At 36.1% G+C, this 126590-nt stretch overlaps 2 protein-coding genes and 1 pseudogene across 4 annotated transcripts; 1 reads left to right on the top strand and 2 right to left on the bottom strand.

Moving 5' to 3' along the window:
* Positions 1-16065: 16065 nt before the first annotated feature.
* Positions 16066-22621, bottom strand: Gcg (glucagon). The gene is made up of 5 exons (XM_048344280.1): positions 22519-22621; positions 20109-20270; positions 18369-18506; positions 16768-16911; positions 16066-16107 (listed from the first exon to the last, which is right to left on the bottom strand). The coding sequence occupies exons 1-5, from the start codon at positions 22608-22610 to the stop codon at positions 16101-16103; spliced, it is 543 nt and encodes a 180-aa protein (XP_048200237.1). The 5' UTR covers positions 22611-22621; the 3' UTR covers positions 16066-16100.
* Positions 22622-41159: 18538 nt separating this feature from the next.
* On the top strand, positions 41160-42484 carry LOC125350616 (annotated as a pseudogene).
* A 2148-nt stretch (positions 42485-44632) lies between these two features.
* On the bottom strand, positions 44633-117179 carry LOC125350615 (fibroblast activation protein alpha). Of its 3 annotated transcripts, XM_048345325.1 has the most exons (27): positions 117108-117179; positions 115653-115830; positions 115230-115314; positions 103524-103622; positions 102057-102151; positions 101007-101081; positions 99355-99407; positions 96077-96149; positions 95280-95400; positions 93429-93583; positions 90738-90841; positions 89905-90040; positions 86930-86974; positions 79723-79827; positions 79554-79624; positions 77287-77340; positions 75565-75689; positions 71550-71597; positions 66392-66490; positions 65860-65929; positions 64921-65115; positions 59203-59257; positions 48474-48573; positions 47350-47414; positions 46772-46844; positions 46409-46482; positions 44633-45026 (listed from the first exon to the last, which is right to left on the bottom strand). In XM_048345325.1, exons 2-27 carry the CDS (start codon positions 115656-115658, stop codon positions 44925-44927), a joined length of 2283 nt encoding a protein of 760 aa, XP_048201282.1. In that variant the 5' UTR covers positions 115659-115830; positions 117108-117179; the 3' UTR covers positions 44633-44924. The 3 variants fall into 3 exon arrangements, with proteins under 3 accessions (XP_048201282.1, XP_048201281.1, XP_048201283.1); XM_048345324.1 differs by lacking the exon at positions 117108-117179 and having other exon boundaries at positions 115653-115881; XM_048345326.1 differs by lacking the exons at positions 46409-46482; positions 117108-117179 and having other exon boundaries at positions 115653-115887.
* Positions 117180-126590: the final 9411 nt, after the last annotated feature.

Raw genomic sequence — 126590 nt, 5'->3', positions numbered from 1 at the left:
TCCACAGAACCCTCTTTTGTGCAGTTGAAATTCTCAGAAATGGTAATTCTCAGGAATGATAACCACATAAGGATAAATGATTAGTTTTTATTTGAAAATATCTTGTTTCATTAAACTCTAATGTTTAATAACTTATTTAAATAGATTGTTTTATTTAATTACGAGTATTAGGTGGGGGGGGGGGGCGGCAGTGTGCCAGACATGGGGCTTGGACTCAGGTCCTGGGCAACATCCCTGAGCTTTTGTGGTCAAGGTTGGCATTCTACCAACTGAGCCACAGCTCCTCTTCCAGCTTTTTTTGGTAGTTAGTTGAAGATAGCAGTTTCATGCACTTTCTTGCCCTGACTGGCTTTGAACCACAAAACTCAGCTTTCAGCCTCCTGCATAGCTAGGATTATAAACTAAGATTACCAGCACATGGAAATTATTAGGTTTTTTTTAAGCCAAATGGCTTATCAACACATAAATCAAAGTAGGTGACTCCATGTCTAGGGCAATTGTAGGCTCACTAAATATATCATAAGGATTTCAGTGGATTGACCAAGTCCTAGAGGCTTCCTTGCCATTGTTGGACCTTCTCGAGACAATGGGAAGGAGTCTGTCCTAACAGACCTGACACACTCTTGTGTCTCCAGGAATAAGCAAGAGAGGGAGGCCAGGAAACTGCTTTTCCGACATGCATGGAGATGATTGCATTACATTCTGAATCCTGGTGTAATGAATTGCATCTATCTGTAGAATTTAAAGGAAAAAGAAACATTTTCTGTCAGCAAGGTATATGTGGTACTTGGTGAATGACTCATTATGAGTTTATCATGAGTTTGTTTAACAAGGCCCCAGAAAAGCTAAAGGATAAGAGTCCAGAAATTAAAGTTGTTAGAAGGCAATTAGAGATATTGAAGGACCACAGGTAACGACTGACTTGGGGCTGTCTGGTTTGTAAGAAACAGAAATTTTCCAGGCTGTGGGTGTTGCACTGCTAAAATGGGGATTTACCTAGATAAAGTGGGATGGTCAGTCCCATCACTTTGATTATCCTTAATAGGATGCATTCGCCTGTGTCCAGAGGACAGAAGAGCAGGCCCAGCAGGGATGCTACATGATAGCTATGAAACATAGGCTCATTTGTAATCATTTGCTGTTCCAGAAAGTCCAAAGCCAGTTTAAGATGGGTGTTTTCTTTCCCCTTGCCCTTTGTTCCTTCTAGCTCATGCTCCAACCTGGAGACTCATCAGCAAAGACGGTTCCAGCAGAGAAGAAAATACAGGGTGCATAAATTGGAAGTTCACCATCCACAGTGAAGCAGTCCTTCACAGGGCAGAAGAGTTGGTACTGACTCAATTCCATGTTCTAATTGTGTAAGGTTTGTAGCTTATTTTCATATACTAAAGGAACTTTAGAATGTCCTTGTACAAACCTAGATACCTCCTTGACAAGAACATTCCTGGGACATCCTGGTCAAGGGAATGCTAACCCTGCTGACTGCGCATGAAAGGGTAGGGCTCCTAGAAATAGAGATATTATTTCATTACCCATCATTCTTGTTCAACACCTGCCATATTTGAAATGTAATGCATTCTGCTCCACCAGGAAGTGACAGTGACAAATGAGCAAGATAATAGTGGCTTATGTCTATCATCCTAGCTACTCACAAGGATAAGATCTGAGGACTGCGGTTTGAAGTCAGACAAGGCAGGAAGGTGTGTGAAACTCTTATTTCCATCTAACCACCCCAAAACCCAAAGTGGAGCTATAGCTCAAGTGGTAGAGCATGAGACTTAAACAACAACAACAACAACAACAGCAACAACAACAAAAACTAGTGGGTAAGCTCCAATATTGGCACACATGCACAAAAAGAGTCACTATCGGCATACCAACATTTGTCTGTATTTTTAACAAATTATACACTTTCCACAAACTATATAAAAATCTTTTAGATGATGTTTTGTGTAAAGAAAGGACAGGATTCTATTCTTACCATCCTTCACTCAGTCCTGAATAGACAAGGCATTGGATGTCCAATACATTTCTTTTTTCAAGGCTGGAATAAAAGGACTAATTAGGTAAACATAATATCATCCACAGAGAACTGTGGCTTCACTTAGTTCTGAGATGGTTGTCAGAAATTACCCAGCTCTCTCTGCTGCCATTCCAGTCAGGAGACCCAGCTGCTCCTACTACTTACACTCGGCTTGGCTCATGTGATTGCTTCCATTGAATGCTCCTTCGTTGGACAGCGGCTTGTCAGGATTGTCACTTATTCCCAATTAGCCTCCTCCCGACCCGTGACTCCAACCTGGTCTTGAGGTCTGATGTAAATTCCTTGGTCTTTCTGAGCCATGCTATCTGATACATTTTGCTCAAGGGCTGTGACTAAGGGCTCTGATGGTCACTGTCTTGCTAAGCACTGCTTCTTATTTTTCTTGGGTCTAGATTCTAATCTCAACTCTCAGCATTCTATGTTATCTAGGCAATTTTCTTATCTCTGAGCACTTCAGTTTCTTCATGCATATAAACAGCTATTTTTTCTAGAGATCCAGTGAGGAAATTAATAGATTGGAAAGTGTTTCATGAAAGTTAGGGAGTGGGCTGGGAATATGGCCTAGTGGTAAAGTGCTCACCTCATATACATGAGGCCCTGGGTTCAATTCCTCAGCACCAAATGTATAGAAAAGGCCAGAAGTGGTGCTGTGGCTCAAGTGGTAGAGTGCTGGCCTTGAGCAAAAAGAAGCCAGGGACAGGTTCAAGCTCCAAGACTGGCAAAAAACAAAACTAAACGAAAGTTAGGGAGCAAATATATGTGTCATATTAGTATAATCTAATAGTCAAACTAAAGTTGAGATTTCCAATTTTATTTCATCTATGTTTATACCTCCTAGCATTTCTAAATTCCTTGGCTTTTTTCTGGGATCCTCGCAACTTGATGTGAAAAATTCTTCTACCTCCTATACCATCTTTCAGGAACAGTGTCTTCTTGCTACACCTTGCAAAGGTCAGTGAGTCATTGTCTTTCAGTCTCACGTGAGTCTTGTGAGCCTTGTCTGTTTGGCTGTGCTTCTCTCTGACCTAATTTCAAAGTGAGCACAGAGACCTGTAAAATTCCAGTCCAGGCAGCAGTCTTCTCCTTTCTTTCTTTCCTCAGAGCTGTCATTCAAAGGAAAAGTAGTCAGCAGAGTGTCAGAAAGTCAGGTGAAGAACATTTGAAGGCAGGAGAGAACAATTCCGTCAGATGCTGCCAGTAGCTCAAGGAAGACACCTGATAATTACCCACTGGGTTTAGCAATGTGGAAAGTATTGGTGAGCCAGGGAAGCACAAATTTGAGAAACCCAAAGTACAATTCGAGTCCAATAGAGAGGAGAAGGAACTGAAATAGAGGCTCAGGAACATGCAGATAATTTATTCAGGGAGTTTTAGTTGTGTCTTTTTTTTTTCCATTTGTTCTTCAGGGAAAGAAAAGAATGGGTAATCACTGGAGAGAAATCAAACCAAAAGAATTTGTTTAATAAGATACAAAGAAATAAGGAGAAAAATTATTTCAACAGTTATTAGATGGAAGAATTCTTGGAGCTATGACTGTATAGTTCTGAGCAGATGGGCTGTGGCAAGCCTTTGGTTGGCTTTTAGAAACAGGAGGAGCTCCAGCATAGTGAGTGAAGGGAAGAAAAGTGCCTGGGCCCAAAAACACTTCGGTAAATGAGTAGATATGGGAGATCTCTTCTGATTGCTTCAGCCTTTAATTCTATAGGAGGCAAAATTATTAGTGAAGAGTGAGGTGTTTGAATCTGGGAGGGAGAAGGTAAACATTAAGCACACCAGAGAGTGAAACAGTACACAACATGGGGAAATACAGTGGGATGGCTGATTGCTGCCAATCATCCTCAGGAAGGACAAAATCATGCATCTAAGTGATATCAGTGGATGTTGCTTACACAGTCTGAATTTAACCTGTTGCCTGTTTGGAAGACAGTTCAATGAAATGAGGGCCAGGCAAAGAAGTTGTGAATAAATTTACACTGGATAAAAGGTACAAGCGAACAAGTTTATAGGGAGAACTGAGGGAATTTTTCAAGCTCAACAAATTCAAGGTATTTGTGGGGAAGTTAATATTGGAAACGAGGGTATAGGAGCTGATCTGAAGGAAATTATAGTTATTTATCAGAAGTGTAAATTGTTTGAAATCGAGATCAACAAGGATTTCTAGTTATAGTCAAAGTTGAAATATATATTCATGGAAAGGAGTGGCCAAAGAGTATATATGAGGAGGAAGATAGGATCATTGGAGAAAGTCCTCCTCCAAGACCTTGAGAAAGTATCCTGAAAGATAGCAAGGAGTTACAATTTGCAATGCTGACAGTGGTAGGGTGGGAGTCCAAATGTCTTCAACAAACCCTTCCCCCTCCACATAATATTACAATCTCTCTTAACATGCTCACTTAGTTACTTAATGCTGTCCAGTGGTCTATAAGGAACCATGGTTTTATTCTAGTTTTCTGGTACTCACTGTTATTATTTTAATTTAATGTTAGAGAAGAGAAAAAGGAAGAAATTTTAGTAATGATAATTCAGGTAGAGAAACCCAATGAAATAGTTAATCTCAGTGATTGATCTGGGCACTCTGAGCTTCTTTCTTCATGGCTTCTTTCTGGTTCTCAAGGTTTTCATTACACTGCTAAGATCTCATTTGCCATTTTCCCCTCCTTTCATCTTGTGAGGGTATCATGGATTTTTCCAGAAAGCTGCCAATAGCAAAAAAAATAGGCATGGGAATCTCACTGTTTTCTAGTAAGAAAGAAATCAGCGATTTGAAAATATCTAAAACAATTTTATTTTTTTGTTGTAATTTTCTGTTTTGAGAAGGATAGTCCTCTAAATAAAATTTATTTATGCTATCTTGTAGTGTACATTTTTAACTTAAACTGAAGATCTTGTACATGTTAAATATTCACAGATACTACCTATATAATCAAAATATCAGATTTTGACACCAGAAATTTGAAGAACTTCTGAATCCTGTCACTTACTGGAAGGGAAGGGTTTTTTCACAGGGAAAAGCTGAGTCTTTGGTCATATGAAAGGAAATGTAAGTGTAGGTCCTCTACGAGTAGTCTTAACAATGATGACCACAATGTAAGTCACATGGCCTTTTAGACCTAACTGCAGACAAGGTATGTACAGAACTATCTGGAAGGTCTTCTGCCCTGTGAAAGCTTTCCTTCTTTTGAATATAGTAAGAGTTACTTAATAAGTAATTGTTCTGCAAAAACCCAAGCAGCAAATTAATCTATAAAAATGTAAACCTGTACTATCATAAAAGATTCTGAATATTAATAAATAAAAGATGAATCACACAATAGTGCTTCCTAGAGTGAATGAGTTAGTGTAATTATCTATTGCTTCTGTTTCTATTTTTTATTTCATGTTATGTATTTATGTAGCCAAGCATGGAACCTGTAATCCTTAGGTCTCAATCTCCCTAGGTTAGGATTACAGGTATGACCTACTATGCCAAATCTGTCTATTTCTTTAAACAAAGTTGTTTAACTTTAGTTCTTCTGTACATATGTAATCTCTTGTCATGAGGATTTCTCTCATTTGATAGTCATTAAAAATCATATTTGAATAGTGAAATATTTTTAGATTATAGAAGTACATTTAGAAAATATGCGATAGTTATACATGAAGAACATCTACCCATTTTCCAATTCTATAATGAATGCTTCATATAGACCCTTCTTATATATTTATTGTATACACACACACACACACACACACACACACACACACACATACACTGTAAATGCACCTGGTTCAAAATGATTAATCCTACAAACGTCTATTATAAAGATACAACCTCCTCCAAAATTGATTTAAACATTTGTTATTATGATTGTCAAGTATATTGATTGTTCCTTACAAGTATTGATGTGTGTTTTCTTTCTTTTTGACAGGTAACTAAAAGAGCTTGAATTTTGTTTGAAAAAAATTGATGGGCAAAGAAGACTTTGAAAAATGAAGACATTATTGAGGAGGAATAGCAGTGACAGTAAGTTAAAATGTATTGTAAAACAAGAAAAATTAAAGTATTGTGATTTTGTAATAAAGACTGACAGATAAAGAAATACATTTCCAGGGAAATATAGTCTAGCATCTATAAAGTTTTAGTATATGATTAAAAATAGTTATCACAAGCAAATAGTGACATTTAATGAATATTCAATAAATGGTGCAAAAAATAGCATGAATTCTTTGAAAAACAACAAATGAAAACAAATTCTTTTTCTAAAAAGCTAGTTCATCTAGGTAAATTGGGAGAAAAGATATATGGTGCCATCTAGTGGTCAAATAGATAACTGTACCCATTCAATGTTCTTTCCATTGGCAGAAATTAAAACCCCTTGAAGAATTCCAGGGAGGGAAATTATCCACTAATAAAATTAGCTCAACACTGATTTAATGAAAGATCCATCAACCCATGTAATATGAATTTTCCTTTTACAGAGATTAAAGGTGGCCTCGGTGGTGATCCAAAGTTAACATACATGATCTTACAATTCCAGACATTCACATAAACAAGCATTCCAACCTGTCATACTTTTTTTTTAGTAACACAATGAAACAAAAGAACAATTTGAATAAATGCATGCTGATTGAAAATTCATATATAAGAGTAGAACCTGCCAGCAGTTATAGTTTTGAATAAAGAACACAGTTGGAGAAACCTGTTCTCTGGATTTTGGAGCCTGATGGAGGCATAGAACTTTTCTTAGGTTGTGGTTAGTGCGGTTTCATGACTCCCTGGCTTGGTTCAGAGGACAGCTCTTCTCATTGACCGCTAAGGACAAGCTTTACAGATGCAGCTCACTTCCTCCAGCCTTCTCACAAAGCAAAAGAAGCATTGCCACAAAGACATAGGCGGATCTGCAGACCACCCCTTCTTCTCCAGCCACATGACTGTAGCAGCAGCAACAGGAGGAGGAGCAGCAGCAGCAGCAGCAGTAGTAAAGCACCTTGGCTCCCTAGCCAGGGCTCCTTCATCTAGACATGAGTTCCTAGGCTAAGGTTGTTCTTACTATGTCTTTTCATTGAAGCATTTGGACTTGAAAGCAAGAGAATTAGGCCAACCTATTTCTGGAGCATTTGGGTCTTCATTAGTGTAAATTGGAGGATAAAAAGATCAAGTGGGAGGAGGAGCTCAAAAGAGCAGCCACGGGAGCAAAATAAAGCCTCCCAGAACTCTCCCTTACTGGGCCTGTTGCTTCCTCTGCTGGACTTTTCAGCTGCTTGTCCAGCTCCCAGTATCCATTTCATAAGCTTTCCTGTCTCTGAAGCTCATACCGTTTTTTCCCCTAGCATTTAAATTCACAAGTATTTTGAAGTGTTTATAACTCTTTGAAAGGGCAAACCTGGGCTGGGCCTGATTGCCTATGCCTGTCATCTTAGCTACACAGAGATATATAGATAGGAAAATTGGGATCTGAGGCCAGCAGTGGTACCAAGAATGAAACCCTGTCTAAAAATACACTAAAGTAAGCCAGGTGCCATGTCTGTAATCCTAACTACTCAGGAAGCTGATAGATGAGGATCATGGCTTGAAACCAACATGGGCAAAAAATAATCAACAAGAATAGTGAAAGTGAAGATGTGGGTCAAATATAGGGTCAGCCAACAAAGCTAGGGGAGAGCACCCATCTTGAGGCCAGTGAAAGCTAAGGGAGAGAACCCATTTTGAGGCCAGCAGCATGCACGCCCCGCCCCCCCCCCCCCAATAAACAGAGTAGAAATGAGCCAGCAGGTGGCCACAGAACTCTTTCTGGGTTCAAACTTCCATATTGAGGGAAACAAAAAGAAATGAAGAAAACCTGCTCTCTATCGCTGCTTATTACTTTCACATCAAGGCTACATACTTTGGCACAACCCAGGAACATTCTATGAAGCAGCATCACTGCTTCTGCTTGCTGTCTCCTTCCTCCCTGTGTGTACTTGGCTCTCATCTCCCTTCTTCCTACACTGTTGTTTCCCAGGAGTCTATTTGCCATGCCTTCACTTTTACCAGCCACTCAGCCAGGCCTTTCTTTTTCCATGAGATTCATTTCTACCATTCTTCCTCTCCCAGAAGTTTATTTTCATCCTTCATATATCATTAGGCATTACTTTCTTCCCAATCTCCTTCAGATTCTATTTCTAAAATGGGATCGATTGTTCCTCCTCTATTACCCTGTAACATCCCATCCCTATGCCACCACACCCTTGAGCGTACATGGGAATGACCTGGCTGTTTGTAATCTCTTTTAGGGAAAGACAGTGTCTGCCTCACTGTGGAAACCCGGGGGCTTTTGTACTGAACTTAGAATCCAGTCAACATTGACTGAGCTGCTCAATGAGCTAATGAATGGACATAGAATCGTGTCTGTTATCTAAGGGAGAAAGGCTAAGTGATTTGTCATAAACCATGTTGTGTCCAATCAGCCTCCTTCCTGCTTAGCCTTTGCTTTGTAAATCTTCAGTAACATTTTCAAGAGCTGCTGTCTAGGGCTTCAAAAATCAGACAAATACTTTGCCATGAATGTGTGCGACTCGCACTTTTGCAAAGTCAGAGCTAAATGCACATGAATCAATGTAGAGATTATCTATATTTTGTGGACATGGGTGGTCCAGACACCCATGAGGAGATAAATAAATGTTTGAGGTGAGTCTTTCAATGAGTTTTACAATGGATGCCAATTTGGCAAGCTTGACTGGACCCTACCAGTGTGAGGAACCATGATTTTGGTATGATGTTGGGGAATTTGTGGCTTCCATCTGCTGGTTATCTCACAGAATGTAGAGCTGAGAAAAATCACATACTGATTAAATCATAGAATCCCACACTTGGAAGGGACTTCATGAGATGATCGGGCCCGCCTCCTGAAGGTCAATGCATAAATCATCGTGTGCAGATGGCTGTTTATACTATTTTTAAAGCTCTTTAAGGATGGAGATTACACAGCTTCCATTGGTAGTCTGATCTTCATGGTCAAGAACTTCCCTTTTTTAAAAGCTCAGCTTCTCACTGCAATTTGGCTCATTTCTCTCCCTTTTTTTTTCCCAGCTCTCAGTAAATGTGGAGAGTACATGATCAACCTTCCCTGCTAATTATCCCTGGCCCACACCTCACATGCTTGTGACTAATTATTAAGATCTATGCTATTTTCCCCTTCATTTTCAATGCACTTGAAATGTCCATATTTTTTCAGGAGACTTATTCCCCTTTCTAATATTTTCATAATTTAAACACTTTACCCTTCAAATCTATGCTATAGCTTCAAATCTGTCTGATAATAGCATCCAGCTACAAGTAAACAAGTCTTGCTGCTTATCTTATTCCAGTATCAAATTTTCTATATGAATCACAGCATTTATTTTTTGGTTGTTGTTGTTTCTTGTGTAGATGACATTCAATAATAAATCTCTAGCCTTTTATGGTCAGAGTACTTTCTACATGTTGAATCCATATAGTCTTCATCGGGTATTTTTTTCAGTGCATTGCTTTACACCATTCCCAGAGATGCCCATGTTCTGATCTCCAGAGTTGGGAATAGATTACCTTACCTGGCAAAAGAGACTTTGAAAATATGATAAAGCATCATGATGATACAGGTGAGCCCAAAATGAATGCAACTTTCTTTATAAAAGGTATTAGAAGCAGAGAGATGAGATGGAAGCTGATATTGGGATAAGGCTTTGAGGAGTGAGAAAGCTATCCCAGGCCATGGATACAGCCTGTGGAATGTTGAAAGAAAGCACTATCCTTTCCATACCTTGATTTTAGCCCAATGAAGCCCAAATTGGGCTGGGACTGTTGCTTAGAGGTAGAGTGCTTGCCTAGCATGCATGAAACCCTGGGTTCAATTCCTCAGTACCACATAAGCAGTAAAAGCCAGAAGTGGTACTGTGCCTTAAGTGGTAGAGTGATAGCTTTGAGTGAAGGAAGCACAGAGACAGTGCCCAGGACCTGAGTTCAAGCCTAAGGACTGGCAAAAAAAAAAAAAAAATAGAAACCTGAATTGGGCTTCTGATCTAAAGAAATGTTGAGCTAAAAAGTCTGTATGATTTTAAGCAACTGTGTTTGTCTAAATTTGTTACAGCTTTGATAAGAAACAGGTACCATTTGCTAATGAAAATATTTGTGCTTGTCTGCAACTTTCCAGTCTTATTGAGCAGACTGCTGTTGGATTCATGAGGACTTCTCAGAATATTTTTCCAACATTCAAAGCCGAAATAGGGGCTGAGGATATGGCCTAGTGGCAAGAGTGCCTGCCTCATATACATGAGGCCCTGGGTTCGATTCTCCAGCACCACATATACAGACAATGGCCGGAAGTGGCGCTGTGGCTCAAGTGGCAGAATGCCAGCCTTGAGCAAAAAGAAGCCAGGGACAGTGCTCAGGCCCAGAATCCAAGCCCCAGGACTGGCCAAAAAAAAAAAAAAGCCGAAATAGAACTCCTGGGGAGTTAAGGTTGATAGCTTTGTATGTTCTTAACAACTGTTTTTAAAATAGTGTATGTAATAGAGTGTTTGAATTATGGACGGGGTCTTATGTGATAGGATTTGTACTCTGAGTTTGAAATATACTCTTACTAAGTGCCCCCAACAAATCTAGAGGCTAAGGATTAGGATATCCCGGTTTGATCCAATCAAGCAGCACAACTAATCCTGAGAAAGCGAATGCTCCAGCCCTGTCCGTCTGATTTTAAAGCTCATTCCTGCACAATACCACATTGATCTGCCCTGGTACCCTGTCTATTTTTTCTACATAGAGCAGAAAATTCTGAGGGATCTAAAAAGCATGTACTTTCAAGGAGGATGTGTTACTATAAATGTATCTTTCTTGGGGTGGGGGGTGGGGGAGCTGGTTTCCTAGAAATGTCATGTATTTGTTCCAGATGTCAGATGAAAATGATTTCAAACATCAAAAACAAAATTATAATTGTTGGAAAAGTGAGAGAGATCACTCAAAAAACATCATGGGAGCAGGGTGAGTATAGGCTCTTCCTGTCTTGGCAGAAGTCTATAATTTCCCTGGGGAAAATCTTTTCTATAGACAAAACTTCTAAATTAGTTTTCAGCAAAGTATATAGTTTGAACTTTCCTTCTGCCCTTTGAAAGTGTCTGGCATTGCTTTGTTCTTAAATAGAATTGTGTTACCTGCAAACTGTGACAGGTGGCGTTAGGAAGGGGTGCTATTCCTCTCCTGTATCTCTTCTCTCTCACAATGATCTCTGTTTGGGAAAGAGGAAAGTGGATTTTTTTGTTTAACACACATCTTGTTTCCAAGCACAATGTTTTGCATGTGGTCTGCTAAGGTGAAAAGGACATATATAGATTCTCTTCATCTCATTTTAAATGAATCAACAAATATTCAATCAATAACAAATAACGAGCCCTTGCTTTGTGCTTATGGGTTTTTTCCCATTTCTTTGATGTGAACAATTAGTTAAGTTTGATTTTTCCATTTCACATGACAACATAGGCAAATGTAGCTTCAAGATGCACCCCAAACTCTAATCTGACTATCACTCCTGTGACACTCAACTGTTTTCATCTGGCAAATCCTGAAAGGCCGTCACCATACTACTGTTGCCACTAACCCTTGTTTCCTGGTCTCTTTATAGCCTCCTACAATTCAGCCTGCTCCATTCTTTCCTACAACAAACTTCTCTGCCCACCCCCTTTTATACACACACACACACACACACACACACACACACACACACACACACTAATTTGGGTAAAAATAAGTAACAACTAATCATCTGCATTTTTGAATGTCTCAAACTAAATCTATGCTTTTGCCTCCAGCCTGTGAACACCTGTAACTTACAAACTATTCCCTAATCACTGCAGGACATCATTACTGCTAAGCCACATACTACAGCTATAACTGGCTGCTTCCACCTGCAGCCTCTTCTTAATATTCCTCTCTCCCCTTCCTTCCTGATCATTCTTGTTCTCCTAATTCAAGTTTTTATTGTCTCTCAACATTATTACCTAAATACTCCCAAGATTGCTACTTCCTTTTAATCTATAGATCATTTATTCCAGCTCACAGATGAAAGAAGAAAAGAGAGGAGATTGCTCAGGGGGGAAGATAAAGATAATTTGTTTCTAAAGCAGAAGATATCTAGGGAATTAACTTTTTAAAAAGTTATAGGAATTGTTGGAGTATTATGGTTCATTCCTGCAGTTCAAGCAATTTGGGAGACAGGTCAAAGATGAGGAGGATTGTGGTTCAAGGACACCTAGTGTAAAAGTCAGTGTGATTCTACCTCAATTAAAGCAAGATGGATATGGTGGTTCATGCTTGTAATACAGCACCGTGAGGGGCATAAGTAAAGGTGCCTTTTGTAGTGAAGTATTGGGGGTAACAGTATTTACTAAGCTGTGGATTCTGTGTTAAGGGCTTCACATACATTTGCAGAGCAGATGTGTCTACCTAGAAAGCTTAAAGCCCTGAGTTCAAACTACAGTACCATCCAAGGAGAAAGAAAAAAAAAAGATGAGAATGGTGAGAAAGAGTGAAATGAGATTGAAGACGCAGGTAAATGGAAGTGGTGGTGCTCTTAAACACTGATGTTTAGTGCTTTCTTGTTTTGTCTGCTCTGTCCAGTTTCAAACTGTGATGCTCAGACTTCAGCCTCTGAAGAGCAAGGATTACAAGTTAAGAGTGTTTAAAGTTTAGATTACTGATGTTTCAAACCTGCTTGTTTCCTAGTGATACCTGAAATCTGAGCATCCTCCTTAAATACTGAACCTGCTCATATTTATTGCACCTTTTGTTATCATAGGATTGAAAGTATTTTCTTCAGTATTCTACCGTGACTCATGGGTTCTGTAGAAGTGATTTAGTGATACTGATTTCAAACGTTTTTCAATTTATGATACCTTTTTTGTGGTGCTAAGATTTGAACTCATGGCTTTATGCTTGCCAGGCCAGCACTTTATCCTTGGGTCATGGTGCCCAGGCGTTTTTGCTTTTTTCACAAAGGGTCTTGTACTGTTTTCCTTGACTGGCCTCAGACTGAAGTTCTCTTACCAAGTATTTTAGATTACAGTAGGTACCACAACATTCACCTTGTGTATTAAAATGTGGATCTTCTTAATCTGGTTTCATTAATCACTGCTTCCTCATTTGCATATTTGCCTACTCATTAAAATTAATCTGTAGCCTCCATACCAATACCCACAGCACATTCATAATTATTCAGGGGAGACAAGCCAAAGTAATGAAAATCTGAGTCACCCAATGTATACATTCCTACTTATAAGAAAAAAGGTAATATTCTACTTCCCTGTTTCAGCTGCCATCTGTAAATAAATGACTTTCATGGTTTTTATTGATTTCTTGTTTTGTAATGGCCCACGTGTAGTGCTGAAATGTCATCTAGTTTTGCCAGTGAAGCAGTGGATGAATTTGCAATCTATGAGATCATTATTAGTTTAAAAAATATTTAGGAGGGCTGGGGATATAGCCTAGTGGCAAGAGTGCCTGCCTCGGATACACGAGGCCCTAGGTTCGATTCCCCAGCACCACATATGCAAAAAACGGCCAGAAGCGGCGCTGTGGCTCAAGTGGCAGAGTGCTAGCCTTGAGCGGGAAGAAGCCAGGGACAGTGCTCAGGCCCTGAGTCCAAGGCCCAGGACTGGCCAAAAAAATATATATATATATTTAGGAAAACAATGCTGTGAGACTGAGCTAAAGAAGAGGACCAGGTTACTTGGGTCAATAAAACGACCAACTCTTCTCAACCAGTTCAGCTGGTTTGCATATTTCAAAAAGTAATGCAACATAGCCAGGCACTGGGAGCTCACATTTGTAATCCTTGCTACTCAGGAGGCAGAGATCTGAGGATCACTGTTTGAAACAAACATGGATAGAAATGTTGGTAAGATTCTTATCGTCAATTAACCAGCAAAAAGCCAGAAGTGGAACATGGCTCAAGTGGTAGAATGCCAGTCTTGAGTAGAAAACCTGACAGAAAACAAACAGATCTTGAGTTCAAGCCCCAGTATTGAAACCAAGAAGGAAAAGAAAGAGAAAAAGAAAAAGAACTTAATGTGACATGAGCAGTATTAAATTTGCAGGTAAAGATGTGAGCTCCTGCTGATAAAGAAACTGCAGAAAAAAAATTGAAATGCCAAGAGTTATTCAGAAAATGGGTGATATGAAAGAAATGAAGTTCAATGGCTGGAAACTGGCTCATTTCTCAAGGAAATTGGCAAATAAGCATATATAATGCAAGTGATACTGTGGCTGACAAAAAGTTGCTAGAAGACTGCAGAAAATGGAATCTTAATCCTTTGTAGGAATAAGGGATGTTATAAAACAGAACTACCAGAAGTAAGGATAATTAACTGTATTTTTGTTTCATCCATTTCTTTTTTCTTAAGGCTACTGATGTTGTATTTACTTATGTATCTGCTAATACAGACACTTATGTATCTGCTAATATAAAAATTATTTTATAATATGCAGTACTTTCCTACCAGAAATACACTTTACTAAACTGTTTCTGATTATGCACTTTCTCACGTTTAACTTCATTTCTTAATACTTCTGCAACAATGTTAACAAGTAGTCACAATAACAAATAGGTTTCTTTTGACTATTCCAAATTCCTCCAACATTTCTCACTAAGTGAACTGCAAACTTTTAAATTTAAGCATAAGTTTTTATCATATTTAAAGTATTTTAAGTCCCTATTTAATCATGTATAATAATTTAATATTGCCTATTGTCTTTTGGTATAATTATGGTAACATTATGTTGATCATGCTTTTCCCTCATGGCTGTTAATATGAAGAATTATATTAAAGGATTTTCTGCTATTAAACTACTTTTTGTCTATAACATAATTCTCTGCTCATTGCGTATTATTTTTAACACAGTTGGATTCTCAGGATCTGAAGATATTTGTGTCAACGTTTGTGAGCGACATTGTTCTGTAAATTTAGTACAGTTTATTTGCATTTTTGTTCTCAACATTATAGTCATCCATTTCAGAAAAATAATTTACAAGGGGTTATTTTTACTGTATTGGGGAGGTATTACAGGAGTTCTGCAGAAGTGTGCTACAGAGGTAGAGAGGAGTAGCAGTTCTGTGTCCAGAAGAGCATATCAGTGGGCATGATATCCAGCATCAAGAGGTTGAACCATAGTATGCTGGCCTTGGCAAAACCTGGATACAGGAGCATAAGGCATATTGGAGGAATTTAAATGTTTGCTCCAAGTTGGTGAGGTATATAAAGTGGGCCAGAGATAAGTGCCCAAGTACACAACCCTTTTGTGAGCATGTGATCACTAGCCACTGTGTGGGCATGTGGGTACACAGGGGGCAGAGTGAGGAACTATGAAGCATTGACCCTTTAGAAAGTAGCAGTTGTGACTTAGTTTTAGGAAAGATTTGCCTCTTGGGTCTAATATTGAAGGATGACCCATTTTTTCCAAAATAAGATGTAAGTGAATACTTTTATTGGGAGTAGCCTGAGTTTTCAGTGTTGACTCAAAGTATCAAAACACTATGCACTGAAAGCACAGAGCCATAATTTGCATTTGTGGGTGGTTAACTTAGGAAAAGGGGGGGGGGACTGGAAAGAGGGCACATAGAGAAAAAAAGAACAGAGAACATTAAAGAAGCTTGAAACTTTTATTTAAACCCGTCTTTGTTACATTGAAAGATGAACATTTGTTTGGTAAAAGTAACAGGAATGTCTTCATTTCTTCCATTCCAATGTAGACCTGTGGTGATGATAATAACTTATACTTATGAATTATATCATAGAAAAATAAAGTCATTGATACATGTAAATAGCTTGGCAAATGGCTAAGAAGATAATAGAAGACAGCATTTTTATATTTTAAGATTAAAATTGTAGCAATATTCTGACAATAGTTTACTTCATTTACAATCTTTGGCTACACAATGCTAAAAATAATTACATATTGGCATGCAAAACCATGTGTTTTAAAACACATCTCAATTTATAGAACTTGAAATTTCAACTTCTCAAGTTGCTTGCAGGTAATGTTGTGAAGATGGTCTTGTTATTAGTGATGCATTTATTTCCTAGACATATAAAGAAAATAGTGATTTAGCATAATCATAACTAGGTGATATATTGTTAACTTATCCAGAAAACATGTCAATGATTTTTAATGAAAGTTGTTTATCAGTCCCTTTATCTGTGAAAACTCAATCTTTTGGATTAATCACACACACACATATAAATTTGGAGATGATATAATGTGCCCATCAAAAATAAATATCAATGAATAAAATAATATGTGGCATTTTGTGTTCAATTTTTATCACTATGCATATAATTTATATCAACATGCACAAATTATACACTAATACCACATATACAGGTATTTTTGTGTTCAAATTTTGGCATAGAGAGCAGTATGACATTATTATGTGAACAAATTGACATGTTTTATTCTTTTCTCTATTACTAGGTTTTTATCTCACGGACTCCCAGTAAGTGATTTTGGAATTAAATGAGTCAATGGAAAAAACTATAATGATTATATATGTATATATAATTATATCTATGTCTATTTTAAATATTTAAATATGTATTAGATATTTATAATATGTTTACTTTTCTATTTCATAAAATGAGAGTGAAGACTCTTCCCTTCATGGGGAAGAGCTTGTAGCAGGATGACAAATGGTGCTTAGGGAGGTTTCACTGGTTTTAAGAACTGACTAAAAGGCGCTCACCGGGCAGTGATTTTGGTTTGAATCAGCCAGTTGATGAAGTCCCTGGTGGCCAGGCTGTCCAGAACGGTGCTCATCTCATCGGAGAAAGAGCCATCCGCGTGTCTGCGGCGGAGTTCTTCAACGATGGTGACGTCTTCTGGGAAACTGAGAAATGAGGGTTGAAGTTTGCATTTGGTTAGGGATTTTAAACAGTTGCCTGTAGATTGTGACTGCTGGTAGCATGTACAAGAGTTGTGGAGAACAGGACAGAAGTCTAAGTGCACAACGCCTAAGATGAAACCGCATGTCTGTTTGCTGAGATGAGAGGTGAAAGGAAGCCTCTGTAATTTCATGCCTCTCCATACTTCAGATCGCTTCAAAGATTGTAGCATCTGGGCAGCATGTAACCTCATATTGAGACTATTAATTTGTCTATAATTCAGAAAAATACCCCACACCCTGGAAAACATAGTGAAACCAGTCTTGCCAATTGTGGCATTAAGGATTGCAAACTTGAGTCTATATTTTCCTCCTTCTTTAATTTTCCATAGTATACTTATTGGTTATCCTTCAAAACACTATACAATATCCAGGTGTGGGGCTCAAGTGGTAGATCCAGCCCTGAGCAGAAACACTAAAATATCCTTTTTTAAAGTCCAAAAACAATTTTACCATTGATTTTATACATTTGATAATGTTTTAAATTCATTCACAATAGTATAGAACCTTGTCGCCTTGAGACCTCTTTGTGTCTCTGTAAGCCCATTTTACATCTGATTTCAAAATCAGAATCCAGCATACATCTTCTGCCTCTTCTATTTCAAATGCAAATCAAAATGGTCTCAAGAAACTGAGAGAGCTCAGAGGTGTTTTATTTGTGTTAAAAGACAAACATAAAACTAAACATCTGAGTCTCATTTTAATTTTGATTATGTAATGGTTATTTTCTTTTTTCTTTTGCCAGTCTTCAGGCTTGAACTCCAGGCCTGACCACTGTCCTTGGCTTCTTTTTGCTCAAGGCTAACCTTCTACCACTCGAGCCAGAGCGCCACTTGTAATGGCATATAAGGCAGCACCATGAAAGTGAATAAATATGTGGTTAAATGAAGGGGTGTTCCCATATATTCATACTTTGAGTACATCTCATTACTATCTTATGTGTGGTCATTTCCAGTATTCATTATACATATATCTACATATTTGACATCACATGACTATAATCACGTATGTAACTATTTCAAGTCAAACTTTAAATACTGAAAATTTTAGTAAAATACTTAAAGTTTTCTGCACTATTCCTCTTTTATCTTTAGCTTCTCTAGGACCATTCTAGTAGAGATCTGTTGTTCCATTGTATTTATCCAAAGTGAATTATTCATTCTCAAATGTGTCTTCATCAGGACATGTTAATCCTTAGTTATAACAGAATTATGATAAGGAATACAAGTGCTACCTGTTGCATTCTAGCATTATTACCTGCTACCAAAATGTGTATATTACTTTCAATCAATAAGCATTAGTTCCTTAGTTCAGTCTATACTAACTCAGCTCTTCATATAGATAATTATAGTTTTAAATTTTGGCATCAAGGAAAATTGTCGGGTAAGAATGTATAGACTTACTCTCGCCTCCCCCGGCCTTTCACCAGCCAAGCAATGAACTCCTTGGCAGCCTGGCCTTCCAAATAGGAGCTTACATCACTGGTGAAGGTCCCTTCAGCATGCCTCTCAAATTCATCATGACGTTTAGCAATGTTATTCCTGAAGGAAAGGTGAAAGTTAGGCTGAAGCTCTTGTTTGCAGTATGGTTCTTACTTATAAGCAGATCTAATGGAGAAAGAGCTTGGAAGGCTGGATTGGCAAGGGAATTGTGCGGCTACATGAATGGATCTGGATTGAGGGCAGATGGGAGAGCTAATAATCACCATGAAAGGTCAAAGGTGTGCCTTCCCTTCCCAGTGTACCAATTTCACCTCCCCTGTTTACCTGGGCACTTTGCTGCTAAGGTTGTATTTTTACTTCTTTATTCTCTAGAGATGGTGGGTGTCTGTTTATCCACTGTGATGCAACAACCACAAGCAAGATAGGTGCAGTTATTAGTAAGTATGGGACCAGAGCAGGTTACATGAATTAACAGGAAAGCAAAGAAATATCTGAAAATGTCATCCAAAGAACCAAATGATAATGGATGAAAGGAAATGTGTTATTTGCTTGGAGAAAAGCAGAGAAGATGATTCCATATCCTCTGTAAGCCTCTGTGAGGAGCACTACCAGTGATCCCTCTCCAACATCTATGACTACAGAAGAGTTCATCTTAACACATGCAGTAGATACTGGAGAGGGAGCATTTCATTAGTTTATTTGCACACTTGATACATCCCCATTCTTGAAAATGGGACAGTTGTTTTGTGTAGATTTGCGATTTTTCACATTTCTCTGATGCCAACCTGTAGTCCTAAGTAGGGATGTATCCACTCTGACCATGGTGGCCATCTTTTGTGTACTTGGATTCTGTACTTTAAAGTTCACTTTGGACAGCTATGCTTTTTCTGCCATTACTCACACTTTCTTGTGCTCTCTCCCCAATGCTCACTCTCTCTTTCTCCCTTCTCCTTTCATCCAGATACACCCGTGTCCTTTCCTCTGATTTTTAGATTCCTTCACCTACTTTGTATGCATAACCCCCTCCCTTATGGGCCATTCTCCAAAGAAATTGTGAAATTCCACCATCTATGTGAAACCCTGGTGGATAATTTTCTCAAGTAGCCTAGAGGCAGCACCCCCTTTCCCCCCACTCCGCCGAACAGTTGTCAAAGAAAATCTAACATTAAAATGTATGCCTTCTGATAGGTTTGTGCTCTTATTTGCCGCCTTCTCTATGCTGTGCAACTAGCTAGGCTCTAATTTAAATGCATATTGGATTTTATTTTGCAAGAGAAGGAATGCATCTGTTTCCATTCCTTATCATGATGAACTTGAATAAAGGATAATTGTAATGTGAACAGTCATGGGTTTGAAACCCACAAGGGAATGTCTTAATTTTCTCTATTTTTTAGAAGTTAACTTTCTGATCTTGCCAGTCCAGAAAAATCAGTTTTAAACTTAAAGGTAAAATGGATGGGAGAAACTACCACAGAGCCAATTGGGAAAATAATTTAAAGTCTGTGCCACAGTGTAATATGGTAAGCATTTGGGGAGGTGAATGGAAAGACATGTAGAGGCATAAGATAAAGGATAGCTTCTCCAATCTTGAAAATCATCACAACATGGTTTGGCAGGTGTGAACTTCAAAATGTCAGGAGAAATTTTAAGGTGTATTTAGTACAGTTGTTTACAAACTGGGGAGTAGATTTAGATTTTTACCTGTTCCTCTTGGTATTCATCAACCACTGCACAAAATCTTGAGCACGCCTGGAGTCCAGATACTTGCTGTAGTCACTGGTGAATGTGCCTTGTGAATGACGCTTGTCTTCATTCATCTCATTGGGATCATCGAGTGGGGCTGTCTGGGAAGCTGAGAATGGTCTGTGAATAAGAGCCATTACTGCAACATAAATCTCTCCAAGAAGCTCCTTCACCACAAAGTACAGGTCCACATTCAGTATTAAGGCAAATGTTTCAGTAAGTACTTTAGTGAGACCTTAGCTTCTCATGGGAAATTCAGATATAGTACAATTGAATATGCTTTATCTTTTAATATGAAATCTAGTAGCAGGTTGTTTTTTTTTTAAAACTAACTTCATTTTCTTTCTGGAATATGATTAAGGAAATCCTGTTCAGCCAATTAATCTACTCATGATTATGCTAATAATGACAGAAGAGAGTAGTGACTTGAATATTTTAAAAGAGTAAAGAACCCCAAATAATTCGTGTGGGCAGCAAATTTGTTCCCATTTTTTAATTTTGCATATATTCATGTGAAAGCATAGCTCAATTACCTAGTTTTATGATATCTAATAGCTGAAGTAATACAGAGAGAGAGAGAGAGAGAGGGAGAGGGAAAGGGAGAAAGAGAGAGGGGGAGAGGGGAAGGGAGAGGGAGAGGGAGAGAGAGAGAGAGAGAGAGAGAGAGAGAGAGAGAGAGAGAGAGAGAGAGAGCACTAGTTGATTTGAAACTTCAGAGTGTATAGTTCTTATGCCAGGAATTGACATTTGGTTGGCCTGGAAATATTAGGAATTATTCAAGGTGATTAATTCCTAGGGATGAGAGAGTATACTTGTCAAATTAGAAAGGATTAAATATTGGGGAGGAAAACATTTTCTGTCTTACTAATGGAAGTGTCAATGTATATACTTTTTTCTGGAGGCACATCAGCAAGACATTCATTCAAACCCTCTGATTTAAATTCAATGAAAACCTTTGGTATAGTAATCCTACTAGTGCAACTTTATCCAAAGAAAATGATAAATGTGGGTGTAACTATCAATAAAAATTCTACTTTTCATATTCTCCATGTGGAAACTTGCCCAATAGAAAATGAATATCTAAAACATACTATATATTTGTAAAATGAAATAGCATACAACTCTGAAGTATCATAGTAGACATTCTCATGACAAATACCTAAAGCTAGTTGGGTGACAGTGGCTCACACCTGTAATCCTAGCTAGACAAGAAACTGAGATCTGGGCTGGGAATATGACCTAGTGGCAAGAGTGCTTGCCTCCTACACATGAAGCTCTAGGTTCGATTCCCCAGCACCACATATATGGAAAACGGCCAGAAGGGGCGCTGTGGCTCAGGTGGCAGAGTGCTAGCCTTGAGCCGGAAGAAGCCAGGGATGGTGCTCAAGCCCTGAGTCCAAGGCCCAGGACTGGCCAAAAAAAAAAAAAAAAAAGAAGAAACTAAGATCTGAGGATTGAGCTTCAAAGCCAGACTAGGAAGGGAAGTTTTTAAGACTTGCATCTCCAGTTAACCGTCAAAAAGCTGGAAATGGAGGTGTGGTTCAAGTGGTAGCACTAACCATAAGCAAAAAACAAAAAACAAAAAGAATAAAGAACAGAGCCCTTATCTCAAGTGTAGTACCACACAAATATTTGCACGCGTGTGCATGCACGCATAGACACACATACACACACACAGCTAACAATATAAGGCTCAGAGGGGAAAAAAAAGCATGAAAAAATACTATATAAGATGAGAGCTATTTATATAGACTATATAGAGATAAAATCCAGGAAAGCAGTATACCATTTTTCTTTATTTTGAATAGTTTCTTTTGGGAAGTGGAAATTTGAATACTTAAATTTTTTTTGCATATTTTCATATTTTACATCATGAACATGTATGATTTTTACAATTAGCAAAGAACAATGTTATTTTTAAGAGGAGTAAAAAGAAGATAACAGTGAGGGGAATTAAAATAATCTACTATGTAGTGTATGAATAATAAACAGATAGAGAAGATCAGCTGGAGTATTCAAAAGGCTGTGATTTCCCATTTACATGTTGTTCAGCATTCCCTACCTCTTTAATTATGAAACAGTAATACATTGATTTGTACTCTAGACAAGTACAGCTTTATCAGTATGATATTTTTAACATTTGAACATGGTTTAAAGTATCACCAAGGTACTGTATTTTATTTTCTGTTTGATTTTTAAAAATTTATCATTAAGTATTTGTACAAAGGGGTTTCAATTAAACATGTCAGTTTGTGAGACCATGGTACTTTAAACATCCCTGGAGACCTTATTCACTAGCATATTGTAATTCTCATAGGCTTTATTCTAAACATAGGGCTGTGTTGGTTCAAGTCGAAAAGTTTCATACCTGGGTCTCTCTTCAGTGTCTTGAAGAGAACGTTGCCAGCTTCCTTGTACCAGCATTATAAACAATCCAGCCACAATGTAAATGTTCTTCATTTTTTCTGCCTGTCAGAACATATAGTGTGTGTGAAGGGGGAGGTGGCAAGACAGGGGGACAGGAAACTACATTTAAACATGTCAAGCTCAGTTTGATTTTGATTAGGTAAATATTGCAGAAAGAAAGCAAAAGCCCATCCTCCCAATTTCATTCAGATTGTAGTTTCAATTTAACTGCAAATAGTAGATTATACTTTTTCCTCTTTTTTGGAGGCAAAGGAGAACACAAAAGATGTATTCTACTAATAAGTTTTTCATTAATGTAGGGCACTTCTGTTAATGATTAGAAGGCTCATTTCCAGATTTGAAATGGAAAAAAGTCCACAATATATGTTTAAAATATCTACTCTAGATGATATGCTACATATGGTTAGCCTGAGTGGCACCTTACTCATAATGCCACCCCCTTCACTATCAGTCTGGCTTTCAATTAATAGTCCTTCACTTTCAAGCATTTACATTATACTGCATTTCAACCATCTTAAAGCAGCCTCAGGCTACAACTTGGCATACCAGCTGTCGGTTCAGATGTATTATTCATTTATATTTTAAATAGTGTAACTTGGTCTAGACTTTGTAATTATAAAGCGGCCAACAGATTTGAGGTATTTTAGGGTGCTTTGACCTGTTCTAAATTAAAGGGAAAAATCATTTTGAAGACAAGTAATTTGCAACAAGAACTAATGCTTCTGGCAACTTGAACAATCACAACTAAGAAATTAGAGATTACTATTATAAAGAAATAATTGCTTGCTTCTGAAGCCTCAGAAGTTCCCAGGTGGTTTTGCAATTGATTTGAATCCAAAACATGACATTTTCTCTTAGTAACTCCATGGACCTGGTTGTGGGAGACACCTGATTTCTTGTTCCTGTGTCACAAGTGGAAGCTAGGCAAAGCCCGAAGATGTCAACTATGTGATGAGGTGATGTAAATGGAGACTGGAGATGGATACCAACATGAATATGGGCCAGGATGAGTGTATTTTAAGGCAAGGGCCTCTATGTGCAGAACTGAAACCTCAAGTCCACTCTGGCATGGCTGCCTTTCTGCTACTTTCAAACTACACTATTCTCTCTTTCTCTTGAGAAATAAGAATTCCAATCCAAGTTCAATTATGCTTATACATAAATAAAGTGAATGAGTATTTTTAGCATATGACATTTGGTTTGGAATAAGGATTTTTACAAGTGTTATCATTTTAAGCTATCAACCTTTTCTTTAACATCCAAGTCATATTTACTATCTCTGGTACTACAACACAGAGACCGTCACACCTGCAGCAGTAACTTTTTCCTTTGGAAAAAATGGCTAATTTGGTATTTTGTTATAGTTCAGCTTAACCAGTTGGAAAGCTGTAGAAATCTTACTAAATAATTGGAAGGTGACTTCTGGTTACAATTTTCAATGATAATACCTTCCAGGAGCGTTTAAAAGTTGAAACAAGCACTCATGTTATTATACTAACAGGATTATGCCATCATGTAAAAGTTTCTTGAAGAGGATTGAAAACTTTCAAAAAATGTATTCCTAAATAAATCCTTCTGCCTGAAGGTTATGCAGTATGTTCTGTTTTATTATGTCAGGGCAGATTTATAGCAGGTGACATTCTGCCATCATGGAAGCTGATGGAAAGAGAAATAAGCATAAAGAAGAATGTTTATGCCCCTCTAATACCATCAAATGAGTTCTACTAAAATAACTAATATTTTAAAATCTCATTTATTCACTTTTTGAAAATTAACATAGTTATGAAAAATTTAATACAGTTAATTCATTGTTTCAACACCACTGGTGAAAAAGTAAATACATATGTTATTTTAGCATCAATATTTTATTAAATAGGAAAGCAGTTTCCAATTGCTTTTACCCTCCTTAGATAAATAGATAGCATGCTGTTATGGAACAATCACCTTTTTCTTCTCAAATCCTAGAGGCATATACAGTAATAATAATATTAATGATGTAGGAATAGTAATAATAGTATAGAAAAACTCTTTTAGAAAGCTGCATCTTAGAATTAGAAAACATTATATTATGTCCCTAAATATGCTGGTGTTGTTAAATATTTTTTTACTAAAGGTAGCTCATTTCGTAATAGGTGCCTTTGTGTATATTGGAAACCACACTACTTAATCACGAACTCCATTAAGAATACTTATATGTTTTCCTTTTGTCTTTAGGAAATTAAATAGGTACTATAGAACATCTGGCATTCCTCCTAAAGAAATGTGCTAAGCTTTAACTCCAGAATGCAGCTACGTTGGATTTTATTTATAGCTATTGGTCCTCCATACGTAGTTATAATTATTACTTTGTAAGTTTTCTCATATCCATACAAAAATATTCCTAATAATTGGCTATGCCTGCTCCCTATGCTACATATTACTTACAAAGGGCCGCTTTCATGGATCATGATGTTTTGACAGATTTACTAGAAATTTGAATATTTGAACAATGGTATTGAATGTGCTCTATTGGAAAATCAGAGATTTTAATTAGAGAACAATTGTGATTGCTTCTGTAATGAAAACATTTCTGCTGAATTTAAAGGCGCCTTCTGTTCAAAGTAGTATACACATCTATCAAATCCAAGGAAAATATTTAATTTTCAGAATACTTATATGTATTTGAACACACAATTCTGCAAAGTTAAGTCTTATAACATGTGTATTGACCTGCATCTTTATTATTTTTCTTTCTATTTTATATTCCTCCTACGAACCAGTGGTATGACTTTATCATATTCAAGTAGGTATAAATATATTTGCTAGCATTTTTATCTTAATGTTGCCCTGTGTATTATTAGTAACCAAGTAAAACATAAAGGAATACTTTGATTCATAATACTTACCAATACTTAACCGCATCTCCCACCCCTCCTCTTAACACAGTCTTTCCACTTTCACAGTCATCCGCTATTAGTCTTACCTTCTGATGAGGTGGTGTGAAAAAGAGTCAGGGTACAGAGATACAGAGCCGATGTGCTGTGAGTGAGTCCTCTTTGGAACGTAAGATGTGCTCTGTGCCCTGAGCTCTTGAATTTCTGCACCAAGACTGGGCTTTTATATACTCCCCAGCTCTGTTTAGCCTCGTAGATATTGTGCTGACAATATAAATTTCTCATCTGTAAATAATGGGTTTTTGCTACAAATGATTTCACTCGCCCACTCTCTTTACTCATCTGCATTCGACACGTATATTGGGTAAGACCTCACATCCGGAAACTATTTATTTACTCTTGTGGATTTTTTTTCCCCCTGGTGAGGAATAGTAAAAGCAGTTTGAAACGTCACCTGTCAACGTCAGTCAGGCTTGAAACTCACCTGAGTTCTACAAAGTAAATTTTGGTATTAAAGAACACCGCCGCATCTGAGAACATTACAAGGTCCTCCTTTGGCTATTTAACCATGAAGAATTTACCTGAATAGCCACTCGCTTATTCATCCACCCAAACAAGCCTTTTATTCAACATATATTTATTAAAAATGTCCTCACTCACATTCTATGGAAATAACCTGCGGGGAACTTTAAAGAATGTCAATTAGTACCTAATATTTCTTGATTTAATAAATCCATCCAGGCATACGAGATAAAGCAAAATGAGAGGGGGAACAAAGGAGAGGGTGACTTCGATTAAATGCATTGAACTCATAAACTGACATGTTGAATTAAACCCCTTGGTATAATTATTTAGAGATAATTTTAAATTTTCTAAAAATAACAAAATGACTAAATATCCAAGGCAGGTGATGCTAATAAGATAGGACCTAGAATTTTGCTTTATTTCTACTGGATATTTAAAGTCTAACTTTACTGAACAGAGTGGTGGGCAGTAGTTTACCAAAAAATAAAAAAAGAGGAACTATTAAGGTGAGATTCATACTGTCATATTTCCTAACTTTTGTGACCCTCACACTTTAGAGAAACAGAAAGATGATAAATTATCTGCACAGACAACACAAAAACTCCTGTCATCATAAATATATTTACTCCTCTATTATCCATAAGCAAGTCCTTTTTGTTCTCCTGCTACAGATTTGTGAGATAAGAAGAGTGGTTAAATGGCTTTTTAAAAAGTATAATGTTATTCTATATGACAAAGTCATCATAACACTTCCTAAATCGAATCCCAGTATTCTGATATGATCAAATACTGCATGGTGTAAGTGATGACATATTTGGAAGTATATCATTAATTCCACTGAAGAATTGTCCCAAAGGCATGGATCTCTTCAGTTTGTACATTAGACCAGCTATGATCTATAGGCCACAGATATCAGTGTCAATGTCAAATTGGGAACCATGGCATAAGGATTTTGTCCTGGTGATTATTGGTGGTACAAAGTCTTGGTGTTCAGAGGAGATCTAAGGGCTATCATCCTCTGAGAGCTTGTTACAGATGCAGAATCTCATGCCCGCCTAAAGATACAGAGAAGAATCCATATTTTTTAACAAGATTCATAGGAAATTCACATATACTTGAAAGTCTGGGAAACATAGCTGTGTGAAAATATCCACCTCATTTTCCTCTCCTCCTCTCCTCCTTGATAGGAACTTGATTGGCATAATTACTTCTTGGCAATACCAGTAGAGGGGGTAAAAGAGCAGAGAAAGGTGTCAAGCCTCAGGACCATCCGTAGCAACACTAATACAATAATAGTTTGAAAGTGTGAATTGGTTTAACATGTAAATCAATTGTCCTTCTCTCTAACTACAACGTTCACAAGCATAATAGCTATATTTTTAATTGAATGCTTTGGCAAATGCAGCTCCATCTTCCTGTAATCTATTTATGGTCCTTCCTTCCTTCCTTCCTTCCTTCCTTCCTTCCTTCCTTCCTTCCTTCCTTCCTTCCTTCCTTCCTTCCTTCCTTCCTTCCTTTCTCACTTTATCTTCCTCATTCTCTTTCTTCCTCCTCTCAATATCCTTCTTTCTCTTTCCTTGTCTAGATGTATGCAGAACAATCCTCAGCAGAGAGCTCTGCAGATGTGTGTGAAGCCCTTAACATAGCACCAGCATTCCAATCAATACCATCTCCCTATAGTTAACTACAAAACACTTCTCTTCCATTCATCCCAGTGATTTTCTACTGTTTTAGAAGTGGCTACTAATTCCATCTTCTTTCATAGAAAAATGCCCTCATTTCCTCTGCTTTTATCTCCAGTCCATCCACACTGATTCTTGGGATGAGAAGCATTGTGAACATGAAGAAGCTTTAAGTACCCTACTCTATTATGCATTGCTCTTCTCTTTTGGAAGACAATTTAGCTTGTCAATGGGTTCTGTATTATCAGAAATTAAGTTGAAGACCAAGTTCAATTTGAACGTTCAGACCTTTCAATGACTGTTGACACTAGCCTCTTCTTGGTCTTCAATTCCCACCATTGCAGTTATTCAACCATTTTTTAAAAGGAAGAGAAAGTGATGTGCCTGTATTAACATGACTAGTGTTTGAAAGCTTTTCTAGAGGCATAAAAATTCTACAAGGTGCTCTCTAGAGCTCTTTGATCAGGCAGCATGACTGTGCCTGTAATTTCTGGGGGAAGGGACTCTTATGGGGATGATTAACTTATGGAAAGACCAATTTGATTTGAGATAAGTGATGCAAATTCTTATGATTATAGAGAATAAAATATAAAAGTTTATGCCAACATTTAGGACAAAATGTGATCTTTATTTGACTTTAATTTTGTGTTTGTGTGATGTTGAGGACTAGTGACCACTTCCTTATGTGTATAAACTGTGTCCAGGTGACATGCTTGCCTAGAAGGACTCTTTGATACACTCTCTTACATTCTATTCTTATGCTCTGGAAATAACTTCTAAAATTAAGCTCTGCATTTTTAGTCAGTACTTGAGCACACAAATTATGTATCTAGTGCCACTTAGGACATCACCTCACAAAATCATGGGGTGAATGGTGTTGTTATATATTTGTTTTCTGCAGCTCATTAGGATATTTAGGATTAAATATCTGATAATGGCAAAGATCTAAGTTTACAGTTTACTCTGGTGGCAAAGTCCATAACAAGAGGAACTTCTGTGCATTGCTGATGAAGCCCTTTTATAACAGTTACTAGTACCTAGAGTTCTTGGACAAGTAGACCTATTCTGAAATTGTATTCCCTGCCCATGCCTATATAAATATATATTGAAGGAGATAGAGAGCTTTTGGTTGGGGTTATTGTATATAATAACAAGTTATAAATAATATAAGGAACCATCTATTGACTAACAACTGACAAAAAAGAAAAAAGCAGAACATTTTTTTTATTTATCATCATAGACTCGAAGATATGTTATTAATAGAAAAAAGAGATACTTGACTGATGTACACTAGGCTAGCTTTTGTATTGGAAAGGGGAAGGGCATACACACTTACTTGTAGTGGATTGAAATTGGAAGACTGGGCTGGGGATATGGCATAGTGGCAAGAGTGCTTGCTTCTAATACATGAAACCCTGGGTTTGATTCCCCAGCACCACATATACAGAAAACTGCCAGAAGTGGCGCTGTGGCTCAAGTGCCAGAGTGCTAGCCTTGAGCAAAAAGAAGCCAGGGACAGTGCTCAGGCCCTGAGTCCAAGGCCCAAGACTGGCAAAAAAAAAAAAAAAAAAAAAAAAAAAGAATTGGAAGACTACACAAGAAACTAAGGAAAGTGCCCACTTGTAGGGCACAGTGAGGAGCAGTGACGTAGAGGGGAATGAACACAAAGAATATTTTTCAATATGCATTTGTTAGATTGCTTTGAGCATTTGACTCAAATATCTATTCAAAGTGGTTAAGCTTTAGAGCTTAATGTATAACATCCCTTTGACTAAGCAAGACCACTCCTAATCCAAAAGAATAAAAAATACATGTCTGCAAAAATACTTGCACAAAAAAATATACAAAGGAGACTTTTTTTCATAATAGTAAAAATCTGGGGAAAATGATACCATCCATTAACAAGAAAAGGAATGTGTAAATTGTGGTATGGAATTCACATCATAGAATATTGCTCAGCAATGGAAAAAAGAAGAAATAACAGCAGATATAGGCAGCAGAGTGCACACATTGCACAGACATGATGCTGTGTAAAAGAAGCTGGATGTACAAAATCTACTGCCTACTGTGTGAATCTAGACCAATGAGTAAGTTCACAAACAGGCAAGAAGAAGGTGGTTGTTTCTTGTAAAAATATAGGAAAAGACTGTCTAGGATATTGTAATAAGGGTTTGTGCTTCCAGACATATTCAAATGTCAAAATGGGGAAGCTGGAATTGGTGGTTCCAATTTGTGTGAATTTTACCTCAAGTAAGAGAATAGTTGCTAAAAGACTTGTGTGATGTATGTGTATAATTAGAGGTAACACAAACAGGTCAAAACATTAATCTTTGTTTAAATTAGCTGATGATTACTTGGCATATGCTTGAAATTTTTCCATACTAAAAACTTAAATCAAACTATAATGAAATGATTAGAAAGAATAGGACTTTAGCATCAAATTAACCAGTTATCATTTTGGAAGTTAAAAGTTTCAGAAACTAAGTAAAGCAAATGAACTTTAGAGAAACATGTTAAGTGTAGGTAAATCAAAAGCAGAGGACAGGACCTTGGTGATAGAAAACCAGCCTGAGGAGAGTATGGAGGTGGGCCACCATTCCGAGGAATGACAGTTCCCTTTTCCTTAGCATTACCCCAGGTTTGTCTTTGCAAACCTCTAGTTCTGTTAGCAAAGCTGCAATAGTGACCAGTCAAGTGGTTTTGATTGGTTTGTAATCCATGCTTGATTCTTGGGGGTAACTGTAATGAGCTGGGCTCTCTTTAGGATAGAACAGCCTTCTCCATATAGAGGGTTTTCTGGAAAATAGGTGTACAATTCCAAAAGATTGAACAGAAAAGATTTGGGGAGAAATTCATGCAGAGTTTGAGAAAAAATATTTACATCAACTGAATACTTTTAGCTTAGAAGATGAAAAGTTTGAAGGTCACTTCTCAATAACCTAGAAAGATTCAAACATCGTATATATGAACTATAATAGTCACATGTTCTTTGCTCCTCTACAAGTGACTCTGTAGGCTCAGAGATTCAAGGCAATAATGTTCTGAGTTAGCCAGAGGATAGGAGAAGTACCCTTCTTGAGAGATATTTAAGAATCAGTGCATGACCCATCCATCTGGAATGATTCTGAGCAAGGCTGCTGGGGGATGGGGAGATTTTGTAACAAGATCAGCGGACAGTCTTCCTGCCCCGAGGCTCTGAGACCCTGCAGACAGCTCGCTTACAAGTCTGTGCAGGGGACCGTGTGGCATCATGGCTTTGCATTCGTTGATTTTTATCTTTTGCAAGATCCTTGGTATAATGAGATGTTTAAAATTGTTCTAAGTTTCAGTTATTTTTATTCCCAAAGGGAACAAGAAAAAGAAAGAAAACAAAATCACATTTGTACAAAAGAATCTTTATCTCATAATTTATAAGCAGAATATATATTTATATGTATAAATACATATATATCATTGAATACATGTGTTATGCTACTATTTTTTGCATATTGTCGCTATAAAAAAACAAACCATATGTCATTACATTTATCCAACCTCTTGCTCATCTGGAAAGACTTTTTTTATTCAAGCTTCTAAGAGTCCTTAATGTGAACCAATTAAAACATTGTGATTTTCAAAGTCTTCTCTGAAAGGAAAGAACTTTAGCTATTAGGAAATTTAAAGTTTGGAATTTGGATACCAAAAGACACAGAAGATGTAAAATGGAATTATAAGCATTTATTTTTCTATTCATTGTGCCTCTGGGTAGAATTACCTCCTGCCTGAAACTTGTTTCCTATTTCTAAATCATATTTAATCAGATGTATTGTGAAGATACACTCATTCTTCTGGTGACATGGAAATGTTATAGCTATTGTGGGTAATTCATCCAGCAAAGCTTTATTTAATCTCTTATGCTAATTTGATTCTTTTATTCTTCAAACTTAGAAATTGGTTTTTCACATTTTAAATTTGTAATAATTTACCAAATTAATTTATTTCTGGAGTCAACACCATTTCTAGGATCATTACTATGTTCTAATCCTGACTCTTCAGCACTGAAATCTAAATCACTTCCTGATGCGATGTGGTCTGAAGACATAAAGATCAAAGAGACTTTTCCCATTTTACTAAGAATCCTTTTCTTTTCATTATGCTCAGTAAAGTGTTTCTTATAATCTTTTCTTAATCCTGAAAAAATAGTCAACCTATCTTTGTCACTCACTCACTACATGCCAGTTCTTGACAACTCCCAATCTATATACTCTGCTTATATCTTCACTATTTTTTTTGTTTGTTTCGTTCTGTTTTTTTCAGTCCCGGGGCTTGAACTCAGGGCCTGAGCACTGTCCCTGGCTTCTTTTTGCCCAAGGCTAGCACCCTACCACTTGAGCCACAGTACCACATCTGGCTTTTTCTATGTATGTGGTGCTGAGGAACAAAACCCAGGGTTTCATGTATGCCAGGCAAGCACTCTACCACTATGCCATATTCCCAGCCCTTATATCCTCACTGTTTTGCATATTTTATATGAATAGAACTTCTCAGTATGTCATCTTCCATTTCTGAATTTTTTCAAAATTCATCCATATTGTAGCAGGATCCAGTACTTTATTGTTTTTCTTTAATAATTGAATAATATTCCAGGGCAGGTACATACCCAACTTGTTTCACCTGTTTATCAGCTGATGAGCATGTGAGTTATTTCCACTTTTTGGCTGTTATGAATAATGCCACTATAAGCATATTTGTACAAGCTTTTGTCTATATCTCTTTTCAACACTTTGTGTAAAATATCTAGGGGCAGAATTTTTGGGTCATATGTTTAACTTGCTGAGAAACTGCCAAGTGCTTTCCAAAGTGACAGTGGAGATTTCATTTTTTTAAAAGAGTCAGAACCATGAGTTTTGAACACATCATGATTGACTTTTCTGACAGATGCAGATTTGGCAGAGGGCATTCAAAGAGTATTCCAAGGCTTCAGAGCCCAGTGGCAGGAAGGTCTTGGCAAGAAGGCCATTCAAATTGATTTTTCTTCTAGAATGATAAGAAGACAGAGTGACAACAAGAAGGAGAGTAAAGCTGTGCTTTTGAATAGGTCTTATTGGAAGAGCATCTCTTCCAAGTTTAGCAGAGCAGAAAGCAGGGAAACAACAGTGCAAGGGCCCCACAAGGAGATTCCCTGTATTTGAGAGATTAAAGCGTATGAGTTAAGACATGCATATGGAGTTCCTGAGGAATGGACTTTGTTTTTTGTTTTTTGTTTTTTTTTTGGCCAGTCCTGGGCCTTGGACTCAGGGCCTGAGCACTGTCCCTGGCTTCCTTTTTGCTCAAGGCTAGCACTCTGCCACTTGAGCCAAAGCACCACGTCTGGCCATTTTCTAGATATGTGGTGCTAGAGAATCGAACCCAGGGCTGAGGAATGGGCTTTGGGTCACCTCTGTTATGATGATGTGAGAGGCAGCTAGTTAAAATAAGTACATTTTTAATTGTTTTCCTTAATTGAGAATGAAAAACACTCATTGTATTGGCATGATTGGGAATAGATACTTCTAAAACAAACCCAAAATGTAATATCCTGGAATATACTATTGTTTTCATTAGCAACTCAACTATATTGATTCCACAGTAATTCTCATGGATTACTTATACTGAAGATTACTACGATGATGTGAAATTTCCATAATAAAATCCTCCACATTAATAATAATAAGTTAGTGGAATTTATTATATTCATGATATTATGCACCCCTTCCCTCTGTAAGGTATTAAGACTATTCATATCACTCCAAACAAAACAAAAAACTATTTGTCTATTAAGCAACTTTATTCTCATCTCTTTGTTGCTTGCCTTTTTGGCTTGCTTGCTTTTGTCTTTTGGCAACCACTAATATGAATTTTTTCTCCATGAATTTACCTATTCTGAATATTTCAATAAACAAAAATACAAAATAGCTTTTGTGTCTGGTTTCTTTCTCTTTCATTAGCAGTATTTTACTTTCATCTATTCTGTATTATGTATCAGTACATAAATGCAAATATGTATGTATGTATTTTTATGAGATACATACAAAATATATGTATAATAAACACTAAGAACTTTTCCAGCAAAGAAAGAGTGACTTACATCTGTAATTTTTACTACACAAGAGGCTGACATTCAGAGGACCAGGGTTCAAAGCCATCCAGGGCAGAGAATTCAATGAGACTATCTTCAGCTAATCAAGAATATGGTTGACTGGAGGTGTGGCTTGATTGGAGGTGGTGGAGAAGCAGCTTTGAGCATGCAGGCTTAGCCAGAGAATAAAAGCTATGAGTTAAATCCTCAATGCTGGCACAAAATAAACAAAAATCTTTTCCAAAAATGAATAAAAATTCATAAAGTGACACATTTTAATAAGTTACACATTTAAACAATTGCATTCATAGTTTCCATGACATTTTTTTTCTGGGAAAGATGACACAAGGTTGATATGAGTATTGAGTTGTTATTTATAAGATTTTATTATAAATCTTAACACTTGGATAAAGTCCTGATTTTGCTTAGAGGAAACACCAAGTAAAAGACTCTAAATACATCACAAATTTAATAGGCTTTCCTATAGCAGGTTTCATTGGCACAGCCTTCTCATTGAAGAATATTGGGTAAACAATAAATACTTTATGGCTTCTGATGCCATAACTTGAAAAAATAAATAGTGCATGTACTGTGACCTAGTGAAGTTGCTGTGGCAACTTGGAGGCACACATGTGATGCCTTAAGCACATGAATTGATAGCCACCAACTGAAAATGAGAGAGATACAAAAGATTCATTTTACAAGGAGTCTTCTGCATTTTACTTTTGTTCTGAATATCTAATATGGAGGAGAAAAAAAAAGAACTACTTGTTTACACATTCATTGTTCTTTTAGATCTGGAGCCTCTGCTTTGGCAGTGTGAGTGTTGCTAGCATGATGCATTGATGCCAATTTGGGGACCATTCTTGTGTGATATCTTGAGAGCTTCCCCCCCACCCTTCCCCATGTATTTCCATGAGTGTGGTTGGGAGTTGGCAGGAGAGCACGTGTGGGAAGACTCAGTGCAGGGGTAACAAAAGAGTAAAGGCATCAAGAAGAAACTGACAAGTGGAGGAGAAGTGATGGGAAGATTGGAAAGCCAGAATCATTTTTAGTCTAGTCACAAGCTGTATTAACATACTGGGTGGCTTGCTTATACATACATATATTTTGCTGCAGCCAAGACCCAGGTTTAGACCTTGTGGAAGCCACTGGCTTATAAAGGCACAAAACTCCATGTTCAATGTTAACCTATAAATGCTTGCTGAGAGTCACTTAAAGATATTCCAATATCTGTACTTAAATTCTAATGGTGGCTGATTATGGCTGACTACTAGAACTCTATTTATATTTTATATTGGTCATTTGCTTCATGACAATAATATATAACAAAACCATCTATGAAGCATCCCACATTTTTCCACAATATACCTGACCAGCATATTATGCCAATATTATAAGAATATTATAAGGAGATATAGTGATAAAGATCATGGTCCAGTAGATCTGAATGCCTAGAATCTTAAACAAGGTCCATAGTAAATACTTCATTTTCCTAATAAGAAATACATACATACATACATTTATACATACTCACATATATGTATACACTGATTTCTAATTTACAGAATTAAAAAAACTTAATGAAATCAAATAATCATATAAATGAAACACCTGGCATACAATTAACATCCAAAAGAAAGCAAAAAAAATGTTGGTTAAAATAGAAGTTGATACCCAAAGGACAAATTGAGCCCACATGAAGATTTCTTGTTGTTGTTTCTTTATATAAAACTGAGACTAGAAACTTAACCCACTAGTTTCTCTTGACAAAAATCAGAAGATCTGGCAAAACAATACCTTACATGCAGCACTATAATCCACTAACTCTTCACCCCTTAGATGACCCCATTAGCTCCCAGAACCTACTTTTAGTTTACAGGAGAGCTTGTTGAGACTATCTTTAGGTTGCTTCATTCGTGTCAATTGCCTACTGGATTTATTCTTCACATGTTGTTAGAGATGTGGAACTCTACACCAAGATGTGGGTTACATTATCCAGCAGAAGATTTTTCAATCATCTTATTTAAATCATATGAAAGATGTCTGATCAAGGGAGATGGAAGATGGTGATGCTAATGGAAAGCCCTTAAGAATGTTTCCACCTCAGCATCAAGAGAAATGCTGATGTTCATGCTTACTGCACAGCTTAGGGGAAACAGTTTCACCTCTGTGTTTCTAGCATCTCAATGGTTTGTAGTTATCAAGTGTTTCCTACTCCCTCTTATAAAGATAGCACCGGAAAGACTTACTAGAATTCCATATTGAGAGGAAACAATGCAATCTCTGTGAACTCAGAAGATGCTCAGATCTAGGATGAAGAGGAGTAAATTCAATGAGTTTGACTCCTTTTATGTAATACAGCCTTCAGATTTTGAAACACGATTTAGGATTAAGAATTGCAATTTTTACCCACTAGGGCACAGAAAGATGCTGCAGGTTTGCAAAGTAAACTTCAGAAGTTCCAGCACTGTTCCAGTGGCACACAGAGCTAATAGCGAAGTCTCAGAAAGAGAAGGAACTTGTCCACATGACAAAACTAGAAGTCAGTTCTCTTGATTTTGTCAGGAAGTTTTGCAGAAATTTAAGATCACATTCACATGGCAGCAGCATCCTAGAAAGTTCAATTCGTTCTTGTTGAATCATGAACTACCAAAATGTCCAAAATGCACATTTAGAAGGTATATTCCACTGAATTGCCTTTCATGTTTCAGGTTATCATCTCAATTTAAAAGCACCACCAATAAAATTGCATGGTTTAAACATGTGTCCTGATCAGAAGCAAGAGACATATAAGCATTAAGATTCTTGTTTTGTAATATAAAATAAACATAATGCTTTAGATATATTTATTACATCATTCCATTTCAAAAATACTATTCTTTTAAAAAGTGAAACACATATAATCTGAAGCAAAAGCAGAGCAAAGATGTGTTTTTAAAAGATTAAAATCCCTTAGAGTACCCTGTAACATTTAAAATATTTATTTGACTTCTTCCAAACTGAAGATGTTGTGCCAAACTTCCATAGTTTGCAGTGTCTCTTTGGTGATTCATCAAGAGGCAGCAAGTATCTAAGTTAGGATAGTGCAGTAGGCTGTGTTTCCATTTCCTAATCCAAGTTATTTTTGTTTAAAAAAACCAACCTATTTTATATCTGTCATAAGCTTCATGGCCTCCTTAACCTTGTTTTCCTGACTGGGCCACCTGCTTCTTTATTATTTTATTCCCGCTTTTTCTTTGCTTTGCAGTGGGCAATAACCATTTCTTGTTAAATGCTAAGTGCAAGGGAGGGAAGATGTGTTTCTACAGGGAGGTGGCAGATAAAAAATTCTAGTTTCAGGAGCCCTCCTACCCACAGAGCTCAAGGATACACTCGGTGAGTTTGTATTGAGCAGTTCTTGTCTTACACTACATGCTGGTGCAGTCCTAGAAGCATAGAGGTAGAGAACAGATGGAGTCTCTGTAGTGGCTCATCTCTGTTCCCATGTAAGAAGTAGAGAACAATTTTATTAATGAAAACAACTTCTGATGATTCTATGTGCTATCAAGGAAACAGAATTTGATGTGGTGTGGTGGTTCATGCAAGATCCTGTCTAGAAAACCCAAACCAACAAACAAAAAATAGGTGATGGGGTCAGAATTCTGACTGTGGGAGATGTAACATTAAAATCCATGGCCAGGAGGCAACATCTGAGCTGAGACCTTGTTAACAAGGATGTCGCCAACAGCCAAACCAAGATGTTCTTGGTCTTCAAAAAGTGGAAAGAAGTTTGACCTGCAGACAAACCACAAATGAGACAAGAGTTGCTGAGGTTTGATAAGTAATGTGAGACAGCCTAGAGGCAGACCTAGAAGAAGGTCTCTGAGTATATTACAGGTGGCACACCATAATCAACATATGTAGCACCATATTTCTCCCCTACACATTGGCCTGGAGGGTTATCCCCATTAAAGATGATTCAGTCACTAGTACTAAACAATTCAATTCTAAGACAGGTATTGAGAAACAAAGATGAGTGACTCATTCTAAATAAGGATCAGGGAAGATAAGCTGTCAGTGAAACTGATAATTTCAATATTGGTTCTTTCTCAAAAGCCATGTCATTTTAGATGTAAATTGTCCATTATGAGCAACTGAAGATTCTGGCACTTCTATTAAATACAGTGATATGAGAACCAAACTTAGGCTATTAATTTCATTGTATTACTTTGCTGGAAATGACACCTAAAAATGACATTTTTTTAAAGCTGGGTGCCTATAATCCTACCCAGTCAGAATCCTGAGATGTGAGGACTGGTTTCAAAGCCAGGTCAGGCAGAAATAATCCATAAAATTCTTATATCAAATTAGTTACTGAAAAGCTGGAAATGGGTCTTTGGTTCAAGAAATAGAGTGCTAGTCTTGAGCTAAAAAGCTCAGGGACAGCAGCCAGGATGTGAGTCTAAGCTCCAGGACCAGCACCAAAACTAACTAATTAAATAAAGTGACCTATATTATGTATTGAACAAATATCTATGAGATACCATGTGCCAGATATTGTGAATGCTATAAATAATGACTCATTAAGCTTCCAAACAACTTCATGGGGTAGGAACTATGATTATCTCAGTTTCACTTATGAGGAAATAGAAAGATAATGTGCAAAAATTGACCAAATTTCTACAACTAGTTGTGCCACCCAGGCACCCACTGCAGTAGGATGCTTTTAAATTGAATATGATGAACATGTTACCTGGATACATGCAGGCACACTCATGCCTGTAATCTTAGCTACTCAGGATTTGAAGATCACAGTTTGAAGCCAGAACAGGCAAGAAAGTCCACAAGAGTGTTATCTGCAATTAACTACCAAAACGCATGAAGTAGAGCTATGGCTCAAGTGGTAGAGCATTAGTATTGCTCAAAAAGCTCAATGACAGTGCCTAGAGTCTGACTTCAAGTTCCAGGACAAGCACAAAGAGAGAGAGAGAGAGAGAGAGAGAGAGAGAGAGAGAGAGAGAGAGAGAGAGAGAGAGAGAGAGAGAGAAAAGACAAAGGAAAAAAATGAGATTGGTATATGAAATACATTGTTCTTCACTTGAGAAAGGAAGCTGCAATATTGCATAATGTTCCTTTAATCTTCTGAAGGAAATGAGAGAATATCATTGTTTGCCACAGGTATATGAAGTATTGATGTATATTAAGAAATCACTTTGTAATCATCTTTCCTTAAAGTTGGAAGTTCTGCTTGGTGTCTGTGTTATATAGTAAATTTCATAACCTATTTAAACTTTTCTATTGTGTCCTCGAATATCTGGAAGGATGTTTCAATAATAATCTAAAGCACATGCAAATATTTCATTAAAGCATATATTTGAAAAACATTACCATCTATAGCAGTGAGAAAAATTCCTGCTCCTAACAATTGTTAGTGCAGACAATTCTATCTGTGCAGGTCAGTGTACAGTGATTATGAAAGCAGAATATTGTCAAGCTGTTGCCTTGACATCATCCTCTCATTCACAGAATACAAACTCAAAGCTGTCTACAACCTCCAAGCAAAATGGTATGCTCTACCAAAAGTTATTTGTTAAAATGTACATTGTCAAAGAACTTTTCGAAGTAAGTATAGTTCATAATGAAACATTAATTAAAAGTCAATAAAATGAAATCATATTGCTCTCACTTGCCAAAGATATTACCTGTATGTCAAAAAGAAGTGTTCAGAACCAGCATGTTAGTATTGGATGCCAACAACCTGAGCAGGTGATCATTAGAGCCTTGTGCTAGAAGCCAAATTATTTTTTTTCCTGAATAATTTGATAAGGCCCAGGCACTTATTTCTCCCTCGATGAGAAACTATTCCACTTCAAATTGCCAAGTTACCTGTCCATAATGCCAAAGAAATATTTTAACAGTTCTTTCAGAGTCTGAGAATGATTTACTGCATTTAGAAATTTTCAATCTGTTTTATTGGATAAACTCAGAATAGCTATTTAATTGAATACATTCAAAATCTCTATTAGGTGCCTCCTTTCTTCTTTATGAGCAAGATAATTGAAAGCATTGTTTTGGTAGAATGTTCTCAGAAGTCACATAATAGCCATTTAAATTAGCCCTAATTCATTTTACATTTGCTTATTTTACTGTTAACTTTCCCAGGACTATTTTTTTTTTTACAATTAGAACATCTGAATTTTAATTACATTACAATCAAGAAGCTCATTAAAGTCACTTAATTGGCAACATTTCCAAAAAAACCTTAGCTGGGTTTAATATATTTTAAAGAGTTACTGTCAAAGTATAATTTCACCATTACAAACAGCTTGGCAACAACATTTGCATAAAGATCTGTCAGTTTCTGAAAAATGCTCAAATGTTGGGAAAATCAGATTCGTTAAGTCGTTTCTACTGGAACAGTCTAGAAATGGAGAAATTGTCCTATATATTCATTCTTGTATCCCCCACAATACTCTTTGCTATGCCAGCCTAGGGATCCGATATATGTTTCCTGAAAGAAAGAAAAAACATATTTTATATTTTCTTGTAGATGCTTTTAAAAGAATTTTAAAAACCTCAATAGAAGTTCTCTCATGTATGTTAAATTTAACCAGATATTCAAGTACTTGCTGCTTTCATTTAACCCTGTATAAGAAATATTACGTTGTCATTTGAAATTTGGGGAAAACATTATAAATACCATAGGGCCAGTACTATTGGTCTAATATTTGAATTTACTTTTATAATATATAACGTTATTGTTATTATTAAGGTATTTTACAAGGTCATTACCATTTCATAACTTAGGTAATGAGCACATTTCTTTTTTTGCCTTTTTTTTTTCTTTTTTTTTTTTTTGCCAGTCCTGGGCCTTGGACTCAGGGCCTGAGCACTGTCCCTGGCTTCTTTTTTTTTTGCTCAAGGCTAGCACTCTGCCACTTGAGTCACAGTGCCACTTCTGGCCATTTTCTGTGTATGTGGTGCTGGGGAATCGAACCCAGGGCTTCATGTATACAAGCCAAGCGCTCTTGCCACTAGGCTATATCCACAGCCCCCTACTTTTTTGGAAAATGTCAGCCCTCCTTGCTTTCCTCCGGTTTCTGCCCAAAAGTTACATAAATAACTTTTCAAATTAGTATATACTGCATAGTATAATTGCATTTATTCACTCTCAGAAACTGATTCATGTCTTCTCTTTTACACATACTAAGATTTTTTGTTACCCATAATATGTAAAATAGTGACTTGAAACTGAATTTGTTGAATGAATTGATGAAAATATCTATTTTGTGATAGATGAAATATGATTACATTTGATAACACTAAATACAGCATTGATCACCCCTCTCAAAATATAATCTGCAAGGGGCTGGGAATATGGCCTAGTGGCAAGAGTGCCACTGGAGCATGCCAGGCTACAAGGCTGGCATGACTCACATGGTGCGGGAAGTGGACAGGCCGGGATCGAAGGTGAGCAAGAAGGAAGCTGTGACCATTGTGGAAACCCTCCTATGGTGGTGGTTGGTATAGTGAGCTACGTGGAAACCCCGCAAGGTCTGCGGACCTTCAAGACAATCTTTGCAGAGCATGTTAATGATGAGTGCAAAAGGCGCTTCTGTAAGAACCAGGGACAAATCTAAGAAGAAGGCCTTCACCAAGTACTGTAAGAAATGATAGGACGATGTGGGCAAGAAACAGCTGGAGAGGGACTTCAACAGCATGAAGAACTAGGGAAGTGAAAGGGAATATCAAAATCGAGAGACAAAGGATAAAAAGACAAACGATTCCAAAAGCAATACTTGCAAAACCATTTGGTGTAAACTAACTGAACAACTCATGGGGGGAGAGGGAGAGGAGAAGGGGGAGGGGGAATGAGGGAGGAGGTAACAAACAGAACAAGAAATGTACCCAAGGCCTAACGTATGAATCTGTAACCTCTCTGTACATCACTTTGAGAATAAATAATAATAAAAAAAAAGTTTTAATAAGAAAAAAAAAGTACTGCCAGGTCGTCCGCATCATTGCTCACACCCAGATGCGCCTGCTTCCTCTGTGCCAGAAGAAGGCCCACCTGCTGGATATCCAGGTTAATGGGGGCACCATGGCTGTGAATCGGGACTGGGTCTGCAAGAGGTTGGAGCAGCAGGTCCTAGTGAACCAAGTGTTTGGGCAGGACGAGATGATCAATGTCATCGGGGTCACCAAGGGCAAGGGGTACAAAGGGGTCACCAGCCGCTGGCATACAAGAAACTGCCCCAAAAGACTCACTGAGGCCTGCACAACGTTGCCTGCATTAGAGCGTGGCATTATGCCAGTGTGGCCTTCTCCATGGCCCTGGGGTGGTCAGAAAGGTACCACCACCGGCACTGAGATCAACAAGAAGATTTACAAGATCGGCCAGGGTTACCTGATCAAGGACTGCAAAGTAATCAAGAACAATGCCTCCACGGACTGGACTACGACCTGTCAGACAAGAGCATCAACCCACTGGGGTAGCCTTGTTCACTATGTTGAAGTGACTAACGACTTCGTTATGCTGAAAGGCTGTGTGGTGGGAACCAAGAAGCGAGTTCTCACCATAAGTCCTTGCTGGTGCAGACCAAATGGCGGGCTCTGGAGAAGATTGACCTCAAGTTAATTGACACTACCTCTAAGTTTAGTCATGGCCGCTTCCAGACAATGGAGGAGAAGAAAGCATTCATGTGACCACTTAAGAAAAACCGCATTGCTAAGGAAGAAGGTGCATAAAGCCAAGGCATCCAGTGGGTGTCCTTCCGGTAGTGGCATCTCAATAAACCTTCCCAATGTAAAAAAAACAAAAAAACAAAACCAAACACACCCCCCCACACACAAAAAATTGCTATACAAAATGTTGTCTTGCTCCCCTGCAAATTATTGTAGTTTGGGATATTAAATCAGATTCAACAAATCTGAAGTAAATAAATAGAAAGGATAAATGCCTTGAGAAGGGCTCAGATGACTCTATTTAGCAAGACAGGAAGGACTTATGAAGAATAACATAGAAAATTTGAAATTGCTATGAAAACAGACACACCATTTATTCAACGTTTAGTGAGTTTGCTGATCTTCTGTGATCAATGGCATAGGCCAAGATTTCTTCAGGACAATGCAGTCTTCACTATCTGTGGCGATGGGCGTGTTTTCTATTTATATTGCTTAATATGGTCATGGCTGGCTATGTATAGCTAGTGTGGCCAAATTGTTGAACTCTAATTTTATCTCAATTTAAATTGATTTAGACTGAAACCACTACATATTGGCTATCCCATATTCCCATTAGAATTTCCCACTACGTAACTACATGGAAGAATGTGTCATATTTAAGAAAGTAAAGGGCTTTTATTATAAAAGCTAATCTCCTGAGAAGGGTTTGCCAAAGACTCTATGTGTATATAGTTGGCTTGAAATAATTGCAGACATTGGAGAATCCCTGGAGATTTTAACATGAGATAAGGGCTTGATAAGATTTGTGCCTTAGAAGTTGTGGGAACAACTTTTGTGGGAGAGCAAAAAAAAAAAAAAAAAAAACCCAAAGGTTTGAGGTAGAGATCACACACTGAATATTGGTATTAGAAGCTGGCTTGATAAATTACACAATGAACATCAATTGTAGCAAACCAGTTTTGTCCTTAATCTTATTTGTCCTTCCCTAGGAGTATAGGATTTAACTGTCTCTTCTCTATTGTTGCAGAGTAAAAGATAGGAGAATTCTGCAGACTTTGGCAGCTAGAATGGCCATTGGGTGGAGGAAAGAATGAGAAGGTTGAGGCCTCTGCAGGGCATAAGCCACTGAAGGGCAGAAAAGGAGGGCCATGGTAAGTCCAAAATATGTGGAAATTCTGTCCAGATTCCCCAACCTCTATAAAACACCCTTTCTGCTGTGTCAGATGAATATCTGCTCTGATAGAGAGGCCTGGTTTTAGAAGGGAGTAATAGAAAGAATGAGGAACAAAAATCTGAAAATTCTGGAAAAGAGAGAACCAAGAGCTTTACAGTCCCCCTGTTCCCACTGTAAAGTTCCATGTCTGTGGCTATAGAAATGAGAAGCCTCACTGCACTCTCCTTGCAAGTGGAGAGAAAGAACTAAGCAATAGAAGAAAAGTTTTCCAGGGCAGACTAGTGTGTTGAAGCACACACTAATGTGTACTGAAACATCCCCTGAATGGTTGTTTGGTGGTTATATATGCCCCAGAATATCTTTGAGTGACCTGGTGTAGCTCATTTTAGTTGTGTGGCAACCACAGAGCTGACAGGCCCTGCGTCATTTCTGATGGATGCTAGTGACAGTTACTGGCAGAGCATTGCTTTTGGGATTACATGCCTTGCACCTTTTATTTTTTAATTTTAAATGAACTCAATGTAAAAGTAAAACCTCAGAAAAATCTCATAGACATAAAATTGCCCCCTCACTATTATTATAATCCATTTTACGTGTTCATTCAGATTAGTTTAGCTATGATCTAGTAATGTGAAAGCAATATTCATTACTAATTTTGTAAAAGTATATAAAAGTAGGAATGTTTCCAAATTTGAAACATTTCTTAACAGGAGCCTTGATGCAAAAGTCTGACTTTATCCTTATCCAATGTTTTTGGCAATGTTGAAGAAATCTTCTGGGAGCAATTTAATAAACATTTCTTGGAGGACAGCAGAGTGCAAACATCTCAGATTTGATTCATTGCATTTTCTGAGCTCTGCTTTTCTCTACACTGAGCTATTTGTTTCAGCATTTGAAGTTCTTAATGTAAAAATTCCAAGTACAATTAGATTCTTATCTTCTATCAGCACCATAATATTATTCAAGTGCTTGCTCTGCAAACAAAACTTTATGTGATGGAACCTGGAACATGAAATCAATGAACACAGATAACACAGTAACATTTGAACATTTCACTTTATTTTTCCTCCATATGGACAGGAGGTAAAATATTACTTGTTCCCAAAGCAAAATGTATGGATTCCTTCCTCTTCTCTTCTTCACAGAGAACAAGAAAACGAACAAGATTAAGCTTGAAATTCTGAGCTCTTCAGAAGTTTCAACAGTTCTTAGAACAATACTCATTTGTTTGTTTACATCAGTACTTCATAGGATACAAGTAAAACAAGCAAATTGAGGCATCCATAGAAAGTTTTTGAATTGTGATACAGGCTTGAATCTGCATCAATTTCAGTCTGATGTAGAAAAACATTGCTTTAGAAAGTGGGTCATGTGGGTGTACAAGTGGTTTGTGGACATTCCAGACAAGCCATGGTTCTGGTCAGAGTACCACTGAAATACAGAAAAAAAAAGGCTGCTTTAATTCTGAAGCCAGGAGATGCATCTAATTTTACCTTTCTTTGTGTTCTTAAGACCTGATAATTTTTCTAATATTATTGAGCTATTTGCCTTAAGGACACTCAGATAAGCAAAAGAGTTACATGTAATCATTCAGAGAAATAAGACAGAAATAAATTTTATTAAACTCCATTAGTGTTTTAGATGTATACTTTAGCTCTCACAGGCTGACTATCCCATGGGCCACATTCTTGAGGAATAAGGTCAGGATGCACGGATGGTTCTAGAACTGAAGTATTAGTAGGTCTGGCACTTTGTATCTCTGGAGCTTGGTTTCTTTATTTGAAAAAAAAACTGTTGGGTTTTATTTTTCCTAAAACTGCCTATAACTCAAAAATTTCATGAGGCTCATAGCTTGTGAATCTAATCTCTGTGATAGAAAATCTACTGTGTAACATGACACATATAATCATAAAGACCCTTTGTAGGAATTAAAACAGCAGTGTAAAAAGTGAGGGAGCAGGAGATGATGGGATGGAAAATTACAACATAACTCTAAATTTTATTGTAGGGGTGCCAGTCACAGTATGTCACTGCAGTGACATTATTTCACTACAGTGGTCATGATGTAATCTTTTCTACTGTGTTGTATTTCCTTTGAGGGTAACAGTAATAATAAAAAAAATCAGAAATCTCATCTCATTCTTAAGTTTTTTTTTTTAAATCAAACTTTCAAAAGATGAAGGAGCTCACTTTCTGGATTCTTGTTCAATATAAGTAACTGTTGGAGAACTTGTGCTCGTTGAAGTAGGGACAAACAATTATTTCTTTCTCTGATTCTGTTTCCTATGGTTTATGCAACCTTGACCTTTGCATTTAGCCCATTCGTTCAAAATCAGAGTTTATTTCATGAGCCCAGGACTAGGCACCTGCCAGGTGCTAAACGTGCATAGATAACTAAATGAAACAACATGACTGGGGGAGCCTTTGAGGTCCAGATAACATTTTGCAGTTGCTTCTGACTAAATAAACAGTATCTTCTAGTTGCTCTGGGACTCCTAAATTTTGTAAGAATGCTAAGCATGTAACTCCACTTACACACATAGGATAGAAAAATTATTGAATATTTGAAATAGAAGATTCTTAAATCTGGGGAAGTCCCTTGTTTTATGACTCCTGTGGGGATCTCAGAGGTGAGCTGGTTTGCCTAAAGTCTTGCAGGGAGTTCACGAAAGAACCAATATTCATTTGCTCATGTTCTGCTTATTCTACTCGGCAGCCTCTCTGTCAAGTTTGACTAAAATTAAAAACAAAGACGTTCTTCGTTTAGGATGAGGGTGTAAGGCCATGAACACAAGTAAAACAAAATTAAGTACCATTGCCTGGAAATCCACTTGTGCATTAACGAGAGCTTTAGCAATCTGTGCTGAGTTTTGGAAGTGCACATTATCTGCAACAAAGAGAGAGAGAGAAAAAAAAGAGAGAGAGTGAGGGAGTTAAAGTGCTGCTAAATCCCAGAAAGCATAGAGTGACAATGCACTGCCTGGAAATGAACACCAACGATTATCTAGCCATGCATTTGACATTGTCAGCAGTGAGTAATCACACTGAGATATGGAAATGTCCCTGACTCTTAGGTACTGACCCTGAGCATAGGCATAGGAGAATGCTTAAGGTTTCTTAAACAAAGTGATGCTGGCTCAGTATTTTTATGTGTAAGAGTCTTGCTTAAACCTCACCATCTGCTGTTCCGTGGATGAGAAGATAGTCTACATTTCTGAAATATTCTGCTCTTGCCATCACAGTTGAATTCTGGAAAAGAGGAAAAATTAACATTTTAGTTGCTGCAAGTTCTAATAGAAAACTAGCTAAATCATTGTGCAATGGACTTAGCACCAATACTGAAATTATGTATTGCTTTGGTTGATAAATATTTAAGAGTCAGAGCAACACATTTTCATCATCATTTGCATTACTTCCATCTGATTCTTAGTTTGAAAAACCGAAAGTTTATGTGTCATATGTTACATATGAGAGAGACCTTAGGCATAAATGATGCCCGCTCAAGCTGTGTTGGGTTGGGGGTGGGGAGAGGATTGGGAAAAGGGAGGTTAGGGAAAGGAGGATATGATGGGGAAAAGAATAGAATTCAAAAGGAGTCAAATCCTCAGTAGTGATAGGTTATGCAATTAACAAAACATCATCATTTTGCTCGGGGACTAACAGTCAAAATTATAAACTCTGAATTTTTGTTTTAAAAATGTTTAGCACATTTGAAATAAGTTAATGATCTAAATAGCATGAGGAAAATACTCACTTTATAGTGCTCCAGATTGTCCTCCTTTGTTGGGAGACCCATGAATCTCTCTGTGTAGATAGATGCTAGAAAATAAATAAGAATACATTGGTTGCATTTAATGCAGGCCACTTTATCATTTCTAATAGCTTTGTAGTTTAGTAAATGTTCCTCAATTCTCTCATGTGGAGATCTTGAGGTTGAATTCTTTTTTGCTTTTTGTAATAGTTAGCACCAGTAAAGGTGTGTCACCTGCAATTTACATCAATGGAACTAGACAGTAAGGTAAATGTTATGGAAACTGAAGCATCTATGCATTTCTTTTATAAAGTGGCTTATAAGCTTTTTCAATTCTTTTGTCCTAGGGGGAAATCTTGAAGTGGGAAAGACCTGTAGACTGACCTCACCCTATTTAAGAAGAAATAATAAAAAGCAGCCATTTCTATTGCTTTTATTGGTGTCTTATTTTCTTATTTCATCTTGGATAAATAAATATATATATATATATATATATATATATATATATATATATATCCCAGATTCACTCTTGTCAACACCAGAAACACATATATAAATGCATACATTTTCCCCCATGTAAAAAGATACTCTGTAAGCCCTTTCTTATTTTATTGAAAACAGTTACAATTATTAGAGTTAATCTCAGAAAAATCACTCAGCATGATTTTCATCATAAAAACATCAGATAGAGGAAAGGGTACACCCGAAAAACATTTATTCATTTCTCTGATTTGCAAAGACACAAACTATGTGTGCAAACTATGTGTGAAGGTGGATTGCTTGGCCCTTGGCCTGACTTTGTACAAAATATGCACCAGAGTCAGCTGCGCTGAGGCTGTGTGACTCTTCACAATCATAACATTAGCTCTGAGTTTTAAGATTTGGTTCAGGAGGGGCTCAAGGTCTCAGAGAGAAAACAAGTTATACCAGATTTCTAAAGACTCCTCCATTCCTAAGTTTTCTTTGATTATAATGAATTCTATGAACCACCTCATTTATAGATTATGTTTTTCCCAGGGATGCTAGGGGTGAATTTTACTATATGACTTGTTTTCCTAGCAAATTCAAGCATGGACTCAATATATGTTAAATATTTTTACAGCAGTATTTATGAAGCATTTCCATACCATAATATTCCCAGCTGGAGACTGGAGCCACTGCTATTCCACATTTGAAAAGACCAGTTCCTGAAGCAAGAGCCAAGGATGAAACATAACCTCCGTAGGACTGTGGAGACATTGACATGAATCAACTCAGATCGACCTTTAGAAGCTTCTTCCTGTTTTGCTTTTTAATAGCAAATTGAAAGCTATTCAAATCTAGGCCTGAAGGGAACTGGATTATATGCATAAGGAAAAATTAATGTCTACCTTGAGTCCCCCACAAGCAACAAGCTCACCAGTAATTTTATCCCTAGACCAGAAATGTGTGTTAATCAGAATAGATTCTCCTAAAACAAGGCATAATCAGTGCACAACACACAACATAGATATAACTGTAATGTTTTCCCAAAAATATACTTTCCCCCCTATTTTTCCATCTACAGTCTTTTAGAACAAAAACAAGCAAAAGAAAATTATTCCTAATATGTAAATGTAAAATAATTTCTAAATTTGCAAAAGTGCTGCAAGACATAATGTATATACTAGATTTACTCATAAGAGAATACCTAAAGAAAGATAAAAAAATATTTTGGAGAGTTTGAGATATGACTGGAGTTTATGTATTTTGTATGCACATATTCTGTTTGGAAAATTTCTGACATAGTACCTTTCACAAGCTTACATTTCTTCACACAAATTCAATAGAAAAGCAAAGAACAGCAAAAGGAATACAGATCACAAATAGGTTCCGCTCTCTTAGCGTTCTTGCTCAGAGTAATCAGTGGGTGATTCAGAAATGTGACTCTGATAACAGAATTTCTACATCACTTGGCTATTTGAAGATTTTTCTAAATATGAATAAATGAATGGGGAATCACAATGAGGCTGAATGCCCTTCTGAAAAATGTCTTTGGTCTGTACTGATGTGATTGGGGCAGATGCTACTGCTAGAAATATGGACCGAGTCTTCTGGAACCTGGACCAGAACCAACCAACTTGTGCAGTAGAAAAGAAAGCAATACTCAGTGTTTATTCTTAATCCTGATACCAGGACATGTATAGATGTCATAAAGGAATAGTATGACTCTCCAACAGCCATAGCTTATTCTAATTAGGTCCTGACACACATTTTTCAGGTCACAATATATCCTATCACTCAATAACACAGAAGAATCAGAAAGAGAGAGAGAGAGAGAGAGAGAGAGAGAGAGAGAGAGAGAGAGAGAGAGAAAGAGACAGAGGAACAGAGAGACAGAGAGACAGACACTCAGATAGTGAAAGTGATGGCATCAATCAGCAGGTTAGTGGCAGGGGTCTATTCTCTTCTTAATTCTTAACACACACACACACACAAAGTGGGAGATGAGCCAATAAATCAACACTTAAATGAAGATTCCTTTAAGTAGTTTACAGTTTTATGTTTCTAGCTCTGAGGAATTTTATTGAGGGCCGTTGGCTGCAAAACATAGAATAAAAGAGGCCGCTCCAATTATACCATGGCCTCTTTTTATTATAGTTGGAGGAGAAGTAAGCTGTGTTTTAATAGGGGAAAATATATTTAAAAAACAGAAGGAACATTTGGGTTTGAAAATCATTTTAGTAAGTAAAAATTCTCTATCTGATTCAAAGCTTCATATAAAAATAATTTGCTTTGATTAGTAGAATGGAAAGAACTCTTCCAAAAATGGATAGGTTTTCCTTATTTTAAAATGTTAAGCTCAGATGAGAACAGAGTAATTCCATGACTTTAAACTTTTTAAATAATTTTATTATAAAAGAGTACTTAGCAAAATAAAAACATTGGACCCTGCTTCTCCTTCATTCTATCCCAAAGAAGGAAATAGAGTGAAGTAAGATCTGACATAGAAAATCTTTGCAGGAAGTGAAGCTGTGGCTCATGTGGCAGAGTGCTAGCCTTGAACAGAAAAGCTAAGCAACAGAGCACAGACCAAGAATTAAAGCCCCATTACTGGCACAGAGAGAGAGAGAGAGAGAGAGAGAGAGAGAGAGAGAGAGAGAGAGAGAGAGAGACAGACAGACAGACAGACAGACAGGCATTAAAGGAAAGAGAAATAGAAAGAAAGAGAAAAACAGAAAGAAAGAGAAAGGGAAGAGAAAGAAAGAGAAAGAAAGGAAAGGGATAGAAAGAAAAGAGGAAGAAAGAGAGAGGAAGGAAGGGAGGGATGGAAGGAGGGAGGGAGGGAGGAAGGGAGGGAGGGAGGGGGGGAAAGAGAAAGAGAAAGAAAGACAGAAATAAAGGAAGGAAGGGAAGGAGGGAAGGAGGAAGGGAGAGAGGCATTCTTTGTACATAGTGAAAACCTTGAAAATCTCTGCTCAAAATCTTAGGACGTGTGTGTGTGTGTGTGTGTGTGTGTGTGTGTGTGTGTGTGTGTGAGAGAGAGAGAGAGAGAGAGAGTTTAGGTGATATTGGTCTACTTAAATGCATGTTTCCCACTATCAGAACAAATAAAATTTTCTCAAGGAATTTTCAGAGCAAAGACAATTGGAATCCACAGCACAACAAAAGAAGGTTATGCTTTAAGTTCACAGGCAGTTTGGAAAAATCTATTCCTTTTGTAGCAATGAAGAAAGGGAGAAAAACCCGCATTGACTTTTTTTCTGCTCCCTTATGAGTAGGGCTCCAGGCAGAGTGGGTGGTTGCTGTAAGTAAAGAACCCACAGAGCAGATTTGCCATGAAAATTCTAGAATTGTGTCCTTTGCACTTAGATGACTTGCCATTTTGTTTAAATGAAAGATGTCTCTTAAAATATTCTTTTAAACATTTCTTAGAAGGGCACAGAATTTTAAAAGAGGGCTCATGGAATAATCCTACATGAGCCACAATGTATATTGGGACATTTTACCTACCAGCATTGTAGTAACTAGCCAGAATGTGTCCTATCAAGCCCATTACAGCAGTCTTTGCTGCTCTACCCATCCTTGCTCATTTCTTCCACCCCCATTTAATTTCTCTCCCTTGCTCCCAGACGCCAAGCATGAACTAACCTCCTAATGCCCACAATTGTTGTGACCTTTGGCCTATAATGTTCTTTCCTCAGAAAGTATCATGCTGCACTGCCGGTCTTTCAAATCTTAGCACAAATGTCACCTCAAAAGAGATGTCTCTGACCTTCTACTTAAAAAAAAAAAAAACCAACAGAATGCCATCTTCTCACTTTGTTTTGCATTTCTCTGTAGAGCTCACCATTTTTCAACAGTCTATTTTGTCTTCCTGATTGTTGTCATCCCTAACTGTTGTGAAGTCTTTAAGAACAGAGACCTTTTTCTGGCTAAACAATGAGCATTTCACCAGCACTGATACAAAGTAAAGATACGATAATATTTTTTGAATAATATGACTTTTCTATTCAGTCCTCATGTAATTCTTACACGAACTTGGTGAAGAAACTATGTCAAAGTCTGGAATCTAAGGCTTAGAATGAACTTTCAGTAGCTATGGACTCCGTATTAGAGCTGTGACTCAAAATCCTGAACACCAGTATCCATAACCCATGTCATTTCTTTTGTACTTTACACTAGAGCAAATTTTCTTTTTTTAACAGGAGAAATAGTAGTCTAATTTAGTCTCATTAGAAGTGCATTTGTCCTACTTTTACATAGTAGATCACACATAGCAATTCAAATCACTTATAATTAGTCACTGTAAAAGAAAGGAACTAAGATTAAATAATGAACTAATGCTTATTCAACACCACCTGGCTAGGTGTATATTAACAAAGAAAAGCCCATAAGTGAGGCTGTTATTTTAATGGCTTAGGAAGAACCTTCACTTTTTAAAAGAATTTACAGAATAATTGCTTCAATTTCTCATGAATACAGGATCTTAACACTATTAATGTTTTAAGCTGTGTGATCCTTGGTCATAGGGGGCTCTCTCAGACATTGTGGTATGCTTTACAGCATCTCTGGCCACTGTCTTCTACATGCCAGTAGCCCTCTCACAGTTTAACAGCCAAAATGACTCTGTACACACTGCCAAATATAGAGTGGACAAAATCATTTTAGTTTAGGAACCACTGTAATAAACAGATACTTCTTAGGCACCGCATTGGGCACATGGTCGATTTTAGCAATCAGTGTAAGCCAGAGCAAAAATACTTAAAAGGGAAGTGAATGATGTTTCATCTCCTTTCTTTATCTGGATAATGAAGGAAAATGTGAGATATGCAGCCTATTAACCAAATGACTCAAAAAAAATTGACTAAGAATGATGTATTTCAGAGACCAAAGAAAATTTGAAACTATGTAAAACCTAATTTTTCTTCTCTTATATGGAACATCTGCAGAGCTAAATAGCCCCCATATCCATTCTCAATGTCTTCCTTCTGCCCATTTCCAAGTTCCAAGTTTCTGGCTTCCAAGTCTGAATACTCAACAATAATACTCAGAGCTATGGTCTATTCCCAATCTCTACTTCACTGACTAATCCCAGGCTTTTGGTATTTGTCCCCAGTATTAATGTTCTCTGAGCCCCTTGGTGCAGCCTGCATCTCTGTCTTGGGACACTCTGCGCTCTGCTGCTAGGACACCAAAGCCATTCCTTACTCGATTCAGTGGCACTTCTCATAGAGAGGTCAATGGAAATACTGCTACTATGTGTTCGGTGATGGAAAAAGAATCAAGAAATGTGGAATTACATATTTGTTGGTAATATTGTGCTAAACAAAGTTTAACAAGCTCCTTCACTAGTTTAGATAGATAGATAGAATGATAGATGATAGATAGATAGATATGGAAGTCTATATATACTATATAAGTCTATTTATAATCCTATATATAGGAGGCTATATATACTATCACACATAATGAGTTCTAAAATTATAAGTCCCCATAATGCTTTTCCTGAAAAATTATCTTCTAATAGTGGAGCCCAGTTTGGAATATCATCAACTTGGAGGAATAAATTCTGTCTAAACAGCATTATAGATGCTTAACCTGGTGAAATAGTATACTCAATGTTTGACAAACAAAGCTGAAATGTGATATGGCTTATTCCTTTGATAAGCCTACATTCTTGTGGAAAAAAGCAACAGATTATTAAAGTCATGTTGAATTGGGTCTGTGAGAACAAGCAGGTGCTTTCCATTTTGGAGTAAGGAAAAGAGTGGGAATGCAAAAAGTGAATGCAAGTGAATAAACATTTCAGGAAAAGGAAATGCATGTACAAAATCATGGGAACAAGATCACAGGTATAACTCAAGTCACTTAAAAGATGTGGAGAGCAATGAAAAGAGGTAAGATTGGAAAAGTGAGCTAAAGGCTGATTAGGGTTTATTTTGTGGGCAATGTGCAATCCTAGAACATACATAAACAAAGAAGCATCTGATCCGCAATGAAAACTTTCTAAGGGGCTGGGGATATGGCCTAGTGGCAAGAGAGCTTGCCTCGTATACATGAGGCCCTGGGTTCGATTCCCCAGCACCACATATACAGAAAACGGCCAGAAGTGGCGCTGTGGCTCAAGTGGCAGAGTGCTAGCCTTGAGCAAAAGGAAGCCAGGGACAGTGCTCAGGCCCTGAGTCCAAGGCCCAGGACTGGCAAAAAAAACAAAAAAAAAAACTTCCTAAGAATATTGGTGCTTATGTGGCAAAAGCAGACAGGATAATTTAAGAATAATTTAAAGAGGTACTACTAACTGGTTCTTGGCCCCAAAGAATCAGGATTACCTGGATTCTCATCTAAAATGCACACACCTGAGGGCTGTCCTAGACTACTACACATCTGAATGTCTGGGGTCTACAAGTTGTGCATGAGCAAGACTTTGGGTAATGCGTATGCATCTAAAGTTGAAGAAATGTGCATTGGAATGTCATTTGGAGAAACTCAAACTAAACAGCATCAATGGGGGATGGTGAGAACATAATTAGAAGTCTTAGCACAGAAAAAAGTTTACTAGAAAACATAATTTGTAGTTAAGGGATAGAGCAGGGTAGAAAATTAGTTTCGACAGCCTTTCTATATGCCAATGGCCCGAAGACCGAGGCCAAAATCAGGAAAGCAACTCCTTTTGCAATAGCTTAAAAAAAACATAAAATACCTAGGAATAACCTTAACCAAAGAAGTGAAAGACCCTTATGATGAGAACGTTAAAAACATGAAAAACGAAATTAAGGCAGAACTAAGGAAATGGAAAAACCTCCCATGCTCCTGGGTTGGGAGGATTAATATAATCAAAACGGCAATATTGCCAAAGACTATCTACAAATTCAATGCAATACCAATTAATATCTTAACACCAATTTTTAATGAAATAGAGGGAGCAATCCAGAAATTCATATGGAACAATAAAATACCACGAATAGTAAAAACAATCCTAAGCAGAAAGAACAGTGCTGGAATTACAATACCAAACTTCGAGCTGTATTATAAAGCTGTAGTAATAAAAACAGCTTGGTATTGGCACCGGAACAGGCCTGAAGACCAATGGAACAGAATTGAAGACCCAGAAATGAACCCACAGAACTATGCCTACTTAATCTTTGATAAAGGAGCTAAAACAATAGTTTGGAAGAAAGATAGCCTCTTTAACAAATGGTGCTGGCAAAACTGGTTCAACACATGCAACAAACTAAAACTAGATCCTTATATATCACCCTGCACCAAAATCAATTCCAAATGGATCAAAGACCTCGAAATAAAAACAGATACCCTGAGAACACTAAAAGAAAGAGTAGGAGAAACATTTGGGTTCCTTGGCTCAGGATGAAACTTCCTTAAGAAAGACCCAGAAATGCTACAAATCAAAGAAAGTATGGACAAATGGGACTGAATCAAACTGCACAACTTCTGCAGGGCAAAGGACATAGCTTGCAAGATAAACAGAAAGCCCACAGATTGGGAAAAGATCTTTACCAGCCATACAATGGACAAAGATCTCATACCTAAAATATCCGCAGAACTAAAAAAATTAAATTCCTCCAAAGCAAAACCTCAAAGAACCAACAGCCCCCTCAACAAGTGGGCTAAAGACTTAAAAAGAGACTTCTCTGATGAGGAAATGAGAATGGCCAAGAGACATATGAAAAAGTGCTCTACATCACTGGCCATAAAAGAAATGCAAATCAAAACAACATTGAGATTCCACCTCACCCCAGTAAGAATTTCCTTTATCAAGAAAACGCCAAAATTGAGAGACACAGGGGAAAAAAAAAAAGAAAAAGTAAAAGAACTACAAAAGCAATACTTGCAAAACTGTTTGGTGTAAGTGAACTGAACACCTCATGGGGGGAAAGGGATAGGGGTGGGGGGGGTTATGAGGGACGAGGTAACAAACAGTACAAGTAATGTATCTAATGCCTACCATATGAAACTGTAACCTCTCTGTACATCAGTTTGATAATAAAAATTTGAAAAAAAAAAAAAAAGAAAACTAACAATAATAAATGTTGGAGGGGATGTGGCCAAAAGGGTACCCTACTTCATTGTTGGTGGGAATGTAAACTGGTTCAGCCACTCTGGAAAGCGGTATGGAGATTCCTCAGAAATCCAAACATAGAGCTCCTCTACGACCCAGCAGCCCCACTTTTGGGCATCTACCCAAAAGACCACAAACAAGAACACACTGAAGCCACCAGCACAACAATGTTAATCGCAGCACAATTTGTCATAGCTAGAATATGGAACCCAGATGCCCCTCAGTAGATGAATGGATCAGAAAAATGTGGTACATATACACAATGGAATTTTATGCCTCTCTCAGAAAGAATGACATTGCCCCATTCATAAGGAAATGAAGAACTTGGAAAAAATTATACTAAGTGAAGTGAGCCAGACCCAAAGAAACATGGACTCTATGGTCTCCCTCATAGGGAATAATTAGCACAGGTTTAGGCTAATCACAGCAAAGGATCACAAGAGCCTATGCCCTTATGAATGCATAAGGTGATGCTAAGTGAAATGAACTCCATGTTATGGAAATGATTGTTATATCACTCTTGCAATTACTTTCAACATGCCATGTGAAACCATAGCTTCTATTGTTGATGATCCTCTTGTATCCCCTTCCTGTGGTTGTACCCGCAATATCACTGTATCTCATCTGAGTACACTGGATACTGTATATACTGGTATTAGAACTAGGGAAGTGAAAGGGAATATCAAAATCGAGAGACAAAGGGTAAAAAGACAAATGACTACAAAAGCAATGCTTGCAAAACCATTTGGTGTAAAACAACTGAACAACTCATGGTGGGAGAGGGAAAAGACGAGGGGGGAGGGGGAATGAGGGAGGAGTCAACAAACAGTACAGGAAATGTACCCAAGTCCTACCGTATGAAATGCAACCTCTCTGTACATCACTTTGACAATAAATAAGAAAAAAAAATTATTTTTCACTTTTTAAAAAAAAAAAAAACAGAAAATTAAGGGCTGGGGATATGGCTTAGTGGCGAGTGCTTGCCTCATATATATGAAGCCCTGGGTTCAATTCCCCAGCACCACATATACAGAAAATGGACAGAAGTGGTGCTGTGGCTCAAGTGTCAGAGTGCTAGATTTGAGCAAAAAGATGCCAGGGACAGTGCTCAGGCCCTGAGTCCAAGCCCCAGGACTGGCAAAAAAAAAAAGAAAGAAAAGAAAATTAGTTTTGAACTACTAATTTAGATGACGTGTTTGTGTGTGTACGCATGTGTGTGTGTGTGTGTTGAAGTCTCTAAAGATGATGAAGACTTGCTTTAAATTCGAGTATGGAGTAAATTAAACTTGAGGCCATGGAAGACATTAGGGGAGATAACAAGTAAGCATTTGTAACACACAGCTCAGAAAGTAGGCAGATGCTAATGACAGGGATCTAGCAGACCACTCATCTTGGAAACCATCTTGACTTGAAAGGCCCGTTTTCTGATATTCTACATCTTCTTCACGATTCTTTAGGTTGAAGTTTTGTATATACTTGAGTAACTCACACATGCCTTGCTCTTTGCTGCCTTGGGAAGTGGGTGGTAGTTTTTACTCTGCCTGGAATGCTTGAAGCTACCTTTGCCTATCTCAAGTGCTGATTCATTCTTGAATTCTCCTTTAGCTCTCATAGCCATATTACATCCCTTTTAACACTTGATATATTGATGGACCAGGAATGATCAGCTATTTTCTCCCACAATCAGGTGAAGCCTATAATTTATCCAACAAAAGACCTAGTTGAAATAAAATAATTATAAGAATGAAAAGATAAATAAATGAATCCCAAAAACATACAGATGGCTTAATCAAGTATATTGGTACAGAAATGTCATACTCATAGAAACAGAACTCATTTACTTCTTTTTATCCCTTACTGTTTCATCCTACTGATTTGGAGGTCAGCTGAGGTATTGTATTCATTGTCAATCCAATGATTACTTTCCTCTGTCCAACATGTTGTAAAGCCTGTTTTGTGATCTTTGCCACATTAGAAAGCAACACAGGAAGCCAGTATACTTTGTTTTTGGTGGCATTTTCACAACTAGAAGTGTTAGGGACCTCTTATTGAAGAGTTCCAGGTTGGTAGAGGGTACTTGCAGGTGACAAGTTGGATTTTTAAGTCATCCTACTTGCTTGACCCTCTATGACACTAATGCCTAGGACGTACTATACATGAAAGTTAAAGTTCTACTTTACGTTTATTTCAAAGTCTTCAGTAAAAGCAAAGCACAGCTCTAAGAGAAATGTTAAGTGTTTAGTGTGAAAAAATCCTTTCAAAGAGTGACTTTTGAAAATTTCATGAAAGCTGATTATCTGAAATATTACACTATAAAATATTTCATTTATTTCTACCCATTCAAATTCCATTTTGTTTAGATAGCTAACATTTGATGGGTTTAAGATCGACCAAATGGCTTGAAATAACAACTTTCTCCAATTCCTAACAGCCCTTCATCTGGTCACCACTGAGCTGAAAGTTGAGCCGAATCCTGCAGATTCTCTTCAATATTGGGTTTCATTCCCTCCATCTTGTGCAGGCCGCTCTCAGAGAAAAAAGCCAAGAAAAACAACCCAAGCACAACAGGCTGCAAATTGACTTGCAAATGTACAAACTCAGACCAAAAAGTGAAGCAGGAAATCATCTTTGAAGAGTAATCATAATTTATAATGGGCAAACCTAAACTCTTTCCAGTATTTCCCTAAACTTTCCAGTGATTTTATTGCCCATGACTGATAAGTTTTGTCATTTCCTTTTATACTCAAGTAGCATCTCAAACATGGGAAAATTCATGTACCATCTATGTCTTGGAAATTAAACAATATTTTTCACCAGTGACTACAATTAACCTTAGGTATAGTAAAAGAATTTGACTGCTGAAAAGGAGAAAGAAATGGAACAGCCTGAATATGACTTTATTAGGCTAGGTGCTAAGGAATTCATATTCTAGAATGTTCTATGATTTCAAACTTCTAGTAAGCTTCTAAGAACAAATAGAAGGTGTATATGTCTTAATAACACAAGAAATTAAACCTCTGATGAGTATAGTTCAGTTCAATATACTATAATTTTATATACATAATTAAATAAGAAATGCATCCATTATGATTTAATTTGCTATATGAGGAACCAACTAAATGGTTGAGAAAAAAAAAGAAACAAATACTTAAACCCACCACTTTTTAAAGCTCATATTGCCCAAACTGACTGTTTCCATTGACAGATTAAATTATGTTACAACATTAACATTTCATGAGAAACCTTATAAGAGAACACTTTAGAAAATGATGATTGCTGAACTGAATAACAGGCATAAAACAGATAAAACAACTCACCCATCCCCATATGGCTATTCTTTTTTCATCAATGAAACCCATTTCTACGAATTTTCTAAAGTAAAAAAAACAAATTTTTAGAATTTTAAATGTGTACACATGACATTTACTTCATTACACAAGCATATTCAATCCAAAGATTTAATAGAAATGCTGCATTTTCTTTGTTTAAACACATGCATAATAAGGCTGCATTTACAAATAATTAAAATAATATTATCATGTCTTCTGTAAAGGGTAGAAGGACCCTTATAGATACACTACTGTACATTTATAAAGTTGTGATCTCAACACTGTGAGACTGGCTATGTATATCATGTGGCTGAGTTGCCCAACACTTACGAGGTGAAGAGATGGACTCAAAGAAACACAAATGGTAGCTCTATTGAGTTGTTCCAAATTGAAAAGAAAAAAAAATCCTGTTGCTGTCTTACATTTATTGATTCTTTATCATCTTACTTGTTTAACCTACTTGCCAAGACTCCTATTTCACTTTAGGCTGTACTTGAGTAAAATATTCATTCTTATAACAATTGATTGCTTATATGTCGTGATTTATCATGGTAAGTATATTACACATCTCTTAAAATATGGAAATGGTTAGTTTTAGCTCTATCACAGAAAAGCCTCCATTTGAAAATCATTTTGGAACTAAACTTTTTCCTGAGGACCGAGGGATCATGAGTAAAAGAACACTTAAAAAAGTCTTGGGTGTAGGTGGCTGATGCCTGTGATCCTAACTACTCAGGAATTTGAGGTCTGAGAACAGAGGTTTGAAATCAAGACTGGCACGAAAATCTACGAGACTCTTATTTCCAGTAAGAGCTGTGGCTCAAGTGGTACAGTGTCAGCTTTGAGTGCAAAAATGCTTAGTGACATCAGTGTAGTTCAAGCTTCAGCGTGCACGTATGTGCTCGCGCGCATGTGTTTGCGCGCTCACACACACACACACACACAGTCTTGGGAAACCTTCAAAGTTGATACAAACAAATGTTTCAGGTTAATTTGTACTATGATCCTCTTATGATTGGTGTTCTAGAGCCAATGTGACTTGGGGGAAGGGGTAATAAAAACTCAAGAAAAACCTCAATCAGAACAGTGGAGGGCAGAAGTGGCAGTAGAAGTGCATGGGTTAGCAACTCTGTGCAACAGGAGGAAGGGACAAAGCCTCCGATGAAAAGCATTGTTTTTGTGCTTCTTAGTGCCCTTTCTCATTAGTCCTTCCCTGGAGATAGATGTGAGTGATTTTCATTAGATCAATAGCGGGGTCTCTTTGTTGTTGTTTTCTTGTAGTGCTGGCTGGTGCTTGAACCCAGGACCTTGCACATGGGTGAAGTAATGAGTGGTACCTTGAGCCCTGTGGAGTTTCTTAAAGGGATTTTATAGCAGCCATTACACTCACTGCATCAATTCAACATGCACGTTTCAGATGCAGAGAGAAGTTGGGCAAATGCCCGGGACAAACAGATGGGAAGAGGCCCCGTTAGTCACAGCTTACCCGACACTGATTCTGAAGGACATTGAGGAGTGTAGAGGAAGAAATGCAGTAGCAAATAGAAAGATGCTACCTGTGTGATGCAGCTCATGAGACCACAAAACTAATAAATGTTTGGCAAATTTTGTGGCCCTTTGGCCAGACTTCCTTTAACTTCCAAAACCAAATAAAGGAGGGAAGAAGGCTCAATTTCTGGTCTAAAAAAATAATCTTCTTTCTAGTGCTGAAAGACAGTTCTGAGCCATAAAAATCAATCGTGATTTTATGATCTCCCGGAAGCTAGCAATCATACTGCCTTGCATCTGGGTTAAAAAGCAAATAACAGGTGATCACTGGGAACAGGAAATTCTTAACAGCTCTCTTCCTAGGTTTATTCTGAAAGGATGACATTTACAGGAAATGATAGTGCAATAGTTAACTTGTAAATGAAACATTAACACTTAATGTGGCAGGCCTAGGTTACAGGTTAGCTAGATAATCTGAGCACTTTGAGATCAACAGGGCTCTATAAAATTCACCTCCAAATTCTGAAAAGCTTCCAGGAAGATTATTACAAATGCTTTTGATAAGATGGTTAAGTCAATAAAATCAAAGTAACCAATGATAGGATGCTCTAATCTTAGAGGCTACAGTGAATATTTTATTATTCTATAAAATTACTGTAATCCAAGATCAACTTGAAATCCCAGCAATCACTTATTATAAGACTTTGGCAATGGTCTTTTATTGTTATTATTTATTATAAAGAGCTCTTTTTGTCTATTATAATTCACCATTAATGCACAAGTTGTTTGAAAATTAAAAACTATGGGAATGTCAAAAATATCAAATATACACCAAATGAGCATACCATAGAACCAGTAAAAAAAAATTGTATTCTCTTACATATGTCATTTTTACAGATGCTTGAAGAAAGCAGGTCCTCATTACCTTAATGTTGGTGACCTCACAAGAATCTTCATATATAAACTTTTTATATAAATTGTGAAGTTGTATTGCCTTCCTGTTTTTCCCTTGATCTGTTGTGTTTAAATCTGTGTTTCAATTGACAAGTGTGTCCCATTGCTTCTAAATATATACATATCAGTTTCATATTGCTTTATAGAAATTTTAGTCATTTCCTTGGGTGATGTTTAAGGGTTACAAAGGAAAGATTGCAATCCTAGTTCCCAAAGGAAAGATTAAATCCTAGTTCCTGAGATAGGTATTCAGAGATAAATGATTGAATCATTCCCAGGATTATCATTCTAACTCTATCCTTTTTAGCATTTTTCCCCCAAGGCCTAGCATAATAGTGACTTCAAACAAACCCAAGGCTAGCCCTGGAATTACCTTTTCTGTTTCATGTGTACCATCAGTGGGCCAGCAGCCCCTTTGTGTTCACTGAGTGTTTGTTAAAAGTTCTCTTGAACAGCAATGCCAGCCCTCCAGAGTGCTGGTGACTTTGCACTTTTACAGGTTTGTAAGTACATTGGAACAGAGATTGTAAATTGCATAATGTCATATGGAGACTACTACGATGGAATGTATTATTGTTAATTGGCTGTTGAATAGTTGAGAAAATGAGAAAATATATGCTTTGTCTATTGTAAGAAAACTTTTAAAAAAGATTTTATCCTAAAAATGACTCAAGGAAGGTAAATATTCAGTTTCCACCTCTGATGTATCTTCAATCCAAATGCCAAAACAATTGGTATTACTGTAATGAATCAGTTGAATTTGTGGTTGCAAAGAAATAACAATCTTCATTAAGGTCACTACATGGGTTTCATATTTAAGTTTCCATTCAAGGAAAGAATTAGAAAGTTATTTCTTCTTAAGTGGAGTACTGCTCTTATGGTGGTAAATCAATGCACAAAAATGACACATTTGGTTGCTATTGGTGGAATCTGTGATGATGGCAAGATGCTGATAATAAAGCAGTGAGGCTAAACAAACGATAGTCTAGCTCTACTAATTCTGGAAATGACACACTTTAATAGAAATTAAACATCATTTATATCTCTATACTTTCATGTACTCCTGGGATTACATTTCCTTGTCTGATAGTTTAAATAGATGTGACCCAAAACATATCCACTCCAAAAAATAATTTAAGAAATTAGAGTAAAATGTTAAAAATTATGTTATTCTTCTTTTTAGAAGACACTACAATCTTCATGTAAGAATGTGGACTGGTGACGTAGTTCAGTGGTAGATTTCTTGCCTAGTTCATGCAAGACCCTGAGTTCAATAACCAGCACAACAAGCAAAAAAATTTTTAAAGAATTTTTGAAAAGCTAGGCTCCTGTTACTCATGCCTGTAATCCTAGCTACTCAGGAGGCTGAGATCTGAGGATTGCGGTACAAAGCCAGCCTGGGCAGAAAAGTCTGTGAGACCCTTATCTCCAATTATCCATCAGAAAAACCAGAACTAGCATTGGGGCTCAAGTAGCCTTGAGCACTAGCCTTGAGCTGAAGAACTCAAGACAGCCTAGAGTTCCCTCATGATGACCAATCAAAAAAAATTTTTTTTTGAAAAAGAAAAAAAAAACAGCAAAGATGTCTTGATGGAATCTTTTCTCTATTTAATTGTCTATCTTATAGGCAAAAATTCTCCAAAATAAAAAATAAGAAACAGTAACAGTAATAGAAAAAGCAAGGAAAATTCCAAAAATCTTGAGCAGTGAGAATTATGGAACCTCCTAGAACTAAAATGTTAAGAATGGCTGTAGATTTCAGGTTGTTTAAACAATTGATTAACTTGCCATATGTTATTGAAACAGACTTTTAATTGAACATTTTATATATGTAAGTAAGTATTCACAAAACCGAAGTAAAATTAAATATATGAGCTATGATACATTTCTATTTTTAAAAATAATTACCATAAATCTAAACTCTTTTGCTTTGATTAAAGGGGAGGGGGGAAAGGCAGAAAAATGTTATCTGGACATGAATCCTTGCTGTTAAACAAAATCTTTGTTGTGTTTTGAACATTGAAATGAAAAACCAGTGTTGGTAAGATGATTGATAAGATGAAAGAAATTCCTTAATGAGTTTTCTAGTTGCTCTGGAGCAGCATTTAAGCATCACTCGTCACCATGTAATATACTCAAGGACTGAAAACATGATTAAACTATAGATTTTAGACTTGTAAACTACTCGTCTCTAACTTTACTTCTTATACTATATTCATAGATATCCAACAACTCAAAAAAATAGCTAGAAAAATCCTGCACAGTATTTCCAATGTGGCAACAATTTTGGTGACAATACTATGCTTCAGGAAAAGATCACTGTATGAACTGTACTTGAAAATATAGCTTGGAAGAAGAAATCAGATCTGTCATACTTTTAAATGTGCTCATAATATGATTTCTATTATGTAAGACAAATCTGCTTCTGTCCTTTGACAGGAAAACTTTTTCTTGCTAGCATAATTGAACTTGACAAAGAGTTTAACCACATGTGAATGTCCAATACCTAAAACATAGTGCTGGTGAAAGTTTGACTCTAAACCTAAAGAAAGAGAATTCACAATGTTTGAATAAATTCAGATATTTAGTTTCATATTGTTGCTAGTCATGGGAATTCTTCTACCAATTGTGAGCTATAAATGAAAGGATACTGGAAGATATGCATGGTTAAAAAATGGGGTTGTAGACATTTTTTCTATATATTTACTAGCTTTCTTTTTTTCTTTCTTTTCTTTTTTTTTTTTTTTTTTTTTTTTTTTTTTTGTAAGTCTTGGGGCTTGAACTCAGAGCCTGAGCACTATCCCTGGCTTCTTTCTGCTCAAGGCTACCACTCTTCCACTTGAGGCACAAAGTCACTTCCAGCTTCTTCTACTTATGTGATGTAGAGGAATTGGACCCAGGCTTCATGCACGCTAAGCAAGCACTCTGCAACATTCCCAGCCCCATTTACTAGCTTTCTTACAGACCTATTTTCCCATATGGGCAAAAAATGTTTCTATAAGACTAATGATCAATTCATACCAAGTTAGAGAAACAGAGCAAAAAGAATTAAATCATTAAGAATGAATAGATAGGCCTGGAAGTGTGGCTTAGTGGTAGGGCACATGTTTACAATGTGTGAAGCTCTAGGTTTTACCTCCAGAACTACAGAAAACAAAGCAAACAAAATACAAGACAATAATATAACAAGAAAAAGGTTAGAGAGACAGGAGTTACTGCATGTTGTTTCCTGCAAATGGGCAGCTTGAAGGCAGAGATGCTCACCTGACAGCTGTAATCTGGTCCTCAACTTCGAACACCCCCAACTTTCGATACACTGCATATAGGAGTTTGTCACCTTGAAAGGCTGTGCCTCGCCCATCCACCAATGCAATGACCATCCCTTCCTTGCTTGCAAGATAAGATATCCAGCTAATAGCAAACACAGACCTTACACTCTGACTGCAGGGACCACCGTACCTAAAAAATGAAGAATAAATAATCATAAAAAGAATCTCTGAATCCTTTCTAAAACTTGACTTCCTATATTGGCCTCATTCTGGTTTCAGTAATTCCCAGTAAAATTATGTGATAAAATTTCAATAACAATAGCTTTAGAACTGGCTCAAAATCAAGAGGAGATGAGGCTTTTCCCAGAGGTTTGCTACAAGGAAGTTGTTTTGGGACACAGCCTCTCATTCCCCAAAACGGATACATCTAGGGTTGGCATTTCAAGGAATATGTGTGGGTTTTTCGTCATTTCTGCCACCTGCCACTTGCTAAAAGCAGACATAAGATATACTAAAAAAAATTCATGGTGTTTAAAGCAAATTGTGTGTAGGTCAGCACTGATTTTGGGTGTGATTCCACTAAATGTATTCCATTCCTTTATTTCATTTCTAACTCAATTACATAAGATGTTAAGATTTACAATATTTTTTGGCTGCAATTTCTCTACCTCAAAGGTATTCTGACACATTAGGCAATTTGCCACCACAAAGGAAATGCAACACAGCAAATGCAAGTCCATCTAAAAATTTAAAAACTTCCTCCATCTATTTTAAATAGCCATATTTTATTTACTCTGATTAGCTGAGGAATATATAAAAACAGCATCAATAGGAACTGTTACCAAGGAGAATGGTTCATTCTATTTCATAAATGTGTATTTCATCCAACATATTTTCAGTAAATAGTTTTTACACCAAAGAAAATATTACATACACTTGAATTAGCAAAGGATACTTCTTTGCTCTGTCAAATTGAGGGGGAAGAATCATCTTGTACCACAACGCTTCAGAAAAAAAAAGAAACACAAAAGAATCTTTATTTCACAACATGTATGATATCACTTATTTTCTTTTGTAACACTCTACAGGATAAACACAACCCATACCTAGTATGTTAAATACTGACTACAATTTAAATTGGTTTTAATACAAATTTTATATTTAACTTACAGGTGGCTAGAAATCTTGAATTACTGTTTATTCTACAAGCACATATTCTGAAATTAAAATTAGAAGATATCTTTTTTAAAATGTCAGTGTTAAAGCTATGAAAATTTAAGCTCAACCATATATTCACAATTATATTAAAAATGTTTAGCAAAATTAAATATTGTTGCAGTTAGAATATTTTAAATAAGAACCTTTAATATATCACAGGGTTTGAACTGTAACATTTATTCTGTAATATTTTAAAGCAAAAGGCTCAGCTTCACACTTATAACTGAGAAGATTTTAAAAGACCTTACTAATTTCATCCACTTCAAGTTTCTTAATTTCTTCTTTAGGCAACTGGACATTTTTCAAAGCATTTTCCAATTCCTTGTTTTCTTCCAGGATCTTAATTTCTTAAAAAAAATTAAGTGTTCATTTTAATTAATAATATTCCCATAAAGAATTTCTTTCTGAAAGTCTCTTGACATTAACATGGATGGCTCTGAAACTGCCTAAAGCTTCCCTGAAGTATTTTATATTAACCGACAGTTTTAACCCAGCCTTTAGCAGCAAAAAAACCATTCATTATGGACATCACATTTCAATCACTGTCTCCTAAATGGATTCTTTAGGTGTCAAACATTTCTGACATTTTGAGCAGAATCCCAGAAGCAAGACTGTTAATACAATCACCCTTACTGATCCCCAACATTTTTTCTTTTCTTTTCTTTTTTTAATTTAAACCCATGACCTGAGGGGTGACATTTCTTTTATTATATGTCAAAAATAAGTAGCAGATAGGAAATCTAGATTGTTGAGCACACAATTTTATATTAATCAATTGTATAATTATAACACTTTTAAAATTTCAGTATATGAAGTAAAATATTATTTCTGTGATTTTATATTCATTTCTTAACCTTTTATTGTTGTAGATAATAAACATAGGAAATTCTTGTTTTTTTAATTGAATAACTGGGTGTATAACTCTTTCAAATCCTTTCTCATAAGATCTTTATGCATTCCAGTAAAACAATGGCAAATGTGTGTGTGTGTGTGTGTGTGTGTGTGTCTGCCTGCCTGTATTTACCATGCCATTTTTCTGTATTATACCTTATTGAATCTTCTAAAAACTGACATTTATACTTGAGCTCAGTTTCTCACTTTTCATATTTGAAATTAAATAATCTGTTGATCTCCTGAATATTATTGGTTGGTAATACTTGTAAATGGGTTTTTAGAAACAGAGTGTGTGTTTTTTTATAAGCTTTATTTTGAACTAAGATTGATATTAGGATCTCTAAGTAGAAAGTTTGTCTTCCCTATAACATATAATGATAAAGAGTTGTAGCTTTGTTTGTTAAAGATTACTTGTGGGATATGGTGATAGCCACAGAAAAAATGCTGAGGTCTTCATATTTATTCATCTTTTTGAAAGAAAGTGGTTTTTGGATGCAGTGAGCTGGAGACTTGAAACTACACTAAAGTATGCCAAGCCACTTCTCTTGTGACTCTCAGTTTTCATCTATTCATGGCATTTTGCTCCAGCATGTTATATTTAATCTTAGCACAAGTATGGATGTTTGGAGTATGATTTATATATGACGTATAATAAATTGCACATTAGGTTTAGGTAATCTATCAAGAAAGAGCTATCTGCAATACCTTAGGAGTTAAAAAAAACAAGCAAATAAAATGGACACACAATTTTTTAAGTACAGCCAGCTGCTTTCCTTGTATAAATTCTATAAATAAAGGAAACAATGTGTGGAACCATCACCTAGAATTCTTGATTGATTATTATTGTTATTATTTGAATTCAGAAACTGGAAACAGGAGCTATTATCATATTGGCATGACTTTGATTCTCTTTTGTGTTTCTGGCTATTGAGTTTTATAAAATTCACAATTTAACAAAATGCCTAATTTAACTCAAACTAATTGGAGTTGCCATTTTATGGACAGTGAGTGGGAAATTTATTTACCTCCTTAAGCCTTAGTGGGATTCCATGTGTATAGACTGAGGGTGAGGAATCCTAACTGTCCTTCCCCATAGGGATTTCTATAAAAGCCTATGACCTGTGAAGGGTGACATTACCCAGACTAGACTCTTCACCTTTTCCTCATTCATTGTTTATTGGTAAGCAGCCCACTGCATTCCTTCTATCTCACATGCAGTACTTGCTACATATGTATTTGTAGACTACATTAAAATGAACTTAAGTTGTATGAGTGGCAGATCTTATAGTTGATCTTAGGTTAGTGCTATTTTGCTCATTAGCTCATTAGCTACATTATGTAAAGAATCTGTGGGAAAGCTGACAAATGAGGTCATTCATTCAGTAAGTTAATTTTAATGAGAACCTGCTGTGCCCCAAACAACTCAACCTCAACTGAACTCTCTATGTTAAATGTGAACTCTTCTGGGTTTCCACAGTATGTAGTTGAACAACTACATACTGTAGAAGAACAACTGTACATACTGTAGAAGAACAACTCCTATTTCCAAATGCCCTTCATCTTTGCAAGAAAGCAAAACCATTGGTCTGTCACTCACAGTGCCCACAAACTTTCATACAAATACTCCAATACTTTTTCAATCTGTCCTACCATATGTAATTAATCTTTTGCACCTCTATCCTCTCCCAACATTTCAAGCATCTCCATCCTTGACTTTTGTCTAAGATTTGTCTAAGATTTTTTTATCAGTTTAACTGAATCCAAATATTTATCATCTTTCAAAACCAAAAGAAAGCCCCATTAATTAATCACAGCCATCATCATCTTATCTCTCCCTTTCTCCAGTCACAGTAAGACTCACTGAAAACACTGTAGTAATAAGTGAAAATAATTTTTACTTATTGTGTGTGCATGCCTAACCTCACTTCAGTCTGGCTTGTACCTCTACTCCTCCACTGAAATTTCTCCAACCAAAGAAGGTTAATATACTTCTTGCTAAAGCAACTGTTTTATAGCAGGTCTTTCTTCACTTCCTACAGCATTGAATGGAGCTGTACAGTCCTTGTTCTTGAGGTCCTTTCCTCTCTGCTTTTCACAATATCATATCCATCCTTCTTGGTTTCTTTTACAGATTTGGGTGTGTGTGTGTGTGTGTGTGTGTGTGTGTGTGTGTGTGTGTGTGTGTGTGTGTGAGCCTGGGCATGTCTCTGAACTTCATTTTTAAGGCTAGCACTCTACCACTTGAGCAACAGCATTAATTCTGGCTTTTTTTGTTTATGTGGTACCGAGGAATCGAACCTAGGGCTTCCTGCATGCTAGGCAAGCACTCTACCACTAAGCCACATTCCCAGCCCTCTGTGTGTTTCTTTAATGTTGATGACTCACACATTTTGTTGTAGGCTCACTTTTTACTACCTCATTTACCCCCATTATTCTGACTGCTGATTTCACTCTCTCAAGGCTGTAGGCATCATCTATCCCATAAAACAAATGATGTCTTGATGATCATCTTCAGTACAAACTGATGCTTTGACATTTGATCTGAATCTCACGCCACTGAAGGAAATCTCAACATAAAAAAAAATCATTTTCTTCTCAATGGCTTTCTCTCCACCATGAGTCAATGCTCTCTTTTAGTAAAAGCAAAGATTTCAATTCACTTGAACCATCCAAACAGTAGCAATCTTTTTACCTATTTAAGAATCTCAGGCATGATATAGCTGATATTTCCTAACTCAAAATTTAAAAAAATGATGTCGTTATCTGCTTGTATGTGTTCAAGTTTTCTGTATTTCCTCATCTTCAAAGTTTATCTATTCCTAACTGGCCATTATGTTGTAACTGATCTACAGTTTTGAGGAATATAAACCCATTATTTATTATTTTATATAGCTAATATCTAGCACAACATTTGGCATGCTTTGGTAAGCTCCCAATAAATATTTGTTGAATGAAAATTGATGGTTCCAAATGCAATGGAAAGTGGTTAGATAAACCATAAATAAATAAAAGACAGCATCTGCCATAAACAGCAGTTGGACATTTATGAAAAGTACAGATGGTCCAGCGCAATCCAAGACCTAATGAATTGGAATACCTGGCCTGAGAATCTGCATTTGTGACCATTGTATCTGAAGAATTTAACCATTAGGCAAGTTTGCAGATCTGTGCTCTAAAAGAATTTGAATTATGTTTCTTGAATTAGAAAATATAAAAATACATTTGATGTACATGAAAGTGGCATAATAAAGCTTCAGAAGCAGTACAGAGATTAGAAACTTCCAAGAATAGAACAAGGACATTAAGGAAAATGCTATGATATAGAAAGATTTCCTTATTTTGTTAGAGGAAAAAAGGAAGCTGATTTGTTTTTCACAGTCATGATAAAATGAGAATTATATTTATGGTGATGTCCACTAAAACAAAAAACTTAGGTGGGGTTGAAAGTAGTATTGCTTTAAGGTTCTTCTCAGTGAAGGTTAGGATGAACCAAATTAAGATACTAGAACCTGTTATGATTTGAATTATTAGACACAATATTGAAACTAAAATAAAAACTGAATTCAAAGTCCCACACTAAAAGCTATACAGAGATCCTGAGTTGATTTTTTTTTACTCTTAACTTTATTTTCACCTATTTTTGAGCCATAGAGCTGACACCAAAATTAATCCTATTGCAGAATCCCAATTTATCATTAAAGCTGTCCACAGTGGCAAGCAAGAATGCTGAAGAAGTGGCATGTGCTCATGCCATCCTACAGTAGTATCCTTGCTCTCCAACAACTCAACTCTTCTACTTCTGCTTAAGAATAGGTCAGAAGATAGTGGAGAACTATCAGAAAGATGAGTAGAGCAACTATGCTCTGTTGAGAGCAAAAATGGTCATCATTGAGCTGTGAACTATTTTAAACCTATATTGCAAGTTCAGGATACAGGAGGACAGCCTTCAAAGCAGTTGAGAATGGAAAAAGCTTCCCAATTTCAGGGCTTCCACATACACTAATATGATGTAGCTGTTAAAAAAATTAGCTGGCATGATAACTGGAAAAGTTATACCTTGAATTGATCATCAGTTCATGTTTTTACAATACAATCACCAAAATAAATAAATGAAAGCTTTTCCCCCCAAAAAATTGGGGGGTGGCACTGGAGTGGGGTGTGAGAGAAAAATAGACTGAATATGCTATTTCTTTTCAGTTCTTATAGTCTATGCTTTTTCTATGCTTTTTATTAAGGCAAGTTGGGAAAGTTAGAATTAATCTCTATGATTTAGTCATCTGTGTTAGACAAGATTTTGACTATAAATAATCTTAAGTTTATATGATCAGGTTTGATATCCAAAATGCAACTACTATTACTACTAGTAACAACCATACTAACAATCCTGTGTGTTAACATGATTGCACCACAGTTCTTGTATTCAGTGTGTGTCGATTGTCCTATCCTTTCTAGTTGCACATCACAGAACATTTAAGGTTTTTTTAGAGAAGCTAAGCATGGAAAACACAATACCTTGATCAGTGCGGCCATCGTGGAGGGTGGAAATGGGGAGGCCTGGACCTGTACACAGGATGAAAGCAAAGACATAGCTTGCTGTTAAATACGACAGTCTCAACAAGGATTGCAACTAGTATTTACAGTGTTTGCCCATAGAGAAGTAACCACCATCATTTAAATTACATTTAAACAACACAAGAGATCAGAGCCCAGTCAAAGAACAGATGCAAGAGAAGCTTTTTCTTTACACATTTCCATGAGGACATTGAATAGTCGATTTACACCATGAGGCCTCAGAAGCTGCCCTTGCAAATTGCCTTATGAGAAGGCCATATTGGCACAGATCTAGTTGTGCCTTTATTACCAAGTAAACTACTCAGATTGTCCTTTCACCCTGGCTTTGTGGTTTCATTGTCAGCTTATTTTGGTGGGTAAAATCTAGCATCTTTTTATGTATTGCATGCAGGAATAAATTGATATGGAATAAGTATCTTTTTGAAATATTCTGGTTAGGGTCATCTTCCCTAAGAAGCAGACAGAAGGTTTGTGGACCAGGAGTTTATAGAAGGAGGAAGGTGGTGGTACTGAGGCTGGTATTTGTTTGGTTAGGAGAGAAAGAATGGGTAGGTAAGAAGGGTGGACTTGAGTGCTGTCACATCACCATCAAGTCAACCCCTCAGGGAGAAAAGTTCTCCCAATAGGGCAGTGGAAAAGTTTTCATTCTCTAGTGTGTGGCACAGTCATTGGATGTAGATGTGGTCTGGAACAATCTCCAGAAGGAGCCTCAACTATAAGCTGCCAGGTGCCAGGATCTTCAGTTACTGGAATACTGAATCAGTCCCAGAGATATCACTCTGGCAGGCACATCAATATCCCCTGCATATTCCATCATGGAATTTAGCCTCTCTCTTCATAGATTTAAGAATAACTAGCACAAATCACCACATACTTGAATATATTAAAGAATAGATTTGATCAGGCAATCAATAGGTTGAAAAGCAGTGTCTATAGAGGTTTTGCTTGCTCTTACCACCACAATCTTTTCTTCTTTGTGGAGGGAGAGCCATTAGAATAGAGCTATTGTCCCCAAGCAAATCAGAGGATGGATGATTTTTCTGATACACCCTGAGAAGAAATAGTTCTTTCTGGCTTGCTCCTGGCAGCTTCCTTCCTGCAGAGAACATCCTTTGGATTTATTCCTCAGAGCTGGAAGCACAACAGTACCAAGCCCTATGGGAGAGCACTTTATCTCCAAAATTGTACCAAAATTTGTCTAAATGCAATTTTAGGGGATTATGTTAGAGATTCAAACACATCAGTCACATTTTCCCACTGGTCTTGCAAACAATAAAGCTAATATTTTTTAACCTAAATTCTCAATCTAAAAAGCGGTATTACTGGGCTTTTATAAAAATTAACAGTTCTTTGGAGTCTGAGAATGTTGGGAGATGTAGAAATTCTCATTTAAGTCAATATTCTTCAATGTTGTTTAAATAGACAATTCCACACATTCCATTCTGGGCCAGAATATAAGGAATGAGATGTGGATCAAATTCTCTAGGCTTCACTCCATCAGCATTTATCTTGCAAAATTTTTTGTGGCTATGTGATTCTATTAATAAAAACTTGAATGGCTATTGTTGATAACTTTTGAGACACACTAATGATGGATGGCTCTTGACACAGTCACTGGAAGGTGTGAATGGTGACAATCTTCTTTAAGCCTAGAATTCTTACTTTGCATAGTTCTTGTCCTACCAGAACCATCAGCATGATTTTACCTGCCTGAATCTTGTCATCAAGGACTTAGTGTCTCTTTAGAGAGTTTGAAGTTATATAATAAGGCTTTACTCTTCATCCTAAAGGGAAAGATTTCAAGGTTTTTCCTATGATGGCGCAGTGACTCATTTTACTGGAGCTTCAAAAACACCAGACGATGTGATGCAACCCACACAGTATATTTTTTGCTAAATGGGAAATTACCATACTGCCAAGGAAGAGTGAGTGGTGGAAAAGTCAGGCAATTCAAATTCTAGAAAGGACTCTTCCACCAACTTTTGATGAGAACTTAATCTTTGATGCCTTACCTCTTCAGTTGGCTCTAAGTCTCATATAGATATTAGGACAATGTAATAGAAAATGTGTCAATGTTTTCTCAAGTGGTTACACTGTTATTCAAATGTATCATTCCGGTCAATATATAGGCATGTGTATTAGCTTAGTGACACTGATACCTTCTTTATAAGCAGACATATCAACAGAAAACACATTTCTTAGTAGGCTTTGTCAAAGTCCAGCACTGCTTTGATATTCGACAATGCCTACATTTATCCTAGAGACAGTAAAAGTCTATAGTGCATTAGATGTTCTACTTGGTGTTAGGAATACAAACTTTAGGAGAATTTAGCCCCTACCTTCTAGGAGAGAAAAATCAACAGATGACTTGGTTTGATAATTTGAATGATGCAATGTGCCTGGCATGTCAGCTTTCAATACATGTTGCACAAATACAGAGCTTGAGTTGAAAATGTGGTGTGTAAGTTGAGAGGGACATTTAATGTATATCTTTAAATGCCATAATCACAATTAGCACATATGGCCATGCACAACAATCTCTTGACATTTCAAAGATGCCACTGACCAAACATTTTTATGGAAATGTTATTTCAAACTGACGTCTTGTGCCATCTTGAAGGAAGTATTTGGGTTACAATGCTTATTCATGTCCATATAGTCAAACGGCACAAATCTCAGGCCAGGTGGCTGGATTGAGGGGGGTGGCATGTAAGACTGGCCTTCATTCTGAGGCCTCTGCAATGAAGCAAAGGGTCTGTCAAATATTTCATTTGTTCTGTAAGCCATCTACCTGACAAATGCAGTTGATATCACAAAACATGAGGGTAACTTTCATTTTGCCATGCCCACCCTACCCTAGGCATTGCTAGGGGGAAGAGGCAAAGACCAGGGAATTAGAGATTTTTTTAGGTCAGTCATAGGGCTTGAACTCAGGGGTCCAGGAACTTTCTTGGAGTTATTTAGCTCAAGGCTAGTGCTCTGCCACTTTGAGCCACAGAATCACTTCCTGTTTCCCAGTGGTTAATTGGAAATAAGATTCTCACATACATTCCTGCCTGGGCTGGCTTCAAATGGCAATCCTCAGATCTCAGGCTCCTGCATAGCTAGGATTACAGGCGTGAGCAACTGGTGCCCAGCTAGGAAAAAAAAAATTACTTATCAAATCCCCATGCTGAATACTAAGAACCAAAGACATTCTTTGATCTATATGTAGCCTTAGCCTGTTTGGTTTCTTGATAAGCACTAAAGATAGCATGTTGTACAGTAGATAACATTATTTGGGTAGCAATTATTCATAAATGATACACATGCCTAAATAACTATGAAATGAAATGTCTTATATATTTTACTACCTAGCTGTTTTTTTTTAAATGAAGTAGTTAAGATATTTTCGATATTCAGAAGGACACACTGAATGGCAAATCCTCATTTTCTATCCCCATTTCCCCATTTACGCTAGAGTTGGAGCAAAGATTGGCTTCAAGGGAGATGCTTCAGATTTCTAAGCCATTGTTCTTTCCACTGGCTGTAGGAAAGAAGCATTTCTGTAGCAAATGAGGCCAAAGTCCAACCATTATAACAGGGAAAGCAATTCTGTTTATGGTATTACCTCACTCTACACAGCTGGTTGATTGTGTTCATACTTATGCCACGGTGCTAAGGAACGTGGTCATTCAGAACATGGATTTAAAAGCAAGAGACTTTGGCTTAAGTTAGAGATAATTATCTGCTATACACACCTTTGGCAAGTCATTCTCCATTTCCTAGAAGGCAAAGACATGGGGATAATTCCTTCCTATTTCCTGTCATTATTTTCCCCTTAAGTGTGAGATAAGATTCTCACATATAATGAATACTCACTCACTTACATCTAAGATCAGATCAGATGATAGTGACACGAATGACGACAATGGAAAGTGATGAAGGTAATGCTTACATTAGGTCCACCACCTACCATAGCAGATGAGTGCATAGTACTTGGCATAGTCGCTGAAACTTGCTGTGTAATATTGGCACCTTTCTTTCCTTAGATGGCAAGTAATACACTTCTTGTTCAGAGAAGAGTTTCCAATGCTAATTCTAGAGGGAAATGAAAATAAAACTAAGCTGAAAATTTGAGATTGTATTTATCAAAATGAACTACTCCATGTAAAGTGACTAATTTACATATTGACATCAAACCCACTCTATTTTTCTGCTGCCAATATCATTTAAAGTAAAAAGGAATCACTGTATTTTCATGTAGCTTGATTTTTTTATTACCCCCGCTCCCCCCCACTCTTTTTTTTTTTTTTTTTTTTTGCCTTAGGAGGCATAAGCTTCAAGGGAGAAGCCCTAAAGTGAGGGAAATACCTAATGTTTCCAACATCAGGGAGGTAGTGACTTTTCATAATCATTACTGTCTTACATTTTGTAAAATGTTTGGAATCCATAGATCTTCTTCATCTTACAGTCTCTTTGCTATTCCACAGCAAAATGCATAAGGAAAATCTGGCTATATCTCCAAGAAAGAAGTCCCTGTTCGTATTTATATCTGGAAGGGGATTCAGCACTGAGAAAAATGGAAATAAGAAGCCACATTCTATTTGCTTTCCATACTTCCCATTCTTTTCCTGTGGGTTCATGGGACCAGAATCCTGGAACACTCTTTCCTCACCTATTTCTACAGGCCAACTTCCATCTTTTACAGTGATTCCAAATTCACCCAGCAGAATCTTCTACATCTTTTCTGAATAGTAGAATTAATTTCCAAATCAGAATCCCAATTCCAGGAGTCGGAATGGTCTGTCCAGTTGGTATAGGGTCGGAAGCCCTTTCTGCTGTCAGGGTTCCCTGTGCTACCTTTGAGTTCCTTCTGCTTCGTGTCACAGATAAATAAATAACATGATCCCAGAGGGAACAGAGAGTATGGCAGAGGGAAATTTCTTCTTTCCTCCATTATGGTCAATTTTTATGTTTATATTTTAGTCTGGTCTTGGAAAATATTAGAAAAGGTGTTGACAGTAAGGACTCAGAGGTCACCATGTTCACATGTGGATTCCAACTGCAAATGTATTACCTGATTCATGGAGTTGTGGAGATTAAATGCAATTATAGATTGTAATCTAGAAGTCCTTTGCATATAGAATTCTATCAGCTCATGGTAACTGGCAGGATCAGTACATGTTTCTATTTCCACATGCAGAAAGGAGTGTAGGGGGCACCACCCTAGTCATCAAGAGGACCACTAGAGTGAATTTGCACATTAATAAAAGTAGAACTGGCTTATGCCAAAGTAATACATAGCAAAAGAGATCACACGTTATGGGAGTGAAAACAATGCTTGGTTTAAGTAAGGATTCTATTTTCCTGAAATTTTGTAGGAGTGTTTAGTAGCACAAAGTAATAGTTACTATTTAAATTAACATAAAATTAACATAAAATTTTTCCTTTGAAACAAACATTTTGAGAGAGTTAAAGATTGGAAAGCATTCTGGTTTTTATACTGATAGAATAGTATACAACAGTCTCTGGATATTTTCTCTGAATTTATAAATTATTGTTATTGAATTCTATATATTAACAATCATTCTACACTTACCATTTGGCTATGGTGTATTTTCACTCAAATTATCAATCAATCTATCTATCTTATCTTTACCTATCTATTAGTACTAGAATGTACTGATAGAATTACCTATAGATATTTCTTCTTCCAGGATAACCTTCGAATTCATTGCTAGAATAAAACCTGAAAATACATTCATAAGTCATTCAGTATTGATGATTCCGATGACAGTAATAATAACAACATTAATAATTATTCATGTGACAAAACTGTTAACTCGCACCTATATGCACATATCATTATTCATAACTGCATTATGGATATTTACTCTGATTTCCAAGTCATCCATGAAGGGTCAAATTATTCTTAGTGCTGTTAACATTTGTTTCATTAAGTATGGCCTACTCCACATAAACTATGAGTTTAATTACTATTATGTCTTTCCCTCTCCATGATCAATAAGTGAGAAACTGGTTTCTCTGTGCTATATTACTTAATTATGTCTAAGATTACAAACATATTCTGAATTTATTTCATAAGCCCTGATAGTAGATAAGTTTTCTGTTAAGTCAGAGAACCTCTTCCAGTCTGGGACACTATGCATCTTGTGTCAAGTTAATTCATCCAAATGAAAACAAACCACAGGAGTACATAACTTGCTACATTAGAACGCAGGTGCAGCTCTTTCTTGACTTAATAAAGTTATGAAATGGGAAATACAGTTTAGTGACATTATTTTTATTCCTCTATGAGTTCTTTTGAATGTCACAAAGTAACTGTCATTTTCCCCCCAGAAAGAACATAACAGAGTGTGAAAAGTTTGGAATAAACAAGGTTTGGTTTAATTCTTAGGAGGGTTTAGCAGTTCTGATTAGTTTATCTCCTTGGTGTCATAAAATAAAATAAAATAAAATAAATACCTCCTTAGTCCCAGGGAAAAAGGAAATGCAACAGAATACAGTTCCTTCATAGTATAAAATTTATATTCTGAGCTTGTGTGTGTCTGGTTTATTTATGTCTTCACTAATGTCACAAGACTCCCATCATCACTTTCACTCGCCTTTCCCACATCATCTCAAAGAACCTGTGAATAAACTGCTCAGTCGCTTTCCCAAATGGCTCCCAGAAGCTTTGCTGGGCTGTCAAGAGTGCCCCCATTGTCTTCCTGGGACTGAGACTTGGCAACATTCACTTTCCTCCCCGTTCTTCCTCACAGCCAGTAATTACTGATCCTAATTCATTTCCATCTCTTTACCCACCTACCTCATCTCCTCCTTCATTCAACAAATTCAAACTGTAGCCCTCCTCTGTTACAGGCAGGGTCTTAAGTGCTAATGACACACACAGGAGTCATAGTTCTGTCCTCCAAGCCCATATTGCATTACCATTATGCTCCTCCTGGTCTCTGTCACCTCAGGCCAAATAATGACAGGTAGATATCTTGCCTTCCCTTTCTCTATCCCAGAAACCGATTATGGCTGCAATTTATCTCCCACCCAATCTTCTCCTTTTCCTCCTCTGGTTCAAACTCCTTTGATCAACTTTGGAATAACTCCATCAATTGTTAATAGGTTTCTGATGGTTATCTGTTTAATGAGCTTGGCCTAATGGTCCTGTTCTTTTGCTCTTCACAATTTAGCTAATGGCAGGAAGATTATAAGCATGAAGGAATACCCCTGGATTTAGAATGCACTATAACTGACCGATAGGAAGTACACACTGATGATGATTAGAGAAGATTTACCATAAAGATTATTTCAAGATGGCTTATTTACATAGTATGTAGTATGAATTGAGAAGGATAGGACTGAAAGAAATTACTCACTTGTTGAAGTTAAGATCCTTAGAAGTGAAGATCCTTAGAATTAATATACTTTAAGTTTGAATTCTCATCATCCACTAACAAAAGTTACCTTTAACCAAGTCAATTAGGTGCTCTGAGTTTTCTCATCTATAAACTTGAAAACTTTATCTTTTCAGGTACTCAACAATACTTCAAGAATGGGGAGCTTTTATAGGTAGAATATTAAATCTAGATAATGGTGAATTAATATAAGAGATTCTCTGTGTCTATGGGCTGTATCTATGGGCTATCAACAGTGAAAATTTGAAGTTTGCTGCTTCAAGTGCTGAGAACTAAAATTTGCCTTTAGAACCAGTTTTTTTTGTCCTTTTCTGTAAAATATTTACTAATATTCTACTAAAGATTTGTTCCAACAGGAAATCATGTGGCTAGTTAGTAAAGAATAGGCAATGAATTCATGGTTGTCAGAACTACAGAGTAACAAGAATGCTTGGTTACTTAGCTAAAAGAGATGCTACAGTATTTTTTGCATGTCCATCGGTTGGTGCCAATTAAAACCTGAATGGTGCCTTGTAGATCGAGCAATACTTACAGTGAATCCTGTGTTACTCTGAATATATTTATGGCCTCCCACTTGCCACTTGTAATTTGAATAGCATTTTCCTAAAAAAAGACAAACATTATGTTGTGTGAAGCTGAGCGTTATTTGAGCAACCTCAAGTGAATGATCTCTGAGGAGATAAATCTTGGAAGGAACGTACCACAGAGTCTTTGATATAGTGAATATGTTTGTAGCCATCCTTGTCGCTAAATATTTTGTAGTATGAAATGGCATCATAGCTGAAAACTGGTGTTGAAACAAAGAACTGAAAGAAATGAACACAGGTTATGTTCAAAAGGCAAATCAAAGAAAAATCTCAGCTTCTTTTTAAAGCCATGTATGGTTGCATCTACACAAACCTCGGTGTGTTAACTCCCTGTCTCCCATCACTCATCTGAAATTCCAATTTTTCACATGACAGAACTTGCACAGTCTAACTACTGCCTGGTTGCTAATGCATACCGTTAGCGTTACAGAGTTTCATCTGATTTAATTTCCAGACATTTGAGGTTGTATGGTTAGAAACAAAATTTCAGGAAAACACAAATGTATATTGGGGATGAGATAATGTGACCAAAGTGATTCTCATTAAAGCAGATAGCCCTTTTGATTCATCTAATGCCAAGCACCCAATGTCAGTGCTTCAATAAAGCAATGAAGACATTTTAAAGATAAAAGTATAAGAGCCTGCTAGACATAATGATAGGTTGGGGCTTTGTACTTGAGGTAAAAATAATGATAAACGTTTATTATCGGAGCTCAAGAAGCAGAATGACCTCATTGCTCTAGTCTGTCATTTTCCAGGGTACCCTGGGGACCCACATAACTATGGAGGGGGCTAGTGACCTCATACCAAAATTCAACCAACAGTATGTTACATTTTTCTCATTTAAAAGTGAATGGTTTTCCTTTTACATTTGCCAACTTTGTTTTTTTATGCCATCCTTTCATGAAATGACACATTTGTAAAATAATCATATGAGGGAAGAACTGCTAAATGCTGTAAGCCAAACAGGGCAGATAATTGCATAATACTTTAAAAACCAGGTCTTTCTAGTTGGTTCTTCCTGATGTGATATTAGATGGTCAGCAATGACAAGAGAATGAAAGAACACAACAGTATCTTTTAATATAAACATCCATTCTAAGACCTATTCTATGATTCATTTCTGAACAAAATGAAGGAGAAATTTTTGTAGGTGTATTGAATGGTGGCTCTACCTGTATTTGATGCCTTTTGATCACACTGATCATTGTTTTCTTTATGCTGATTTTGAACATGAGCCATTAAAATGTAGAGGGCTGAATAATACCTGATTCATGTATTATATTCTTTGAAACTAGGATCTTTACAGATATAATCAGAATGAAAGTGATGGTATGATTATTATAGTTAAGGTTCAACTCTAAATCTGATGACTGGAGTTCACCTCGAAAGGAAAAGCTACAGCCAGACCCAGTGGGTTGTGGATTTCCATATGAACCTCCATTTCAATCAAAAGGTGGGCATGGCACTGTTCACATGTCATCTCAGACTCAGGGGCCTAAGCTCAAGAGGGGTCACTGTCCTAGGCCAGCCAAGGCAAAAGAAAAAAAATATCAAGATGTCAACAAAACAGATAAAAGCTGATTAAGGTGACTTACACCTGCTGTCCTAGATACATCATGAATACAAAAATAGGAGGATTGATATTTAGCAATTTTTGCTAACCTTGACAAAAAGTGAGATCCACATCAACAATAACCAGAACAAAAGAACTGCAGGCTTGATCAAGGGGTACAACACCTGTCTAACAAGTGTGACACCCTGATTGATTCTGCAGTTATATCAATACTGAAAACAAAAACAAAGATAAACATAAACTCACAAGAGAGGATACAAGCAGCCAGTGAAACACCGAGGAGGAGACTATATGAAAATAGAGGCAGGTATTAGAGTGCTATGATTGGGACCAACATACACTACAGATTCCCAGGAGCCATAGGAAGCTGGAAGAGGTAAGGAAAGGTTTTTCCCTGGAGCCTTCAGAGGCATGATGGCCTTGCCAATACCTTGATTTCAGACATCTATCCTCCAAAAACATCTGCTATTTTGTACAATGTATTACAAGAGCCTAGAAAACAGTGCATTTAAGTCTTAACACATGAGCTGTTCAATTTAAATAAGGCAAGAGGCCATTTGCTTGAAGTTTTCTTCCTTCTTGAGCTCTGTACAATGACTGCACAGCCTAACCACAAAGCCTAGTTTAGGAATGTAACATAGCTGAGTCTCAGACAAACTGGACACTTCACACAGAGACCAAGTAAGGCCCAATCCCAGCTGCAGACAATTCAATGACTCTTCTATTTTGCTTCTGTGTTTGGCTCAGTGCTTGCTTCCTAAGTGTAGTTCTTTGAACTTTTTCTGGTTCTTAAGATTGTCTAGTTTATTAATTTGTCTTTGCTCAAATAAGCTCTGCTGTATTTAATTTGTCTAACATTTTTCTTTTAAGGAAACTTCACCAAATTAGAAAGTCACATAATGAGAACTGCTGTTACCTTATGTGATTCTTTCCAAAGTTTCACTAATTTAAAATCCAACCTTGGTAGTATTTAGCCTATTAAGGTTAAACACAAGTGAAACTAATGACTAGGTCTAGGACTAGGAAAAAATTTTTGTAATTTTGTGGATGGAAATTTATTGATATTTGTGTTCCACATATTGTTTCTTTTCAGAATGATTAGAAAGTTCTTTAAAATACTGTCTTTATATCTTTTGCGTGAAAGACAAGCTCTTCTACATGACTTCATAACTAAAATGCAAGTCCAGTCACAAAATATTTAGGTTCACAGAGAAAAGTACAATGTTCATCTATTTTTAGTTATGGGATTTTAGAAAGGCTTTGTTCTGGGTGAAAACTAAAAATTTCATTTTCATTGAAGATATTAACAGGACAGAATATTCTATTCTAAGATATCAGAAACAGGCAAACAGGAAGAATCAGTCTGCTAAGCCAGTGTTATCTTCTCTCCTCTCATTGCCCACATCAAAGACAGCTGCTTCAGATGGCCAGGTAACTTGGGTGAGGTAAAGAGAGTGTGAAATATTTCCGCTCAGCTTGGCTACAGCTCAGCCCATAATGCATGCTTAGTTAAGTTCTTTGCAGCAGTCACACCTGGACCTAGATAAGCATGCAGAACAAAGCTGGCCTCTATTTTAACAAGGTCCCTTGGGTGGTATCTTCATCACACTTGGATTTTCTGATAATTTGCTCATCTTTGTGAAGAATTTAAAGAAATTTAAAATATTTTACTTGGAAAGTAATACAATTTTCCATCATGTCATACCTTGTCAACAATGTTAAAGGACAGAAAGCTGATTCTGAAACTGACTTAATTATTTGGCTAAAAAAAGCACAAGTTCTCAAACGTCAAGTAGAAAATTATCATTATTATTGTTGTTGTTTGGAAAATGTAGTGTTTCACCTAGTTTAACAATAATTTAAATGTAGAATTGTAGTCTATGCATTATGTTTTCAGTGCTTATTTTCTAAGTTTAAAGAATTAAATCTCTGCTTCCTAACTTAAATTCACTTTTTTTTTTTTACAAGTGAGGGGATAATTCAGGGTCTGGGCCAAAATAAATTTATAACATTCCTGGGCCTTGAACTCAGGACCTGAGAACTGTCCTTGGCTTCCTTTATGCTCCAGGCTAGCACTCTACCACTTGAGCTCCAGCACCACTTCTGGCTTTTTCTATATATGTGGTGCTGAGGAATCGAACCCAGGGCTTCATGCAAGCAAGGCAAGCACTCTACCACTAGGCCATATTCCCAGCCTGATGTGTTGTGATTTTTAAAGATAATTCAGAACTTCCGAGACAAGTACTCTGCGGAGTGAATGTCCTACTGCAGATACTTGCTATCACTGTAAATACTTTAACCATTCCTCTTCTGGAACTTGAAAGATTCACTGACTATATGACAAAATTTGAGAGATTAAAATTCATTCCTAAGAAAAATGTTGTTCCAAATATTATCATAAAAGTGAAAATATTAAATGGTCTGGAACAAAATCACACATCCCAGATTTTAAAATAATCTATGTATTCACTAAATGTATTTGAAGGGACTTAATCTCTCAAAAGACATCATATGTCTCCATGTTGAAATGTGTTCTAGGGAAATCCATTCCCCTATTCTTCTAGATCATGTTTGCAAGGGTGGTGCAATATAGATTTTTTTCTTTAATGTGTATGCCTCTACTGGGACTTGATCTCAGGGCCTAGAGCTTTCACCCAGCAATTTTACTTTTGGCTGACAGATTACCACTTGACCAACAACCCAAGTTCAGTTTCTTTGCTGCTTAAGTAGTGAGGAGTCTGGAAGATTTGTCTATCCAGACTGGTTTTGAATCTCCATCCTTAGATCTCAGACTTCAGAGTAGATACAATTACAGGTGTGAAACACTGGCTCATGCTCATGTTGCCCTCATGATGCATACAAATACTCATTTCCAAATGATACATTCTAAAGCATTTCAGAACATTTTGAAGACTGTAACATTTTCAGAATAAATCTGTCTTTCTGTCCTTAGTCGCACACCAAAGTGAGTTGCTAATGTCAGAGGTGTTGATCTGTGTAAAATCACACTACTCACAAGTTTACAATCATCATAAGCACACAATTAAACTGGCATTTGTAAACATATTCCAGATATTCATTCTTTACTAAAAATCCTCACAGTGGAGAGTGAAATAGTAGATTAGCTTATCCCCCCTCCCCATGTTTTCAATTATAGATGTAGTAAGAACCTTTTGGGAAGGCTAGTTTCTGATTGATTTTCTTAAACTGAATACTTCTGCCTTTTCCTACAATAATTTAGTATTGTGGCAAACAGTGGATTAAGAACAGATTTTTTTCTATTTTTTCTGAATTATATACATACGAATTTTACTTATTACACTCACTGTATATGATTTAGAAAGCAATAACCATTCCTTGTGAACCACTAAAGTTAACTTTAAGAGTGAAACTTTAAGAGTTAACTTAAACCAGAGTTTAATGTAACAAAATAAAAATAAATTTATTTGATAAAGTATACAGCAGTGGTTACTATGGAAAGATTTTTTATCTTCCGTAGCCCCTAAAGTTTAAATTTTCATAGTACTTCTTACCTTGGAATTGATTTCTGAGTGTTTTAATTAGTTAATGTGTTAAGCCAGGACTTACGGGTTTCTATTTTGCACAGTGTCCAAGTATCAAACAGGCAACCCCAACTTAAACACCAGCTGAAGTCAGTCACTAATGGCTCATGCTTGTAATCTTAGCTACTCAAGAGGCAAGGATCCAAGGATTGTGGTTCAAAGTTAGCCTGTGCAGGAAAGTCCCTGACATTCTTTTTTTTTAAAAAAAACTAATTAATTCATTAATTTTCAAAGTGATGTACAGACGGGTTACAGTTTCATACATAAGGAAACGAGTACATTTCTTATCAAACTTGTTACCTCCTCCCTTATTTTTCTCCCATCCTCCCCCTCCTTAATTCCCCCCCCCCTCCACCCAATTTGTACAGTTGGTTTATAGAATATTGTTTTGTAAGCATTGTTGTTGCATTGGTTCCCCCTTTACCCTTTGTCTCTCCATGTTGATGTTCCCCTTCCCTTCCCTAGTTCCAATAAATGTATATACATTACTCAGTGTACCAAAATCAAATGGGAGTGACATCAGGGTAAAACACCACAATTTACCATCACTAAAATATGGAATCCATCCAGATATCCCTCAATAGATGAATGGATCAAGAAAATGTGGTACATATACACAATGGAATTGTATGCTTCCATCAGAACAAATGACACTACCCCATTCTTAAGGAAATGGAAAGACTTGGAGAAAATCATATTAAGTGAAGTGAGCCAGACTCAAGGAAATGTAGACTCTATGGTTTCCTAGCAGAAGATTACAATAGCTCAATAGCTAGTACATATAAACACATGACATGATGCAAAATGAACTCCAAATTATGAAAACAAGTGCTTTATTGTTGTTTTTGTTTTCAACATACCATGTGAAATTATACCTTTTCTTGTGTTTCTCTTCCCCATAGTTTTGCACCTGATGTCACTGTAACTGATTTTGGCACACTGGGTCCTGTTTATCACTGAGATTCTTACCTCCAATTAACCAATGAAAAACTGGATGTGGTGCTGTGACTCACGTGGTAGAGTGTTAGCTTTGAGCAAAAAAGCTAAGGGGTATTGTCCAGACTCTGAGTTTAAGCCTCTTTATCAGCACATGTACATACATACATACATACACACACACACACACACACACACACACATACACACTCACATCAATTCACTCATACATTTGGGGTAATTGGCAGTATTCATATTCATATCCAGTTATTTTTGTCTCATTCCATATTCCTTATTTAGGATAAAAGACATAATTAATACTTCCCTAAAATATGATTTTACACTAAAAACTATCAGGAACCACTACATAACCCTATCCAGAAGTTCCAGATATGAGTAATAAAACACACATTTTCCTATTTTACAGCAAATTATACTTAGAAAGTGGAATGACAATGCATCCATCCGATGCAGTAAAAGTTAGGAAGAGGTAGAGTTCTTTTATATTACTAATACTCTAATGTTTTTGTTTTTCCTGGGTTCAAATCATATAAATATGAAGATGGTTTTAGCTGCCGTCTTATGAGAAATGATTTCTATTGTATTTATTTTAGAGGTAATTAATAGTTATAGCTAGCAGGGAATCAGTTGGCACTCTTAAGTCTAGGATAGGAAGAATATGATTTGTTTTCAGTAAAATTCTCAACATAGAGAAATTGGTATTAGTTGGCACAGCTGGGCATAGTGGCTCATGTGACCTGCAATCCCAGCTAAGTGAGATATGAAGATAGGGAGAATGGTTCAAGGCCAGTGGAGATAAAATATTATTGAGACACTATCTCAACAAACAAGCTCATCTAGGTGGTACACACTTGAAATCACAACTGCATGGTAGTTACCAATAGAATGATCATTAGCCCCAGACCAACAGGTGAGACAGACCTTATCTGAAAATTTGACTAAAGCAAAAATGGTTGGAGGACATGACTCAAGTGACACAGCACTTGCCTACACTATTCAAGACCTTGAATTCAAATCCCATTACTACCAAAACACAACAGAGAGAGAGAGAGAGAGAGAGAGAGAGAGAGAGAGAGAGAGAGAGAGAGAGAGAGAGAGAGACCCCACTTTACAGATCACACTGCATTACCTTGGTATTTTTTCTATGAAAACAAGTAGTGCCTTTATAACTCAGGATCTGTCAAGTGTGATTAAACATAACAAGGAAAAGATAGCAAAATCATACTCCACCAGCCCATCCAGTCCTGCTTTCTTCTGTATGCTCCTGGGTCTAAAAAACAAAAGGCCATATCACAGAATTAGGAGAACACTTTTGAGTGGATATAATTTGGACATTGGAAACCATTTAAGCTGCTAACCATTTAGCCATTAATCTGCTCAGACCTTATTATTGTTATTCAGTAACTAACTTCAATTTTGAGTTACAACTCTCACACAACAGAGTGGCTGAATGTAATGTGGGCATTTGAAGGCCAAGGTCAAATTTTACCTTTAATTCTTGTTAACTCTCCTATGAGATAGTGCCTTATAATCAGGAACCATGAATGGATGTCCTGAAAAACCCAGACATTTGGTATGAGGTAATAAATAAAATAATTTTGTAGTAGAGTCTAGGTTAATTTTTTCTTTTCTCAGTCTTTGGAAGTAGCTAGAAATTGAAAAAAAATAAGCCAATCATGCTATTTCTTTGTTCAATATTTTAGCATAATAATATCAATTATTGAAGTTATATTTAATTATCTTAAAAGGTTAAATATGCTTTTCTAGAAAAATATAGAAAAAAGACCTGAGTATAATTACTGACATAGCAATCAGAAAATCTTAGTGTATTATATGCTTTGCTATAACTGAGTAGAATATGATGATACCTTTATTTTGTAGAAACTTTAATGTTATTCTATGATATTTGGACTTCTGTAGATAAATACCTTGAAAGACTTCAAATTTAAAATTGGACATGAGAGAATGGATTAGAGGTGGAAAAGGTAGAAGGAAGCAGAAGGACCAACTAGAAGGTTATTACGATGCCTAGGAAAAAAATGATGAAGGCGCAAGTGAAAGTCCCAGTAGGGAGGGTGGGATAATAAAATTAAAGTATGGATATTTTAAGGTTGAAATCGTCTGAAATAAGTTTGAGAGTTGTTGTCAAGTTGTAGGAGAAGTCTATACTACAGATTTAAAAAATCAGCTATAGACAATAAATAGAGAGAGATGCCTAGGCAAAAAGATAATTAGAAAACATTTCTCATAGCTATATTTCCCAGCCTCCATTTTACTTGGTTGTGGTTATGTGATAAGTTCTAGCCAATGGTATGAGAGCAGAAATGATTCAGTCTACTTCTAGATCTAGTGCATAAAACCTTTTATATGCACAGTCCTCCATTCTTTTTTCCACCCTAGAGTTGGATGTTTATGCTCAGATTTGAATAATTTGGATTAGTGCTGAAAATCATGGATGATGATAGCAGATGTGCCTTCCTCTCAGTATATGAATATGTGTGTATGTATATTAAAACTTTTCATTATTATCTGTAAAGATAAAATTAAATTTAATAGTCTCTTCAGAGAAGGAAGAATGATACAAAAGATTTCAATTCCTCAAGCTATAAATCTGTTACTAAATCTCAGCAGTATAATTATATTGCAAGCAATGATTGCTATTTGAGTCTCTGTTTTTGTTTTGGTTATGACTCTAAAATATGAGTCAAAGATTGATAAGCCACTTAACCTAAAGTATTGTTGGTTTTCAAAACACTTCTCTGTCACGAGCATAGTTGTTGGGAAATTTAGCACTAATGTTCTCAACTCTGAAAAAGTGTTCTCCAAAAGACTGTTTTGAAACACAATTTCCTCAGAAGTCCTAAGATAATTAAGATGTCATACTATAATGTAACAGTTCTTCTAGCTATAAAGTTTATGTTCCAGGGACTTGCTATCTCTTTGAATGAATATCTTAAATGGTTAGTTTAAAGTTATCTCAAATTTTGATAAATTAGAATTTCATATTCCAAAGTAATCACAGTTTATTAAAGTTAGCTTTTCAGTTAAATTTTGTTAAATTTCATATTTGTAATATAATAAAATTAAATAAGTACATCTTAATACCTATATTTAGTAAAATTATTAAAGATGTACTTATCCATAGCTGACTAATCAAATCAATGGTTTCTAATAGCTAATTTAATTAATAAATGTATCTTTATTTGGCTATGTTACATTAAAGCCAAATAAAAATGAGATAAATATAACTTGTATTATATTCCATGAAAATCAGGAAACTTTTCTCAGTCACAGCAATGACTTAATATATTTTTGGACTAAATAATGTTATTATGTGGTTCTGATATATTTTCAAATAAAGTCATATAACTTTTTCTTTGTAAAGCAAAATGTCCCAATTTCTAGATGGAATTTAATCATTTACATGGGTGCTCTGTCCCTTTTCTTATTTAAAATAGATTTATCCTGTACTTGGGTTGATGAAATATTTTTCATAATTAGAAGTCTTATGAAATGGACCCATATAATTTCTACAAAAAGAAAACATTTTGCATCTTTTAATCTCTGATGAGTATGGAAGAAAAGCCATATTATGAAGATTTTAGATAAGTAAAGTAGTTTCCTGATCATGTATTTTTCTGCTTATATTCAGGTATGAATAATAAAAATAAAGAAACAGTAAATATGCCAAATCTATAAAGTTTGCTTCCATCCCAAATATTAATTCAAGTTATGGCTTTCTATGAGAAGTGGGTACTTGAATACTTTGATTTGACATTTCATGTCATATCATCTACTATTGATTTAAAATGAGAACATTTATCTTTAAAAAATATCAATTTCCTTTGTAATTTTTGTTTTTCAAGTTTGAGCTTGAATGGAAGATGTCCCACTTCCATTCCTCTCTAATTCTCTGTGGATTACTTCTCTTTTTGCAAGCAAGCCCATTTTTATTTTTATCTTCAGGTTTTGCTTTTGTTGATATGGAGTCTATGGATGACCTTTCTAATTTTCACACAGACACCTGATTTCCAATTGTCACATTGTTTTATTTATTCTTTTTCTCCATTCAAATAGTAATAGAATGCATTTTTAATAGAATGCATCATCACAAAGCAATGGCAGTTGGATGAAGCAAATATGTTTTTTATTGTACTTTTATCTTCAGAAATAGCCATTAGTGGCTTTAATAGACTTTACCTTTGGACAATCCCATGAGTTCCAGTCTTCCCTAAAATCACATATAGACAAGACAGAGACATTCTGGACTCTTTTCAACCACTGCAAACAGACTCGTTCATCAGTTACCCATGTGAGCCAGCTGAAATAATAATCACTGCAAATAAATCAAAGTAAAGAGTATGAACTATAATCCTATATCATGTAAAAACCACTTATTGATTTATGTTTTCTAAAAATATATTTTATGGAACAGTTGCTCAGTAAATAAGGAAGATAAAAATTTTCCTGGAATTTGCCTAAATATGCTCACTAAAACATAGGAGCATTCTTTCATTTAAAGAGTTATTTCATACTTGAGTATTTTCTCCATATCTGGATTTTTACATTTTTGGAAAGAATTTAAGACACAGATTCAAAGATAAATGATTCTACAAAGAGATAATGGAGGATTTAGAGGCGTTTGGCTTATCTGTTCTTGCTTATCAGGCACTTATGATGTCATTGGATCTGTAAACCTGGCTTGAGGTATTATGGACAGAATGGAACATTATAATCTGAGGACAAAGATCAACTTGTAATCTACCAGGTTTCCTCTGTACAGCTGAGGAAAGCTGTGCTTAATTTGCACATCGTGCTCACTTCTATAGATGTAAATGTACTACTTTAAAAAATCAGTTTAAGGACCTTCTTTGTGATTTTCCAATTTGTATATACTCTATGTGATCATTTCAGTTTTAGTTATAACATGCACATCATAAAACTAAGCAGAAAAGAAGTTTAAACTCTGATTAAGAAATTTGAAAGTGCTAAAATTCTGTTTAGAAATGTGCGAGCAATCAGAGATTAATTACCTTGAGGCTATCGTTGCTGGAACTGGCACTTCTATGGGACCCACATGTTGAGGGTAAGTAGTGTCAATAATAAATATCCGAACAGTAGGATTCTTCGCTCCAGCCTGACAAGAAAATGGAGATTCAAAGCTCAGAAAATTTCATCAGTATGTTAAAGACACTTTAGTAATTTAGGCATATTTTTAAAGGGTAATAAAGTATCTCACTGTCCAGGATACACCCAAATGACCAAGATCTCCATCTCAATTTTACTTGCAGATTGTTTTAACTGGAATAAAAACATATATTTTAAGTGCTTAAAGAGACAGTTTTCTTTTATTTACTGGGGGAAAATATTTGGATTAAAAAATGCAGTGCTTCAAGTCCAAGGCCCAGGACTGGCCAAAAAAAAGAGAGATCACAAAAATGCAGTGCTGTGGTACATATACACAATGGAATTTTATGCCTCTATCAGAAAGAATGACATTGCCCCATTTGTAAGGAAATGGAAGGACTTGGAAAAAATTATACTAAGTGAAGTGAGCCAGACCCAAAGAAACATGGACTCTATGGTCTCTCTTATTGGGAATAATTAGCACAGGTTTAGGCAAGTCACAGCAGAGGATCACAAGAGCCCAATAGCTATACCCTTATGATCACATAAGATGATGCTAAGTGAAATGAACTCCATTTTATGGAAATGATTGTTATATCAGAGTTGTAACTACTTTCAACATCCCATGTGTATCTGTAGTTTCTACTATTGATGATGTTCGTGTATCACCTTCTTGTGATTGTATCTACACTATCTCTGTAATCTTATCTGAGTGTATGGGAAACAGTGTGTACTGGTATTAGAATTAGGAAATTCAAAGGGAATACCAAAATTGAGAGACAAAGGGTAAAATAAGAGAAACAACAACAAAAGCAATACTTGCAAAACTGTTTGGTGTAAGTGAACTGAACTCCTCAGGGGAGGAAAGGGGGAGGGGAGGGGACAAGGTAACAAACAGTACAAGAAATGTATCCAATGCCTAACGTATGAAACTGTAACCTCTCGGTACATCAGTTTTATAATAAAAACTTTAAAAAAAGAAAAAAATATGCAGTGCTTCAGTCCGCATCATTTATTTTATTTTATAAGTCAGACCTTTCAATAAGTTTTTGGGATGACAGTAACCATAATCCCATCTCTTTACTCCTAAGGGAACTGGAGAGGAGGTTGGTTTGAGAGAATAGGAAGCAGAACTAAAGAAACCATTTTTTTTTTGCTGTTGTCATATAATTTGGATTAAGACAATAGCCAAATCTCCTGTAACTATCCCCAAAGATCAGAATAATTTCACTGTCAAATCAAGTACTTAAGGGAGTTATACTTGTTTTGTTTTAAATGACATAGATTCCTAAAATACACATGACAGTGATTTAGCTAGACCATATCTTACAATCCTCTGTTATTTTCATGAAGTGAGAATTTTACAGCTTAATTTTGAATTCACAAAATTTAGATAAATGTGTAATGACTCAATGCTTTTTGAACACACTTAAATAACAGTCCAATCTCTCGTATGACCTCCCAGGTTTGGTTAGGAGATCTTTGTGTCTTTGGAATTTACCCCACTCTCTAATACCAAATGTTTCTGCAGCTCTAGTTTACAAAGAAACATGAAGATTTAGATCCAAGATTCCCAGTCGGTGATCATCACTCTTCAGTTCTGGGTTTCCTGTCTCTTTTGACTTTTATAGACTGTTCCAAAGATGTGAGGTCTCTCTTATTCTGGGTCCCAAGTATTAAATCATTCACATATCTCCAGTTTTCTGTATTTGTACCCTTGAGGGGTCTCTACTGCCTTTCCTCAAATAACAATGAGAAGATGTGCAATTCTCTCTCTCTCTCTCTCTCTCTCTCTCTCTCTCTCTCTCTCTCTCTCTCTTTCTCCTGCTTACATATATCCTCATGCAAATGCCACATTCAAGTTACGTACAGGGATGGAGGGGCCATTGGAACCATTCATGACAATGTTTCCATGACATGTAAAAAACAGTAGGGAACAAAGGAGAGAAATACACATTTCAGAATCACACCAAATTCCTTGTGAAAGAGGTGAATTTGTGCACAGATTTTCGTCTTTCTGATTTCTTGCCCAAGTTGAGATTAGGACATATCATTTCTTCACTGTGATCTTGTCATTACAAGGCTGAATAAAACTGTGTATAATATCTATTTCCTTGAATTTTCTGAGGGAAGAAACGAAGGCTGACAAACTTTACTTGCCTTGTCTGTCTACAAAGGAGTCTACTGGACAGTCCCCAACAAGAATATTAAATTCAACATTTTCAATTCCCTTTATGTTCTGGAGATTTCTGTGATCATTCTCTATTATACATGAGAATTCAAGAAGGAATTGCAAAACAGAACTGAATTTGGAGCATGAAATATTTAAAATTAAGTTAAACTTTTTTTTCCCATGATCTAAACCATATGTTCTTCAAAGATTCTGCAGAGGGATTTTGCAAAGACTACTTCACCCAGCACAACCAGATGTCCAAAGAACAGATGTCCACATAAACAATAGACCAAGTATAATGTGTGCCTCACAAGGCACAAAGACAAGAAGCTCGTCAAACTTGTTGATCCCACCTCTAGTCACGGTAAAGACTGCTCATTTTATACTTGTGAATGAAAGTCTCTGATAAAAGTATCCAACATACCTTTGGGTAAGGAATATTTATTGTTCTAGGATACTGTTCATCACCATAATAAGAGTAGGCAATAACTGGTATGTCCGAATCATTAAATTCTGCATATGCCAAAAATTTTCCATTAGGAGACCACCAGAGAGCATATTTTGTAGCAAGCATCTCCTCTGAAAAGTAAGTAATAACGTACTAATTACAGTTACATCAGACTCTTTGAATCATTCTTAGTTGCCCTAAATATACATGCAGTGATAAAAAATCATTAATTTAAGGTGGCTATGATATATGCAATACTAGTGTTATTAAAAAATAATCTGAGTTAAGAGGAACAGTTTAACCTGATGCATATATGAATCATTAATCAGTCCTCTTAGCTATCGACAGCAATCGACATGAATCAGAAATGAAACTTTAAAAATAAGTAATAAACACATTAGCAATTATTAATTTTCCCCTACAGGGAAGCTTGTAATTTTTATATTAATCTAAATTAGCACAAATAAGCTTTAGTACAAACCTAAGTAGACAAGACAGGACGCTTGATAGACAAAACCTAAAGTATAGAAAACAGGCCATAGTTTTACTACAGTTATGTAACAATTGGAAGTCAAATTGATTTTTCTGGGGCTGTATAATTAAAAATGTTAGTAAAGATATATCTGCATATCTTCATAAAGACAAAGGGTAGAGATTAGAACACTTAAAGTCTGAATAAATAAGTTTTAGACCCCAGGTCACCTAGATTGAGGTAAAAAAAAAATCTAGAACTATGAGAAACCAAGAACATCATCCCACTTAATAATATGGACAAGCCAGGCACCAGTGACTCACACCTGTAATCCTGGCTATTCAGGAGGCTGAGATCTGAAGACTGAAATTCAAAGCCAGCCAGGGCAGGGAAATCTCAAACACTTTTATCTCCAGTTATGCCCAAGATGAGCCAGAAATGGACCTGTGCCTCAAGTGGTAGAGTGTTAGTATCAAGCAACAAAGCCCAGGACAGTGTCTAGGCCCTATGTTTCAAGGCCCAGGACTAGTACACACTCCCATACATACAAAATAACAGGGACAGGGTTAGTTATGGAAAATAGAAGATAAAATAAAAATGAGGGCAGGCGCAGATGCCTCACACCTATAAATCTAGCTACTTTAAAGGATAAGATTGAGAGGAACTGTGATTTTAGGCCAGTCAGGGCAACAAAGTTCATGAGAGCCCTTCTCAAACAATAGGTGGACCCAATGATGCATAATAGTCATCCTAGATATGTGGGAGGCTAAGATTAGGAGGATCACTATTCTTGGGCCAGCCTGAGCAGAAGGTCCACAAGATACTATCGCAATGCAAGAAGCTGGGTGTAGCAGCAAGCACCTGGCTTCTCAGCTAAAATGGGAAGACTAAAATAGGTGGTTCAATGTGTGTGAGCAGGAAGCACAATAGGACAAAAATGGCTGAAGGTATATGTTGCTCAGTGGTAAAACACCTGCCTAGCAAGCATGAGACCCTGAGATTTTACTCCAGTGCTGCCAAAGAATAGAGTATCAAAAAACAAACAAAATAAAATCATAAAATGCATAAACATGGTACTTAAGAGCTCTAAACTTCTTGCAGTACAAATCATTGTAATATAGTATCATTAATACTACTTGGAGGTAATATACATGAATAGAAATTCTTCCAGTCTTCTGCTAACAAGACATGATTCCTTTTTCATATTTCAAATCCTACTCATAACCTAATGACCTCTTTCAGAAGTGCCAACCAATTCCCAAAATAAATGGCACTCATCTAAATTTTACTGAATATACAAAATTGTTTTCAGTTAAAGGTCTAATACAGTAACAGTAGAAAACAATGCAGTTTACCTTCATAAACCCAATCTGGGATTCCATTAAATATTCTATTTTCTCTTCCATTAAATGTTATTTGAAAAGGTGGATCCATTGGTCTTTGCTTCAAATAGATATTATTTTGATAGACATATACCTAGAAGTGGTAATGAGTTAGTTAATAAGAGGAAATGTTTTAACAGTACAAGAAAGTCTCTCTAGTGGTTTTAATTATTAACCCAATGTCTTTAAAAAGAAGACTAATTCAGAGACAAAATGTTTTCCAATCAAGATATTTTAATTGGTTAAAAACACAAGCAATTCACATTAACATCAATTATGATTGTTAAATATTTATATATATACATCAAATAAGGCAAAAATCTGCATTAAATGTTTTGTTGCTCAAATAAATAATCATGCATATTGACAGATAGTTAAATAAATCTCTGAATATTAATAGCTAGCCAGATCTAATCTTTATTTAGAGTCCTTAAATAGGAGCTTGGACAAAATTTCATGTTGTCTGAAGCTAGTCTGGGAAACTTGTGAAAACCATATTTTTCCTGAGTTTTCTGGCACAACGCATTCTGGCTGAGTATGAGGATAAAGTTTTTGACTGCGATATTTAAAGAAGTCTACCCATGAGCTTGAGATTTTGCGGAATTCTCAGATGGGTTTCAATTTATCCAAACCCTTCCCGTTTTTAGCCACTGAAATAGTCATGAATGTATTTTTTTTTTCTGTCAGGCAAGGAAATTTAACAAAGGCCAAAATCAAATGGCTTCTCCTTTATTTAAATGATTAGACACTTTTATAAATTTAACACTCACTAGTTTACTTCCAACAGGAGACCAGCATAAATACTGAATTGGACGAGGAAGCTCATACCCTCTTACAAATTCCCTAGAAGGAAAGAAAGAAATATGACAAACCTTGATATTCAGTGAAAAATATTGATATAAATAAACAAATAAAATAAACAAATCATAAAATTGAGGGCGATTCTAAGACTCTGCTTTCACAAACCTAAAAAAACGTAGAAATGTGGCAACTGGAGGCAGGGCAATGGTTTTCATTCTTACTTGTTATTTAAAAGCCACTCAACTTTCCTAAGTTTTAGTTTTCAGACCTTTATAAGTGAAGTAAATGCATAATACATAATAGACATATAAGCTGATGAAACATCTCTAGAGACTAGTAGGATCCTACATTTTAAAGAAGATAAGTTAACCGTGAGACTTAGAGAGACAATCTGACAGAGATCACAGTGGTAGTTCTTGGCAGACCCCAAATTAAATTCATGTCTTTTAACCTCCGAAGTGGTAAAATTTGTACACACCAGAGTAAGATTGTCTCTGAAGTGCTTTCCAGCTCTGCAGATTCTATAATTGTGCAGGAGTTTAATATGTGCTCTTCCACGTTCTCATTCACAACCCCCATCCCCATCTCTGTGAATGCATATGCATTTCCAATTTTTGAAAATAAGATGCCATTTGACAATCTCCCCAGGGATCCGACTTTAAATCAGAAAAGGAAAGGAACATCTGATCTCAAGCTAAACTGAAAAACAGATCGTATACTGGGCAGTATGCCTTAAGCTAGCAAAGTTCTCCACCCATGGGAAATTTTCAAATATTCTATTGGCCAAAAATCTTGGTTTGATGTTTAGAGTCATTCTATAAGTACTCAGTTGCATGACTTGCATTGTGAAGATTTTTCTGTAAGATTGCATCTTGGTTTGCATGTGTTAGTCATAGGATGCCATGCTTAAGCTTATCTCCTTGAAGATTGTTTTAATGGCTTCATAAAACTTTTTCTGTGGTGTCAACAAAGCAAACTCTAATTTGAGACCCCTTAAGAATGGCCTCATGCTGCCTCCAAAGCAATCCCTTCTACCTGGACCTACCATATGCCTGACAATTACTCCTTTCCTATTCTTTGAACACTTGGGACACCTGTGAAGACCTGCAACATATATAACCTTGATATAAAATAGGTTATGTGACACAGTATCTAGCAGGCAATAGGGAATATGGCACAGGTTTGATAGGAAGGTGAGCATAGGTGCTGCAGTAGGAATTGTCGCCACCAGAGGGCAGAGTGTGAGCCCAGGTGGCCTGGGGAAGGTCACACACTTGAGAAGTGATGCATGAATACAGTAGAAAGTAAAGGAGGGCTGGGAAGGTTGCTTAGTGTTACATTTCTTGCCTACCATGCATGAAGTACTGGGTTCAATTCCTCAGTACTACATAACCAAAAAAAAGGTGGAATGGTACTATGGTTCAAATGGTAGAGTGCTACCCTTGAACAAAAGCAGCTCAGAGACAGTGCCCTGAGTTCAAGCCCCAGGACTAGAGAAACAGAAAGAGAATTTCACTATTTTTGCAATTCTCTCAAGTCAGTGTTGTGTTACTTTTGAGACTGTAACCCTATCTTAGTTTTCTATATAGGGTAAAGATAATCTATGCAATTATGCAGCTGTTCAGAAAGCTGATATCTAGAGGACCTATGTTCAAAGTCAATCACACTGAGTAACTTTTGAGTCCCAAGTTTGTGCTCTGGTACTACCCAAAAGATTATACTGTATTCAAACAAAACAATCTGGAAAAATTGACAGTTGTACAGAACATTAATAAAGTTCACTTCAGTCAAGCTAAATAGTATTATTCTAGGTCCAAAAGCTTACACAAACCATAATTAAGACATTAACATTCTCATTTTCTTCATAGATGCTTTTCAGTTTGGTGAAACTAGCATAGAGAATTTCAAAATGATTAAAAGAAAACAACATGATTAACCTCTTAACTGACTTATTTAAAGATTACCATCTCATGAGACTAAAAGTACCTAGAGGTTAGTACTTCAAACTCATCTAGAACTCTCTTAAGTGTGCTTTTCACATAAAAAGTGCTCTGGAAATTGGTGATTATCCAGATACAAAGTAGAGAAAGACTCAGAGTTTATTACCTGGATTTAAGTTCTACTCTAAGCGGAGGTTCCTGTTTCTTAATTTGACACTTTAAGGCAGTTAGTTATTCTTTGCCAAGCATTTAAAAGAAATAGATAACTTTAAAAAGTTGAGTTCTTGCTACATAATAGGAGAAATAGACCAGAAGATTTTTTTAATACCCCTTCAAAGCACATAGTTATTTTCACCACTTATGTAACAGCAAAGAAGGTATCACATTAAGATGAGTAACTAAGCCAATTCATAGTCCTCCATTAGCCAGGATGATTTTTCTAAGGTATAAATCTGAGCATGTCATTTTCAATTTAAAATCCTTCAGTGACTTCCTGTTGTCCCCAGAAATCGATCTCAACTCTTTCATATGGTTTCCTCCTTACTATCTGGGCCATGCTGTCTTCCTAACCTTATACACACATCCACTGTTTAGCAGAGCCCACTTCCAACTTCAACTAAATTGATACACATGGAGTTTCCTGGGCACTCCATGTTTGCTCTCCTCTTTGGAATTTTATGTACTCTTCCTTCTGCTGAAAATTCTCTCATTTCTTGTACACTTATACAATCATTTTTTTCTTTTAAATGATAATTGTTTACAAATAGTTATAGTAATAGTTACAGTAATAGTGCATGAAATAAGTATTATACCAAACCTTACTTAATATACAAGCTAAATTTAAAGAACCATGCAACATCTTAAATCTTAACTCTTTTCTCGCTTTTTAAAATTAATTTTAAATCAGTGACTGAAGTATGTGTTCAGAGACAAAATACCATTTTCTCTCCCACTTTCTGCCTCCCTCCAATAAAGAAACTGCCCCTTGAAAATAGTGTCATGTTCATGTATGATTCTATCTTCCTCCTAAATACATTTATTTCCATAAATACTACATGTGTAGCTTTCCTCTTTGAACATAAGAAAACTATGGGGCTGATAAAAATAGAAAACAGTTGTCCAACAAAAGGGAATACTGAAGGGAGGAATTTCTTAAAATCTCTCATGATGTAGGTTCTCATATCTTACACAAGTGTAAGAGTTTAAGATTAGCAACAAAAGAGTGTAAGAGTCATCTCAAATTTGAGATGAAAAAGTGTCATTATAGGCTTAACTATTGTTAATAATAAGCAGGGGTGGTCTTTTACCCATTCCACAGGTTGTAGATGTGATAGGTGGCTGTGTAGGAATATCTCCAGAGCTGTCAGGAAGAAGAGAGGTGACATCAGATTAGAGGTTTTTGAAAGCTCGGAGCACTCATTCAATGCTCAGAATCCTAAGAGGATGATATTCATAAAGTACTAGGAGATTTCAGTTGGAATCATGCTTTATATGAAGAGTTTTTCTGTGGACTTTCGTGCTATTTGTCCAAATTCCAGAACCAATTTCAGCAATGATTCAACTTTCACTCCATAAAAAGCATACCCTAATATAAAAATCTTATCTGGACACACTCTGTCCTAGGAATTTTCCCTTCATGTCTTATTGAAATTGAAGTAGAATCACTACAGTATTCACATCCCATAGGGACTGACCCGCACTTTAGTAAAGGAAATGGAAGCTTTTCTCATTGAAGAAAGATGTCATCTCAACATAGTGTGTTCATAGAAGCTGCTGCCCTTTCTTTATTCAATTTTTTAAAAAAATAATACAAATTGAATGAATAAATAAGAGATACTTAGTTTAGAATTCCTTCTGAGTAGGATAAAGCTGTTCTTTTTCTTGTTAAATATATGCTGGGTTAGATTTTAGATTCTATTTCTTCCTCCCTCCCTCCCTCCCTTTCTTCCTTTTTTCCTTCCTTTCTTCCTTCCTTTCTTTTGCCAGTCCTGAGTCTTGAACTCAGGGCCTGGGAATGGTCACTGAGCTTCCTTTGCTCAAGGCAAACCCTCTACCACTAAGTCACATTCCCAGCTCCTAGACTCTATTTTTTTATTCAAATTTTTATTATCAAACTGATGTACAGAGAGGTTACAGTTTCATACGTTAGGCATTGGATACATTTCTTGTACTGTTTGTTCTTAAAAGGTTTTCAAACCTTTGACAAAGATCTCCCTCCAGTTGAAATGCTTTTTTTTTTTTTTTAAGATTTTGGTGACTCGGGACCTAGGTCATTAGAAAACAACCAGATAGCATGCAGAAACTTGGCTGTGTTCTGAAACAAATGCTTCTTGGTCTTAAAGGAACTATTAGAAGTTTAATTTCATTATATAAGTTACTTTATACTTAATATAAATTACTTTATACTTTTGTCTGTATAAAGAGAAAAAAAAACACAAGATGATAAGTTACTTCCTACAACTGCATCCAGAAAGGAGGAATTAAATAGAAATACCTGTAAGTAGTCTGAGTTGGTAAGAATACTCCTTTCAAACACAGATCTACAACTTTCTCTACCACTGACTATATACAATTAGTTGTGGCTTTAATATAGTCTTCCTTGATTGTTCCACTTTCAAGGACAAAAAGCCTTTCTAAGATTAAACTGCATGAGTTAACTACAGAGTTATAATATAGAATAGTTTTTGAATACAGGGATAAATCCCTCTATTTGATCATATCAATACCTTCAAGTGAAAAAAAATTCCTCAGAAAAAAAATACTTTTTACGCCTTGAAAACTAGTCAAGACTGAAAGCTTCAAAATTATTTGCATACATTTCAGTTCTACTTCTTGACTCAATTAATTTTTAAATATTAGAGATAGATAAACATTAGTTACTTCAGTCTTATTTTCTTTTGTAAACTGAGTGTAGGTTAATAAGAGATACAGTTAGATACTCCAATTAAATACTTGATACCTTTGAGTAATCACTTTCTAGATATGCAAATTGTCGATCAGGTGATAAGCCATAATTTGAAGCATTCACACTTTTCTGAAATGAAAAAAAAATGGCTGGATAGGATACAAAGTAAACTAACAGAGAGCCACAGAAAGATATTTATGGAAGAATCCAGAATCATCAATACATTTTTACATATCTATACATGTAATACAACCGTAGAAAATTGCCCCATTGTACCGAGTGTGTACAAAGACATCTACTGAAATCTGCAGGTGGATGCAATAAATGAAATCGACTTTTTCGTTTCAAGAAACATGTGAATAAATAGAATTATAATTTAGAAAGATCTACAAAAGAGATCCATATTGTGTTACAAAAGCATTGAGGAAGAAGGGATTGAACTGAAGGAAGGGAATAATTGGTTACTCAAGAAGGCTGAGTTTGGACTGAAAGATTAATAGTCCTTTAAAGGTAATGGAAATAGGAAGGCTGAAAGCCCAGAAAGGCAGAACAACTTGAACTCCCACATTATAGCTACCATTTTTTGAGCATATAGTCTGTTAGGGAATGACTCTAAACAATGTTATCTATTTAATTATCCAAATGTTATCTCATTTAATTCTTTTAGGGGGAAATGTGGCACTGGGGTTTGCACTGAAGGCCTCATTCTTGCTACGCAAATGCTCTATACTTGACTCGTGCCACTAGCCCTCATTAATTAGTATTCCTACGTTACAGAAGAAAAAGCAGAAGCATAGTAAAGTTAATACAGTGCAAAACTGTAGCTAATTTCCATAACAAATAAGCCATGATTTGAACTTCAATTAACCTGACTGAGGGTTATGTTTCTTAACTTTATTTTATGCTATATGATTTCCACAGTGGAGGAAAGATGCTAGGAGGTTTAGAAGAAAGTGAGGAACAGCAGTCTAAGTACAAGAAAAAACTGATTAAAATGGGGAAGGCAGATTGGATCCAGATCAGATGCTAAGAAGCAGAGCAGGTCATTGGGTCAGTGAAGAGCTGGCAGAGGTTTCTTAGGAGAAAGATGGTGCTAATACATACCATGGTGCTATTACTCAAAAGGACATATGATTCTCCTGTTTCAATATTATAAAGTACTACATTATTATCTGTAGATTGATGAAGATATTCTTGTCCTTTAAATAAGAAAGAAAGCAATTTGAAATAATCTCTCTTAAGAAGAAATAGATTTATAACAAAAGAGACCTCTCTTACTTCATATCTTGCTTTGCTATTCCTCCCTGTCCAGTACTCATTGCTCAGTCAGATTTAAAATGACAAATCTGAAATGTGAAGGAAGAAAGGATTCCTTTCATACTTGCCCAAAAGATGCTTTATTTGGACTTTTTTTTTTTTTTTTTGGCTAGTCCTGGGCCCTGGACTCAGGGCCTGAGCACTGTCCCTGGCTTCTTTTTGCTCAATGCTAGCACTCTGCCCTTGAGCCACAGCACCACTTCTGGCTGTTTTCTATATATGTGGTGCTGGGGAATTGAATCCAAGGCTTCATGTATATGAGGCAAGCACGCTTGTCACTAACCCATATTCCCAGCCCAAGATGCTGCATTTGGTAAGACCAACCTCATTCTAGTGGATCCAGGGAACATTCAAATAAAATTTAGTTTTGTCATGCTTCAAAAAAGACAAACTAGTTCAATAATAACAAAATACAAAATAATAACAAAAATAAATTATATTTGGGATTTTTAAGTTCATTTAAGACATCAATATAGAGTTCATTTTCTAAAAAGGAAAATGAAAAAAAATTCCATTTTGTTTAGTTGCATTCTGCACATTCAAGTATAATGTCATAAACTCTTTGATCTCACCACTTATTTGAATGGATTTATTTGACCTTCTAACTGGAAGAACTATATGTAAATATCAAGTTTACCTGGAGGTTGATGCCAAGGAAATTCCATCTGCTTTCCAGGCTGTCTAGAATTGCTCTTTAGATAAAACCCTTGTGACCTCACCTAACCAGGTGCTCATCTTTCTTTCTCAAAGCTATGGTAGACATTGACATCCTTTCAACCGTACATTTTCAACTTTTACTATGGTGTTAAAACTACTGGTCTCATTACCATGTGGTAAACACAGTTTGTCTAAAATGTTGTGATGGGTACTTGAACTTAACAAATATTTCCTCTCTTTTGCTCATTTTACTGTCATGGCTTCCATTATCATTGAGATACATTGGCACTAACAGCCAAACAAAAACAAATGTAAGATCCTCTCCCTGAAGGAGATTAGAAATAAAATTCACGGGCTGGGGATATAGCCTAGCGGCAAGAGTGCCTGCCTCGGATACACGAGGCCCTAGGTTCGATTCCCCAGCACCACATATACAGAAAACGGCCAGAAGCGGCGCTGTGGCTCAAGTGGCAGAGTGCTAGCCTTGAGCGGGAAGAAGCCAGGGACAGTGCTCAGGCCCTGAGTCCAAGGCCCAGGACTGGCAAAAAAAAAAAAAAAAAAAAAAAAAAAAAAAAAAAAGAAATAAAATTCACTTACCTGAAATCCAGTTTGGAAAAAATGTCTTATAAGAGAATGTCCCATTTAATATATCCTTCAGTGTAAGTGTTCTTGCTGTATTTTCTTCAGAGTGATGGACTTTGGGGGAAGGAGACACATTATTATTAAAAACAAGGTTAATGACTTAAATGAATTCTAAGCCTGGCCTTAATTTTGGTTTTGTTTTTGTTTTTTTACTCCTGAGAGAGTCTGCTATCTGTGTTTAGGGTGGGGGATGGGGGGGCATTGCATGCAGCACTGGTAGTGGGACTTGATCTCAGAGCCTAGAAGCTTTCCTTTAGCTTTTTACCTCAAGCTAGGACCCTACTACTTTAGTTAAGTTCTACTTTTTACCTTTTGGTATTTACTTGGAGGTAAGAGTATCATGGAATTCATCACCTGGCAAGCTTCAAACCATGATCATCACATCTGAGCCTCTTGAGTAGCTAGGATTAAAGAATGACCCAGTGGCAATTGGCATTTAGCTCTTATCTTAAAAGTTATGCAGATGGCATGTTGAAAGTAATTACAACAGTGATATATCACTCGTTTCCATAACATGGAGATCATTTCACTTAGCATCATCTTATGCATTCATAGGGGCATAGCTTTTAGGTTCTTGTGATCCTCTGCTGTGACTAGCCTAAACCTGTGCTAATTATTCCCTATGAGGAAGACCATAGAGTCCATGTTTCTTTGGGTCTGGCTCACTTCACTTAGTATAATTTTTTCCAACTCCTTCCATTTCCTTATGAATGGGGCAATGTCATTCTTTCTGATAGAGGCATAAAATTCCATTGTGTATATGTACCACATCTTCCTGATCCATTCATCTACTGAGGGGCATCTAGGTCGGTTCCATATTTTAGCTATGACAAATTGTGTTGCGATTACTTTCAACATGCCACGTGAAACCGTAGCTTCTATTGTTGATGTTCCTCTTGTATCCCCTTCCTGTGGTTGTACCGGCACTATCACTGTATCTTATCTGAGTACATTGGAAACTGTATATACTGGTATTAGAACTAAGAAAGTGAAAGAGAATACCAAAATCTAGAGACACAGGATACAAAGACAAATGACTACAAAAGCAATACTTTCACAACTGTTTGGTGTAAACCAACTGAACAACTCATGGGGGGAAAGGGAGAGAGGGAGGGGGGAATGAAGGAGGAGGTAACCAACAGTACAAGAAATGTATCCAATGCCTAATGTATGAAACTGTAACCTCTCTGTACATCACTTTGACAATAAATAAGAAAAAATAAATATAAAAAAAGTTCTGCAGACAAGGTAACTAAGGTATAGAGAGATAGTTTGACCATTTGGAAGGGACAATTGATGGTAATATTTAGAGGAAAAGGCAGATTATAGAAGTGGACAACATGGGGCATAGAACCTTATTCTTGATGCAATGAGGAGCTGGTTTCTGAAGAGTAAGAAGAGGCCTCGACAACTTGGGCCCTGCAGTTAGGATCCAGACCATGTGGCTGTGACAGAAAACCCAGTCTCTTACAGAGCTCACTATGAGAGCTCACTTTCAATTTTTGCCTTGGATTTTGACATATATTTCAGTGACAGACATTTTAGCATCTCATTTGCTTGAATGAGATCAAAGCCATAGCAAACAGGTGATTTTGTTTTCCTTATTTTGTAGTTTCAGGAAAAGATATTGCACCTGACATAAAGAGAACCACATGACCTCTACCAAAGATCTTCCAGATTCTGAGTAAAATCATTTTTCCATGGAAAAACTAACCTGTTATAGGTCACCCATGAATTTCACCAATAGTTGAAACATTCTGAATGACTGTAGTTTTTAATTTTAATTTTATTTTCAAGGTAATGGAGGAAAGGTGAAGTGGAAGAAAAATGAGGAAGGGAGTAACAATGTTTGATAAGAAATGCACTCACTACCTTACATATGTAACTGATGGTATTTTCTTGAACTTGACTTTATTCTCAGAAAAGTCCATTAAAGATTCAAAGGCAATCAGAAATTCCAGATGGATAATGAGGCAAATAACTTCAGATTCCCTATTATATTTCTACTGTCATTCTCGATTTTGCCACATCACCCCTTTCCAGGCTTTCAGTTATAAGCCCAATCTTGCAAAAATGGCCAACACCTTAAACAGCACTTAACTGGCATTCGTCCAAGTAAGAATAAAATTTTCAAAGATAGGAAACATAATGTTATTGTCCCACTAAAATTCTTACAAATGTTCTCATGAATATTTATAAAGACCAAAACCACAAATCTTAGGTCTAAGATTTGACTCGTCTAAGATTAGACCAGTCTGGAACACCCTTGTATAAGCAGCCCTCCACGCCACTTTTCTCATCACTTTTTAGTCTCTAAGTATGTTGGGATTTATTTTTTTCTTTGGGTCTTCTGACCCACCCTTTCTCTCTGCATGGCTCTGGTCCACTTAACCATTCCCTCTCTTTGCCTCATCATTTCTATTCCCTTTCTGACGTATCACTTAGCTCAAAAGTCCTTGTCCAATTTTAACAATTTCTTTCCTCTCAGAGAATTAGACCCATTCTATAATTACATGTACATTCAAGTGATTAACTCTCACTACATAATCAAAATAGAATCATAAGGCCTGAGATTGTGTCTTATTTTGCTCGCCATCATCTCTCAAGAGTCTAATGTATATGTACATGCATTTAATACATACTTGCCAAATGAACGTCTGCTTGAAATGAAGTGTGGATGGTTGGACTGAGGAGATACATGTTTTCTTCTTTGAATTGGCTAAATGGTGTTGGTCAATCTTTGGCATCCTTCCTTGCTCATCTATGATACAAATTATTGGGCTAGAAGATGCTGCAATCCTTTCCGCTATTCATTGCAAGATTTGGAAATGTGAAACTCAATTGACTCTATTAACTTTAAAGAACATAAATGTACTTCATATAATTAAAGCACGAGCACAATTTTCTCCAAGAAGATAGAATCTCCTGCTTATTTTACCTTATTTCCTCAGAAAACACATAATCTATGCACTTGATAGGATCATGAATTTCTTTTCTTAATTTATCAAAACTTTGATTATGTTATAGGAACACAAGTGGTTGGTGAGCTCCTTTGTAAGTAGATACCAATTACTTCATAACACTAGGCTGTTTCATGTTTTAAATATCCATCTTATTATATTTTCTTTTCATTTTAACTGAGATTGTGTACCCCACACATTTATAATGAAACTGTTGTTTAACTGAAATGTCTTGCACATAATTCAAACCACTGATGTTGTAGTTCCCACTTAATAACTAAGAATGTTTACAACAATAGCATTGGAAAGACTGTCAAGTATTCAATTCCATTTTATTTAGCTTTCCTAAGAGTCCTTTGCAATCTGTTTATAATGTAGTCAACAGAAAATGATAACACTATTAGTAGTGGAGATGACTTTCCAGTACAGATATGTTTATTTGATATTTCTACAATTCTAATACCTAGATGGGAAAAAAAAGCAGTGAATTCATGAGCTTTGGATACTAAAAAAAGTAGATGATTGTATGTTAAAATGTTGGAATATTAATTCAGTAAATGACTGTCACTGTGGTGATGTCTTATTTTTTTATTTTTATTTTTATTTATTTTTATTTATTTATTTTTTTGGCCAGTCCTGGGCCTTGGACTCAGGGCCTGAGCACTGTCCCTGGCTTCTTCCCGCTCAAGGCTAGCACTCTGCCACTTGAGCCACAGCGCCGCTTCTGGCCGTTTTCTGTATATGTGGTGCTGGGGAATCGAACCTAGGGCCTCGGGTATACCCACTAGGTATATCCCCAGCCCCTATTTTTATTTTTTTTGGCCAGTCCTGGAGCTTGGACTCAGGGCCTGAGCAATGTCCCTGGTTTCTTTGTGCTCAAGCTTAGCACTCTGCCACTTGAGCCACTTCTGGCCGTTTTCCATATATGTGATGCTGGGGAATTGAACCCAGGGCTTCATGTATATGAGGCAAGCATTCTTGCCACTAGGCCATATCCCCAGCCCCGATGTCTTATTTTTTAAGTCTAACATAAGTAATATTTTACTTATGGCTAACTTCTTAGGTCATGTTTTTTCCTACTTATGTAAAAAGTAATACTTGGGTTGCAGCTACTTTCTATGTCAAGCTTTTCTTTTTTATGCAGTTTTGTCTATAATTTCCCTCACTTATAACTATACTTAATTGAAATATACATAGCTAGAATTAAAAAATAGATTTTTAAAAAAATAGATTTTAAAATTTTTTAAATAGATGGCTAAATTAAGTGAGATAATTCAACAAAAACATGTAACTTTATACTGGCCACATGGTGACTAATACATACATGTGATCCTTTGGTATTACCAAAGCTCATCAGATTTAGACCTTGGAAGAGAAAATCTAAGTAACCATAATGTAATGATCAATGTGATGTAATGTAACTCAATTCAATTGTTACAATTGTAATTGTAAATACAGTTAGTAGTAGTGTTGTATATGTTAAAAATTTTAGATCATTTAAAAATACCTACTTATTTTGCTTTTTATTTCATTAATCATTCTTTATATCAAATATCTCCAAAATATAACAATGATTGTTACTTTACTTTTTTAAATCTCTAAGCTAAGTTAATCAGGAAGGTTGCCATTTATTTATATAGTTTCATAGTATTAATGTCAACAATCTATATAGAGAATTTAGCATATTTCCTGTTATGACTTAAAGTATCTGTAAAATATTTTAAATGTGTATTAGTTGTTCTACTAATTTCCACACGAGAATAATCATCATCAGAAATGGAGAGGCATTGAGTAGATGTACAAACACTTATGCAGATGATGAGCCACCTACATCTGGAAATGAGGCTCATGGCACATGCTGATTATTCCTACCCTCCTATTATCTTTGTAAAGTATCTACCAAACATGCTAAGGCTTGCAAAGTATAATTACTTGGGTGCTATGCAGTTAAATTCAGCAGTTAAATTCAACGAGTGATTTTTCTTTTCCTGCTAAAAGTGACCACATTTATAATACATGCAATAATGACTCTGTGCCAGGTCATATGTTATAGTGGAAATGAAAATAACACTCAGTTTCAAATCCAATTACTTAGACATATTAATAAATACTACACCCCCCTAATACTGAATTATCTGTGTTATCAACATACCAATCACAAGAAGAATGACTTTCTACATATCCCTATGAAAATACTCATGGCTTTTTTTCATTTCAACTTATCTTAATTTATTGAACACAAATATTCCTTTTCTATATATCTCTAGCTACGAATTCTATAAAGCATGTGCCTTTAGACATGAAGACAGAGGTTATGCTTGGATTTTATTATTATTATTTGTATAGTAGCAAGGATAATACATACATATAGACTCATTTGTCAAATATAGTCTTTGACTTAGCTATCTCTACTTCATGTACTTCTGGTCTTTGTTTTCCACCTTCTGGTCCATGTTAAAAAACATATATATATCCCTCTCCTTATATGTGCTTTTATTCAACTATCTACTCAGATTTGGTGTTTGGAACCATGGAGAGGGCTTGTTTAAAAATAGATTTCAAACCTATAGGAGTCCTGTGAGTTTTACATTTTTACAAGCCCAGTGTTTCTTTTGAAAAGGGTCAGAATTCCAACCTAATGATTTCATTGGCTTCTTTTTTCTATGTTCAATGTACTCTTGTGCCTATTAAATGAATTACTCCTTGACTATAAATTCCTGAAAGTTGCCTGAGCTTCATAGTAACACACATTTAATGGGTTTCACAAGAGAACGTTTTGGTTGTGGCTCTCAAGGAAGGTTGGTAGTGTCTTTATGCTCTTGTTCAGAGATTTTGCATGTCCTCCAATAGGCTCACCGTGGTGGCTACTGCCTTTGCTGATTATGTAGAAATGGCAAGAAGTCTTTATGTGAAGAAAGCACTGAGGTCATCACAGTCTACCACTGTGTGTATGTGTGTGTATGTGTAAACATAAAACATGTCTCAGAGAACTGTCTCAAATACCTAGAAAATATTCCATTTGTAGCTATTTAATGAATTAATGAAATTTCATGATTTTCTAAAAATATCAGAATATAATCCTATAGTAGTTTTGAAAAAAAATAGCCTGGCATTTGTATTTCCAAAGTCTAGTAATTTAATAAAAAATAGAAAAGAATTCAGAAAGCATATCTCTCTTTATAAATAACTGATATTTACCTGATTTGCAAGCATTTAATTCCTACAGTGTTCTATAATTTATTAGGCCCATCTTTAGCACAGTTACTCATGCACTACATAAACATTCAAATTAACTGTGTTTTAATTATTTGCATTTGAAGTTATTAAGCAAAACTGAAAGTTATTTCACTTATGTATCTAAGAAATTGCAATTTACAAAGTGATTTAGATGAAAGCAATGATTCACGGTCCTCCTAATTCTTTCTTAAAACTTTATGCTTCATTTTTATTAGGGCTGTGTCTGCCACTTAATTGTGTAGTCCTAAAAGACTGACAGTATTTTTCAGAATAGAAACATCCTGTATTAGCACTAATGTTCATCCTAAAATAAATGAGAAAACATTCTCTGTTAAGTGGGACCACATTGGTTATGAGGTCTTTGTTTTCTTGCTCTCACATTTGGTTTGAAATTTTTGTTTAGAAAGAAGTGTGGGGCCCCAGGCAAACCACATACACCCTCTACTGGCTCTGTGGAGGTTGGTTTAGAGAAGCATCATTTGGAAGCATTGTTCCACTTATCCTATCAGGTTATGCTTGTTGAATATATTAGGATGTGAACTATACTGTTAGCAAGTTATTAAAATCAAATGTGGGCCCAAAGCCAACTACCTTGCCAACAGTGGATCCAGGATGGTTTTATGCCATCGATAGAAATCTACTGAGTTTTTATAAATAGCAAGTGTTCTACATCCACCGTGTCCTGTTAAATCTTCACAACAATCCTGTGAGATAAATATTGTGATGAATTAGAAAACAGAAATGAGAGGGGTTAACTAAGCCTGCCTAATGCATTGCACACAAGGCAGCAAAATCCCAACTCCTTATGTTTTTAGAGATTAAACACTTGAACATTACACTCTAATTTCAAAATAAAGACATATTTCAATAAAACCATGGCACATCCCAAATATAAAGAGAAACCCAAGAACCAAGCAATGTAAAAAGTGGATAAACTCATTGTATCAAGATTCTGATTTAAGAAAATGTGAGGCAATCTGACCATGATCTAAGCAAAGATATTGTTAGCCAAAAGGCAATTACTGTCTAGTGTCTACAAATAGTTCTGAATAACAAGTTATCCATAGGAATTAGGCTTCCTTTGTAATCATTCACTTGCATGTTGTACCATTTGAACCAGGGCTAATTGCCTTGTCATGAAAACTAAAGCTTTCAAAGAACATGGACTTGATCAGCATGAGATCATGAATGGCCAATGAAGATGAAAGCGAACCTTGTCTATTTTTAAGACTCACTCCTTTGGCAGCTTATTTTCTTCCAACTTCTACTATGAATTGTGGTATAGATCTCTTATTGTTGTTATTTAAGGCCAAAGATAATTTAATTTTTCCAGAGTTTGTAGTACACATCCATGGGATGACTTGAATCCTACTACTACTTACCTTCTCTCACCCCGACTTGATTTATTCTCTACAGTTTCATCTTTATCCTAAAAATTTGCTTCAACACACATACTTGCTTTTCAAGGTTATTACATATATCAAATAACAGTCACAATATTCACTGTACATATGTGAAAGTCTAACCAGCTAACTTGAAGGGAGTGGTGGGGTTGGATAGATGGGAGAAAAATGATGGAAGGGGTAAAACTAATCAAGATGTATTGATTGAAGTGATAAACTGAAATATCTTTGTCTAACTACTTGAAGATAATATAAAAAGAAAAACATTATGGTCAATGTTGAGGAGCTAAAACCCTCCATGTTCCTCCCAAGGTACCCTCATATATATGGCCTTACTATGATCCATAGTTCCTCAGCTCAAATATTTAGAAGTGAGCTATGACTTCCCCATTCTCTTCCTGCCTTTGTCTAACACTGAGGACTGGTAACTCTACAACATTTCTCTATTTTGCCAGCTTTTTTTCTTTACTTAAAAAAATATATCCGGGCTGGGGATATAGCCTAGCGGCAAGAGTGCCTGCCTCTGATACACAAGGCCCTAGGTTCGATTCCCCAGCACCACATATACAGAAAACGGCCAGAAGCGGCGCTGTGGCTCAAGTGGCAGAGTGCTAGCCTTGAGCGGGAAGAAGCCAGGGACAGTGCTCAGGCCCTGAGTCCAAGGCCCAGGACTGGCCAAAAAAAAAAAATATATATATATATATATATATATATATATATATATATATATATATATCCATATAAGCAGGCCCTGCCTATTTAGACAAAGCCTAACTATTCCCCTTTTAATGTTATTTCTGGTATTTCATTTTGGTATTGATTTGCATTTCTCTAATGACCATGATGTTGAGAATGATTCACATGCTTACTAGTGGTTTGTACATCATCTTTACCAAAAAGTTTACTTTATATTCATATTTTCATTGGTTTATTAGACTGTTTACTGTCTTAGAGGTCTTAAGATATTCTGGCTGTGAGTCCCTTATCAGATATGATTGAAAATATTGTTTTCCATTTTGTGGACAGCATCTTTACTTTGTTTTAATATTGTTTATGGCAGCCCAAACATGTTAGACTTTGAGGAATCCCAACTTATGTATTTTGTCTTTCGTTGCGTGGCCTTCTGATCATATTTAAATCACTGCCTGATATAAGGACATGAAGATTTATACCTAGGTTTTAAGAATTTTAAAACATTTCTTTTTTATTTAAGTTGGGTCAATTTTGAGTTAGTTTTGTGTCTCACTTATGAAGAAGGGAATCAAATATTGCTCTTTTGCACATGGATATCCAGTTGTTCTAGTACCCCTGATAGTAAAAATTTCCCCATTAAACTGTCATGATGTCTTTATAAAAAATCAATTAACCATTAGGGTAGTGTATTATTCTTAGACTTTCATTTCTATTTCATTGATTCATTTATCTACATTTCTGTCAGAACTTCAAAATCTTGTATATATAGTGAGTTTTTTACCCAGGAGTTATAATTTCTCTCACTTCGTTTTCTTTTAAATATTAGGTGTCTTTTTTTTAATGGATTGAGGACAAGTTTGTCAATTTCTGCAAAAAAATCTCACTAGAATTTGAATATTGCATTTAATCTGTAGATAAATTTCAGGACTATTATTACTAAAATATTAGTTTACTAATGAGTAAGTATACATTATCTTTCCATTTACTTAAACTGTATTTTTGGATTATTTATTGCTAATTGTTAGCTATTAACTGATATAGATAGATATAGATATCCTATTTAATAGGAGTAGATATACTTAGCCCTTTTTCCATAACTATTTTAATGATTATGTGGGTTTTGTACTTTCAATCAGTTAGTAAGGTCTTTTAAAAATATTAAAACGAAATATTTGCTTGTTTTAGTTCAAGTAGATGATGATAGAAGAAAAAGAATAACATTCAGGGATAAAGACAGACTTACTGCTTAGAGAATAAAGGAGAAAATTTTATAAATCTAACTGAAGAGCCTACTAATCATCTTTGGTGATATACCTATATTAGAATAGAAAAGACAATAAAATTCTAAGTATATTTGTTAAGCATTTACTACCTGCAAAATATCTTAGAAAAAATAATAGCTAATATTCATCAAATGTTCACTTGTTACTACGTAGCGATACCTACTCTCAACAAAATCCAAAGAAATGGCAGAGAGCTTCTTCAATTCCTTTCACTAAGGTTGAAGAACTCTGAAAACATCAATTGTGAAGCAAGGATATGTAGAATATATTTGCAAGCTTCTGGAATCTCTGTTACTTTCTAATTCTTTGCTGTTCTCAGTCCTCTTAGTTCTGTTGAAACAGAAATGTAAATGTGTTCCTCTTGGGATCAACAAAAATATGGGACTGCTAGGGAACTTAGCTTTGACTCTCTGTATGACTGCATCTTCATAAAGGAGGAGGGGAAATGCCTAGGAGTAAGAACCTTAAGAAACAACAAATGAAGTTTAGACAAAAGAAAATCAGGTAGAGGAAAATACTGTGGGCCGAAACCAAGACTCACCCATAAATCTGGGTGACCTTTATTCTATACATATATTTCGTAGCATATTTGTACTATTTATATTGAAACTTGATAAGGAGGAAAAGATGAGATAACTATGTAATTAAACAAATGCCCTACATATAAAGCAAACATGCATCAATACATTCAAATATGATTTATTTCTTATTAGAAAATATAGTTTAAATTCCTGGCAGTCCCTGTAAACATGGAGGCAGGCCTCCAAGGAAATACATATGTACATATATATATATATATATGTATATATATATATATTTGTTTTTACAAACTTTTACTTATAAGAGTATTTTAAGTATTGCTGAGTTTAAGAATCAGGCTCTAATTTCAATAGATTGGATTCCAAAGATCGGATGCTTCTCTACCTGGAAATTACACATTAAAGGAAATGTGGCTACCATGTGATTGAGGAGAGACTCTGATGTTAAAATAAACTGAACTTTAAATTTTATTTTAAAAAAACAACTATAGACACACTACACATATCTCAACAGTCCAAGACAAATTTGTGTTAAACAATAACAGGAAGTATATATGTTAAGGACACTCTCTTTGTCCTTCTACCTTGCATTCTTTTCCTATTCTGTGAAAATACCAGTAGTATTTTGGATTTTTCAACTTCTTGTGTGCTTCATTTCCATTCTGAACTCATGCATACTTAAACTGAAGGTATACAGTTGATCTTCTTTTACTATTAGTTATCTTTTAACGAAAGTTATTTCACATTTTAGCTGTCAGAAACGTTTAGTATTTTTTAGCAAAAAACATTTCCCTTTTTCCTAGACCCTAAAGCATATAGTCTACTATTGAATTCTTCAAGTTTCCCTCTATAAATTTTTCATAAAAATCCGAATTCTTTAATATTAAATGTTATTAGTAGACAAAGACTTAGTTTAAACGTCTCAGTATCAGCTCAGATATTTTCTAATTTTCAGGGATGTCAATTTAATCCTTTTTTGTTCAAGGATATAACTTATCATTAATAATAATGCTTGCTTAACTGTATTTTATCTTCTATTTTAGTGGCTCATTGCTCCTGTATCTAGCATAACAACTTTTACATTTTCATTCATATTTTCTTGAGATTTCTATTTTCAACTTATTAAAGATTTTTCAAAGATTATTTAGTAGTGAAATATCCTCCAAAGATTGCTTTAACTTTTCTGTTCTTACTTTTACTTTCTATAATGAAAACCTATTAATGAAAAATAGTGCTAGTTAAAAATACTGACTCTCAAGTTGAGTAAAGATTTTACATCACATATATTTTGGGGATGGTGGGGGTGAAGTGCAACAGTTCTCAGATTTTTCTATTACTATAAAAACTCTGCAAATCTCTTCCTATCCTCTCTTCTGTATTTCTGGTTTTGCACAGCAATCTATCTGTGAGCTTATATGTCTTCTTAGAAATAACAGCCTTACGTTGGAAAATGAGCACTTAGGAAATATTCAACCATTTGTGATCACACATTAGTGCATTTCTCAACTATTCTAGGCAGATTGAGAAAATCAGGGAAATCTCTTACCTCTCGAAGGACGTAAGACAATGCACATCACCAATAAAGCAAGCCCAGCCGAGGTAGCAACTCCAAACACAATCTTTATCCACGTCTACATAAAATATAGAAAGTTAGGCATCTACACATTTCCTGTTAAATAAACAGCCCAAATTGCAAGATTTTGTTTACACGTAAACCTTATTTCTCCTTCCCCATAAAGCTTTTGATTGTTGTCCACTGATCTGGTGATAATTACTGGAATTCTTTCAGCTCAAATATTCCAGGACAAATATTTCTACAGTACATTTAGAACAATTTCCCAATCCTAACCCGATCCAGGAAGTAAACGCATACAAATCTTCACTTTCTAAATAACAGAAAACTTTGTTTTTACTTAATCTAGCCAACCTCCATTTTGTTAAGTCACCACCTGAGGCTGCAAATACTAACCTTCATTCTTCCAGATGTTTTCAAATGTTAGCTAATCTTGACTGCAGAACGTGGGTCACTAGAGTTGTGAAAACGTTGCAAAGAAACAAGTCTGTTCTCTGAGTTGGAAGCTGAAGTCAGGACAAGAGTTTTTTCTTTCCACGGACTTTTGAATACCGTGCCAAATTTCAAAAGATTTCTGTAAAATTAGAAACAGATTTTGGGGGCGTTCTTGGCCTTGAAATGAACTGTGAGTGGCTCAAGGGAAGTTTTAAAGCTTTCTCATCTCTATAAATCCAACACCAACTTTTGCCTATGTTGACATACAACGTTTTTTATTTTGTTATTTTTTTTGCTCAAGTTTACTTCATTTTTTTCTAGCAATTATTCATGGATTGTTTTGGTTACACAGTAGGTTTTGTACAATCTTTTTATTTACAACACAAAGATGAATTTTTAACAATTTCCTGATCTGCACATCATACATATATCTAACTTTTAACATAGGAAAGACATTAAAACTACATAAGGTTTTCTCAGAACTACAACATATAACTGCACATTTCCTTCCACTGGGAGATTATGAGGCACTGCTGACAGAAATGTTTTTCTTTCAGCACAATTTCTTTGTCCATATAGCACCATATGCACTTTCAGTAAATACAGAAGTTTAAAAATTCAACTGTCTAAACCCACGGCTGCTTTACTTTAAAGAAATAAAATGCCATCTGGTGAAATTTAGTATGGGTTAGGTGTGTTTGCACAGGCTAGAAAGATGGAAAGATCAGGAAGAATAATTTAGCAGCAGACCTTTGGAAGAATGGAAAAGGCTTTGCAAGAGCTGTATTTTTTTCTTTCTTCCCAGCATATCTTCTGAGAAAGGAGAACACTTAGTTATTATAAAGACATCAAAATAAATTTAAATTCAAAAACAGCTGAAAAGACTAGTTTGTCGTATACTTTCATTTTTTCTTAGTCTATATAATCCTAAAGTGATTGGTCAACCTGACAGATCAATAAAATGGTTGACTGAGTTGACACTAATACTCCCCCCACACACACCCCCATAACACACACACATACACACAAACACTACAGAGTTTCTTGTAATATTTTGGGTGGTTCAATACAGTTCTTTTGGACAGCCTCTCTGATTCCCTGTGAATACAGTTTTTAATCTATGGTGTCTTTAGCTTTTCCACTAAAGATGTTTTCTTTGAAAGTTTATTATTCTCAATCTAAGAGAAACTTCATGATAACCTTTCAAAGATTATTGGTGAGAGATATCGAGGATATGTTACCAAAATCTGTAGTTATTTGCTTTAGTCAATTGGTCTAGGTAACACAGGAAGCTTTCTCCAGCACAAACCAGGACAGTGGCTTGCAAACATCCTTTCAGATATTTTCCAGACATCTTTCCCTGAATTCCAGTCTTGTGAAAATTCTGTTGAGGAAAATGAGTCATTAAGCACTTACTGGCAGAGAAATGTATCCGAAGCAGCTTCTGGAAGAGCCGCCCTGCTGTGCAGTGAGTAGGCCCCTTCCTTACATGCTGTAGAGATCATTAAGAATAATTTATGAGGAATGCCATATACTTGCAGGTTATCTCCATGTGATTATGATACCCTCAAATCCAAGATACACATCATCATCTTGCTCCCAAAGGAGCTTCGCCCATGTGGAGCCTCTCAGATTGATGGCCTTCTTTGGAACATGTACCCAGTGTGTTCTCAGAAATTCTGTGTCAGCCTGCCAAAGCCCCAAAGTCTACAAGTACTTTTTAGTGAGTGATTTTCAAGACCTCACATTCTGGAAAGAAACTGAATGCAATAAATGGTTAGGGTGTAATTAAAATGCATGCTGTTAGCTTTAGCAATTAAAAATGTGCTGACATGTGACTGGTGTGAGTGCCACTTAAGTGTCCACAGCTGAGTGTGGGTGTCCTCAAGGGATTCGCTTGACATGCTTAATAGAGAAATTGGGGTGCATGAGGGAGGACATATTTAAGCTGAAACTGTTAGTAAGAGGGAAATTACGAGCAGGGAATATGTTTATTTTTGTTTATTTTTTCCTTGGGTATTTGGTGGAGTCAATCTGCAGCTTCTGGAAAATTCTTGTTGGTATAAACTATATTAGGAAAAATAAGCCTGATTACAGAAATCAAGAGCTTCTTCCTATAATTTTATGGATTGAGGTATATTGTGTACAGTAAGATTACGTATTTCCCTACATTTCCTTACCTTTGTGCTGTCAAATTGAAATGCTTTTGCTAGGATTTATTGTTTTTGTGCTGAACATGAAGAAAATGGAGTTCTATTCTTGTTTAAACAGCTACTTAACATCCAGTCAACATGTTGTTGAGAAGACAAAAAGGAATGAGAAAGTCTGTATGTTTGAGGAGCAGACATTCTTGTACAAGTCTGGCATATATCCTTGCAGTTCTGCTTCCTTGTGTTTAGTGGAGTTCTTTAGTGGAGTTCTTGCTGAGAATATTTTTCAGGCTTGATTGATTAGCAATTTCTGCATGGACATGAGGTTAGGGGCAGAATGGACACAAAAGAAAGGCATGCAATCCTGAATTGAAATCTAGGCTTGCTAGATTTGCCACTACTCGATGGTTACTAAAACATTAAGGATCACTTTGATCCCTAAGAACAAGGATGAAGATAACAGGGTCTTATCAACCAAGATCTATCCTAAAGAGCTACCTAATAAAGCTTTAATTTAGACTATTGATGTCATTAGGTAAGTAAGTTATAACATGAATCTTTAGGTTATAAGCAGCTGAAACACTTGGCTTTTAACAATTGCTATGTCTTTTTAAAGCATGATTTTGATATTTTATATTTTGAGGCTGAAATATCCCCCAAAGGCTCTGTACCCAGCTGGTGGAAATATTGGGAAGTGGTAGAAATTGGAAAGGAGGCCTCACTGGAGGAAGGAAGTAGATTACTAGGGAGTATCCTTTGTGTATTGGGACCCTGGCTGCTGCTTTCCTTTTGCTTGCTGTTCAATGTTATTTGAGAAGCTTTGCTGCAACACATACTATGGCCACAATACTGTCACTACAGCCTGGAATCAAGGCAGCCATCCAACAAAGGACTGAAATTTCAAGTACATTGTCACAGTGATGAAATGCTAAGACAGATATGTATGTTTTCTCAGAAAACATATTCAACTTTACATTCCTACAGTATAAAAGTAAGACTCATATTGTGAGGAGAAATAAGGATGTTATATTTTGAATTGGGGGCTTGAAAGATAAACACATTTCATTTATTAAATGACAGCTTTTTAAGAACAGCTATAAATAAGAAGTAGGAAATAAAACCAGAGTCAACAGAAACCTCTTTAAATTGAGAATTTACTCCTAAAAAACAATGGGAGAGCACTTGCCAATCATACACAAGGTAACCCAATCAAAATTCAAAAGGCATATAATTCCTGAACATACGTAAAAATGATTTAATAAATTATTTCCAATTTGCACTCAAGTTCTTAAAAAATTATATAACTAGTTCAAGATTCTAATAGAACCCATTTTTAATATACTATATGCTTTCTTTGTCGTATTCTTAAATTGTATTCTAAAGTAATGCTTTGTTTTGTTTTTTAATTTATTGACATCTCATTGCTTTTCTAGTGAGAGACAATTTAGAGTGTGGTGACAGAACTATAGTTAGAGCGTGCATGATGCCCATAACTCCAGTGTGCATTATTACTCATGCTTCAAAGGAACATAGTCTTATTCTACAAAGAATTTAGGAAAGTCAATCTAGAAATATTTCTGAGGTCTTAAAGGTTATGGTAATAATGACATAGATATAGATCTGGAAAAAGTGGCATAAGATATCAATGAAAAATGATAGCACATAAACTCGTTTTAGTTCCTGCTCTAATGTCTGAAACCACAGTTGTTATGTAAAGAAAAATAAGAAGCAACATGTCTCCCAATTTATAATTGGTACTCAGTACTTTCATAAATGTCATAATTATATGTCTGTGGTTCAGTATCCTATCATAATTAGAGCAAGTTCTCCTTGAGGCAAAGAGAGTTGACTACCAAAACTAGATCAAAGATTCAGAAGATAATTCATTATCTTAAATTACATCTCCTTTATCCTTAAAAATCATTATCCTGGTTCTAAGGTGTTTCTATTCTTGCTAAATCATCTGTTCCAATGATGCTTATATTATCTTCTCCAATGATAATATTTAATAAACATTATTTTCTGAAGAAAAACATGAATGAAGAAATTTGATAAAATGTAAATAAATAGATGAAAAAAATAATACAAGGGAAGCAGAATAAAAGACTATGGGGCAATCCTGATATTGATGTAGAATTTTTTTTAAGTTTGATTTTTTTCAAAAGCCACTTTCGGTAACAGGCTATGAAAAAATTAGTATTAAAAATAATTTGTGATATACAATTTATATGTTAATTTGGCTGACTTGAAGAAGGTCCAGAGAGCTGGATAATTATTCTTAGTGAATCAATAAAGGTGTTTAAGGAAGAAATTAGCCTCCAGATTTGACTGAGAGAACACAGCCCTTACTAAAGTGCAAAGACAGTATTTGATCTCTGCAGAGTCTGACTAGAGCAAAAGGGCAAGTGATATTTTTTTCTTGAACTGAAACATCTATATTTTTCTGCCCTATCATCTCAATTTTTGGACCTCTAGACTCTAGAACTTCATAACAAGACTATCCCCTGCTCTCAGCCTTCTTAATTATACTTATCAATTCCCATAACTCTTTCCTTCTTCCCTTCCCCATTCTCCCTCCTTTCCTTTCCTTCCCTCCCTTGTCCTCTTCTTTTCTCTTCTTGCATGTTTTCTCTCACATGTAGAATCTTGATCAATTAGTATAAGCAAATAAGCAAAAAGACATGACCCCAGAGAGAGGACTATTTGGAGAAAAGGCTAGTGGGAGGTTGAGAGGCAGATAAGGGAGAATGATATGAGTGAAGATAATCAAATTATATTGTATACTTGTGTGGAAATGTCATAATGAGACCTATCATTTAGAACCATAGAAAAGGCCATAGATAACCGAGAGGAAAGAGTCATATAGAAAGAATTACTCAAAACTTGAATGAAAATAAACCTTCTGGGTCAAAAAAATGATTCAACAAAATATGAGGGTCCCATAAAATGTGAGAAAAATATATCTACAAATCTCCTTGTGAAAATCCAGAATCAATTAATAAGAAAGAGCAAGGTCTCCACAAAAGAAGCAGGAATTAGACTTAAGAGAACCCACTTATTCCTGATTAGATGGTATAAAACATAAAATGTTTTCAAAGTTCTGAAACAAAATGCTAATCAAACTTGAATATGCTCAGCCAAGATACTGTCAAACTTGGTGACAGAATAAAAGTATTTTTAGATTTGTGATAATTCAGAAAATATATTCACCAAGCATCCTATTTTATCAGGAAACTATAACAACTGTATTTCAACAAATGAAGAAATGAGATGCTGTAGCCATCACTCTAGATGACAAATGATGTTAGCTGCATTGTTCAAGCACCTTCCTCCAACCATTTCTGAAGTCACATGCATTTTTTGAATAATGTTTTTCTAGATGTGGGTTGTATTTCCTGCCATTAGTACTCAAACATTCTCCACAGAATTATAGTATGTAAATTGGAATAAAAGGGAAAACAATCATGATCTAAACAAACCACTTTCCTCAAAAGCAAAGTTTAAGTAATTATAACCACTTAAACTGTCAATAGGTTTAAACATTTTTTATTCACCAGGGAAAATTACAAAGTATTCTGTAGTTATGGATGTATTCTCTCAATAAATATGAATACAATGATAATCTAACGATGCTTGAATGTGAAAGGAAGTGAAGAAAGGAGGCAGAGGGTAGGGAAGATCAGATCTCCAGCTGTTAAAGCAAGAAGTCAAGCAAATCACCTGCTATGAATTAATAAGAATCATGGGTACCCAAAAATGGCTCCTGCCAGTCATCTTCAGCTGGCATTGAGGACACATTGTAAGGGGGCAGGAGATACTTACATAGACTGAATTACAAAAGACACATAAAATTTACATAATTTCACGAGTTAATAAGTCTATACACTCATGATAAATACTAGTTTTGCTCTCCAGTACTAGTTCTACTCTTATAGTCTTATACTACTTGTATTGGGCTCCCTAGCCCTCTTTTAGGAACATTTATAGCAGAGGAGAAAAATGAGGGAGGGGGTAACAAGTTTGACAAGAAGTGTACTCATTACCTTACGTATGTAACTGTAATCCCTCTGTACATCACCTTGACAATAAAATTAAGTTAAAAAAAATTTTAAATACGAGTAACAGTTCACACAAGCAAGTTAACACATTCATATAAGTTAAAAAGGCAAAAGTAAAAATACTAAACCGTCCCAGAAATCAAAGAAGTGTGGAAAAAACATACCAAGAGAAGACATGTTTTATGTGTTGGATAAGCTGAGATTAAAGATGTGGACGATCAACAGTGGACCACAGAGAATTGGCACTTTTCTGATCAGGTGAGGTAGAAGAATGAATGAGAACTTCTGAAGCACAATTTAGGAGTAAATATCAAGCCACTTACATCCCTTGACATAGTAGCTCTGCTTTTAGGGACATGCTTTGAAGATAACATTAAATACATAGAAAGGGGCATGAAAACAAGAATAATTGTTGAAACCTTGTTTACAATACTCAGATATGAAAATGTAGAGTCAGGCACTAATGACTCACACCTACAATCCTAGCTACTTAAGGAGGACTGTGATTCAATACCAGCCTAGACAGAATAGATACAAGGCTTCATCTTCAATTAACAGCAAAATGCCAGACAGGAGGTATATATCTCAAGTAGTAAAGTGACAGCGGAGCAAGAGTATAAGGCCCTGAGTTTAAGCCCTGTACCAGCACTAACTAACTATATAAATAAAAAGCAAAAACACGAAAAAGTAATTATGACCTAAGAGCTTACACAACTTTTATCTGCATGTTCATAGTCTTTCTAGGGGGGTTATAAAACACTACAGGACAGACTGAGAGCATGGCTTAAGTGGTAGTGCTTGCCAAGCAAACTCAAGGTCCTGAGTTCAAACCCTAGAAACACACACACACACACACGCACACGCACACATGCACACACATATGTACACTTATACACAGAAATACTCAAACTATGACCACAGTAGTCTTTCATCTTTGCTTAAATACCACTTCCTCAATTAGGTTCAAGTACCCATTTAAAACTTAGGTCCCTTGGGTGTTGGGATTATAGTTCAATGATTCAGTACTTACACCCTGACTTCAATCCATAACACTATAAGAAATATAAATTAAAATAAAATAGACCACTCTTAGATAGCACTTTTTCTTACTCTTTTATTTTTTTTCCACAGACTTTCCCAATGCTCCATAACATTTCCTATGCAATGGGTTGTGGCTTCTTGCCCCTTGACCCATTTTGTGACTCTGAGGAAAGGTATTTCTCTGCCTGAATGAGCAAAGAAAAGAGGGTGATGTACAGGGCAACCTTCTTCTGCTTCCTTTTTTGGTCCAGCCAAGATAATACTAACAGGGAACATGTCTAGGCATAGTCAGTAAAGGGTCAAGTTTACTTCTGTGAAGCAACCAGATATCAGGTATTATAATCTAACAATGGTCATTTAATCCCTTTGCTACTGCATCATGGTGCTTTTCAACATGAATTGCAAAGATTTTTTTTTTTTTTAGAATGTGGAGTATTAGTAATAGGAGACTTTACTGCAGCTATTCAATTATTTTTCCCTGAGAACTGAGGAAAGATTACCAGCTATTATGAGAAGTATCTTTTTTATGGGTAAGTAAAGTGAGAATTATTTGAACATATTTCCTTTCTATAGCATTTTAATTTGGAAAATTTCAGACAATACATAGTCTAAATACTATTTCTCATTGTCATTTTATCAATTTGTTCTTTGTAAAAAATTAGAACAGAGACATATTTTTATTTAATTTTAAAAATAATCATTTGACTAAATTCTAGAGATCATAGAAATCTAGAAAAGTATTTTTTTTGGGGGGGGGGGCCAGTGCTGGGCCTTGGACTCAGGGCCTGAGCACTGTCCCTGGCTTCCTTTTGCTCAAGGCTAGCACTCTGCCACTTGAGCCACAGCGCCACTTCTGGCCATTTTCTGTATATGTGGTGCTGGGGAATCAAACCCAGGGCCTCATGTATACGAGGCAAGCTCTCTTGCCACTAGGCCATATCCCCAGCCCCTAGAAAAGTATTTGTAGAAATCAAAAGTACTAAAAAAGTAATAATCAGTATATGTCTAGGATAGTCCTAGTAGAGGATCACAATAGCTCAATAGCTCATATGATTATATAAGGTGATGCTAAGTGTAATGAACTCTAAGATATGGAAACAGAAGGTTTTTCATTGTTGTTATTTTTAATGCATTGAGTTCTTAGCTATAGGAATGTACACAACTGGAGAGATAAGAAGATTTCAATAAGGAATTAAAAGTTAGAGTTAGGTGATAATTCTAAAGAAGAAAATTAGAATTACATATTTAAATAAATAAATAAATACACACATAGATGATGTCAAGATTTCTAGAATTGTACCACCTACTATCATGGTTACTAGCCACATTGTATACTTAGCAATTGAAATGTGGCTTGTGCAGAACTTAATGTGGTAGCACATATGTTACCCTAGTATGTTACCCTGGCAAACTCAAGTTTGAGGTCTATCTGTTAAAAAGGTTAGCAAGGATCTCATCTCAACAAACAAGCTAGATGTGGCGGTACACTGGTTTTTTGGGGTTTTTTTTTTGGCCAGTCCTGGGCCTTGGACTTGGCCTGAGCACCGTCCCTGGCTTCTTTTTTGCTCAAAGCTAGCACTCTGCCACTTGAGCCACAGCACCACTTCTGGCCATTTTCTGTATATGTGGTGCTGGGGAATTGAACCCAGGGCCTCATGTATATGAGGCAAGCACTCTTGCCACTAGGCCATATCCCCAGGCCGGGTACACTGTTTTAAACAAAGATATGCAAGAAGTGTAAATAGGATTGTACTCTGAAGCCATAGAACCAAAGCTAATCAACTCTATAAAAACAATAACTAAAGTTAAAACCTTTGGAAGTAGCACTCCACCGATGAAGAGCATTATATGTGTGAAGTCATCTAGCAAGCCTGGCACTCTGAATTCAAACGCCAGTACAAGTGCCAAGAATACACAATCATTTTCTAATTCTTAAAAAAAAATAAAGCATAACATTTTTTTAATAATTGTTACATTGATATCATATCTTTTTGAAATGTTTTACTATACTGAGTTAAATGAGTTTTTAAATTTAATTTATGTCTTTAATAAAGTTTAAAACCTTCAGTTGACTATGTATAATTGACTATAGAGTTGGTCTAGCAGAATGTCTTACAAAACCTCCAATAATATAGATCAAACTCAGAGTTTCATGAGTACTAGGAAATGATCTAGAACTGAACTATAACCTCTGCTATAGGATAATATGAAAGGCTTATAAACATATCATTATCTTAGGCCACAGCATCAGGCAGAGTAGAAGGAGCCACAAAAAGAGGAGTCTAGAACCTATCTCTTTTGTATTCTCAGAAACTTATGTTTAACCTTCCTGTAATGATACCCAAAAATATTTTCCCATAGTTCTTGTAAGATTGTATTACAAAACTTACAAATTGCTGCAGACAAGATAGCCTAAATATGAGGAATTTATTTTCTTCTCACCATTTCTAAAGCTGGTAATCAAACCTGGAGACTGAAAATCCAATATGGTTGGATTCTGTGAGCATTCTCTTTCTAAGCGTTCAGATGACTCCTGGTTGACTTCTGGTTGTGTTTCCATATAGTAGTGGGCTGGGGTAACATCTGATCACTCTTATTAGAAAAACCCTAACCCATTATAAGGACTCTAGACTTATGGTCTCATTTGAACCTATTTTCTTCCCTAAGGCTTCACCTCCATCTATTTATCTGTCTTTCTGTTTTGTCTATCTATCTATCTATCTATCTGTCTATCTATCTATCTATCTATCTATCTATCTATCTATCTATCTATCTATCTATGAGAGAGAGAGAGAGAAGAAAGGTAGTTCATTGTAGAGATCAGGTTAATACCTGGGTCATACAGCTAGTTTGCTCACTGGTAGAGTGGAAATAAATACCAGAAGTATTCAAAATTCACTGTACATTCTTCTAGTGTCTCTCTGAAGCAAAAGGGTTTGCTATATTCAAATTAAAAACCATTTTGACTAATTTTAAACCTTTTCTTCAGGACTTGAAAACTATATTCATCACAATTCAGTGATCAGCTTGGGTAGACTAGGAAACAGCTGGAGCCCAATGAGTAAATCCTTGGGTTTCATGAAACTGCAATTCCATATGCCCAGGAATTTGGCTACACGTGGCACTGGATGATGATCAAGCAGAAATATGAGTCATATTTAGGGTAAAAATAAGATAATGCAAATAAATTACTTCTATTTGTTTCTATCACCAACTGTGCTGTACTTTTGTATTTATTTTATATATTGCCATCAATTTCATGCCAGCCATGCTTTTTCTCAGCTCACGGTTTTATTTCAGCTTCATCCAGAACCACTCATCCCTTCCATTCTGACTGCCAGTGACCAAGTCCAGATTCTCATTACCTCAGCCAGAATGATTGCATCCAGCTCCTTCCTTAATCTTTTGCCTTCCAATTTTTTTTCCTCTTCAATTTATGATTTAGACTGTTAACTCCTTGTAGGTCATCTTTTCCAAAACATGTCATTTCCCCTCTCACAAAACCAGAATAACAAGAAACATGTCATTTTCTTTCCCTAAAACATGTCATTTCTTTGCTCAAAGAAACTAGAATGACATCATATTGTCCAGACAGTATGGCAAGCTCAGACACAGTATGGCATGCCATCAAATCCAGACACAGTATGGCA

The sequence above is a fragment of the Perognathus longimembris genome, chromosome 4, assembly GCF_023159225.1.
Source record: "Perognathus longimembris pacificus isolate PPM17 chromosome 4, ASM2315922v1, whole genome shotgun sequence".
Taxonomy (NCBI): Eukaryota; Metazoa; Chordata; class Mammalia; order Rodentia; family Heteromyidae; genus Perognathus; species Perognathus longimembris.
Note: the sequence above shows the minus strand (reverse complement) of the source record. Positions and strands in the feature narration are given on the sequence as shown.

Excerpts from the sequence above, each read along its gene's own strand:
- Gcg (XM_048344280.1), bottom strand. The coding sequence starts at position 22,610 with ATGAAGAACATTTACATTGTGGCTGGATTGTTTATAATGCTGGTACAA. Across the intron at positions 20,271-22,518 it reads GACACTGAAGAGAGACCCAG|ACCATTCTCAGCTTCCCAGA; the intron begins GTATGAAACTTT and ends TCTTATTCACAG. Across the intron at positions 16,912-18,368 it reads AAAGGCCGGGGGAGGCGAGA|TTTCCCAGAAGACGTCACCA; the intron begins GTAAGTCTATAC and ends CTCATTTCTCAG.
- LOC125350615 (XM_048345325.1), bottom strand. Across the intron at positions 79,828-86,929 it reads GGACTGGATGGGCTGGTGGA|TTCTTTGTTTCAACACCAGT; the intron begins GTATGATTTTGC and ends CATTTCTTTCAG. Across the intron at positions 77,341-79,553 it reads AGAGTAACACAGGATTCACT|GTTTTATTCTAGCAATGAAT; the intron begins GTAAGTATTGCT and ends ATGTATTTTCAG.